The sequence below is a fragment of the Rhinoderma darwinii genome, chromosome 2, assembly GCF_050947455.1.
Source record: "Rhinoderma darwinii isolate aRhiDar2 chromosome 2, aRhiDar2.hap1, whole genome shotgun sequence".
NCBI lineage: Eukaryota > Metazoa > Chordata > Amphibia > Anura > Rhinodermatidae > Rhinoderma > Rhinoderma darwinii.
The window spans coordinates 242,470,070-242,614,248 of NC_134688.1; the positions used below are offsets into that span (position 1 = coordinate 242,470,070).

The following is a 144,179-nucleotide window of genomic DNA, read 5'->3' on the forward strand; positions in this document are numbered from 1 at the left end:
GCGCTGCTGGCCACCCCCTCATGGGAGGGGGTGTGGTTTGGTGACGGGAGCGGCTCCAACTCTGCCTGCGGCCCCTCCATCTGCATCGCCGCAAGGCGGTGGGGGTGGGAGAGGCTTAGCGGGCACTGAAATCATCCCAAACATCATGCAAGCGTTGCAGCAAGTATGGAGGTCAGTGAAGCAGAGGCTGCTGAGGAAACGTCGCCTGTGACATCCGGCGGCGCCCCAGAAGCAGCAGCACCCGATGATGTGGAGACCCCAAAGACACAAACAATGTATGTCTAACCAATGGACAAGAGAAAGAACTTTGTAACCAGCCTGGCCAGAATGAAAGGTATAGAGAGAAGTGTAAGTAAAAATGTAAATGCAAATATGTGTGGTGATGGTAAAAATTATGGTAATGGTTGATGGTGGGAGTAGTGTTGTTGATGTTAATGTGGTTTGTAATAATGTGGGGGGGGATGCCAACCAGTGGCGGTGGGCTGGTTGCTCCTTCCAACAGAGCACCTGGCAGGTCGTATGCGAGTGTGGTTGTGGGGGGACCGCCGGCCCACCCATCCTCATCTCCTGGGCCTGGGGACGGCAGTTTGCAACAGCGCCTCCTAGAAGCCTTAAGGGAGGGGAAGGAATGTGGAGGAATGTGGTCCGTCTCCAGTGGCGTTGCAATAATGCGTGCCCTCCTCGTAAGAGGGTGGTGGAGCTGCTGCTGGAGATGGGCTTCAAGGCGAGTGACATCTATGCCTTGATACATCCTCATGGTACTGCTGAGTTTGACATCAGCTTTTGTTCACCCAGGGGGCCTTGAGGTCTTTTGGGGGATACTATGAGCTGGTGAAGAGCGAGCCCGGATGGCGAGGGTTTGCTGCGCAAGCAGTCTCTCGCCAAGATAGGTACAAGGAAGGTGACCGTTCTTACCCATAACGAATCACTTTCCTGTGTGGATATCATGACCTGGTTGGGAAGATATGGAGAGGTAGCAGAGATGCCACGGAAGAACTGAGATGAATTTGGCATCTGGTTGGGAGCCTGGACATTTATAGTAAAACTTAAACGTCTAGGGCAGACGGTGTCCCACATACCATCTTCGGCTTTCTTGGGGAGAGACCGGATCCTTGTCTTCTACCAGGGGCAGCCGAAGCTGTGTCACCAATGTGGCGACCCCTCACACATGAGTGCAGGCTGCACTGTGCAGAAGTGTGCTCATTGGGGGGGGGGGGGTAGGCCATCTGGCCGCATCGTGTGACCAGATTAGGTGTAACCTGTGTGGCGACCTAGGTCACCCTTTCAGTCGGTGTCCGCGCTCAGTTGTCAATGTCTGCTTCAACCATGCAGAGAATGTAAGGAGGTAGGTCTCGGTGGGTGAGGGGGTGGGCAGAGGCGATGGAGCCCAAGAGCAAAGCTAAAACACCAGGAGGGAACCCCCTTCTTGTCAGAGAAGGGCGGAAAAATGCAGAAGGGAATGAGAGCTGTGGAGGACCCAGGAAACTGGGGACTCCTCTGCCTCGAGCCAGGATGCTCTTGGGGAGGCCGTACTGGATGAGGAGGCAAGGAGGATGGAAAGAGAGCAGAGGACTGAGGACTCCCAGTCCTCCCACTATGAAAGTGGGGAAGCGGAAGGGAGGTCACATCCTAAAGCAAAAGAGGGGATACCGGGAAACAACACCAAAGGGCTAAAAACATCTGGCCCTGCCCTAGCCGAGGAAGGCAAAACCTGCATCCCCGTGGTGTGCTCCCCCAACTAATAGCGTGCTCTCATGGATATTCCAACCCCCCAGGCCATGGTAGGGAGTCTAGAGGTCACTGAGCCCCCTCCTCTGCGGGGGCCACTGTCCCCAGTGGTAGGGGTTGGCCTGGACCTGGGACATGAGAATGGTAGAGGTTATGGACTCCTCAACCTCTAAAAAAAAAAGGCATAAAGAGGGAGAGGGGCCTTCGAATGAGGAACAGGCAAGGGGTGGGAAGAAGAAAACTGTCTAACTAAATTATCTATGATGGCGGCACCCACTCCGTTGATGTTGGCATCGATTAACATTGGCAGCATTAAGTTGGAGGAAGTGGCGACATGGGCCATCCTACTGAGCCATATAGCGGGGTGGCGGTACTTTTTAATGCACCGGTTGCATGCCGGCAGATGATCGAGTTAGAAATGGGGTGGTGCTTGATCTTAGATGTCCACATGGAGGGACAAGAATTAAGACTTATCAACATCCACGGTCCCCAGACTAAATGGGAAAATTCTCTTCATGAGGATTAAGCCCTTCCTTTTGACAGGCCGACAAGTCATCTTTGGAGGGGACTCTAACACTGTCGTTAGGCCCTGAGACAGAGGAGGTTCCAGAGATAGACTGGCCTATGATAGTGTCACGTTGAATAGAATAGTTAGTGATGCTCGTCTGAAGGACATCCACATTCGGTTTACCCCAGGCCACTCAGGATCACCTATCACAGAGGTAGTTGTAGGTCTAGAATAGACAGGTTTTTTTTTTTTAAAGGAGGAAGCCATCTCTTCAGCAGTGTCCGTCGTTGAGGTGGAGTTTTCCGACCACTGTCTGATTATGTTTTCTTTGAATGTTGCAGAGTCCCTCCAGATGGGAAGAGGTATATGGAGGCTGAATTCTACTCTCCTGGAAGAAGCAGAGCTAAGACAGGCCTTCGAGGACTTTCTTCAGAGCCAGGTACCTTTATTGGATCTAGGTGGTACTAAGTCTGAGTGGTGGGAGGTGTTCAAAGAACAGGTGGCTGAGTTTTTCCACCGGATCTCATGCCTAAGGGTCCATGAGCAGGTATCGCCTGTATCAAGACATGAGAAGGAAACTCAAATCTCCAGTCTCAACCAGAGGTAGCCATGAGGAAATCTCCAGGGTGAAAGCTCTGCTCAAAAGATGCCAATATGATAGGCACACATCTTTTGGTTCTTGAGCGGGATTTCGGGAGGTACAGCTCGCCCGACCCCTACAGGAACTGCAAGATGTCAGTGAGTCGTAAGGTGGTGACAGGACTGGTAGACAGTACAGGCTCCCTGATGAGATCCAAATCAGGGATCCTGGAGGTCATCAGATCCTTTTATTCGCAGCTTTTGAGTGAGCAGGAGTTTCGGCTTTCCAGGATGAAACCATCCCTGAGCCAGGGGTAGACACCTCGCTTGGTGTTTTGACAGAGTCGATCAAGGAAGAGGAAGTGATGCCAGCGATTTATGGATTGGCCATCAAAGAATCGCCAGGCCCAGATGGCTTAACATCTGAGTGTTTTATAAGGCTTTTAAGAGAACCTTAGTTCCCCTCTTGACTGCGGTTTTCAATGAGTGTCTCTCCTCGGGCATTGTGCCAAAGTCAATGGGTAAGTCGGCGTTGATCATACTGTCAAAGGGTAAGGATTTGACCCGTATTGAGAACTGGCGTCCCATAGCGCTCCTCAATACGGACAGAAAAGTTTTGTTTAATCGGCTGGTGAAGTTTGCACCCCGGCTCCTTTCGTCGACTCAGCATTGCTCTGTTCCTGGCCGCAGCACCTTTAATGCTGTCCTCAGTGTCAGAGAGGCAGTGGAACAGGGACATTCTGGCCGATGGGAGGGGTACATGCTTGGATCAGACCAAAGCTTTTGACCGGGTGAACCACAAGTACCTTTGGTCAATCCTTGAGGTTGCAGCTGTTGTCCACCAAGGTTGTCCGATATGCCCCTTGTTGTATGTTTTCGCGATCGACCCCTTTTTTAGGCGGGTCGAACGTGGGCCATTGGCAGGTGTAGGGATGGACTTGGAGGGGAAGGAACATCTAAGATCAAGCACTTCCCCATTTCTAACTCAGTCATCCGTCGGCATGTTACCGATGCGGTGAAAAGGACCGCCACACCGCTATACGGCTCAGCCACAAGAGACTAGTACGAGGGCCCGCGTTGCCAATCCCTCCTAGTTTTTATGACGAGTGCCAAAAATGACTGCCTGGTCTCCTGCAAAAACAAAATGTCGGCTTAAACTCAGCTAAGAAAATCAAAGGCTGCATGCAAATCTAGCCGTATCAGACTTAATGCTGGCAACGTTAATTGATGCCAGAGTCAACGGTGCAGGTGCCAATATATAAGATGATTGAGTTAGACGGCTTTCCTCTTTCCTCTCTGTTCTTCCTTATCTGAGGAAGATCCCTCGGAATTCCTCCCCATTGCTCTTTTTTTGGAAACGGAAGAGTCCATTTCTTCCCCAAAAAATTTCCTTCCCTTCTTTATCCTCTGACTCCAGGGCAACCTCCGCTCCCGAAGCCAGTGCACCTCGCAAGGGAGGAGGTTCAGCATCACTGGAGAGCCCTACATCGCCCTCCTCCTCGCCTTGAGGAGCTGGAATATCCATGAGGGCTTGGTAGCGGTTAGGGGAGAGACCCAGGGGGGTGCAAGTCCTGCCTTCCTTGGTCAGGGCAGAGCCAGATGTTCTTGGCGCTTTGAAGTTCTTTCCCTGTGTCCCTTTTTCTTTAGGCTGAACCCTATCCTCCTCACCAACACTTTCATAATGGGATGACTGAGAGCCTTCAGCCACTCGCTCTCTCTGGATCCTCCTGATCTCCTCATTCAAATCGGCCTCCTCAAGGGCATCTGGTTCTGGGCCAGGGTCCAGGTCAGGGCCAGAGAACACCCCAGGGCTTCTCTCTGCTCCCTTTCCTTTCGCCTTTTCTCCTCGTTGATAGGAAGGGGGGGCTCTCTTAGCGTTCCTCACTTGCCCTTGGGCTCCGCCATCGCCACATGCCTCCTCACCTGCAGAAGCCACCCCACTTTCCTCTTCCACAGGTTTAGAGATAGTGTTGTCCACGGAGCGCGGACACCGACTGAATGGGTGACCTAAGTCCCCACACAGGTGGTACCTAATCTGGCCACACGTTGCGGCCAGATGGCCTGCCCCTCCGCAATGAGCGCACTTCTGCACAGTGCAGCCGGCGCTCAGGTGCGAAGGGTCGCCACACCGGTGACACAGCTTCGGTTGGCCCTGGTACAAGACCAGGATTCGATCCCTCCCGAGAAAAGCGGAGGATGGAATGTGGGACACAGTTTGCCCCAGACGTTTAAGTTTGACCATAAACGTCCATGCCAAACTCGTCCAAGTTCTTCCTTGGCATCTCCGCCACCTCGCCATATCTACTCAGCCAGGTCATTATATCAACACAAGAAAGTGACTTGTTACGGGTGAGAACGGTCACTTTCTTGAGATCACTCTGGCGGGATATTGCTTGTACAGCAAAATCCCGCCAGCCGGGCTCGCTCTTCACCAGCTCATAATTCCCCCAGAAGACCTCAAGGCCCCACCGGGTGAACAAAGCTGATGTCGAACTCAGCCGTACCATAAGGATGTATCAAGGCAAAGATGTCAGTCACCTTGAAGCCCATCTCCAGCAGCAGGTCCAGCACCCTCTTTCTAGGACGGCACGCATCATTGCCATGCCACCGGAGACGGACTACATTCCTCCTGGCAGCAGCCGGCCCGGTTGTTGGGAGCGACCACTGATCTCCCCTTCTCTCTCGGAAGGCATCAAGACCGTACCTCTCTATCCAAAAGGATAGGTCTCGCTGTACACCCCCTACTGTTAGGGTCTGCTTCCCCTCCCTTAAGGCCTCCAGGAGACGCTGTTGTAAGTTACCGTTCCTGGGGCCAGAGGAGAAAGAAGGGTGAGCCAGTGGTCCCCCCCTCACTACCCACACATAAGATCTGCTGGGAGTAGTAGTGGAGGGAGCACTCGGCCCCTCTGCACCTTTGGTTGGCACACTATCTATATTATTTGACCCATTCACCACATTTTTATTAATCACATTATTACCTATCACATTTCTAAACATACTCTCATACATCATTTCTTTGGCCAGGTCAGGATCAATATTTTTCTTTTTTTCCATAGCTCCCCCCCTCATCTCCACTTCCCACCTCCGCATCATTGGGTGCTTTTGTGGAGAGACCGCCAGATTTTATAGGCGGTGCCTCCGCGCTACCCTCCGCTTCATTAGTGTCCATGGCAACCAGGGGAGGGGAGACATTTATTCTGACACTGCATTGCGGCAGTGCCAGCATCGGGCTATTGAATTCCACATATCGGACGCCGCTCCCGGGCTGGTCTGCAACGTCCAAACCACTCCCCTTTCTCAGGGAATGGCTTCCCACTGGCTCCTCGTTGTCAGCATCGCCTCTGTCCGGGGCGGTAGCTGACTTTCTGCCTACTCTATCAGCCGACTCGGATGTTACAGAGCCGGCTGACATCCAGTCAGCTACATCACGGGGACGCGCCGCTGACTTCTGGTCGACCCCGTTCACCGGCCCTTGACTCAGGCTACTGGCCCTCTTCCGGGGCTCGCCTTCCGTCAGCCTCGGGACCACTCTCCCTGACAAGATGGCAGCAGTACCGCCCCCTTTGCAGGGAACGGCGTCCGGCGCCATTTTGCCTGGCCCCACGATTTTCTCCCCGCTTACCCGTTCCAGCCCTACTGCAGAGGCTGGAACTGGGGGGGCTTGTGGGACCTGCACCCCGAACCGAGACATCCTCTATCCCAGAGTGCAGGGGAGACCCCAACTTATATACGAGTCTCACCTTCTTCTCCTTCTCCTTCTTCTTCTTTTTCTTCTTCTCATTCTCAGCTGGCAGCTCTGAGCAAAGCAGAATCCCTCCATGGTTATTGGGGATTCCAGCTCCTGGATCTGGGTAAGTAGACCCGGGGGACGCTCGTCCTCGGACTCAGAGCTGCTCCCAGATGATGAAGGCAGCCGCACATTGCTGGGCTCCGCCATCTTCCTCACTCCTCCATCCGCCTCCTCGCTGCCAGGCTCCCCAGTCTCCCTCGGGGCCTCTGAATCGCTGTCCTCCCTCAGAGGGGACCCGGTGGAAACTGACACAGATGGTAATTCCTTTTCTTTTTGTCTCTCCTCCTCTGCCACACATGTCTTCACGCTGGGGGGTAACATCTCTCCAAAGCGATCATCGTTCCGGAGCTTCTCCGAGAAGACGCCTCCCCCAGCGACAATCTCCTGTCGTCTTTCCTCCACCTCTTCTATGTCCCGCACCAAAGTGCGCTCATGCAGCAAGTAACGGGCCCTCTTCGCCCCAGAGGACCTGGCTGCCCTGCTTCGGGCCATTGCCAGCTCCCCCCAGAGGCACTGCAGGGACTTACCCAGGTCACGGTACTCCTGGACGTGGGCCGCCAGTCGGGAGCTAAACACCGTGACATCCTCTCCCGGCCTCAGCGATCCCCACCCCAGGGTGTCCCCGCAGCTCTTTTGTTCTGGCCCCGATGGTGCTGGGCCCTCTCCGGGGGAAACTGGCGCCATCTCCGATCTTCTCCTCACAGCTCCTCTTGGAGCCTCAGCCTTTAGGGGAACTGGGCCAACATTGCTGCCGCCCCGAGATCATTTATTCTCCCCTGAAGCTGACTGTCTCTTGGCAGCCTGCTGGCTGGTCCCTCCAGCCTCCACCAGCCTGCTCCTGAGGGTGAAGGACCGAGGCTCCATCCTAGGATGGAGCCCCCTTCAGGGCCCTCTCCAAGCCCATGTACGATGTTGCAAACCTGGGCTGCTGGTATCAGGAGAGTCCCTGGTCTGGGCCTGGAAGCTGGAGCCTGGAAGCTGGAGTCCCAGGAGCCGCTCCACAAGCGACCACACCCATTCACTCCCAAACACACACTACACTCCTTAGTGGTGCTGGACATTGTACCTGTGGCAATGGGACTGAATGAAACACCTGAATTCAATGATTAAGAAGTGTGTCCGAATATGTTTGTCCATATAGTGTAGTTTATAAACAAATGATGACAGATAATTAGATTATTCTGTAATTTTTGATGTATTGTATACAGCAGAAATAAAACATAGATGGCACCATTTCCAAGCTATAAGATTTATGGTGACTGACTGTTCTCTGTATCAGCCTTCATCTATAGTAATAGCCATCCTAACTTCCATGTCTGCTGTTTGCAACAGATGCCACAGCCAAAAGGTGACACTGACTGATTACTGCTTCCTTTCTGAAGATTAGTGGCATCATTTGCTGTAAAGGCGGATTCGTGGTGTATGTGTATACCAAATACAGTACTTAAATAATAGTGTCATACAGTGCATAAATAATACCATCACAAAGCCCAAAGATTATCACCAAACAGATCTCAAATAATTCCACCATAGAGTCAAACAGTGATTCAATTCAATCACAAATAAGTCCATCATACAGAGCACAAATAAGCTTATGGTTAGGTGCAATCAGGTTCGGCCATGACTCTTTGAGCTTGTTGAACTTGCCTCTCTACTCCCTGACTACAATCTACAAATTCTGCAAATTCACATGGCGAGCATCTGCCTATCAAGCACTTGAAACAAAGACCCCTTTCTTGGCCCTGCCATCATGGATGGAATATTCGTTTTAACTTCATTGACACTCTGAACCCTTGGTTGAATCTACATGGCCTCCAGATCTGACTTGATAGAAGTTCAGCTGTAGCAACACTTGGTGGGGACAAATTGACTATAAGGCGTTATTCACACGGCCGTCACACGGACCTATATAGTTCTATGTGGCCGTCCACATGGCCGTTGTTTCAATGGACCGTGTGAAGGGTCCGTGAGAAAATACAGCATGTCCTATTTTGTCATGCTTCACACATCCCTCCATAGACTCTAGTCTATGGGGGATGCGTGATATCGCATCCCGCTGAGCAGAGCACGGATGCACCTCGGATGTGAAAAACTGATGTCTGCATCCTTTTCTTCACGTTATTTTGGCCTGTTAGAACTAACCATTTTATTAGACCTAAGTTCATGTGATGTCTACATGGTATTAATTGGACTAGATTTTCCTAACCTTCTGCTGGTTGGGTGGTATAGGAGGAATAAAGACCTCCATTAATTAAATAAATAGGGGAGGGCCTACATTCTTGTATCTCGCCTTCATTCTATTAGTCACTTAATGTGTGGAAAGATTCTTTGTGCACTCGTGCAGGTGTGGCATAAGGGCAGAAGTCATCTTTGTCTAAGTGTCATATTGGCAAAGTGTCCTGGCATTTATACATGGCAGTTAGACAGGGAAAGTAACAGGTAAGCTGTGTGAACTAAACAAACAAACTTGCATACATTATAATTAATACTTTAGAATTTTTCTCTGTTTCCTACGACCAAACCATCGCAACATGTTTGCTGCCTCACTCATCATTGTAGCTTTTGTTGGTTTACAAGCCTACCACTCATTTTGCCCTTTAGTAAATTCTGTCCACATAAGTCCCTCTCTCCTTCCCTCCCCATGTACAGCTCCCATGCACTATTCACTTTGCTGAATCACCTTAACCCATCTCATCCCACTGCTCAACACAAAGGTCGCTCTCATAAATCACTGAACCATCTGCTGTCTCTTTCCATTCTCCTTCTACTAGCTGCAGGGGACATCTCTCTCAACCCTGGTCCTCCCTTTTCTTCTTCCAAGCTCAACCACTTACCTGCCACACATAGAAACCCTGCAAATCTCCTCAGCATTTCTTGTATGTCTTCTCCTGTCTCTTTTAACTGTGCGCTCTGGAATTCTCAGTCCGTGGGCAATAAACTCACCTTTATTCATGACTTATTCCTTTCTAACTCTCTCAACCTTCTGGCTATTACAGAAACATGGCTACACCTGTCTGTCACTGCTTCTCCTGCTGCCCTATCTTATGGTAGTCTCCACTTCTCTCATGCTCCCATTCCTGAGAACAGGCAGGGTGGAGGAGGTATACTTCTTTCCCCACACTGCACTTTCCAGGTCATTCCCCCGTCCCCTCACTCACATTCCCCTCCTTTGAAGTCCACACCTTCAGACTCTTTCAACCTTTTTCCCTCCGAGTGGCTGTTGTCTACCGCCCCCTGGGCTCACTCCACCAATTCCTGGATCATTTTGCTGCCTGGATTCCACAATTTCTATCCTCTGAAACACCCACTCTCATCATGGATGACTTCAACATCCCCATTGATAACTCAATCTCCCCATCTGCCCCCCAGTTTCTATCTTTAACCTCTTTCCTAGTTCTGTCACAACTTACTAACTCTCCTACACATGAATACGGACATTCGCTTGACCTGGTCTTCTTCCATCTTTCCTCAGTTTCTGACTTTATTAACTCTCCTCTCCCGCTCTCTGACCAGAACCTTTTCTCCTTTACTATCAAATATCCTCTGCCTCCTCAGGTCATGCCTACGTATCAGACATATAAAAATCTACATGCAGTTAACACTCAGCAACTCATAGACAGTCTATAGTCCTCATTGCCCCCTATCTCTTCCCTCTCCTGTCCCAATTTGGCCGCCAAACATTACAATAACGCTCTCAAAAATGCATAGGAAGAAGCAGCCAACCCTACACTCCGAACCACCCGACAAAGACTATGACAACCCTGGCACACGCCTCAATCCCGCTTTCTTCAGCGGTGCTCGAGATGTGCTGAACTTCTGTGGAGAAAATCGCATTTGGCTGCAGACTTCCTCCATTACAATTTTATGCTCAAAACGTACAACTTTTTCCTTCACAGAGCCAAACAAGTCTATTTCACCTCTCTCATCTCCACTGAAAAAAAAAATCTTGACCCATCCAGCGCTGCTATCTACCGGCCAGTCTCTAATCTGCCCTTCATCTCCAAACTCCTGTAATACTTGGTCTACTCTCGCCTTATCCGCTATCTCTCTGCTAACTTCATTCTAGACCCCTTACAATCTGGTTCTCGCACTCTACAGAGACTGCCCTTACTAAAGTCTCAAATTATCTAGTGGCAGCTAAATCGGACAATAAATACTCTCTCCTGATTCTTTTGAATCTTTCTGTAGCCTTTGACACTGTAGACCACAAACTCCTACTTAACATGCTCCACTCTATTGGCCTTAAAGACACAGGTCTCTCTTGGTTTTCCTCCTATCTCTCTGACCGCTGGTTTAGTGTGTCATTTGCTGGTTCTACTTTCTCTCCTCTTCCACTTGCTATCGGGGTTCCTCAGGGATCAGTCCTAGGTCTGCTCCTCTTTTCTCTCTACACAGCACCTATTGGACAAACTATCCGCAGATTTGGCTTCCAGTACCATCTCTACGCTGATGACACCCAATTATATGCCTCTTCCCATGACATCACCCCTGCTCTAATACAAAACACCAGTGATTGTCTGTCTGCTGTCTCTAACATCATGTCCTCTCTCTATCTGAAACTGAATCTTTCTAAAACTGAGCTCCTTTTGTTCCCACCATCTACTAACCTACCTAAACCTGATGTCTCCATCTCAGTGTGTGGCACTACCATAACTCCTAGGCAGCACACCCGCTGTCTCGGGGTTAGTTTTTACTCCGATCTTACCTTTACTCCTCACATTCAATCACTTACACACTCCTGTAATTTTCACCTCAAAAACATCTCCAGAATCCACCCTTTTCTTACTGAGGAAGCAGCCAAAACTCTTATTGTTGCTCTGATTCACTCTCGTCTTGACTACTGTAACTCATTATTAGTCGGTCTTCCCCTCACTAAACTCTACCCTCTCCAATCTATCCTTAATGCAGCAGCCAGGCTCCTCTTTCTAATCAACCACTACACCAACACCTCTACCCTGTGCCAATTACTACACTGGTTGCCCATCCCCTTCCGAATTAAATTCAAACTTATTACTCACCCACAAAGCTCTCCTTAGTGCTGCACCACCTTACATCTCCTCCATCACTGTCTACCAGCCTACTCGCGCTCTACGTTCTGCCAATGACCTAAGATTAAAATCCTCCATAATCTGAATCGTCTCCAAGATTTTTCTCATGCTGCACCAGTCCTCTGGAATGCGCTACCCAAAACAATCGGATTAATTCCCAATATCCACAGTTTTAAACGTGCCATGAAAACACATCTTTTTAGACAGGCCTATAACATTCCCTAATCTGACTCCTTCCCTTACCACCCCATGTGTATAAAAGATGGCTTGACCATTCGAATGAGCAAACCCTTTTACACTTTGTGTCTCCCTTATTTCCTCATAGATTGTAAGCTCTTGCGAGCAGGGTCCTCAATCCTCCTGTCTGAATTGTAAATCAGCAATATCGCTATGTAATGTCTGATACTGTCTGTTTACGTACCCTCTAAATTCTAAAGTGCTGCGTAATATGTTGGCGCTATATAAATAAAGATTATTATTATACATGCAGAATCCATATTAGGATCTGCTAATATTTTTGGCTACGCTACTTGGATATTATAGTAAGTGTAAGACCTCGTTCTCGAGTTGTACATGTGACAGATCCATTTCTACAATTACTACTTTGTTGTTTAATGCATGCTGCTCATGTGGTATATTTTATATTTGTATTCTGTATATTTTATATTATGTGCATTGTGGTATCTTGTTCTTCCACAACTATATTCTACATATATCTAACTATAAACTATTGTATGCACAATAGCACTGCAGTATGTAACTGATTATAAACCATTTATATTTTAAAAATATCAATTTAAATAGAATGTAAAAAAATGTGGTCTAGAACAACATGTAGCCATAATTTCTGGTCCACTTGCATTCTGACTGGAAACCATCAGCAGGCTAAATGGGATTGATGGAGCCCCCAGCAGTGGAATGTGGTTGTCTAGGGAGGCTCCGCATAAAAAAAAGATTAGGATTTTTAAAGTAAATTAACCCCTTCCCGATCACACCACGTAGATTAACGGGTTGCAGCACTGGTCCTTGTGCCTGCAGCCCGTTAATCTACGTGTGCTCCTAACAGAGCACACAGGCACTTCCCACAGCCCGGCATCTCCCAGTACGGGCTGCAACTAGCAGCCTTAGTACTAGGGGAAATCATTGGGTCGGATCACAGCGGTGATCCGAACCGATTAACCCCTTAAATGCGGCAGTCAATAGCGTCCGCCGCATTTAAGTTGTTAAAACAATATCGGCACTCCGCTACGCGATTGCGGGGGGTCGATTATTGCTATGGCAACTGGAAGCCTAACAAAGGCTTCTGGTCTGCCATCTATGCAAGACGATTAGGCAGGACCTAAAATGCCCCCTGTCAGTGTGAAACTGACAGGTATAATACCCTGCAATACGTAAGTATTGCAGGGTATTCTAACAACGATCCAACAATTGGATCTTCAAGTCCCTAGTGGGATTTAAAAAAAAAAAAAGTTAAAAAAAGTTCCAAAAAACGTACAAAAGTAATATTTCAAAATAATAAAATGAAAAATCACACTTTTTCCCTTATAAAGTCCTTTTATTATTAGAAAAAAATAAGAGAAATAACCTATGCATAATTGGTATCGCCGCGTTCGTAATGGCCTGAACTATAAAAATATAATGTAATTCATCCTGCACCGTGATCGCCATAAAAAAATTATTTAAAAAACTATACCAGAATCGCTATTTTTAGTCACTTCAGCCCCTAAAAAATTGAACAAATAGGGATCAAAACATCGCATGTATTAAAAAATGGTACCAATAAAAACTACAGTTTGTTACACAAAAAACAAGCCCTCACACAACTTTCTTGATGGAAAAATAAAAAAATTGTGGCTCTTAGAATATGGCAAACAAAAACGAAAGATTTTTTTTAAAAAGGAGATTTTATCGTGCAAACACCGTAAAACATAAAAAATCAATATACATATGGTATAGCCGTAATCGCATCAACCCCCAGAATAAATTAAATATGTCATATATAATACACGGTGAACGCCGTAAAAAAAAAAAGAATAAAAACAATAGAAGTTTTCATGGCCTAATTACACAAAATTCAGCAAAAGACCTATGGGATCAAAATGCTCACAATATCGCTAGATAAATTATTTTTAGGGCTGTACACCATGTTCCAAATTATTATGCACATTGGATTTAAGTGTCATAAACATGTAATTATTAGTTTTTCAATTAAACTCATGGATGGTATTGTGTCTTAGGTCTCTTTGGATCATTGTAATCAATCTCAGACACCTGTGATAATTAGTTTGCCAGGTGTGCCCAATCAAAGGAAATCTACTTAAGAAGGACGTTCCACATTATTAAGCAGGCCACAGGTTTCAAGCAATATGGGAAAGAAAAAGGATCTCTCTGCTGCCGAAAAGAGTGAAATAGTGCAATACCTTGGACAAGGTATGAAAACATTGGATATTTCAAGAAAACTTAAGCGTGATCATCGTACTGTGAAAAGATTTGTGGCTGATTCAGAGCACAGACGGGTTAGTTCAGATAAAGGCATATTGAGGAAGGTTGCTGCCAGACAAATTAATAGGATTAGGAGAGCAGCTGCTAAAATGCCATTGCAATGCAGCAATCAGGTATTTGAAGCCGCTGGTGCCTCTGGAGTCCCGCGAACCTCAAGGTGTAGGATCCTCCAGAGGTTTGCAAGTGTGCATAAAGCTATTATTCGGCCACCCCTAAACAATGCTCACAAGCAGAAACGGTTGCAGTGGGCTCAGAAATACATGAAGACTAATTTTCAAACCGTGTTGTTTACAGATGAGTGCCATGCAACCCTGTTTACTGATGAGTGCCGTGCAACCCTGGATGGTTCAGATGGATGGAGTAGTGGATGGTTGGTGAATGGCCACCATGTCCCAACAAGGCTGCGACATCAGCAAGGAGGTGGCGGAGTCATGTTTTAGGGTCCCTGACGGTGTGAAAATGACCTCTGCAAAGTACGTAGTGTTTATGACTGACCACTTTCTTCCGTGGTACAAAAAGAAGAACCGTACCTTCCGTAGCAAAATGATCTTTATGCATGACAATGCACCATCTCATGCTGCAAAGAATACCTCTGTGTCATTGGCTGCTATGGGCATAAAAGGAGAGAAACTCATGGTGTGGCCCCCATGTTACCCTGACCTCAACCCTATTGAGAACCTTTGGAGCATCCTCAAGCAAAATATCTATGAGGGTGGGAGGAGGTTCTCATCAAAACAGAAGCTCTGGGAGGTTATTCTGACATCCTGCAAAGATATTCAAGCAGAAACTGTCCAAATATTCACAAATTCAATGGATGCAAGAATTGTGAAGGTGATATCAAAGAAGGGGTCCTATGTTAACATGTAACTTGGCCTGTTAAGTTTTTTTCGATTGAAAGAGCTTTTGATTTCTGTAAATATGACCTCCTGATGCTGCAAATTCAACAAATTACCATTTTAGTTCTCTTTACAATCTTTAAAATGTTTTTTTTTAACTCAATAAGTTTTTATTGAAATTTTTCCAACACATAAATTAACAGACATTTTGCATTCCAATGCATATAATGTGAAATACCAGCATTATCATACAAATACATTACAACAGAAATAATACAATACAAATGAAATAATACAAGATCTCTTCTTCTGTATCATAGCGAGTGAATGCACCTCGGAGCCTAGTGGCCCCCTATGCAGAATTCCCCTCTAAGAAATAAAGTTATGAACGCTACTCAACCATGGGCCACATTCTATCTCGTATTTAGGGATTGAGTGGCCTTTATATGCCATCATTTTCTCATGCGAGCATGTATTGTTGACATGTGCAATGATTCCTTTAAAATGTTTTGATCTCTGTTGTGCATAATCATTTGAAACAGTGCATTTTGAGTTTTTTACTTCTAAAAAAAATCTGTTATCATTAGGAGATTTGTTCAATAAAATTTGCATTATACTCCAACGGTTGATGGCTTGAAGATTATGCTGACTGTCATTTGCATCGACTATTTAGGAAAATCAGCGAAAAATTACATTTGCATAATAATTTGGAATGCAGTGTCGTTTTCCAAATGGGATCACTTCTGGGGTGTGTCCACTGATTTGGTCCCGCAGGGGATTTGCGAATGCGACATGACACCCGAAAACCAATCCAGAAAACTTGAGCACCAAAAGCTGAACGGCACTCCTTCCCTTCTGAGCCCTACCGTGTGTCCAAACAGCCATTTATTACCACATATGGGGTGTCACATTGGGTATGTGGACCCACTGGGCCGTACTGCCTTAACGGTATGGCAGCTGGCCATCAGGACACGGGTAAAAGTCTATAGTTCGTATAGGTGTACCTGTGGTTGCTTCAGACCGTAGCGAGGCAGGCTCGGAAGGGACTTTGGCAGCAGGAAGACACCAGTCATGGTGTAACAGGACAGGACGACTCCAACTCAATGCGGTACTTGACCAGGATAGCATGGGTTACAGGTAGCAGGAACAGGAAAAATTGGGAACTAGAAGACACTAGGAGACTATTTGCAGAGACAAACTAGGGTAACGACAACAAGTCTCAGGCAATACAGGGAGGGGCAGAGCTCTTTTTATAATCCAGGGTGCTCTGGGAGCAATGAGCTCAATTTCACACCTGGATCCTTAAGGCTGGACTGTGCTCGCAAGCGCAACCTGTTGGTCACTGTGGAACAGGACGGCCGCATGTGCAGACATCTCTGGAGAGAAGGGCGTCGACCGGATGGAAGGAGTTTGTGGTCAGCGACCACAGACGTTACAGTATCCCCCTTCTTACACCCCCTCCTTTTGGGACCAGAACGAGAGAGAAACTTCTTAATGAGGGTAGGAGCATTAAGATTCTCTTCTGGCTCCCAGGACCTCTCTTCTGGACCAAACCTTTTCCAATCTACTAAATAAAAGGTTCTTCCTCTTACTTTTTTGTTGTCCAGGATCTCCTTAACCTCAAATATCTCAGCAGAACCGCTGGGGACAACTGCAGGGCTGAGAGTCTTAGAGTAGCGGTTCAGGACCACAGGTTTCAGGAGAGAAACGTGAAAGGAGTTGGGGATCTGGAGGGTAGGAGGCAGCCGAAGCTTGTGGGAGACCAGGTTAATCTGTTGCAAGATCTCGAAGGGTCCGAAGAACCTGGGAGCAAAGTTGTAAGATGGCACCCTCAGCCAGATATTTCTGGAGGACAGCCAGACCTTGGTACCTGGAGAAAACTGGGGAGGTTCTCTTCTCCTTCTGCCTTACATTTCATGCGGTCCACCGCCAGCAGAATGGAGAATCGGGTCTGCTGCCAGATCTGCAGGAAGTCCCTAAAAACAGAATCAGCAGCGGGCACTTCAGACATAATGGACACCGGGAGAGGGAGTTGTGGATGTTGGCCGTAAACTATGAAGAACGGTGTGGATTCGCTGGCATGATTATTATACGCGAACTCGGCCAAAGAAAGAAGATGCACCCAGTATTCATGCTGTTTAGAGATGAAGTGTCGTGGGTAGTTCTCCATGATTTGGTTGATCCTCTCAACTTGACCATTGGACTAAGGATGGTAGACTGAGGAAAAGTCCAACTTTACATTGAGGAGTTTACAGAGGGCTCTCCAGAACTTTGAGGTGAACTGATCCCCCCCGATCAGACACAATATGCCTGAGCAAGCCGTGCAGGCGGAAGATGTGTTGGATGAAGAGTGCGGCCAGTTTAGAAGCAGAAGGCAGACCGTTCAGCAGAACGAAGTAAGCCATGTTCGAAAATCGGTCCAGCACCACCCAGATCGCACTGCATTCCGCAGACGGAGGCAGGTCCGTAACAAAGTACATAGCAATATGTTGCCAGGGAGCATTGCGCACAGGTAGTGGCTGGAGCAGGCAGGCGGTTTGGAGTGGGCAACTTTATTTGCTGCGCACACCGTGCAGGAGGATACAAAGTCTGCGATGTCTTTGGGCTGCGTGGGCCACCAGAACTGATGGGCAATCAGGTCTCGGGTCTTACGGGCACCCACGTGACCTGCCAGTTTGGAACTGTGTCCCCAGCGGAGGATACTTCCTATGTCTGCCAGACACGCAAAAGTCCTCGCTGGGGGAATGTCTCTAACTTGTCGAGGGATTACGCAGGATGGATCGATGATATTCTGTGGAGCCTCCATAGTGTCCTCTGTCTCGAACAACCTGGACGAGGCATCGGCCCTCACATTCTTGTCGGCTGGATGGTAGTGGAGCTTTAACTTGAACCGGGCAAAGAACAGCGACCACCTGACCTGACGGATATTCAGTTGATAGGCCGTTTGGAGATAAGTGAGGTTCTTTTGGTCCGTGAATATCAAGATGAGATGAACTGCTCCCTCTAATAGATGTCTCCATTCCTCCAGAGCAAATTTGATGGCCAGTAACTCCCGATCCCCAATCGAGTAGTTGTGTTCTGCGGAAGAGAGGAGCTTAGAGTAATTGCCACATACAATTAACTTGCCCTTGGAACCTTTCTGGAACAGGAGTGCACCAGCACCGACAGAGGAGGTGTCCACCTCCAATGAGAACTGTTGAGAAACATCTGGATGATGGAGGGTAGAGGCTGATCTGAAGGCACTCTTCAGGCTATTAAATGCGGCTTCCGCTTCTGGAGTCCACACCTTGGCGTTCATGCCTTTCTTGGTGAGGTTAGAGATAGGAGATGTCAGTGAGGAGAAGTTTGGAATGAACTGTCTGTAGAAATTGGCGAATCCCAGGAAGCGCTGTATAGCCCTCAAGCCTTGAGGGCATGGCCATTCCAGGACGGCCTTTACCTTTTCAGGATCCATCTTGAGACCTTGATTCTAGATGATGTAGCCCAGGAAGGGTAGAGCATCTCTCTCAAGCACGCACTTCTCCAACTTTGGCGTACAGGCGATACTCCCTTAGACGCAGCAAAACTTGACGGACATGTCTCCGATGAATCATTGCATCTGGAGAAAAAATCAAGATGTCATCAAGATAGACCACAACACAAACATAGAGGAGGTCACAGAAGATGTAATTAACAAACTCTTGGAAGACCGCGGGAGCATTACACAGGCCGAAGGGCATTACTAGATATTCATAGTGTCCGTCACGGGTGTTAAATGCCGTCTTCCATTTGTCACCCCGGTAAATCCGGATTAGGTTGTAAGTCCCACGCAGGTCTAGCTTCGAAAAAATCTAGGCTCCTCGTATGCGATCAAACAGTTCAGAAATCAATGGCAACGGATATCTATTTTTTACCGTGATCTGGTTGAGACCCCGGTAGTCGATGCAAGGACGCAGAGAACCATCCTTTTTCTTGACGAAGAAGAACCCGGCTCCTGCCGGGGAGGAAGACTTCTGTATGAAGCCCCTCTCCAAGTTCTCCTTAACATAGGCGTACATGGACAGAGTCTCTGGCAAGGAGAGAGGATATACCCTACCACGGGGAAGAGATGCACCAGGAACCAGGTTGATAGGACAGTCATACGCCCGGTGTGGGGGCAGCGTCTTCGCCTCTTTCTTGCTGAAAACATCCGAAAATGCAGAAAAATTACAAAACAATCCTGCCAAGGACCGAGGCAGAGGAGGCTGAGCTGAACAAATCTGTACTAGGCACTCGGGACCCCACTGGAGAACCTCTCCAGAATTCCAGTCCAGGACTGAGGCATGTAGACTGAGCCAGGGCAGGCCCAGCAGCACAGGATTGATGGATTTAGACAGGACAAAGAACGAGAGGAGCTCGGAATGGAGGGCTCCCACTTGGAGCCTCAGTGGCTTGTTCACAGCTACAATCGGGTCTGGCAGGGGTAGTCTATTCACAAATGCAGCCATCAACAGCCTCTCCAGAGGGGTTGTGGGCAATCGAGAAGATCCACTAGGTCTCTACGAATTAAATTAGCAGCGGATCCAGAGTCCAGATAAGCAGAGACCCGATGCGTTTTCTCGCCGGACACTATGGTCACGGGAATGGACAATTTAGACAAAAGTCCTTCTTTACCCAAGGTTGTCTCTCCCACCAACCCTAGGCTCTGGGGCTTTTGGGGACACAGACGCACAAGATGGCCTCCGAGGCCGCAATATAGAGAGAGTCCCAAGGTACGTCTGTGTTGTCTCTGCTGGGTAGACAGCTTAAACTGGTCCGTCCGCACAGACTCCTTTGGAGGATCAGCATCTGAGGACATCAGGGGTTGCTGCAAAGTAGGAACCGGGCTAGGGAGTCTTCCCTCCCGACGAGCTTCTTGGAGCCGTTTTCGGATCCTTATATCAATCCGGGCGGCCAGAAGGATGACGTCATCCAGGGTAGATGGTAGATCTCTGGCGGCAAGCTCGTCCTTATTCTCAGGAGACAGTCCCTGCCAGAATGTAGCCACCAGGGCCTCATTGTTCCACAACAGTTCTCCCGGCAGGATATGGAAGTGGATGGCTTACTCGCCTACGGACGTGTCTCCCTGGCGTAGGTTCAGCAAGGAGGCGGCTGCAGACGAGACTCGTCCAGGCTCCTCAAACACTGTGCGAAATGTCCGTAGGAACCCCTGGAAGTCAGGGTCTCTGGTCCTTGTCTCTCTCAGATAGGGTTCGCCCATGCAAGGGCCCTGCCAGTGAGGAGAGAGACGATGAAAGCGACCCTTGCGCCATCAGACGAAAATGCCCTTGCATACAGGCTAAAGTGGATCTGGCACTGGTTTAAAATTCCACAGCAGGTCCTCGCGTCTCTATCATAGCGGTCAGGAAGCAGCAAAGAAAATCGGGGATCAGCCTTGCCAGGAGGTGTAGTCGGAGGATCTGTACCGCCAGGAGGTGTAGTAGGAGGAACGGCAGCTTGCACCTCCAGCCGACGTGCAATAATATTGAATGCCTGGAGAAGTTGGTCCTGTTAAGACCGGAGTTCTAGCATATCCGCCCACATCCCTTGTGACGTCATCATGGTCTTGGATTGACCAACGGGGTCCATCGCCTGAGCCTACTGTCACGTTGGGTACGTGGACCCACTGGGCTGTACCGCCTTAATGGTATGGCAGCTGGCCAACAGGACACAGGTAAAAGTCTATAGTTCGTATAGGTGTACCTGTGGTTGCTTCAGACAGTAGCGAGGCAGGCTCGGAAGGGACTTTGGCAGCAGGCAGACACCAGGTGTGGTGTAACAGGACAGGCGTGGAACACAGCACAGCACGACTCTAACTCAATACGGTACTTGACCAGGATATCACGAGATACAGGTTACAGGTAATAGGAACAGGAAACACTGGAATTGGAAGACACTAGGAGACCATTTGCAGAGACAAACTAGGGTAACGACAACAAGGCTCAGGCAATACAGGGAGGGGCAGAGCTCTTCTTATAGTCCAGGGTGCTTTGGGAGCAATCTGCTCAATCTCACACCTGGATCCTTAAGGCTTGACTGAGCTCGCGAGCGCACCCTGGTGGTCACTGTGGAACATGACGGCCACATGTGCAGACATCTCTGGAGAGAAGGGCGTCGACCGGATGGAAGGAGTTCGTGGTTAGCGACCACGGACGTTACATGGGGTATTGCCGTAATCAGGAGAAATTGCTTTCCAAATCTTGGGGTGCTTTTTCTTCTTTATTCCTTGTAAAAATTGATAATTTCTACGTTTTATTGGAAAAAAATTAAGATTTTCATTTTTACGGACAAATTCCATTAAATTCAGCAAAAAAACCTGTGGGGTTAAAATGCTCACTATACCCCTTGATAAATTCCTTGAGGGGTGTAGTTTTCCAAATGGTGCCTTTTTGGGGGTGTTTCCACTATTTTGGCTTACAAGGCCTCTTCAAACCTGACATGGTGCCTAAAATATATTCTAATAAAAAGGAGGCCCCAAAATCCTCTAGGTGCTCCTTTGCTTCTGAGGCCTGTGCTTCAGTCCATTAGCACACTAGAGCCACATGTGGGATATTTCTATATCTGGGCAATAAATATTGAGTTGTGTTTCTCTTGTAAAACCTTTGGTGTTTGGTGTCAGTCCTGAAGAGGTTAAGTAGCTCTCATTGTAATATAGTGATTTGCTGCTAATGTTTAATTCTATATAAACTATACAAATTACAAAATGCCATTGTTTTAAGAGGCTAAGGGTCCTTTTACATCGTCCAATATGGCCTGTAACAACGAGCGCCGTGACTTCCGGTCTAGCACCTGATGTGAATAAACGCGCTGACATGTAGTTCCATCTTATTGAGCTACTCTGATGCCGACTCCTCAGCACTCTTGCGCCCATCCCCACCTTGCCCCTATGAGAGGCACAGGCTTTTTCTTTGTACTGCCGGTCAATCCGCTCTCCGGAGGGCGATTCTGCTCTCTCTCCTCTCCTACCGCTATGGCCAGACATGGATGGCCGGACTTGTGGCCTCTTTAGCCGGCTGCTGGAGCTATTCGGCTGGTCTCTGCACTGCACCCACGTGACCGCTCACACCTCCAGTATACCCTTGTTGACACTAAATTAAGAGCTGTGGCTTGCAGGGGGAATGGACACTGCTCAGCTCCGCTACTTTTGAATAAGAAGGGAGGAGGTAAGAAGAGGGAGACAAGGAGAAGAAGAGAGAAGACAAACTGGAGGAGAAAGTATAATAGGGGAAGATTTCTTGCAATTTTTTAGGCTAATCTCCCTTCTGACATAAGCCTTGCAGTTTTTTTCCACTGGTCTCTCTCTCCTATTATTTGAATTTTTACTGCAAAGGACAAGTGAAAAATATATTTAGATATAATGGGAATTGAATACAGCGCATGAAGTTTGCCTAAGCCATTAAAGGGAAAGAGAAAGAGGGAAGGAGAAGAAAAGGGAAGGAGAGAAAAAAATATATATAGGCACTATTATATCTTGTTTTGGGTATATGAAAGTGCGACACCTAAAAAACTTTAAAGGGAAAAGGTGTGGCCTGACACAATATTATCTATGTCGGGGAGACTTTGGCCTATATTAGCAAAATGACTAAAAGGGTAGCAGCAGGCAAAAACCCAAAATCTGGAAATATTGAAACCATGCGGGAATCTGGAAAATTTTTAAGACCCAGATCTCCAGGAATAAGTGATAAATCATTAAGTATAATGGAGAATGTAGAGCCTCTTTATGTTAAAGAGCCTATGGAGAATTATATAAAAGCCAACGCGGTATCTGAAGAGCTATTACCCTCTATTTTCAACTTGATGGAGCAGCTATTGCAAACTAAATGAAACCAGATTTTTGATGAAAATAAATTACATCGAGAATCAATCAGCTAGAGCAAATGGTTGCCATTATGGAGGATGAATTGGAGGCTCCAAGAAACTGTCAAGATTCAAGAGGAATTAACAGATAAAACCGATGATTTGGAGAATCGAAGCAGAAGAAATAATGTTAGAATAATAGGCATTCCAGAAACTTATCAAGCTAATTTATTAAGGGATTTGACTTCTACTAAAATCCCACAATTAATGGGACTTAAAGAACCTGTTCACGTGGATAGAGCCCATAGACTGGGCCCACCTCGTGATACGCGAGGAAAACCCAGAGTTGTTATAGCCAAACTTATGGACTTTAATGATAAAATACAACTCCTGAAGGCAGGAGAAAAATTCTCAGCTGGATGGGAATAAAATAATAATTCTGTCAGATTATTCCGCCAAGGTCTCTAGTAAAAGAAGAACATTTAGTGAAATCTGTTCTACTTTAATTAAGAAAAATGTACGCTTTATGCTTCTGTATCCAGTTCAGCTGAAAATCTTTCCACAAGAAGGCACTCTTTTGATTTTTATGAAGCCAGAATAAGCCAGGAAATATCTTCAGGAACACTATGCAAATGAATAAGAGGGGGGAGGGGAAGAGAGTGGTGGGAGAGGAAAAACTTTTTTTCCTACTAAAATGTTATTAGTTATAATGAATCTAAGTCACTAGGGTATTGAATAAGGTGTGTGATATATGATTTACAAGCTTTGAGTACGAAAGATAATCAATATGTCATGGTATTATGGACACACTTTTGAGTAATATGAATGTAAGTCACTGAGTAACTATAATTAATGAAAGATGAAAGCAGCCTTGGGAATGGGAACTGATATTCAAGAATTCGTGTTGATAGAAATATATATATATATATATATATATATATATATATATATATATATATATATATATATATACATATATATATATTTATATCAACACGAATTCTTGAATATCAGTATACAGTATTTATTTATATATATATATATATATATATATATATATATAGATATATATATATAACATATGTATATTTTATTTTTTTAAAGGATAATCACAGGTGTAAATAAATGGCCCGTAGTATGTGATATATACAGTTATGGTCTCATAAGGATAAAATGGGTTTATTTCTCGAGTCATATGGTGTGCTGTGTTTTGTTTTGTTTTTGTTGTTTTTTTTTTTACTTCCCTATCTTGCTGATTTGCTGAGGAAGGAAAGGTATCATTGACAAATTACGACAAGTCATTAGGGAAAAAAAGGAAGTCATATAGAAAGATAGGAGAATGGGGAGGGAAAGGGTAGGGAAAAGGGAAGGGTTATAGTCTCCGAAGTAGAAAACAGAAAAAAAATAATAATCTGGAGGATATTAGAATAGTTTCTTTGAACGTAAGGGGAAACTCGAGTCCTATGAGGAGGGATAAGATCTTAAAGAGGCTCTGTCACCAGATTTTGCAACCCCTATCTGCTATTGCAGCAGATAGGCGCTGCAATGTAGATTACAGTAACGTTTTTATTTTTAAAAAACGAGCATTTTTGGCCAAGTTATGACCATTTTTGTAATTATGCAAATGAGGCTTGCAAAAGTCCAAGTGGGTGTGTTTAAAAGTAAAAGTCCAAGTGGGCGTGTATTATGTGCGTACATCGGGGCGTTTTTAATACTTTCACTAGCTGGGCGCTCTGAAGAGAAGTAACATCCTCTTCTCTTCAGAACGCCCAGCTTCTGACAGTGCAGATCTGTGACGTCACTCACAGGTCCTGCATCGTGACGGCCACATCGGCACCAGAGGCTACAGTTGATTCTGCAGCAGCATCAGCGTTTGCAGGTAAGATCGACTTACCTGCAAACGCTGATGCTGCTGCCGAATCAACTGTAGCCTCTGGTGCCGATGTGGCCGTCACGATGCAGGACCTGTGAGTGACGTCACAGATCTGCACTGTCAGAAGCTGGGCGTTCTGAAGAGAAGAGGATGATACTTCTCTTCAGAGCGCCCAGCTAGTAAAAGTATTAAAAACGCCCCGATGTACGCACATAATACACGCCCACTTGGACTTTTACTTTTAAACACACCCACTTGGATTTTTGCAAGCCTCATTTGCATAACTACAAAAATGGTCATAACTTGGCCAAAAATGCTCGTTTTTTTTAAATAAAAACGTTACTGTAATCTACATTGCAGCGCCTATCTGCTGCAATAGCAGATAGGGGTTGCAAAATCTGGTGACAGAGCCTCTTTAAGACATCTAGGACGTTTGAAGGTTAATATTGCCATTCTCCAAGAAACCTTTCTTAAAAATAAAGAAATTACCTTAGGAGGACTATATGTTATTATTAAAGTGGCAAACTCTCTTATTAGTATTTACAATTTGTATCTCCCGAATGATACTACCCCTCAATGTTTCTCAGAAATAAGAGATTGGGTAAATCAAGATAACACGTGTTTAAAATTTTAGGTGGAGATTTTAATTTCGTCATCGATGCACGTATTGATAGATCAAAATCAGGTATAAGAACAAGGAATATAAATAAGGATTTTAAAAACTTCCTACAAAATAATGACATGCATCACGCGTGGAGAACATATAACCCCAGTGAACATGAATAGACACATACTGTATTTTTCAGACTATAAGATGCCCCTGACCATAAGACGCACCCAGGTTTTAGACAACAGAGAATAGGAAAAAAATTATTTGTTAAAAAATTATTTATTCTGTTTCACTACATCCTGAGAGCCCAAAATTTTTTTTATATTTTTTTTCATCAATTGAGCGGTGTGAGGGCTTACTTTTTGCGGGACAAGCTGTAGTTTTATTGGCACCATTTTTTGGTACATCCGATTTTTTTGATCACTTTTTTTTTTATTTCATATTTAAGCACTAAGGGGACCGAAAAACCATTTTGATGGTTTCAATTTTTAAACTCACCGAGCGAGTTAAATAATGGTATATTGTAATAGATCGGACTTTTACAGACAAGGCGATACCAAATTATTTTATTTTTTACATTGTGCTTGGGGAAAAATGGGAAAAGGTTTTTTTTAACTTTTAATATATATATTTTATTTACACTACTGAAAGGCATTTGAAAAGCAGACGAACGCATTTGCGCCGAAATGCGCGTTGGGGTGGACTCTGACTGTGTGCCTTGCCGTATCCACCATTGGTATGATATATCCTGCTTGATATGTTGTTTTAAACTCTGCAGACAATTGTTCCTCTTCTTCAGCCTTTATTGCTCATATATTTTGACCATATATTTGCTTAAACCTATGTTAAATGTTTTGCATGGCTTACTAATAGTAGCACATATACTCATTATGTTTATGCAGCACTTTGCTGCACTTATATAGGGTCATTGTATTAATTGTATGCACTCTTTAGGGCTGTACTTGCACTTTTTTGAAGGTCTGCTATAGGTACAAACTTGTGCTCTGTATCCACTCAGTAGCCACACAGTCTTTTGTCCCGTTTTAAACTGTGGTTTATGGATTCCTCATTTTAATCTATTGTCTACTGTTCCTTATGTGTTTCAATAAAAATATTTTTCTATTTTCATTATATTTTGTGTGAGCATCTATTTCTTATGGGTTATATATACTACTGAAAGTGTATATAACTTTTTTTTTTTTACACATATGATTAGTTCCCCTAGGGGACTTGAACCAGCGGCCACTTGGTTACATGTGGAGTTACTGAAACAGCGTAACTCGCTGAGCTACACTGTTTCCCTACCTCCCATAGTAGTGAACGACAGTTACGGAAGCAGCATAGCATGCGAGCTACGCTGTTTCCGTAACTACTCCGCAAGTTACGCTGTTTCAGTAACTCCACATGTAATCAAGTGGCCGGGAGAGCACAGAAAGCTAGAAAGGGGATTAGGGGACCCCGTTCTAAAGATAGGTGCAGGTCCCAGAGGTGGGACTTAATCTATCTGACATTTATGACATATCCTGTGGATATGTCATAAATGTCCTTCATAGAAAAACCCCTATAAATGCCCCGCTATTGACCACGGCATTTAACTAGTTAAAGAGGTTTGCCATAAAACACATTTATCCTCTATGCACAGGATAGGGCCTACGTGTGAGATGTCTGGGGGTCCCACTGCTGGGACCCCCAGCGATAAGGAGAACGGGGGACCGAAAGTCACCCAGAGCGCTACATGAGAAGCCTGGACTTCCGGGGTCTGTGTCCGGCTTATCTGTTCCGCATCTCCATAGAGATCAATGGAGAGCCGCTTGCGCATATGCAGAAGAATCGCATTGATCCCTATGTCACAGCTTCTCATGCAGCGCTCTTGGTATCTTTCGGCCCCCGTTCTCCTTATCGATCACACATGTATCCCCTTTAAACTGCCTGGAACAGAGAAATTGCTGTTCCTGGCAATTAGAGCAGCGTGTCACAAGCTGACACCTGCAGTGTATGGAGCGGGCTCCATACATCATCCCCCGCTCCATGATGTGCCGGCACGTCATGGGTCAGCAGGGGTTAAGTAATGAAGCGGTCATGGCGCCCGGCGATGCCGGGTCCCTTGACTGCGGACTATAAGACACAGGGACTTTTTAGCAAGATTTATTCTTGCTACAAACGGCGACTTATAGTCCGAAAAATACGGTATATCTAGTAGACAAGGGAGTTTTTCTAGGATTGATTATATATTAATTTCTAGAACAGAACTGTCAAAGGTTAAACAAACAACTATTCACAATATTATAATTTCGGATCATGCCGCTATTAGTATTGACATTATTAATCCAACAAAAAAAACAGACAATTTAGCTGGAGAATTCCTCAGTATCTTAAAAATTATGTATCATTTGGCAAATTTTTGGAGCAGGAATAGGCTAGGTTCAGAGAGCATAATGTGGGTGCAAGAGATAGACCAGTGCTATTTTGGGAGACGGCTAAAGCTGTAATCCGAAGCCGTAAAATATCATATACATCGAATTATAAAAAACGTATATGCCTACAATTGATAAAAACAAGCGAAGAGTATAGGAATAGATATAATAAATATAAAAATAACCCTACTATTGTAAACAAAATTGCCTGGCAGGAATTTAAACAAATTTATGAGAATATATTGGAGAAGAAGGAACAGTTATACAGGACGGCACAGGACATCAAATTATATAGACTGGGGAATAAATCTGGCAAATTGCTGGCTAATTTGGTAAAACTAAGCACAAAAATAAACAAATTTCTCTAATAGTTTCTGAAACGGCAGAGGAGATTCAGGTCCTGGATGATATATCCAAAGCCTTCATAGAATATTATGCAAATTTATATAAGGGAGAAGATATAGATAAAAAAATGGCTAGGGGATTTCTTGATAACTTGCAAATTCCTACTCTACAGAGGGTACAAATGGTGGTTATTCAAGCCCGATCTCCAAAACTGAAATTATTGAAGTTATTGATAAGATGGCTCTTGTTAGAGCTCCAGGACCAGATGGATATACTGCCAATTTTTTTTAAATCTCCAAACATTTTAGAGAGATTATTTAACAATGTTTATTTAAAAGGAGCTTTGTTTCCAACTGCTGAAAGTGCAAATATAGTAGTATTCCCGAAAAAGGATAAAGATATTGCCCTATCTCCCTTATGAACCATGATATAAAAATCCTCTCAAAAAATATTGGCTAATAGACTGTCACAAATCCTGCAGGGATTGGTCTTGGGAAGATCAAGCTGGTTTTGTCAAGGGTAGGTCTGGGGTCAGAAATATACGTAAGGCCTGTGCAGTCCTGGATTGGACCAGTCTCCGGATATATGAATATAAAAATGCAGCTATGATCACCCTTGATGCGGAGAAAGCTTTTGATCATGTGTCCTGTGATTGGTTATTCCTTGTACTGCAGAGAGTGCAGGGTATGTATATGGGTTCAATGGTAACAAAATGGCTTTTTTTGAATTAACAAGTGGTACTAAACAGGGATGTCCCTTGTCCCCCCTATTGTTTGATCTGAATATAAAACCGCTCGTATTAAATTTGGATATAAAACCTCTCATATTAAATTTAAAAAACAATAAAAATATCAAGGGGATCAAAATAGGCACTCAGAAAGTCAAATTATCATTATTTGCCAATGACCTTTTAATGTATTTGCAGGACATCGAGGAAGATATTGAGGAAATCTGGGGAATCCTGTTTCAATTTGGTAAATTCTCCGGGTATAAGGTGTCATTGGCTGTGGGTATGTGGACCCACTAGGCCGCACCGCTGTAGCCGGAGGCAGCTGGACAAACAACAGAGCACCCCAGCAATACAAAGTCCCGCACTAGGGTACCTGAATAGTCGAGACAGTGGCCGAGGGTTTGGCACGGATGGAGGTGGGTGCAGCAGGTTACTCCAGATGTGGCAGATGACAGCTGGTGCAACACGTTGCGCCAGATGTGACGGATCACACAGGACGTGGAAGATGGCATTGGACGTGGCAGATGACACAGGACGTGACAGACGACACAGGTGCAGTAGACAAGACTCCAACACTAGTAGGCACAGGAACAAGAACACAGCACGGGATACAGGAACAGGTAACAGGGCACGGGTAACAACTGGAATGGGAAACACTAAGGGACCATTTGCAAGACAGACTTGGGATAAACTAACAACGCTCAGGCAAGGATCAGAAGGGCAGGGCCCTTCTTAGAGTCCAGGAAATCATTGTAGTTGATAATGATGATTGTCCACATGTGGCCGGCCCTTTAAGATTATCTAGGGATAAAACTAGAGATCCTCATAAAATATATCACTCAAAAAATGAACCAATTATTAGTCAAATTTAAAATTAATTAATTAGATGGAAAGATCTTCCCTTGAGCATAAATGGCAGAATTCAACTACTAAAAATGGTTAGCATTGCTAGGATCATGTATCCTATGCAAGTGTTGCCTTTATTAATCAAACATAGCGATACAATTCTCCTCGAGCGTTTGATGTCTAGATTTATTTTTTACTTTGTGCTTGGGGAAAAATGGGAGGTGTTTTTTTTTGAAACTTTTAATATTTCGTTTTTTTTACACTCCTGAAGATGTATCTGGTTTATTTTTTTTTACACATTTTATTAGTTTCCCTAGGGGACCTGAACCAGCAGGCACTTTGTTACATGTAGAGTTACTGAAACAGCATAACTCGCTGAGCTATGCTGTTTCCCTAACTGCCATAGTAGTGAATGGCAGTTATGGAAGCAGCGTAGCATGCGAGCTGCGCTGTTTCCATAACTACTGTTCAGTTCTATGGGAGTTATGGAAACAGCGTAACTCCACATGCAATCAAGTGGCTGAGAGAGCACAGAAAGCTAGAACACGGTTTAGGGGGTCCCGTTCTAGAGATATGTGCGGGTCCCAGAGGTGGGACCTGCATCTACCTGACATTTATGACATATCCTGTGGATATGTCATAAATGTCCTTCATAGAAAAACCCCTATAAATGCCGCGGTCTCCATTGACCGGCATTTAACTAGTTAAAGGGGTTTGCCATAAAACACATGTATCTCCTATCCACAGGATATGGGCTACATGTGAGATCGCTGGGGGTCCGACCGCTGAAACCCCCGGCGATAAGGAGAACAGGGGACCGAAAATCACCCAAAGCGCTACATGAGAAGCCTGGACTTCCGGGTTCTGTGTCCGGCTTATCTGTTCCGCAGCTCCATAGAGATCAATGAAGAGCCGCTCGCGCATGCACAGAAGAATCCCATTGATCTCTATGAAGCTGCCGGACACAGAATGCGGAAGTCACAGCTTCTCATGCAGCGCACTTGGTGACTTTCGGTTCCCGTTCTCTTTATCGATCACACATGTATCCAGGGGCATAGCTAAAGGCTCATGGGCCCCAATACAAAAGTTCTTATTGGGACCCCCCGCAAACTTCTCATGGCCGACAGCCCGCAGCTTTCAGTTGCATTGCAGGGTCTCCTAAGAGACCCAACAATGCAGAACTAGCAGCCAGGCGTCGTCAATAAGGTCTTAAAATGTCAGGGGTAATAGCCCCAATACATAGGGTCAAGTACCCTGCTCTTCCCGGCATCCCTGGTGGCTGTGGTTACTAGGGTAATAATGGGGGCATTAGTAATGGACACTGTAAATCAGCCTGCAGCCATTACTAAGGCGGTAGTAATAAAGTTTAAAGGAACAGTGTCACCACAATTTTTTTTTTAATATGTTAAAGATGTTAGTGGTTTATTAAAAACGTTTGGATTAATTTGTGTGTTTGTGTGTTACTTTTTCATATTTTTACACTTTTTCTTCCCTATGGGGGCTGCCATTTTTTTTTTCAATTTCTGTATGTGTCGATTAACGACACATACAGACATGGAATACGGCAGCTCCAGTCCCATAGGGACTGCGAACGGGGCCCGTTCCATCCACTAACATGTACGCCGCTGTGTGGGAACGGCGCATGCGCCGCTCCCACACAGTTCAATTTGAAATGCGCGCCGTCCGGCGCCATTTTCCTGTGGACCGGAAGTCGCAGCCGGACAGTAATATTACTAATTCCGGTCGCGGCTTCCGGACTTGTGCACATGGAGCAGCGGCAGCAGACGGAGCGGATGGACCGGAGGGAGCGGCGGCGACTGGAGCAGGTAAGGGATTTCTATGTATGTTTGTGTTTCAGTGTGTGTTTACTACTGTATGTAAACCTTCTACACTGTGTGTTAGCTCAAAAAATGGCGACACACAGTGTAGGAGGTTAGACCGTTCAAACCCCTCGTTTCTCACGGGACTAGCGAGGATAAAGGAGGGGGGATTCTGAGAGCTCACTAGAGCGAGGGATTTTTACCCAATTTTGCAGCATAAAGCAATGTGGTTGCTTTACCACATGCAATGCTGCAATTTTGGGAATGGCTCCATTTAGTGACCAGCAATGGGAAATATTATAAATTAGAATCCAATTGAATCCAATTTATATTTCCTGACTCGTGAAAAAAAAATAAAAATTAGAACAATGTTTAATCACCTATACACTAATTGTTTAACCCCTTCCCGACATTTGCCGTACATGTACGTCATGGAAAGCATTGACTTCCCGCATCTTGCCGTACATGTACGCCGAATGTTTGGGACCGGCTCAGAAGCTGAGCCGGTGCCATCATCACCGGATCTCAGCTGTATCTTACAGCTGACATCCGGCTGTAACGGCGGGGACCGAAATTAGCTTCGATCCCCGCCATTAACCCCTTAAGTGCAGCGCTCAAACGCGATTGCTGCACTTAAGGTGTTTGCAGCTCATCGGAACCCCAGTAATGAAATTGCCGAGGTTCCGGTGGCTGCAATGGCAACCGGAGGCCTAATACTGGCCTCCCGGTCTGCCTAGCACCGAAGCCGGTCAAGATCCGCCCGGCGGCGGAGCCTGATCGGCTTCCGTAGCTGCCGGCAAGATGGCGCCGGGTCAGGAGCTGATCCGGCGTCATCAGCTCTGGAAGTCAGCTGTACTGCACAGCTGACATCCACCTGTAACGGCAGGAACCGGAGCTAGCTCCGATCCCTGCCATTAACCCCTTCGATGCAGCAATCGAAAGCGATTGCTTCATCGTAGCGGTTACTAGCAGATCGCCAGCCCTGACAGGCAATCAGGACTGGCGACTGCTGTTATGGCAACAGGAGACACAATGGTCTCCTGCTCTGCCATTACGGAAGCCGATTTAGGCCCCGCCGGGAGGCGAAGCCTAATCGGCTTGCTGTCAGTGAATGACTGACAGATCTAATACATTGCACTACATAGGTAGTGCAATGTATTAGAAAAAAATAAATCTGACCGTTGGACCTTCAAGTCCCCTAGTGGGACTTGAGAGAAAGTGTAAAAAAAGTATAAAAAAGTGTAAAAAAAAGTGCAAATAATAAAAGTTTGAAAACAATAAAAGTTTCAAGTAATCAAATAAAACACAATCCCCCTTTTACACTTATCAAGTCCTTTATTATTGAAAAATAATAATAAACCATATGTATTTGGTATCGCCGCGACCGTAACGACCTGAGGTATCAAAATATTATATTATTTATTGCACGCAGTGAACAGCGTAAAAAAACCCGTAAAAAACGATACCAGAGTTTCTGTTTTTTAGTCACTTTGCCCTACAAATGTTAGAATAAAAAGTGATCAAAAAGTCGCACGTATCCAAAAATGTTACCTATAAAAACTATAGCTCGTCCCGCAAAAAACAAGCCCTCATACACCTCCGTCGACAAAAAAATTAAAAAGTTATGGTTCTCACAACTTGGCGACAGAAAAAATACATTCTTTTTACAAAAGTAATTTTATTGTGCAAAAAGTTGTAAAACATAAAAAAGTGCTATAAATTAGGTATCGCCGGAATCGTACTCACCCGCAGAATAAAGTTAACATGTAGTTTATAATGCGTGGTGAACGCTGTATAAAAAAAAACAAAAAAAGCTGTGCCAGAATTGCGTTTTTTTGTTTACCTGGCATCCAAAAAATAGGATAAAAGGTGATCAAAAAGTCGCATGTACCGCAAAATGGTACCAATAATAACTACAGCTCGTCCCGCAACAAACCAGCCCTCATACCACTACGTCTATGAAAAATAAAATTAGTTATGGCTCCAATAAGTCAGGAAATAAAAAAATATGCAGTTGTGCCCGAGGGGAACATTTCTTCTGTTTGAAGAGGCGATTTATCAAGGACCTAAAATTAGGGAACCAGGAAGGGGAGAGCCCAAACATATCCGCTGGAAGCGACGGTGCCCGTATTATACCAGGACAACACTTCACAGCAAAATTCCCCAAACTACAAAGGCGCGGAGTGTGGACCAAATGGGGGATAATAAAGGACGCCATATATCAGTGCGACACCGGCCTGTGCAGAAAGGATTGTGTCACAGCGTAACACACATCTATGGATTATTTTATTGTTTTTTTTTACCCCATTATTATACCACCTGACTATGCCCCTTATATACTCCGCCCGGCTTACATATGCCCTACATTATAAACGGAAAAACCAGTAAGACTCCAAACAAAACTACTACCAAGCAAACTCCACGCTCCAAAAGCCAAATGGCGTTTCCTCCCATCTGAACCCTACAGCGTGCCCAAACAGCAGTTTCCTTCCACATATATGGCACCGTCATACCCGGGAGAACCCTTTTAGCAATTTTTGGGGTGTGTGTCTCCAGTGGCATAAGCTGGGCACGACATATTTGCCACTGAATGGCATATCTAGGGAAAAATATAAATTTTTAATTTGCACCATCCACAGCGCATTCATTTATGGAAAAGACCTGTGGGGTGAAAATGCTCACTACACCCCTTAATAAATGCCTTGAGGGGTGCAGTTTCCATAATGGGGTCCCTTCCCAGGGGTTTATTTTTATTATTTCACATCTGAGCCTCTGCAGTTGTGAACCAATACTTTGTAAATCGCCAAATTAGGCCTCAATTTTACATGGTACACTTTCACTCCTGAGCCTGGTCGACTGTCCAGGCAAGAGATTAGGGCCACAAGTAGGGTGTTTCTAAAACCAGGAAACCCAGCATAATAATTAGAGAGCTGTCTTGTTATGGTGGCACAAGCCGGGCACCACATATTGTCCACATATCTGTGGAAAAAATCAAATTTTCACTCTGCAACATCGAGTTCACACTAATTTCTACAAAACACCTGCAGGGTTAACATGCTCACTTCACCCCTAGGTAAATGCATTGAGGGGTGTAGTTTCCAAAATTGGGTCACTTCTGGGGGGTTTCCACTGTTTTGGGCCCACAGGCGCCCAGAAACCAATCCAGCAACATCTGCACTCCAAATGGCGGTCCTTCCCTTCTGAGCCCTGCCGTGTGCCCAAACAGCAGTTTATGACCACATATGGGGTATTGCCGTACTCGGTAGAAATTGCTTTACAAATGTTGGGTTCTTTTTTTCCCTTTATTTGTTTGCGAAAATGAAAAAATTTGCGCTAAAGCTACGTCTTATTGAAGAAAAAGGATTGTTTTTATTTTAACTGCCCAATTCTAATAAATTCTATGAAACATCTGTGGGGTCAAAATGCTCACTACGCCCCTAGATGAATTCCTCAAGAGGTGTAGTTTCCTAAATGGTGTCACTTTTTGGGCGTTTTCATTGTTTTGTCCCCTCAGGGGCTTTGCAAATGTGACATGGCCTCCGCAAACCATTCCTGCTAAATGTGATCTCAAAAAGCCAAATAGTGCTCTTTCCGTTCTAAGCCCTGCCGTGTGTCCAAACAGCCATTTATGACCACATGTGGGGCATTGTTTTACTCGGGAGAAATTGCTGTACAAATTTTGTGGTGCTTTTTCTCCTTCAGTCCTTGTGGAAATGAGTAAAAATAAGCTAAACCTACATTTTCTTTGAAAAAATGTTGATTTTTATTTTCAGGGCCTACTTCCAATAATTTCTGCAAAAAACCTGTGGGGTCAAATCGCTCACTATACCCCTAGATAATTTCCTCAATGGGTGTAGTCTCCAAAATGGGGTCACTTGTGGGGGGTTTCCACTGTTTTGTCTCCTCAGGGACTTCGTAAATGTGACATGGCCTCCGCAAACCATTCCTGCTAAACTTGAGCTCCAAAAGCCAAATAGCGCTCTTTCCCTTCTCAGCCCTGCCGTGTCTCCAAACAACCGTTTATTACCACATGTGGGGTATTGTTTTACTCGGGAGAGATTGGTTTACAAATTTTACGGTGCTTTTTCTCCCTTCAGTCCTTGTGGAAATGAGAAAAAAAATCGCTAAACCTACATTTTCTTTGAAGAAATGTTGATTTTAATTTTCACGGCCTACTTCCAATAATTTCTGTAAAAAACCTGTGCGGTCAAAATGCTCACTGTACCCCTAGATAATTTCCTTGAGGTGTCTAGTTTCCCAGATGGGGTCACTTTTGGGGGATTTTGACTGTTTTGGCACCGCAAGAGCCCTTCAAACCTGACATGGTGCCTAAAATTTATTCTAACAAAAATAAGGCCCCAAAATCCACTAGGTGCTTCTTTGCTTCTGAGGCCGGTGCTTCAGTCCAGTAGTACGCTACAGCCACATGTGGTATATTTCCTAAAACTGCAGAAACTGGGCAACAAATATTGAGTTGCATTTCTCTGGTAAAACCTTCTGTGTTATAAAAGAAATTGTACTAAAAATTTATTTCTGCAAAAAAATATGAAATTTGTACATTTCACCTCTACTTTGCTTTAATTCCTGTGACATGTGTAAAGGGTTAAGACATTTTCTAAATGCTGTTTTGAATACTTTGAGGGGTGAAGTTTTTAAAATGGGGTGACTTTTTGGCGGTTTCTAATATATAAGGCCCTCAAAGCTACTTCACAACTGAACTGGCCCCTGTAAAAATGGCCTTTTGAAATTTTCTTGAAAATGTGAGAAATTGCTGCTAAAGTTCTAAGCCTTGTAACGTCATAGAAAAATAAAAGGATGTTCAAAAAACGATGCCAATCTAAAGTAGACATATGGGGGATGTTAATTAGCAACAATTTTGTGTGGTATAACTGACTGTCTTACAAGCAGATACATTTACATTGAGAAAAATGCTAACTTTTGCAATTTTTCGCTAAATTTTGGTGTTTTTCACAATTAAATACTGAACATATCGAGCAAATTTTGCCAGTAACTTAAAGTCCAATGTGTCACGAGAAAACAATCTCAGAATCGCTTGGATAGGTGAAAGCATTCCAGAGTTATTACCACATAAAGTGAACATGTCAGATTTGAAAAATGAGGCTCGGTCAGGAAGGTCAAAAGTGGCTAAAGAGGGAAGGGGTTAACTAAAAAAAAAAAAAACATGTTTTGCTGGCAACATATTCCTTTAAAAAAAAACACAAAGACATAGAAAAAATATTTTATTGAAATAAAAAACTCCCACACAACTCTCATTAACCATTTTATTGTTAATAAAAAAAGCCATTATCGATTAGTAACACATGTGGTAGGCTTAGATGCAGGGCCCATGTGTGATGCTGTCTGTTGGACCCTGTATCTAAGCCTACCACAAGGTAGGCTTGGATACAGGGTCCAGCAGACGGTAATCTTATACAGTATAAGATTAACTGTCTGCTGGAGCATTGTATCTAAGCCTACCATGTGGTAGGCTTAGATACAGGGTCCAACAGACAGTATCACATATGGGCCCTGTATCCAAGCTTACCATGTGGTTACGTAAGATGCTTAGATACAGGGCCCCAGCAGACAGTAATCTTATACAGTATAAGATTACGGTCTGTTGGGGCCCTGTATATAAGCCTACCGTGTGGTAGACTTATATACAGGGCCCATCAGACAGGATCACACATGGGCCCTGTATCTAAGCCTACCATGTGATTGGCTTAGATACAGGGCCCAGCAGACATCATCACACAATCTGTGATCATGTCTCATTGGCCCTCTAAGCCTGCTACATCGTAGGCTTTACGGGGTTGTCCAGTCCATAAACATTGATGGCCTATCCTCAGATGGACCCCGCCAATCAGCTGTTTTGAAGGGGCCGCAGCGCTCCTACGACAGCTGCTTCCCCTTCATTTCCCACACTTGCTCACACTTGACTGCAGACTATAAGACGCAGGGACTTTTTAGCAAGATTTATTCTTGCTAAAAACTGCGTCTTTTAGTCCGAAAAATACGATATGTGGGCTAAATCCGATGAGGAATCCCTGGGTGTGTATTCTCTATACTAATCGAACTCAGAATAGTAATATTGGAAATGTGTATTTTAATTATGTGAATTTACATCTAATATTAATGGCAGCGAAGAAGGCAATCATGAACCAATGGATATTAAAAGCTCCCCCGACATATTCCCATTTAAAAAATATTCTGAGAAAACTAATGATGGTGGAATATGTCTCTGAAAAAATAAAAAGAGAGATTCCTTAGGAGATGGAAGGAGTTGTTAAAAGAGATGTTTTCCCACTAAAGAAACAATTAGTATTTTTATGTCTTGGTATTAACCCATAGCCGCACCACTCAGTAACTATACGTCGTCGCGTGAGGTTACTTCCTACACGAGGACGTATAGTTACTGAGTCATTCCGGGTGCACACTGTCGGCGACAGTGTGTACCGGGAACCCGGAGGTCAGCTGTCTCCAACAGCTGACACTCCAGTCGTGCCGGCCAGTGGTCCTTTGCCGCTGATTTAACCCCTTAAATGCGGATATTGGTTGTGATTGCCGCATTTTAGGGGTTTCTAGCCCATCGGCATCGCTATTTTTTGGTCACCATCCCTCCCAAAAGAGAATACAAAGTTATCAAAAAGTCGCAATTACCCCAAAATAGTACCAATAAAAACTAACACCCGTGCCAAGAAAAAAAGCCCTTACACATCTTTTTTGACTGAAAAATAAAGAAGTTATGGCTCTCAGAATATGGTAACACAAAAAAGAAATAATTTTATAAAAATTTGATTTTATTGTGCAAACACTACAAAACATAAAAAAAACTATATGCATATGGTATCGCCTTAATCGTACCGACTTGCATAATAAAGTAAAACTTAATTTGTTGCACCGTCAGAAATAAAGAATTTAGAACGCAAAAAGCGCAGTTCTTGGGTCACCTTAGCGCTAAAAATTTTTTTCGAATAAGTGATCAAATAGTTATATGTACCATAAAATGGTACCAATAAAAGCTACAACTTCTCCTACCAAAAATAAGCCCTCATACTTCTCAATTGACCAAAAAAAATAAAAAGTTATGGCTCTTAGAATGTGGTAATACAAAACATTATTTTTTTTTTTAACAAATAGTTTTTTCTTTGTAAAAGTAGTAAAATATAAAAAAAACTATATATTTTTGGTATGACCGTAATTGTATTGAGATGCAGAATAAAGTTAAGTTGTCGTTTTCATTGTGCAGTCAAAGACATAAAAAACAAAACCCAAAAAACAATGGAGGAATGACCGTTTTTTCCAATTTCAGACCGCAATTTTTTTTTTTTCAGTTTCCCAGTACATTATATGGTACTTTAAATGGTGTCAATAGAAACTACAACTCTTTCCACAAAAAATAAGACCTCACACCACTCTATTGATGAAAAAAAAAAAAAGTTATGGCTGTTGGAAGGCGGGGGAGTGAAAAACTAAAATGAAAAAGCAAAAAAGGATCAGTCCTGAAAGGGTTAATTAATTTCTAATAATAAAACCATTTATGACCACATGTGGGTTATAGCCATACTTGGGAGAAATTGCTTTTCAAATGTTGGTGTGGTTTTTCTCTTTTATCCCTTGTGAAAATGAAAAAAATTCAACATTTCAGTGGACAAAAATGTTGATATTAATTTTCACAGCCTAATTCCACTAAATTCTACAATAAACCTGTGGGGTCAAAATGCTAACTTTACCTCTAGAAAAATTCCTTGAGGGTGTAGTTTCCAAAATGGGGTCAGTTTTGGGGAGTTTCCACTGTTTTGGTCACTCCAGGGCATTGCAAACGAGACATGGCACCGAAAACTATTCCAGCAAAATCTGTGCTCCAAAATCCAAAAGACGCTCCTTCCGTTCTGAGCCCTGCTATGGGTCCAAACATCAGTTCATGACCACATATGGGGTATTACAGTAATCGAAAGAAATTGCTTTGCAAAAGTTGGGGTGCTTTTTCTCCTTTATTCTTTGTTAAAATCAAAAAATTACATGTTTTAGCAGAAAAAAGTCGATTTTCATCTTCAAAGACCAATTCCACTAAATTATGCAAAAAATCTGTGGGGTCAAAATGCTAACTATATCCCTAGAAAAACGCCTTGATGGGGTAACTTTTGGGGGGTTTCGACTGTTTAGGAACCACTAGACCTCTTCAAGCCTGACATAGTGCCTAAAATATATTCTAAAAAAAAAGGAGGCCCCAAAATCCCCTAGGTGCTCCTTTGCTTCGGTGGCCGGTGCTTTAGTCCATTACCATACTAGGGCCACATGTGGGATATTTATAAAAACTGCAGAATCTGGGTAATAAATATTGAGTTGCGTTTCTCTGGTAAAACCTTCTGTGTTACAGAAAAAAATGTATTACAAATGAAATTTGGCAAAAAAAATTTAATTTGTAAATTTCACCTCTACTGTGCTTTAATTCCTATGAAACGCCTAAAGAGTTAAAATACTTTCTGAATTCTGTTTTGAATTCTTTGAGGGGTGCAGTTTTCAAAATGGGGTGATTTTTGGGGACTTTCTAATATATAAGGCCCTCAAAGCCAGTGGCGTAACTACCGCCGTAGCAGCAGTAGCGGCTGCTACGGGGCCCGCGGCATGAGGGGGCCCGTGTCGCCCACCGGCACCGCTAGCAGCCGCTATGGCTGCTACAGCGGGACGCCACTGAACACTACGGCAGAGCAGGGAGGTATCTCCCCGCTCCGCCATTAACTGGTTCCCGACCGCTGGCTGTATTTTTACGGCCAGCGGTCAGGGTCCTTAAAACCTGAGCCATAGACTTTCTACGGCTCGGGTTTTAACTTGCTGCCCGCGCGATCGGGCAGCTGAATGTCGGGTCTCCGGCTGTCAGTGACTGCCGGGGACCCTGAGGAGAGGATAGAAGCAACTTTCGCTGCTTCTGTCTTCTCTGATCACTTGTACACAGCGCTGAATGTGCGCTGTGTACAGGAATAGAGACAGCAGCAGCGGCGCTGTCTCTATTCCTCCCGGTGATCATGTGACTGGTCACATGATCGCCGGGTGCCGTTAGTGTCAGGCTGCTGCTGGGTCTTACTAGACCCAGCACAGCCCTATTAGTGACAATCGTCACTATGAGAGGGCTGATTTCCCCTGTAACTGGGGCTGCTGTGCAGCCCCAGTTACAGTGGAAAGACATGGTGTAAAAGAAAGAAAAAAATATATAAAGTTCCCCAAAGGTCTTCTTTGACCTCTGAGGGACAGACCATAGTAATAAAAAATAGTAAAGTAAAGTGCAAAAAAAATGTAAATAATAAATACACATAAAATACCCATCCCAAAAAAAGTTCCCCCTGCCAATCATTGTCGTAACGCTAGCGCTGACCCAATTACCCTAATATAGACATGTAATATATAAAAATTTACGGTAGACAATGGCGATCACAAATAAAAGGTCTATTTTAGGGTAAAACTATGTTATTACCCAAAAAAAAATAACTGAAATGTAAAAAAGCTTATTTTTTTACTATTATTTTCAAACTTTATGAATAAAAATTCTAAAATAGCAAAAAAGGTGTGTATAAAAATGATAAAAAATGAAACCTGCATTGTCTACGGAAAAAACGTCGCAAAAATCACGTCGTTAGCCCAACAAATAAAAAAGTTATAGCCATTTAACTAACACGTGCTAAAAATGGCTAAACGGTGTCTGGTCCTGAAGGCTCAAAATAGAGCAAAAGACATGTATCCCCTCTCCACAGGATCTCCACAGGATAGGGAATACATGTGTGATCGCTGGCATTGATAGGGAGAACGGGGGACTGAAAGTCCCCTGAAGTTCTCCATGACAAACCTCGGACTTCCGGGGTCTGTGTCGGCAGCTCCATACAAATGAATGGAGCGCCGGTCGCGCTTGTGCGCATGCGTGACCAGCGCTCCTTTAATTTTTAGTGAGCTGCGCAGACGCCGGAAGTCAGAGGTTAGTCATGGAGAACTTCAGGGGACTTTCAGTCCCCCGTTCTCCCTATCGCTGCCAGCGATCACTCATGTATCCCCTATCCTGTGGAGAGGGGATACATGTATTTTGTAGGACACACTGTAGGTCACATTTTTTTGGGAGGGGGGACGCTGTATGGCGTTCCCTACAGGGGGGGGGAACGCTGTATGGCGTTCCCTACAGGGGGGGGGTGGCTGTATGGCTTTCCCTACAGGGGGGAACTGTATGGCGTTCCCTATAGGGGGGCTGTATGGCGTTCACTACAGGGGGGGCTGTATGGCGTTCCTTACAGGGGGGGCTGTATAGCGTTCTCTGCAGGGGGGCTATATGGCGTTCTCTGCAGGGGGGCTGTATGGCGTTATCTACAGGGGGGCTGTATGGCGTTCTCTACAGGGGGGGCTGTATGGCGTTCTCTGCAGGGGGGCTGTATGGTGTTATCTGCAGGGGTGCTGTATGGCGTTATCTACAGGGGGGCTGTATGGCATTCTCTACAGGGGGATGTATGGCGCTATCTACAGAGGGGGGCTGTATGGCGTTATCTACAGGGGGGGCTGTAAAAAAGGCACTATCTACAAGGGGGGGGGTTTGTGTGACACCCAGGGGAGGGGGGGCCCCAGTCAAAAGTTTGCTATGGGGCCCAGTCTTTCCTAGTTACGCCCCTGCTCAAAGCCACTTCAAAACTGAACTGGTCCCTGAAAAAATAGCCGTTTTAAACTTTCTTGAAAATGTGAGAAATTGCTGCTAAAGTTCTAAGCCTTGTAACGTCCTAGAAAATAAAAGGACGCGGAAAAACCTATGCAAACATCAAGTAGACTTAAGGGAAATGTTAACTAGTAACTATTTTGTGTAGTATTACTATCTGTTTTACAAGTAGATACCGTATTTTTCGGACTATAAGACGCACCTGACCATAAGACGCACCCAGGTTTTCGACAACAGAAAATAGGACAAAAATTATTTGTTAAAAAATAATTTATTCAGTTTCACCACATTCTGAGTCAAAACTTTTTTTATATTTTCTTCATCGATTGAGCAGTGTGAGGGCTTATTTTTTGTGGGACGAGCTGTAGTTTTATTAGCACCATTTTTTGGTACATACAATTTTTTTGATCACTTTTTTTTTTATTTAATTTTTTAAGCGCTAAGATGACCAAAAAACGATTACCCTGTGGGTTAAATAATGGTATATTGTAATAGATCAGACTTTTAGGGACGCAGCGATACCAAATTATTTTATTTTTGACATTGTGCTTGGGGAAAATTGAGAAAAGTTTTTTTTTTAACTTTTAATATTTTTTTTTTTTACACTCCTGAAATTGTATCTAACATTTTTTTTTTACACATTTTATTAGTTCCCTGAGGGGATTTGAACCAGTGGCCACTTGGTTACACGTGGAGTCACTGAAACAGTGTAACTCGCTGAGCTACACTGTTTCCCTAACTCCCATAGTAGTGAATGGCAGTTACGGAAGCAGCATAGCATGTGACCTACGCTGTTTCCATAACTACTATTCAGTTCTATGGGAGTTACGGGAACAGCATAACTCCACATGCAATCAAGTGGTTGGGAGAGCACAGAAAGCTAGAACACGGTTTAGGGGGCCCCGTTCTAGAGATAGGTGCAGGTCCCAGAGGTGGGACCTGCATCTATCTGACATTTATGACCTATCCTGTGGATGTCATAAATGTCCTTCATAGAAAAACCCCTATAAATGCTGCGGTCGCTATTGACCGCGGCATTTAACTAGTTAAAGGGGTTTGCCAAAAAAACACATGTATCCACTATCCACAGGATAGGGGCTACATGTAACCCCCAGCGATAAGGAGAACAGAGGACCAAAAGTCACCCAAAGCCCGTAGCTTCATAGAGATCAATAGAGAGCCGCTCGCGCATGCACAGAAGAATCCCATTGATCTCTATGAAGCTGCCAGACACAGAACACGAAAGTCACATCTTCTCATGCAGCGCTCTTGGTAACTTTCGGTCCCCGCTCTCCTTAACGATCACACATGTATCCCCTCTCCATTTTTTCACTAACATAAAGTACAATATGTCACGAGAAAATAGTCTCAGAAATGCTTGGATAGGTAAAAAGATTCCAAAGTTTTTACCACATAAAGCAACACATGTCAGATTTAAAAAAAATTGTCTGTGTCCACAAGACCAAAACAGGCTGGGTCCTGAAGGGATTAAAAATAAAGTGATTATGTAGATCGGAAGAAGACCAGGGGGAGGGTTAGGGTAGGGGGTTTCTTAACTGTATAATTAAATACATGTTGAATAGGGAGGTTGAAGAAGAAATTGTGTAATGTTATATGAAAGCGATACTTGGTGTTTGTACGATTTATCTCCATGTGTTTATGCTGAAAACGGAATAAAATGTATAAAAAAAATAACAAACAATGAGCGCTGTTCCACGAGACATCTTGTTGATCAGCGCTTGTTTGCTCCATTCACAAGGAGCTATGATCAGTAATGTAAGGAGACGAGCGATCAGCCTAAAACCAACTTTCCTGGATTCCTCATCACATCCATCTGAACCAGCCAGGTGAGAAATACACTCCCCTCCAGTACTTTCCCAGCGAAAGACTGACAAAATATATATATGTAAAAAGGAATGAGGGTGAAACTAGACACATTATTTCATGAAACTGATTAAACAACAAGGGTCTCCAAGAGCAATACACAAATCAGAACCATTACTCAGTGTATAGAGGATGTCAGCTGATTAAAGCTTCATGTCACATTCCAATGACTGCATATGGGGCTCTTGTTTTTATAGGGAATGCGTGTGTAACAATAAGAAAGAAATGACGAAGAACAGGTTGATGGTCACATCACATAAGGTAACATAAAACAATAGTAGCATTTTGTACAATAACAAAAACTTGCGCTTGCTGTTTCCTATGACGATTCTGACGTACTTAAGCTGGCATTGATTCCATGGGAAGCTTGGAAATCAGTAGTAAGTGTAGCAAGGACAGATCATTTTTATACGCTGTGGTCTACGGCTTCAAATTTTCTCCTACGCATTTTCACAATAACATTGAAAAAATCTGACCAGGCCAGTTCCAACTAGGCATAAAATTAGATGGTACTTCAAGGTGGCATTACAATGCAACATTAAAAGTAACCGAGTTCTTGATTACGATCCATTCCACTGTCAATGTTTGTCTATGGAATTTGCTTGGCTATATAATTATTTGTATTCACAGACTAGTAGTTGGTGTGGCTGAAATGGTCATTCCCATTAACAAACAATGAGGATCACATACTTTTTGCAACGAAGTAGTATTAGAATTCTATTGAAATCAGTGGTACTCTATTTAGCACTCTCAGTTCTTACTGTAGTTTATCTTCTGAAAGATGATTTAGTTGCTTTATTTTGTTTTTATTTTTGTTAGTTTGTGTACTGCAAGAACGTACATTCATTAGTGTAGGGGTGTCAGGAAAGTATTTTATATTTTTCCTTCTATATGGGGAAAGTCACCTCAAGTTAAGCTCCGTCATCTTAACGTCTATGTCCACTTTTGAACACTATTTTATATGTAGAAATAAGCTACATAGAAGTTACAGTCTGTATAATAGTGCAGAGGGGAATATAATACAGAAATAGTCAACAAGTTTGTTACCGACTGATGCCTAAAACCTTAGCTGCACTCCTATAATAAAAGGAATTCTGGTAACTTTCAGCTTAGAAACCGGCAGAATTGTGAATGCCGCTCTGGAGTAAAATACATACTGTAACTCTGAACCAGTGTAAAGATCAGTGGACCAATGTGTAGATTTTTTTAGGGCCTTAAAGGGTCAAGACAGACGGCGTACATCCCCAAAAAATTTTTGTCTGGTGGTTCTGAACGCAGTTTCTGCATTCCTCCTGAAAAGAAAGAGAACCCGCTCAGTTCAAGGCTACCGTTAAATTATCGTTGCCTAAGGGTATGTTCACACGAGGTCATTACGTCCGTAATTGACGGATGTATTTCGGCCGCAAGTACCGGACCGAACACAGTGCAGGGAGTCGGGCTCCTAGCATCATAGCGTTCTACAGTACGGGACAGTTGTCCTGCAGCGAGGCAGGGACTCCTAGCATCGTACATAACTATGATGCTAGGAGCATATTCTCATATTTGGCTCTTTAAGCCGTTTTAGGGCTCACGCACATAGCAAACCTGTGAACATAGAGCCTGATTGGTGGTACCATGAGTCCTTATGGCTCTGTATTAAGGAGCCATAGGAATTCTGTGTGCCACTGTATTGTGCCTCTGTACGGCCACTTATTTCCCTATAGAAGTTTGTGAATTCATTTGGAATTGTACAGTAAGCTCCTATAGATTTATATGGTTGTTTTATTATGGGTTTGTAAAACAAGAACATATATTCTTACAAAAAGATATAGCTGTAGACTTTCATTTCCTTTTTCGATTCAATTTTACATTTTTCGTATAAATGGACATCATAAGAACACTACCCAACGCAACACTGATCTCTTCCAGAAGATATTTCATTTATTGCAACATTTTCAGATTCAACTTTTTAGTGTATAGACTAATGTCATCATTTCTCAGTAAAGTTCACAATAAAAAAGAATGACATGACCGCACAATCTTGATGCGGTTCTGACTGCATTTCATTATAAACTCCAGTTCTTTCAGTGTAACACAGTGCGCATATTCTAGCTCTCAAATAAAATAAAAAAAAGAAGACTAAATGGTAACAAGCTTTAAAATTCCAGTGAAATGGTAAAACATTTTATTAGTATCAGTCCTTAGCGCATACAGTACATATAATTTCTAGAGTTTTATTCAGTCACAGTTTCCTTGCTCAACTGAGCTTACAATCTTATCTTCAGTGGGCACAGAGTGAGTTGTCCAAAGCAGATATTCAAATACTACATAGTACTTGGCATTATTAGTTCTAAGGTACTGTAAAAAAAAAATCTACAATATATCGACCTCAGACTTCTGTTTTATTTTCTTTAAAATACTAATACCCTTCAAAATAGAAAACATTGCATATTATTATGATTCTAGATTTTATTTTTTTCCAGTGTATATCAGATTATTAAATAACTGTATATGCATAGCAGGGAAATGTAAAAATAACTTACAATATATTCATATATTATATGCACTTTAGTATATTCAATATATATTTATTGCTACACGCTTATTTTTACATAACTTGTAATAATTACATTGTGATTGTTTATATGGTTATAATACAATGTTGAATTTGGAGAGGTCTTATTAATGAATTTAAGCCTGAGTTGTGTTCTGCTTACTAAGCCATGAACTTAGTGCAAACTGATGAAGGAATTAAATGGTATATGAAGTGGGCATGATTCGGGATACATTTTTACCTAATGCCCATTTGTACATCCAATGTGTTTCAAAATATTGCTACGCACCAACTCAACATGAGTTTAAGGTGGATGCTGAACCTCTTTAGGATATTGATGTTAAATAAAACACAAATAATGACATCAGCAAATATCTAGTATGAGGCAATATCGCATCAACGCCAGAAGTATAGACCGTTCTTTCATTCAGCTTTTGAAGAGGCCTGAAATTCTCAGTCATAACTTGGTCTCCTGTGTAGAATAACTTTGTATAGAAAGCTTCAATCTGTAGAGACAAAATAATAAAACCATAAGTTTATCATATGTATTACAGAAATATTGTTATGTTATGTTTATAATGAATATATTTCTATGCATATAAGTAGCAAATGTTATAAAGTAATTTGTAAAGGTATACAAATCTTCACAGACTGAACATGAAGCTTATGTTGTGCACTTTAAAAAAATAAATAAGAAATATCATGCATATTTAGTTTTTTACGTTTTTCAGCTAAATTTATTTGTACATAAATACAGTTAATATGGAAGTATGGCTTCGCTCACATCTGCGTCAGGGTCCCGTTCTGACATTTTGGCGGAGCTTTCCGTCAGAACGGGACCCTGACTGAAACAAACGGAAACCACAGGTTTCCGTTTGCATCATCATTGACTTCAATTGTGACTTATCCGGTGCCAATGGTTTCCGTTTGTATCAGTTGTGCAAGGGTTCGATTACGCTATTGGTTCCATCAAAACGACAGAACCCTGGCACAACTGAGACAAACGGAAACCATTGGCACCGGATCCGTCACCATTGAAATCCATAGTGATGGAAACGGAAACCTATGGTTTCCATTTGTTTCAGTCAGGGCTCCATTGTGACGGAAAGCTAAGACAGAACGTCAGAATAGAGCCCTGATGCAGATGTGAACGAAGCCTAAGAAATAGATACATGTATGGTTTAAGTCCTTCCAAGTCTCCTTCCCTGGCAGTGTCATCAATGCAAAAAATATGTCTTGACCCTAGAAAAACCCCTAACTTTTGTTTAAAAAAATATTTGCAGATAATTTTAAAACATTTTACCTGACTTTTACTCAGCTTGATTGTTGTAGGAAACACTGTCCAAGTGACAGTCTCATTACATAGTGGAGTAGTAAGTGAGCCTTCATATCTGTAAAAAAGTTTCAGATCCTCTTCTTTTGGAATCAAGTCTTGTAGCTTTACATTAGAAATAGTGGCACTGTTACCTGGAATTTTAAAAAAAAGTGTTTATTTTGTTTTCTGAATAACTGAAGATTCCTAATATAATGGAATGAGATTTTATTAAAGAGAATCTGTCGAGGAGGTACATTCATGTAGCCTGCACCGGGTCACTCAGAATCTACTGCTCCCGCTAAAACAGAGGCTATTGTCTGGGACTTCAAGCTGCAGACATTTTCATTTAATCTTTGCAAGTGATTGCCCCATTGTAGAGGTGCCACCTTATTTGCCATTGTGCTTGAGCACAACAGGAGTGACACTTTGTGCGCTTGTGTGCCAAAGTGCAGTGACACATATGATGGCACCTTTATAGCTCCGGACACTGGCCACTGCATGATTATTGTGCAGTGTATTCTAATAATAAGCACGGTGGAATGTACTATATTTCACATGCAAGTTATTTCCCACTATCAGCAATGTCTACAAATCATACATTCTATTCCTTCTATTAAAACATCATTTATTTCCCATTTATTGTGTTTTGTGCAATCCTAATTTTGCATGAGTGTCTGGCAGACCACAACTTCTGTTTTTATGCACCATAATGATGATTATTTATAAAGCACTATTGTCTCATTTTAGAACACTAATTATTATACTAACGGTAGTAAATATAAGGGAAAAAATGTCACAATACAAACTTTCCTGTGATCCTGATTTTTATGTAAGGGGGAAGGTTGGGTTTTTAAAGCGGACCTGTCACTAGATCATATAAGCAGAACTGGTTAATTGACCTGAATAGCGCTGTCTCCCTGTTGTGTTTTTTTTCTTCCCTGCCCCCCCCCCCTCCCCATTCCAGAGATATGACCCACTGTTTTGTTAGCTCCCTATGTGCTATTTTGCTGTAGTTACACAAGGGGGTGGAGCTATCTTCCCTGCCTCTGATGCTTACCAATCAGCGCTAGGCAGCTTGAGGGTAGTTCACGCCCTATTGGTTAACTACAGCAAATTAGCATAGAGGGAGTCAACACAACAGTGGGCCATATCTCTGGAATGGGCCATCTATGAAAAAAAAGCAGTACTGGAATCGGGGAGATAGTGCTATTCAGGTCAGTAAACCAGTTAAACTTATATGACCTAGTGATAAGTCCTCTTTAATGAATCTTGGAAGGTGCTTAGTTCTTCAGTTTCAAATTTGTCTTGTCAAGGGGAAATTTAGTGCATGTAATTTAAGCAATCCGCTTTCATAGAGCATGGTAAATATGCCCAAATATATAGGCAACCTAATCTGGTGACAGAAAGAAGAGATGGCAAAAAAAATATTCTATATAATGTCTAAACACAGGAAATAAAAGTAAAGGAAATTACCCAAACAAATAATAAAATTCTAAAAATGTTTGCAATGTTTACCCATAGTGGGTAATAACAAAAGCCAGAATGATAACTCGATCCCCATTGAGCGCACCATGTAACCGTTCTAGCCCATTGTAAATGAACATATGTAGTCATCCGTCTGTATACCAGGTAGGGTGAGAATCTGTAAAAATGATGAGATTAAAGAGTCTGGAGACTACAGCCCAGGTCAGCGAGCTTCTCAGTAGCTAGCGTCTTGCCCAAGTAGCCAATATGCAATGATTTTCTATCAAAAAACAAGTAATCAGTAACAAGAAAAAAATAAATAGAGGGGTTAGGGAAAAGCAGGTACAGGGGGGGGGGGTGGGTGTAAAGGGGATGGGTTGATGCTCGGCTCATCCAACACTGCTACCCATTTTTAATTTAATGCTGCATTTACAGCAATGGACTCATACAATCAAATTACATGTAAGTTTGCCTTTTTTCTAATTCAACATATATTCACTTAAAATATGGATATTAATTCTGTAATACCGTATTTGGCAATCTTGTCAAAGCCTTCAACTATCTTATTGTAATTTTCATTGGATGAACACTCCTAAGAAAAAAAATAATAATAACAGACATATGTGTATTACATTGTGGTAATGATACAGAAAACAAATGTGGACTGGCATTGTTCTATTCCCTTTGTATGCAACTCAGTTTACTATCTTAAGCAGGGGCGTAGTTATAGGAGGTATAGTAGAAGCAGTCGCACCCAGTCCATGGTGCCTGAGGAGGCCCAAAGGCCCCCACTGCCACTGAAGACAGTATTATAAATAGCATATAGGACTGTGCATTTGATGAATAACTGCTTTGCATCTATAATATGTAAATATATTCCCCTTGAATCATCTTATCTTATCTATATCTAAAATCAGAATATATGATATAATAATTATATTCACTTACTTCATAGAAGAATCCAAGTACTGCAAGACCTCCACCCGTGGTGCTCCCGCCACTAGGTTCTGATCTTCCTGTTTTTTTCTCGTGTACTATATGAAGCTGTTTGAGAGACATAAGTGGGATCAAAATGACTTCATATCAATGAGGCCAAACTAACTGATACAAGGGATGGTTAAAATACATAGCTAGATGCAAACAAGCCACAATGTTGGAGCGGAGTAAACACAGGTGCAAAGTACTGATGAATAGTCAGTTGTTCACTCTGCATCCTGGGAACTGGTGTTTTAGGGCGTATGTACATGAGATTTTTTTATTTTTTTTATTGATAAAATTTTGCAAAAATTGCAGCAAAACCACAACATTTTTGTAAAAAAAAAACACTGCACTTTTGCCGTGATTATGAAAATTGCAGCAAAAAAAAATAAAAAATTCGACATTGATAATGATGCCCCAATGTGTCTTCATCTAATATATATGTGCATTCACTTTTAATTGTGGGAGTCCAGACTAGGTCCCTTATATCTCTGTTGGAGAACAGTGTGTACTAAGAAATGGAACCAGTTTAAACTATAGGTATAACAAGGTTACTATTGTTGTTATAAACTATTATTTGGTTTCCATAACACGTGTCTTTTAAAAACCACATAAAAAACACCATGTAACGAACGGTATGTTAACACATGGAAGATTTTTTTGCTGAGATTTCTGATTAATACGCCTGATTGTTTCTATTGCACGTGCACTGATTCAAACCCCATTTAGATGTACAGAATGGGAAGGATTTCTGCTATATAAATATTCTGCAATGAAAACTTCCGCTTGTGAACATACCATAAGGTTATGTACACATGTGGCAGATTTCCACTGCAAAAATTCCCACAAAAAAAGGGCTCATTCACATTTGTTTATGTCAGATCCATACTAATTCCATTTTTTTTTTATTGAAAAAGCTATTCCAATACATTTAAATGGTTTAATTCACATCTCCGTTCGCTTATACGCTTTTGTTTTTTTATGCACATGCCATTTTTTTCCATATGCAGAATGTTCCAATGGATCTGTATTGGTACCTTTTTTTTTAGCCTATAGAAGTCAACAGTTTGGTAGGTTTTAAAAACACATGTTCCAGTTTTGCAAAATTCACATGTGCGTATTTGTAATTTTTATTCATATTTTAGAAACATCACAAAAAATAGCATCCTATAACAAATGGTACAAAAACAGATGAAAACGGAAAATTCATAAGATCTGTTTTACGCATTTGTATTTGATCTGTATTTTTAAACGCAAGTGTGAAGGAGCCCTAGTAATGTGAACTTGCTGTAGAAACAACGCCATTCAAAAGTATGGAATAAATTTCTACAACAAATTGATATGTTCAAACTGCTATTTTCATGGAATTCATGAAAAATATTTTCCTGTAATTTCTAGCCCCCCCCCCCTCCAAAAAAACACAGAGAAAAAAATCACTGCAGCAAAGCTGTAAAAACACCACCTATGAACCTACCCTTAGTCCTCAGGCACAAAAGCGTATTTGAGATCCGTATCACACAGCTCCGGGATACAGTGTTAACACATGAGGCCATGCAAATCACCTTATACAAATAGCATGCTCCATACATTTAGGCCCCATGCACACGACCGTAAAAATTGTCCGTAATTGCGGACCGTAATTAAGGTCCGCAATGATGGACCCATTCACTTCTATTGAACACGTACACCTTCCCGTATATTTGCGGGAAGGTGTCCGGGCCGTAGAAGTGTACAAGTTATTGAACATGTCCGTTCTTTTGCTTTTTATGGGCCGTGCTCCCATACTTTTACTGGCCGTGATTACAGGCACGGCCGTGTGCATGGGGCTTCGCTCAGCCGTGTCCATGGGGCCTAAGTTAACCAAAAAATTGACCAAAAAACTGTAGTTGCACCACAGTATAGTAGTAAGAGATGGGGTAATTTTAACTTTTAGGATGTAGATGGACAAGTATGTAGCAGTAGGCCATGTTTTTCCCTCTCAGCAACTGGACAATAAGGGCATTTTCAGACGTGGCGCAATTGCTGTAGAATTCCGCTGCGGACATTCTGCAGCATGCATGGCCGCCAGCTGAGAATTAGAGGATTTTTACTGCAGATTATAGCCTATGCAATGCAAAAACTGAAATCTGTGGCAAGTCCGCAGTGATATTCGCAACATCTGAATTACCGGTCAAATATGCAAATGTTGCTGCAGATGTAATTCTGCCACGTCTGAACATGCCCTAAAGCCTCTATTAACAAGCACCATTTTGGCAGTATGTACTAACTTCAAATGTCTATCACTACTAATGAAAATTATATATCTTGGGTGAATGTGATAAGTGGAGTTTAATAAATGTACATATTTTTTGCTTGCCATATTTACATATATACAATTATGGTCAGTATCACATATTCAATAATATAATGATTATATGTGTTATATAGTTACATAGTTAGTATGGTTGAAAAAAGACACATGTCCATCATATAAGATTATATTATAATCTTAAATATTTTTCTACAGATTTTTCAAATTCATTGAAAATTTTACCTCAATTGGATATTTTCTTCCATTTAGACTGTGTTCCGATCCAAGCTTTTCTTGGCTACCCCAATGGAAATGGAGCTGTGAAGCTGTATATGTACCTGAAAGGCCTCCTCCAGAAATTTCTATTGTTCCTTGACCATCTAGAGCTAGCTGAGCTAAGAATAAAATATTAACAATACTTTTACCATTTGACCACAGAGACTGAAGAATTAAAATCGTAGTATCGATTTTATTACATATCCAAAAATCATGATATATGTTTACAATAGTTTACATGTGGGACAAGTCAGTGTAAATTCATTTGGGATTGTAAAGATGAAGACGTGAATTTGAGAGCACAAAATAAACATTACCCTCTGAAAACTTGTCACTCCAGATCACAACCTTTAGGTTTTTTCTTATATGTGCATCATTTGTCATAGACAGTGGGGGTACACATAATTTTTGCAACTTCTGCCACCATATGTGGCATGGAACAGGAACCCAGTAGGTAGGAGGGCTCTCGGGCAACTTAACAGCAAACTTGCTACTGTTAATTAGATTATATGTAAGGGACTGAGCTAATAAATGTCATGGCTAATAATTACTGGTGAAATGTTAGACAGAAATAAAAGGAGTAGCTCTATGATGAGCCATTGGAGAGCAAGAGGCAGCTATACTGTTCTTGCATGGGGAGCTCTGCTGTCTTTTTCCTCAACATAGGTGTGGGTCCCAGATCTGGGATCCGCAACTTTCAAACATTTATGGCATATTCGTGGATATGCCATAAATGTATAAGATTGGAATAACCCATTAGTGTCTGAAGCACAATAAAGAAAAGTTTGCTGCCTACAACGAAAAAAATGTAACAGTGAAAAGTGATTAATATACCAGTATATTTTTAGGACAAAACTTACCTGAATGACCATTGTTTTTTAAAGTGAACTCCTTCTCCGTATCATATCCTTCAAATTTAAATGGTTTCAGGTTTGAGTCAAACGTGGCACCACACGTAATAATGTCAATTGGGGACTGTTTCCCCTTTGCACAATTTGCAGATACCTCATTCCACTCGCTTGGCCCTTGTGATAAGAAATGCAAAAGTATGTCAAATTCTGTACGTGAAACACATAATTATTATTAAAAAAAAATGGCTGATCTACTATAGTAACCAACACATGATATGGCTGCACAGGTAACAAAGCTACAGTACACAGAAAACATATTTTTAGAAGGAGCATTTTTTTGTGAAATTAGTTCAGTCACAGGTGTAGCTTGCTCTCATACAAAAGTTAGAAATAGTGGTATTGCCTTTCTATATGTATAAATCAACCAGTCGGGAATGTATTGAGAATTAATTCTGGGTAGTTGAATGCCAATTAACCCTGATGGTCAGAGCAAGCAGCGTGTTGGTCATTCTCCAATGTGTTCAATCATTGTGTTCAATTCCAAAAAGAGTGTAATTGAAAGGTTAACATCTGGATATTGCGTCTTAACAATATTGAAAGTGTAGCCCACCACAATATTCAATACTGCAAAAAAACATGTATGTTAGGCTTCGTTCACATCTGCTTCAGGGTTCCGTTCTGACATGAAGCTCCGACGGAACCTTCCTGTCAGAACGGAAGCCTGACTGAAACAAACAGAAACCATAAGTTTCCGTTTGCATCGCCATTGATTTCAATGGTGACGGATCCGGAAACCATTTGCACCAGATCCGTCACCATTGAAATCAATAGTGATGCAAACGGAAAATTATGGTTTCCGTCTGTTTCAGTCAGGGTTCCGTTCTGACGGGAAGCTCAGACGCAACGTCAGAACGGAACCCTGACGCAGATGTGAAAAAATCTTTAAAGGCTATGTAAACCTTCGAAAGTGATTTTTTTTTTAAATAAAATGGTCAGTCAGTGTGTTTTGTGCAACTTTATAATTAGTTTTTATTGCAAATTATTTTTTACTCTTTGAGATACATCTGCTCTGTATTCTGTATACTGAGAAGTTGTATCATACGCTAAAACCTGAATTTGTCTGGTCCGCGGGACTGACAGTTTCAGTGTCAGCAGGTCCTGCGTGTCTCTGAACTTAGACGTAATGGATAACAGGTAGATCCTGCGTTTCAGAGACATGGAGGACCCGCTGACACTGAACCCGTCAGTCCCGCAGACCTGACGGGTACAGGATTCAGCGTAAGATACAGCTGCTCTGTATACAGAATACAGTGCAGCTGTATGTCAAAAAGTAAAAATAATTTTTTATAAAAACTAATTATATAGTTGCACAAAACACACTGATTAATCTTTTTATTAACCCCTTGATGCATTATCACAAACATGTACGTGATAAGTGTCGTAGTGGGAAGTATGGAGCGCGCGCACGGGCTGAGCGCGTTCCATAGTCAGCGGGTCAGCTGTGTATTACGGCTGAAACCCGGGTCTAGTGGACAGGAACAGTGATCACGCTATTCCTGCTTCCCCTCACATGCTTGGGTCAATCGTGACCGCAGCATCTGAGGCGTTGAAAATATTGGGGCGACATCTCATCGGCGCCCCCACAGCATGATCAGGGGGGTGATGATTGTCATGGCAGCCCAGGGGCCTAATGAAGGCCTCCAGGACTGCCATCTGTCAGCCTCTGGCATGGCTTAACCCCTTCAGGACCAAGCTCATTTTGGCCTTCAGGACCAGACCCATTTTTTCAAATCTGACATATTTCACTTTATGTGGTAATAACTCCGGAACGCTTTTACCTATCAAAGTGATTCTGAGATTGTTTTCTCGTGACACATTGGACTTTATGATAGTGGAAAAATGTGGTCGATAAATTCAATATTTACCAGTGAAAAACACCAAAATTTGGTGAAAAATTGCAAAAATTAGCATTTTTCTAAATGTAAATGTATCTGCTTGTAAGACAGGCAGTTATACCACACAAAATTGTTGCTAATTAACATCCCCCATATGTCTACTTTAGATTGGCATCGTTTTTTGAACATCCTTTTATTTTTCTAGGACGTTACAACGCTTAGAACTTTAGCAGCAATTTCTCACATTTTCAAGAAAATTTCAAAAGGCTATTTTTACAGGGGCCAGTTCAGTTGTGAAGCGGCTTTTAGGGCCTTATATATTAGAAACCGCCAAAAAGTCACCCCATTTTAAAATCTTCACCCCTCAAAGTATTCAAAACAGCAATTAGAAAGTTTCTTAACCCTTTAAACGTTTCACAGGAATTAAAGCAACGTAGAGGTGAAATTTTCAAATTTCATTTTTTTTTTTGCAGAAATTCATTTTTATTCTATTTTTTTTGTAACACAGAAGTTTTTACCAGAGAAACACAACTCAATATTTATTGCCCAGATTCTGCAGTTTTTAGAAATATCCCACATGTGGCCCTAGTGCGGTAATGGACTGAAGCACCGGCCTCAGAAGCAAAGGAGCACCCAGTGGATTTTGGGCCTCCTTTTTATTAGAAAATATTTTAGGCTCCATGTCAGGTTTCAAGGGCTCTTTCGGTGCCAAAACAGTGGAAATCCACCAAAAGTGACCCCATTTTGAAAACTACACCCCTTGAGGAAATTATCTAGGGGTATAGTGAGCATTTTGACCCCACAGGATTTTTGCAGAAATTATTGGAAGTAGGCCGTGAAAATAAAAATCGTCATTCTTTCAAAGATTATGTAGGTTTAGCTAATTTTTTCTAATTTCCACGAGGACTAAAGGAGAAAAAGCACCACAACATTTGTAAAGCAATTTCTCCCGAGTAAAACAATACCCCACATGTGGTTATAAACGGATGTTTGGACACACGGCGGAGCTTAGAAGGGAAAGAGCGCCATTTGGCTTTTGGAGCTCAAATTTAGCAGGAATGGTTTGTGGAGGCCATGTCGCATTTGCAAAGCCCCTGAGGTACCAAAACAGTGAAAACGCCAAAAAAGTGACTCCATTGAGAAAACTACACCCCTTGAGGAATCCATCTAGGGGTGTAGTGAGCATTTTGCCCCCACAGGTGTTTCATAGATTTTATTAGAATTGGGCAGTGAAAATAAAAAAAATCCTTTTTCTTCAATAAGACGTAGCTTTAGCTCCAAATTTTTAATTTTCTCAACAAATAAAGGAAAAAAAGAACCCCAACGCTTGTAAAGCAACTTCTCTGGAGTACGGCAATACCCCACACGTGGTCGTAAAATGCTGTTTGGGCACACGGCAGGGCTCAGAAGGGAAGGAGCGCCATTTGCTTTTGGTGTACAGATTTTGCTGCATTTGGTTTCTGGTCGCTATGTTGAATTTGCAAAGTCCCTGTGGGACCAAAACAGTGGATCCCCCCCAGAAGTGACCCCATTTTGGAAACAACACCCTCAAGGTATTCACCTAGGGGTGTAGTGAGCATGTTAACCCCACAGGTGTTTTGCAGAAATTCGTGTGCACACGATGTGGGAGAATGAAAATGGGAATTTTTCCTTAGATACGCCAATATGTGGTGCCCGGCTTGTGCCACCATAACAAGACAACTCTCAATTATTATGCGGTGTTTCCCTGTTTTAGAATCACCCTACATGTGGCCCTAATCTTTTGCCTGGACATTCGACAGGGCTCAGGAGTGAAAGAGTACCATGTAAAATTGAGGCCTAATTTGGCGACTTATAAAGTATTGGTTCACAATTGCAGAGGCTTTGATGTGAAATAATAAAAGAAACCCCTGAGAAGTGACCCCATTTTGGAAACTGCACCCCTCAAGGCATTTATTAAGAGGTGTAGTGAGCATTTTCACCCCACGTGTCTTTTCCATAAATGATTGCGCTGCGGAAGGTACAAATTAAAATGTTTCCCTAGATATGCCAATTCAGTGTCAAATGTCATGCCCAGCTTGTGCCACTTTTTTTTTATATACACCGTTCACCGTACGTTATAAACTACATGTTACCTTTATTCTGCGGGTCAGTACGATTCCGGCGATACCAAATTTATAGAACTTTTTTTATAACTTTTTGCACAATAAAATTACTTTTGGAAAGAGAATGTATTTTTTCTGTCGCCAAGTTGTGAGAGCCATAACTTTTACATTTTTTCATCGATGGAGCTGTATGAGGGCTTGTTTTTTTTGCGAGACGAGGTATAGATTTTATCGGTACCATTTTTGGATACATGCGACTTTTTGATCACTTTTTATTTAAATTTTTGGAAGACAGTGACCAAAAAAACAGTAATTATGGCAGTGTTTTTGAGGTTTTTTTTGACGGCGTTCACTGCGCTGGATAAATAACATAATATTTTTATAGTTCAGGTCGTTACGGTCGCTGCGATACCAAATATGTATGGCTTTATTATTTTTTTCAATAATAAATGACTTGATAAGGGAAAAAGGGCGATTGTGTTTTGTGTTATTATTTGAAACTTTTATTGTATGTTTTCCAACTTTTATTTTTACTTTTTTTACACTTTTTTTTACACTTTTCTTTAGTCCCACTAGGGGACTTGAATGTCCAACTATTTGTTTGATGTTCTAATACATTGCACTACCTATGTAGTGCAATGTATTGGAACTGTCAGTTGTTCACTGACAGCAAGCCGATCAGGCTCCGCCTCTGGGCGGGGCCTAATCAGCTTACGTAATGGCAGACAGGAGTCCATTGTTAGGGCTCCTGTTGCCATGGTAGCAGTCGCCAGCCTTGCCATCGCATGGCAAGGCTGCCGATTTTCTACAAACCTCTAGGATGCAGCGATCACAATGGATCGCTGCATCGAAGGGGTTAATGCCAGGAATCGGAGCTAGCTCCGGTTCCTGGCGATAGATCGGGGTGTCCGCTGTAACATACAGCGGACACCCACTGCTGATGACGCCGGCTCAGCTTCTGAGCCGGAAGCTGAGCCGGCGCCATCTTGCCGATGTTACCGGAAGCCTCCTGGGCCCCGCCGACGACGGGGCATAGGAGGATTCCGTTACAGGCTGATCGGGAGGTAAGCATTAGCCCTCCGATCGCCTTTGCAGCCACCGGCAACCCAGCGATCACGTTGCTGGGGTGCCGGTGGCTATAAACTCCTCACATGCTGCGATCTCTATTGAACGCAGCATGTGAGGGGTTAATCGGTCGGATCGGAGGCTAGCTCCGGTCCTGGCCGATACCTTAGGGTGCCAGCTGTAACATACAGCTGTCACCCGGTGGTGATGTCGCTGGCTCAGCTCCTGAGCCAGCTTCATCTCCATGACGTATATTTACGTGAAAATGCGGTAAGCCACCGATTTTAATGACGTTTATATACGTGATCCGGCGGGAAGGGGTTAACAGAAGCCTGTACAAATGACTATACAGTGCAATACATTAGTTCCCCTAGAGGAACTAATAAAATGTGTAAAAAAAAAAGTTTAATAAAGTTATTAATAGTGAATATATCTATATATATATATAGATATATATATATATCTATATATCTATATATAGATATCTATATATGGATATATATAGATATATATATATTAAAAGCACAAAGAAACTCCCTTTTTCCCAAAAAAGAAAGAAATAAACAAAATTGGTATTGCAGCGTCCGAACTTTTACAATATACCATTATTTAACTCGCATGGTGAATGCCGTAAATACAAAAAATTTAAAACCGCCAAAATTGCTGTTTTTTGGTTACCTTAGCTTAAAAAAAAATGGAATAAAAAAAGCGATCAAAAAGTCATATGTACCAAAAAATGGTACCAATAAAAGCTACAAATCATCCTGCAAAAAATAAGCCGAATGTAATGAAACAAATTTCTTTTTTTTTAACAAAAAGTTTTCTTTTTAAAAAAGTTGTAAAATATAAAAAAAACGTACATTAGTTTGGCATCACCGTAATTGTATTGAGCTGCAGAATAAAGTTAAGTTGTCATTTGTATCGCACGGTGAAAGCCATAAAAACGAAAACCAAAAATCAATGTAGGAATCACAGTTTTTTCCAATTTCAGCACGCAAAGAATTTTTTTTCAGTTTCCCAGTTTATTATATGGTACTTAAAATTTTGCTTAAAAAGTGCAACTCCTCCCACAAAAAAATAAGCCCACATACCAGTCTATTGATGGAAAAACAAAAAAGTTATGGCTCTTGGAAAGAGGGGAGTGAAAAACGAAAATGAAAAATAAAAAAATGGCTCAGTCCTTAAGGGGTTAGAAAAAAATCACTTTCAGAGGTTTAAATAGCCCTTAAGAGGACCTTTTTTAACCATAAAAGGCAATGACAAGCACATGCTGCTGTATTGGCATAGAGTTGTACTTTTTTATTAATACAGTTGAGCATACATTTCTTTAGGAAGAAAAATAAAGTATAGCTCAAACGTATGCTCCGAAAAAGAGACAGGGACAGCCTAATGATGGACTATGCCCTGTGCGGGACCTTCTGTTGACAATTCCCTTCCTTATATGATATATTGTCATAAAGTGTACTAATGACCATACCGTTCAGTGTCTAATGATAAGCTCCATACAGTATGGTGCCAAAATAATAGTGCCATAGTTTGGCCAAATAACACCTCTATACACTGCAAGAATAATATATTGTATAGTGCCTAAGTAGTAGTGCCACACAATGCCTTAGCAAATTCCACCATGCAGTGCTTAAATAATACCAACATACCAGGACTATTTGTAACCTCTTTATTAATGACCTTATAGTTGGGATTAATAGTAAAAAGTCAGTTTTTGCTGGCGATACAAAACTTTGTAGGATACTTAAAACTCAGCTTGATTTTAAAATATTATAGAAAGACCTACATAAACTGGCAGCATGGGCAAAAACATGGCAGATGAAGTTTAATGTTGATAAATGTAAAGTCATATATCTAGGCTGCAGTAATAATATTATTGCATATACATTGAATGGAATAAAACTAAGAATAAGAACAAGCGAAGGACCTGGCTATTCTGGTGAGGGTATGTGCACACGCTAACTGCATTTACGTCTGAAATGACGGAGCTGTTTTTAGGAGAAAACAGCTCCGTAATTTCAGACGTAATTGCTCGTACTCGCATTTTGCGACACGTCTTTGACGGCCGTAATTGTGAGCTGTTCTTCATTGGAATCAATGGAAAAACAGCTCAAATTACGTCTAAAGAAGTGTCCTGCATTTCTTTGACGAGGCTGATATTTTACGCTTCGTCGTTTGACAGCTGTCAAACGACGACGCGTAAATTACAGGTCGTCGGCACAGTACGTCGGCAAACCCATTCAAATGAATGGGCAGATGTTTGCCGACGTATTGGAGCCGTATTTTCAGGCGTAAATCGAGGCATAATACGCCTCGTTTACGCCTGAAAATAGGTTGTGTGAACCCAGCCTTACAAGTAAGCTAAGCAGCAGTACTCAATGTCAGACAGCATCAGCAAAAGCAAATACATTTTTGTGTGTATAAAAAGAGACAAAAACCTGTGATTCAAATGTAATATTATCCCTCTATAAATCCCTTGTAAGGCCACATCTTGAATATAAAGTTCAGTTTTGGGCTCTACATTGTAAAACGGATATGGAAGAGCTAGAGTGGGTTTAAAGCTGGGCGACTAGATTATTAAATGGGATGGGAGGTGTTCCTTACAATGAAAGGCTAGAAAAATTTGGCTTGTCAGTGTTATATTAAGCAGGATGTGGACCCACTGGGATTACTCCACCGTCTTGGCTTCGGGCCACCTCTAAGGGCGTTATCTAAGTAGTTTCCCCGGTCTTCACCCTTTATCCCTTTATCCCCTATACAGGGATCTGGTCTTCATTGCGGGGAGGCTAGATGTTTAAAATAGGGCTAGATGTTTATTTAATGACAAATGGCAATAAGGGTATGTTCACACGGTTTATTTTTTTTCTGGCCGTAAACACCCAAAAAAACGGCTGAAAATACGTAAGCTGAACACCACCAAAAATCTGCACATTGATTTCAACGGGAAAAACGCCGTTTCATATAGACGAGGCATTTTTTTTACGCGGCCATTTGAAAAAAACGGTGCGTAAAATAACGCCCCGTACAAAGAAGTTTCATTGGGTCAATTGAAAAACAGCTCCAAATACAGCTTCAAAAAACGAATCAAAAACGCTTGATGCTTAAAAAAGCAGCTGAAAATCAGAGGCTGTTTTCCTTTGAAAACAGCTTAGTATTTACAGCTGTTTTTACTTTTGCGTGTGAACATACCCTAAGGGTTAAAACTAATCTATTAATAAATGGCGTGTAATTGATTGAGAAAGGTTGAACTTGATGGACCTGTGTCTTTTTTCAACCTATGTAACTATGTTTTCAGTGCTATACAATGTCTAATTAATACTGTTATACAATTAATAATAAGAGTCAGCAGGGTTGCAAATGTTGCATACCCCTAAGTCCAGCCTTGTGTATAGAGGTGTACGTTTTTTTTGGGTGGAGGGTTTCCGCACTATTAGCAATGAAACTGCTTATTACCTAAAACTGTCCAGAAAAGTTGGCATTAAAATTATATGACCAAGTACCAAGTGAAGATCTGGTATAGGCATCATCTTGATGAAAATATTTGAAATTGGGGGGTTTCAAAGTTGAAACATCTTTTTCTTTTGCCTAGTTATCAACCTCATATATAGTCTTAGTCTTTGGACATAGGCAATTCAAAGGAGATTTTACTATAGAGAGATCAATCACAACAATCCCAATGTTAACGTTATTATTAACGTTTATTCCTTAGATAATGGCAACTTGGTCTTATTATACTATGTTTATGATCTCAAACTGACAACCTAAACATTAGTCAAAGATTCTTACCTTTACATCCTGAATTTGCCTGAATTTCATAGCACCATTCTGTAAAAGAGTTAAAATTCAAAGCCGAGTTATCTAATGTTTTTAGAATACATGTAGTAATATACAACCAGATCACTTTTCTTAATGTATTAGCTGTATGCAAAAATACAATACAGATAGAACAGTAGACAGGACACAAAGATTGCTAATTTTTTATGGAAAATTTTAAAGTGCAAGTTCACCTTTAAACAAGTTGGGTCAAATACCTATAAATTATAATCTGCCACTTTGTAATATATGTTAATTACCATTTTGCTAGTCAGCCCATGGCGAAAATAATTCTGTGGATCCTGACTACAACAGTCTCCTCTGTAGTCAGGTTTAGTAGAAGCTACCTTAAGCTGCTCAGCACGCAGACTGTTCTTTCTAATGATTGATACTGAAGCTGAATTCTTAGATATAACGCAGCAGCAGCAGCAGCAGCAGCAGGGAGAAAAGGAGGCCTGAAAAAACATTACAGTGTAGTGTGGTAAGAGGGTGTAGGAAGAATTTGGCTACTTCAGTGCAGTTTAGAGTGATCTCACACAACAGGGGAGAGCTGGAGGGCGTGGAGTATGTGTCAAAATTGAGTTTCCTGTGATGAGACCGTGACCACACAGTGTTTGTGATACATATTACTAAAAAAAAAAAAGCTGCTGAGCTCTAATTTAGAATTTTTCTAAGGAGCTACTTACTTTCAGGGGATAAAATCCTAATCCTATTGCTAAAGTGCCGAATGGCGAGGCAGGGAACTCGCCAGGCAGCACTAGACTAATCAGTTGTATTGGCGCTCTAAGGACGCGAATGTAATTAAGTGCAGGGGATTGGTTCGGAGTCCCACATCACCCCGGTTTTCTGAACCGGCTGTAATTTTAACAGAGAACCGAGGCGAATCAACTGGATCCCACCTGTGCTTCCAGGGAATAACATCTGTCCTGGTCATGTGATGATCATACAGATGCTGGGCACATTACAAGAGACAGCTCTGATAGCTGTACTGTAACCAGTCCTGCAACTGTGTGTCCATCACATGACCAGGACAGATGTTATCCCCTGGAAGCACGGGTGGGATCCAGGCGGTTCACCCCGGTTCTCAAGAACTAGCTGTTAAAATTACAGCAAGTTCAGAGAAGTAGGGTGAAGTGGGATTCAGAACCAATCCCCTGCACTTAATAGCATCCGCGTCCTTAGGACGCCAATACAGCTGATTAGTCTAGTGCTGCCTGGCGAGTTATGGCAACTATCAGTTCCCTGCCTCGCCATTCGGCACTTTAGCAATAATGAAGTCGGCATGATCACATGATCGCGCCAGTTGGGTCAATCCGCTGTCTGGGGCATGGGCTCTGACCAAACCTGTGCCTCTGGTGGATGGTGTGGGAACGGGGACAGGTGGGTATGTAATTATTTTTTTCAGTGGGCAGTGTCTACAAAGGGCACCATCTACAAGGGGCTCTATCTACAGGAGGCACTATATACTTGGGGCAATATCTACAGGGGTCTCTATGGGGGCACTATCTAGATGGGACCTATCTACAGGGGACTCCCTAGGGGCCACTAATCACAGAGGACTCTATGAGGGGCCCTATAACAGAGGGATTATGAGGGGCACGATCTAGAGGGGCTTTATGAGGGGCACAAACTACAGGGGGCTCTATGAAGGACACAATCTACAGGGGGCTCTATATGGGACAATATCTACAGTGGGCATTGTTAGTGGCACTATATACAGGGAGCTGTATATGTGGCACTATGTACAGTGGGCTCTATGAGGGGCACATTCTACAGGGGGCTCTATATGGGATACCATCTACAGGGGGCTCTATGTGGGACACTATCTACAGAGGCCATTGTGAATGGCACTATCTACAGGGGCTTTGTGAGTGGCGCTATCTACAGGGGGCACTGTATGTGTGTGGTGCTTTACTTCACAGTTTTTTTACACAATTTTATTCATGGGCACGGTGTATGTTACTATTATATTCAGGGACACAGTGTATGATGTTATTATATTCAGGTGCACAGTGCATGGTGCTATTATATTCAGGGGTGTAGAATGTGCCACCATGAGAATTTTATCTTCGTTTATAGGTGTGGAAATGTTGGAAAAATTAGCTTCCGTAGACATCTGAGCGGCAAACTCTGCAGAAATGGGTCATTGCCAGGAGACGTTGTCATAAATGTCTGAACCGGATGGAGAAGAAAATAGAAAGAGAACAACTTCAATCTGAGAAGACATCCCCTGTGAGTCAGTAAATGTAAATGCTTGTTCTCCCTGTAACTGACAAGTACTATATGATCTGCAGCTAGATGATGGGTGGTAGCAATCTTTTTTGTGAAACAGCAACTCCCACATATCCTTATTATAGTTCAGGCCATACTGGGAGCTGTAGTTTTATGCCGTACATACTTAGATGACAGGGGTTAAAGGGGTTGTCTGGGCATAAGGGTGATTTTCCATACTGATAATAGGTCACAGGATAGGTCATCATTATTTGATCAGCGGGGGTCCGACAGATGGACCCCACACAATTAGATTTTACTGCTGCCTTCAGCACCGTAAGTTATGCAGTGGTCAGTAACGGAAGCAGAAGGCTCCACCACTGTATAGCAGCCTTGCTGGGTTACTGCAGCTCTGCTCCTTTTCACTTAAATAGGAGCAGAGCTGCAGTGTTGCAGCACGTCCGCTATACAGTGGTCAGTGCCTTCTGCTTCCGACACTGAACCCTGAATAACTAACGGTGCAAGAGGCAGCTGGAACAGCTGTTCAGTGCAGGGTCCGTGTGTCGGATCCCCACCAATCATATACTGTTGACTGCCTGAAAAACTGAATTTGCAAATGATCTCTGTAGTGAGCTGTATTTGTGCTGGTGCTGTATTTATGTACTGAGCTTGGTTCTGGTGCTGTATTTATATACTGAGCTTGGTTCTGGTACTGTATTTATGTACTGAGCTTGGTTCTGGGGCTGTATATATGTACTGAGCTTTGTTCTGGTGATGTATTTATGTACTTGGCTTGGTACTGGCGCTGTATATATGTACTGATCTTGGTTCTGGTGTTGTATTTATGTGTTTGGCTTGGTTCTGGTGCTGTATATATGTACTAAGTATATATGTACTGTATATATGTACTTGGGACTGGTGCTGTATATATATGTACTGAGCTTGGTTCTGGTGGCTGTGTATATGTACTGAGTTTGGTTCTTGTGCTGTCACAGTGCACAGCCTAATTAAATGGGCTGAGCATGCTTAGGATATTAAATGTGCACATATAGGTCTATATGTAATGGGTGAGTTTAATAACTACACCATTCATTCCGTCAAAACGACGGAACCCTTGCACAACTGAGACAAACGGAAACCATTTGCACCGGATTCGTCACTATTGAAATCAATGGTAATACAAACGTAAACCTATGGTTTCCTTTTGTTTGTCAGGGTTCTGTTCTGACAGGCAGCTCCGACTGAATATCAGAACAGAACCCTAACGCAGATGTGAACAAAGTCTTACACAGTGCATTAGCTTTATTTACTTAAACTGTACTTCTTTAACCCCTTCCCGACATTCACTGTTTAACTCCGTTTAACTCAATTGAGGCCACGGCATCTAAACCATTAGAAAAAGGACCCCCTCCAACGTCCCATCGCCTAACCCCGCAACGCGATTGCGGTTTGCCAATGGTTGTCATGGCAACCTGGGGCCTAATGAAGGCCTTAATAGGAGCCTGTAAAAATCACAATATACTGCAATTGATTAGTATTGCAGTATATCGTGCAAGCAGTCCAACGATCTAATATAAAAAAGTAAAATACAGTTATATAAAGTTATTTTTAAATATACAAAAAAATAAAAAGCCACCTTTTCCCATTTTCCCCAAAAGCTATGTAATAGTTAGTATAATATAACATTATTTAACCTGTACGATGAATGCAGTAAAAAATGTAAACTGACAGAATTTATGTTTTTTGGTCTCCTCGTCTTCCACAAGGAATGGAATAAAAGTGATCAAAAGGTATAATGTACCACAAAATAGTACCACTAAAAACTACAGCCCGCCCCACAAAAAAGACAGCCCTCATACTGCTCAATCGATGGAAAAATAAAAAGGCTATGGCTTTCAAAATATGGGGACACAAAACGTTTTATTTTTTAACAATTAGTTTTTTTCCTTATAAAAGTTGTAAAAGAAAAAAACTATATAAATTTGGTACTGCCGTAATCAAATTGACCTGCAGAAAAAAAACGTAACATGTCGTTTTTACCAAACTGTCAACGCCGTAAAAACAAAGCCCACAAAACTATTTTTATTTCCCCATTCCACCTCACAAAGATTTTTTTCCATTTTCCCAGTACAGTATATGCAGTGGCGTAGCTATAGGGGTCGCAACGGTGGCAGTTGCGACTGGGCCCCCAAACAGTATTTGTGTCCTTGCTCCAGCATTCACTGTGCCACGAGCGGTTCGGCGCAGACGCGATGTAGTGACGTCATCACACCTGTCTGCGCCGAGTCACTCAAAGCACAGACCACAGGAGAAGGATCCGCCACCCGTCGTGGGAACGGGGATAGGTAAGTAATTATGTTATTATTTTTCTATTAGGTACTTACATATGGGGGCATTATACTGGGTATGGGAGGGGGGCTCATATTGGGGCATTATACAGAGTATGGGAGGGGGGGCTCATATGGAGGCATTATACTGGGTATGGGAGGGGGGGCTCATATGGTAGCTGCTGATGGGGCATTATACTATATGGGGGCATTATACTGTATAGGACAGCTGAGGAGGACATGATGCTGTATTGGGGGCATTATACAGTATGGGGGGTTTATACTGTAAGACAGCTATGGGGCATTATACTGTATGAGGGAATTATATTGTATGGAGTGCATTATACTATACGGGGCAGCTATGGGTGGCAATATACTGTGGGGACAGCTATGGGGGGCATTATACTGTGTGTGGGCAGCTATGGGGGGCATTATACTGTGGGGTCAGCTATAGGGAGCATTATATTGTGGAGTCATTCATGGGGTCTGTCGGGCAAAGCAGCTGGGCATAGGCGTGTGCAGGGGTCTGGTGTTGTTGGTGTTGGGTAGGGGGGCCCAAGCTGAATTCTTGCACCAGGGCCCATGAGCCTTTAGCTACGCCCCTGATTATATGGTACAATAAATGGTGCCGTGAAAAACTACAACTTGTCCTGCAAAAATTAAGCCCTCATACGGTTATATCGACAGAAAAATAAAAAAATTACGGCTTTTAGAAGGCAGAGAGGAAGAAGCAAATACGAAAAACCAAAACATAGCTGTGGAGGGAAGAAGTTAAAGAAGTTATACTATCTATTTTTAACCCCTTCCCGACATTTGATGTATCCATACGCCAAAGTCAGGTAGGGGAAGTATGGAACAGGCTCACGGAGTGAACCCGCTCCATACGATGCCGATGGCTTAATAGAAGCCTATCAGAATCACGATATACTGCAATACATTAGTATTGCAGTATATCGTGCAAGCGATCTAACGATCGCTGGTTGAAGTCCCTAAGGGGGACTAATAAAAAAAGTAAAAATTAAAATTAAAAGTAAAAAAAAAAACCTTTTCCCATTTTCCCCCTAGAGCATAGTAAAAAAAATAAAATAAAAATAATTGGTATCGCCGCGTCTGTAAAAGTCTGAAATATTTCAATATATAATTATTTAACCAGCACAGTGAACGGCGTAAAAAAAAAATTGTAAACGCCAGAATGTCTATTTTTTGGTCACCTCATCTCCCACAAAAAATGAAATAAAAAGTGATCACCAAAATGGTATCATTCAAAACTACAGCTTATCCCGAAAAAACCCTCATACCACTTAATCGATGGAAAAATAAAAAAGTTATGGCTCTCGGAATTTGGCGACACAAAATAAATTTAATTTTTTACACTTAGGTTTTTACTTATAAAAGTTGTAAAATATAGAAAAAACTATATATATTTGGTATCGCCATAATTATATTGACCCACAGAATAAAGTTAACATGTTGTTTTAATTGCACAGTGAATTCCGTAAAAACGACGCGCAAAAAAACATGGAGGAATCGCTGTTTTTTTTTCATTTTCTACCCCACAAATAATTTTTTTCCCGTTTCCTAGTACATTATATGGCACAATAAATGGTGCTACGAAAAACGACAACTCGTCCCGCAAAAATCAAGCCCTTATAGGACTATATCGACGGAAAAATAAAAAAGTTATAGGGGTGTGGAATGTGGGGAGGAAAAAACGAAAATGAAAATCTGAAAAAGGGCTGCGGCACGAAGGGGTTAAAAGTTGTGTTAAAAGTTGTTTCCCACAATGGTGAAAAGTGGTATTGCAGGTGTGAAGTGTTCATATCTCAGTATAAAAGAGGCAGACTCCCCATTTTAAGCAGAAAGAAGAGCTACATAATAGCATATAAAGTGCTAACATTCATAAAGGATGACATGCCCCCTTTAAACCCTCAGTAATTAGCGCAATTGTTATTCGTAAGATCACTTTCTGAACTTTGTAGCTTAAATGCTCAACTGACGTGCATGCCAATCTCCCATGATCAGTTTGTGGATGTTATTTGTTTGAGCTTACAGCGAACAGCAGGAAAATGCTTATCTATTTCCCGCTTCTCGCAGTCTAAAATAGACTATTTACAAAAAGTTAAGCTTGAAACACTATATCCTGGCACATTTTCAAGCACGTTGTTACAGAAGAGAAGATCGCATTCTTTCTCCAAATGTAGCACAAACCTTTATCATGAAAACAGATATTGTTTTTGAGCCTAATTCAAGCTGAGGCATCTAAGCATTCATTCACAAATTACAATGTAAAACTCCCAACAGAGACATGTTCCAGTCAGCTTGCATACAAGATCAGCCGTGATGTGCATGTGCTGAACTGGGCTTCCTACTCTAGACTGAGCTAGTTTATGTCAATTCAGCGGCGTTATGTAATATTATCTATATGTTACGGTAAAATCTTATTTATACGTACACACAAGTTTTAATTTTATTACAAGTCAATTGACCTGCCGGTACGTTTCTGTATCACTGACTGCAAGGCTACTTTAGTAAACGTGATGGAAATTCACTGTACTTTAGTAAAAGTACGTCCAAAACATGAAACACAATGAAGACACACCCAGTTAAATAAGTTACTTTTTAGCATCTGGAATTCTAATTGCTAATTAACTAGGAAATCTTAGGGTATGTTCACACGCTGAGTCAAAAACGTCTGAAAATACGGAGCTGTTTTCAAGGGCAAACAGCTCCTGATTTTCAGACGTTTATTAAGCCACGTTTTTCGCTGTGTTTTTCGGGGCGTTTTTTACGGCCGTTTTTTACGGCCGTTTTTGGAGCTGTTTTCAATAGAATCTATGAAAAATGGCTCCAAAAACGGCCCAGGAAGTGACCTGCACTTCTTTTTCGCGGCAGTTTTTTTACGCGTCCGTTTTGAAAAAAAACGGCCCGTCAGAGCAGAACGCCGTTTTTCCCATTGCAATCAATGAGCAGATGTTTAAAGGCGCTCTGCTTCTGAATTTTTGGCCGTTTTTCGGCCGTTTACGTCACGAAAAACGGCCGAAAATAGCATGTGTGAACATACCCTAAGAGGGAAACTCAGACAAAAATTTACCTTTAGATTAATTTTTTGTCCGTACTATTTGTCAAGTAATAACCCATGTTTTGGGCCTTGGGGGACAAATCCAGGTCCATCCTGGTGCATATTCCTCATAATACTCGTGAAAGGCTGGTGGGTTTATTGATATGAACCTCTAGCACTATCCCTGGTCACCAAGGAAGGAACAGTCCCCAGCCCTGCAACATAGGTTTCTAGCAGAGGCGTAGCTGTAGGGGGGAGAAGGTAAACGTTGCACCTGGGCCCTGGTGCCTCAGGGGGTCCAAAGGCCCCACTGTCACATAAGAAGACATTGGTATTAGAAATTACACGTGGTAAGTAAGGTTATGTATATTTATTGGGAACCAGGAGCTTTAAGTTATGCCTCTGGTTTCTAGATAGATTATAGTCTGACAGTGGACTTTGTCTTCTTCCTAGAGTTCTGCTTTAAAACACATTTTTATTTGAGCATCTATATTAAAGAAGAACTCCCATGAAAAGTTTTATTCCTTTGCCCGTCACTTTACTCACCAAGCGTCTAGTTTTCAAAACACAGGCTCCGTTCGGCTCCCCCGTAACTGGTTTACGGTCCACAAATAAGACGCTGTGTGCCACGGCGAGTCAGATTAGAGATCACGGGACCGCACCGGGGAGCCGAACGGAGCATGTGTTTTGAAAACTAGACGCTTGGTGAGTAAATAAATAGCATATACTGTACATGTACAAGATGGCCATTACAAACGGGCAAATAAATAAAAAATTTCATGGGAGTGCTTCTTTAAGTAATTTAACAATGTCATTATTTAAATGTTTTACACTACTAAGCATCTCAATGTGTGTGGGACTGCAGTGTAATTGATAGTCCTGCTTTGACAATACAAGCCCATATTGTGCCGCAATCCTGTGTTGGGAGATTACTGCACACCAGTAAGTATATGTCACATCCACGTGTATTTATGAAACTTATATTTATGTATACAGTGAAATCTTCCCAGTAGACCACCTATTTGAGAAGACAACCCTCCATAAAGATTAGATTTTTCTTTAACAGATTTGTAATTATCTTACAGTCTATATACAGTGGCCCTATTTAAAAAAAGAAAAAACATCTCGCATTCTATCCAGTGACAAACCATTTTAAACAGGTTTTTTTTGCTGGTTCTCCCTTTGTAAACTGAATGCGTCATTTACTTGACCCTTCTGCACGCTCCTGTGTCCCATGAAATTAAATGCAGTACAGGACAGCAAGGTGCCGCTTTCTGGATGATAAGGGAGCCAGGGGAAGGGAGTAGCCAATCTCTGTGTGCAGATGATGTCAGGCAGTACATGATTAGAGCTGAGCCTGTGCCATAAGATGCAACTAACTAATGCTTGAGGAAGGACTGAGGAGCCATTGTTTGTGGGGAAAACAAGTTAACTATGATGGGTAGAATGAGATTGAGAGTGTAGCCATACTGAGAAATGAAATGGAGGGGGGAGCCATGCTGGGGACAAGGAAGGAAAGTGGAGCCATGCTGGGGAATGAAGGATACTGTACATTACTATGCTGTGCTGTTTAGCATATGACTCTCCAGCTGTTATGAGACTAGAACTCCCATCATGTGCTACAAGTTTCTGGTAGTGTAAACTGGGTAGCCACACGTAGAAGACTACTGGACTATACTGTTTGGATATTCAGGTTTCATATTACACATATGTACAGGGTCAAACAATACACTTGATGCAAGGTATTATTGTAGGATATCAATTGAACATTTTACAATAAAGTAAGTGCTATATGCAAACTGTGTGAGAAAATACATGATTTTGGTGTGTTTTATAATGTTGTGTGTTGGTTTGTGTACTGTGCATGTTTGCCCACTGCATTAAACACTGCATACTTTTGTTCTCTGAGAAAACCAAAATTTGTGCAATTTTTGGGTGGTTGTCTTAAAGAGGTTTCACTGTACGTGTGTTTCTACTATGTCTATCATGTTTTTCTGTACTGGTCTTCCACCACTACACACATGGGAGTGAAGAGACATATAAGATAAAGCTTGTACTCTTTGACAATACTTAAATATGTAATATAGTTAAATAGTTAAATATGTACATCACACAACTTGATTTTCTCATTAAATGACAGTGTCATTTAATAAATATCAGTTTAAGGTATAGATACCTAGGTATCAGATATCATAAAGCACAAAATGTTGAGATTGGTGGACTTATAATTTAGAATTTTACAACTTTAAAAATAGAAGTTAGAAAAAGAAAACTTTTTAAACATGTTAACATCCATCTGAGCTATAAACAATGAAGAGTTAGAGAAAATTAATTTTATCTAATAATTCAGGATTATTAATAGTGTTGTTTACAGAGGCAAACATGGAAAGAAGAGGGCCTTTGTACAAGAACAGTAAGTGGGCCCCCTGCCTATTGCCCCCATAAAAGGTTAAGAGATCATCATAGAGTTCCTCTCTGATGACTCTAGCAAAACTTTCATTGTTATGGAAAACTATGTGCAATATTGAAATCTACCAGTAACTGTAAGCAATAGGCATCTTTAAAACAGTCCTTATCTGGGAGACTGACAAAAAAAAAGTGTTTTTTTATTTTTATGGTGGTGGACACCCTTTACCTTTAAGGGCCCATGCAGCTGTGCAGGCTGAACATACAGTATGTCCACCCTTGGTTGTTTGTACAACACATGTTGTGTTACCATTGGTGTTGAATCTTCAACATATTTTTGAACAGGGATCTATGTTGCAGTCTGAATGGTTGTTGAGTCTATAGGACAAACTACCCTACTTTGTTCATACGTATGTCACATTTAGTTATGCACCCTTTTTATGACTATTACTGTTGGTATCTAATAGGGAAATATATAAGTAAATATTGTGTATGAACTGTCAGTCATATTCTCTAACATATTCGCTCCATTTTCGTCATACATACAGATAAACCCTTCAACGCTCAAATAAAAACTGGAACAGTCTGATACACAGACAGACAGACAGACAGATAGATAAATAGATAGATAGATAGATAGATAGATAGATAGATAGATACGAGATCAGGGCCTGCCTTTGGGGTGTTCGACCTGTGCCATCGCACAGGGCGCATCTCTCCAGCAGGTGGAAGGTGGCGCTGCGCTGATTCCCATCTCCTGATTGTCAAGCGACTTGGCCCAGAGACTCTGCAGATGCCTTTCCGCCCGAGCGCTTCTTCCCTGCTCAGTGGCGTAACTACCACTCTAGCAGCCGTAGCAGCTGTTAGTGGTGCCACCAGACATGAGGGTGCCTGTGCCGCCCGCCGGGACAGGCTCCCCCATGCCCGGTGGAGCCGCTAGCAGCCGCTATGTCTGCTACAGTGGCAGCGACGCTACATTCAATAGTATCTTTTGTAAACACAAGAGAAACAAGGAATCATGCACTATTTAGTGTAAATATGAAAAATATCAAATCTTTTATTATACAAAACATACTGGATAAAATAACAATGAGGATCCCATTAATATTACAGCTATACATGGGCTACACATAGATGTTAAATACAATGCGAAACAATGGTGTATTCCATGTCAGCAAAAGAATGCACGATGGGTATAGAATAGCATAGTTACTGAATTTTGATATATATCCACATGGAAAAAATGGCATCAAAGGAATAAATGTACTAGAACAGCCATAGTCTGGTATGCTTTCAAAATATACAGTGAAGGAAATAAGTATTTGATCCCTTGCTGATTTTGTAAGTTTGCCCACTGTCAAAGACATGAACAGTCTAGAATTTTTAGGCTAGGTTAATTTTACCAGTGAGAGATAGATTATATAAAAAAAATAAACAGAAAATCACATTGTCAAAATTATATATATTTATTTGCATTGTGCACAAAGAAATAAGTATTTGATCCCTTTGGCAAACAAGACTTAATACTTGGTGGCAAAACCCTTGTTGGCAAGCACAGCAGTCAGAAGTTTTTTGTAGTTGATGATGAGGTTTGCACACATGTTAGATGGAATTTTGGCCCACTCCTCTTTGCAGATCATCTGTAAATCATTAAGATTTCAAGGCTGTCGCTTGGCAACTCGGATCTTCAGCTCCCTCCATAAGTTTTCGATGGGATTAAGGTCTGGAGACTGGCTAGGCCACTCCATGACCTTAATGTGCTTCTTTTTGAGCCACTCCTTTGTTGCCTTGGCTGTATGTTTCGGGTCATTGTCGTGCTGGAAGACCCAGCCACGAGCCATTTTTAATGTCCTCGTGGAGGGAAGGATGTTGTCACTCAGGATTTGACGGTACATGGCTCCATCCACTCTCCCATTGATGCAGTGAAGTAGTCCTGTGCCCTTAGCAAAGAAACACCCCCAAAACATAATGTTTCCACCTCCATGCTTGACAGTGGGGACGGTGTTCTTTGGGTCTCCAAACACAGCGAGTTGAGTTAATGCCAAAGAGCTCAATTTTAGTCTCATCTGACCACAGCACCTTCTCCCAATCACTCTCAGAATCATCCAGATGTTCATTTGCAAACTTCAGATGGGCCTGTACATGTGCCTTCTTGAGCAGGGGGACCTTGCGGGCACTGCAGGATTTTAATCCATTACGGCGTAATGTGTTACCAATGGTTTCCTTGGTGACTGTGGTCCCAGCTGCCTTGAGATCATTAACAAGTTCCCCCCGTGTAGTTTTCGGCTGAGCTCTCACCTTCCTCAGGATAAAGGTTACCCCACGAGGTGAGATTTTGCATGGTGCCCCAGATCGATGTAGATTGACAGTCATTTTGTATGTCTTCCATTTTCTTACTATTGCACCAACAGTTGTCTCCTTCTCACCCAGCGTCTTACTTATGGTTTTGTAGCCCATTCCAGCCCTGTGCAGGTCTATGATCTTGTCCCTGACATCCTTAGAAAGCTCTTTGGTCTTGCCCATGTTGTAGAGGTTAGAGTCAGACTGATTAATTGAGTCTGTGGACAGGAGTCTTTTATACAGGTGACCATTTAAAGGGAATGTGTTGCCAGAAAAACATGTTTTTTTTAAAAAAATTAAACATTTAGTGTGTGGGTGATTAAACATTGTTCAAATTTTTTTTATTTTTTTGCACGAGTCCAGGAAATATTATAAATTATTTCTAATTTATAATACTACCCATTTTTGGTCACTAGATGGAGCTGTTCCCAAAATTGCAGCATTGCAACGTTGGGTTAAAAGCCCTCGCTCTAGTGAGCTCTCAGCATTCCCCCCTCCTTTATCCTGGCTAGTGCCGGGATAAACGAGGGGTTTGAACGATGTAACCTCCTACACTGTGTGTCGCCATTTTTTGAGCTAACCCACAGTGTAGTAGGTTTACATACAGTAGTAAACACACACAAACACGAACATACATTGAAAGCTCTTACCTGCTCCTGCCGCCGCGGCTCCCTCCGGCCCGTCCGCTCCGTTTGCTGCCGCTGGTGCAAGTGCACAAATCCGGAAGCCGCGACCGGAAGTAGTAATATTACTGTCCGGCCGCGACTTCCGGTCCACAGGAAAATGACGCCGGACGGCGCCAATTTCGAATAGGACTGTGTGGGAGCGGCGCATGCGCAGTTCCCACACAGACGCCGTACACTGCAGTCAATGGGACGGGAGCCGTTCGCAGTCCCTATGGGACTGTGGCTGCCGTATTCCATGTCTGTATGTGTCGTTAATCGACACACACAGAAATGGAACAAAAAATGGCAGCCCCCATAGGGAAGAAAAAGTGTAAAAATAAGAAAAAGTAAAACACAAACACACAAATAAATATAAACGTTTTTAATAAAGCACTAACATCTTGAACATATGAAAATTTTTTTGGGTGATGACACTGTTCCTTTAAGACAGCTGTCTTTAATGCAGGCACCAAGTTGATTTGGAGCGTGTAACTGGTCTGGAGGAGGCTGAGCTCTTAATGGTTGGTAGGGGATCAAATACTTATTTCTCTGTGCACAATGCAAATAAATATATATAATTTTGACTATGTGATTTTCTTTTTTTTTTTTTATATAATCTATCTCTCACTGGTAACCTAGCCTAAAAATTCTAGACTGCTCATGTCTTTGACAGTGGGCAAACTTACAAAATCAGCAAGGGATCAAATACTTATTTCTCTGTGCACAATGCAAATAAATATATATAATTTTGACTATGTGATTTTCTTTTTTTTTTTTTATATAATCTATCTCTCACTGGTAACCTAGCCTAAAAATTCTAGACTGCTCATGTCTTTGACAGTGGGCAAACTTACAAAATCAGCAAGGGATCAAATACTTATTTCTCTGTGCACAATGCAAATAAATATATATAATTTTGACTATGTGATTTTCTGTTTTTTTTTTAAATATAATCTATCTCTCACTGGTAAAATTAACCTAGCCTAAAAATTCTAGACTGTTCATGTCTTTGACAGTGGGCAAACTTACAAAATCAGCAAGAGATCAAATACTTATTTCCTTCACTGTATATATCAATTCGTCACTTTCAAAAAATTTGGACGTGAGATACAGTTTTTTGAATCACCTAGCCAAAGTGTTACTTGCTCTGGGAGATATATGTCTATCCCATTCAATAGTATTAATGTCCTTAGGACGCAGATCCCATTGAATCCTATGACAGAGCAGGTAGCTCCCTTCTCTGCCATAGGCTACAGGCCGTTCCGCCTGCAGCCTATCAGGCGCAGGGACAGGATCCTTGCGCAGGCTGGCATGATGACGCCACTGGATCATGCTCGCCTACGTAAGGATCCTGTTGGCGTTGTGTAGCCGCTCCGTTAGTCGCGGGAACAAGGACTAGGTGAGTATAATTTTTTGGTTTTATTTGTTTGGGGGCACTGTGTACAAGGGGGAGGTGGGGGGCTACTGTTTACAAGGGGTAGGTGGGGGGCTGTATGGCACCATCTACAAAGGGGAGGTGGGGGGCTGTATGGTGAATTTCTATAAAGGGAGGTGGGGGCAGTATGGCACTATCTACAAAGCGGAGCTGGGGGCTGTATGCTGCTGCTTACAAGGGGGAGGTGGGGGGCTGTATGGCACTGTTTACAAGGGGGAGGTGGGGGCTGTATGGCACTGTCTACAAGGGGACATGGTGGCTGTATGGCACTATCTACAAAGGGGAGGTGGGGGCTGTATGGCACTGTTTACAAGGGGGAGGTGGGGGGCTGTATGGCACTGTTTACAAGGGGGAGGAGGGGGCTGTATGTGACTCTCTACAAAGGGGATGTGGGGGCTGCATGACACTGTCTACAAGGGGAACGTGGGGGGCACTGTCAACAAGGGGGACGCGGGGGCTGTATGGCACTATCTACAAAGGGGGGTGGGGGCTGTATGGCACTATCTACAAAGTGGGGGTGGGGGGCTATGTGGCACTGTTTACAAGGGGGAGGTTGGGGGCTGTATGGCGCTGTTAGCAAGGGGTATGTGGAGGCTGTATGGCACTGTTTACAAAGGGGAGGTGGAGCCCGTATGGCACTATCTACAAGGGGGAGGTGGGAGACATTGTCTACAAAGGGAAGGTGAGGGGCTGTATGGCAGAATCTACAGGGGGGCTGTATGGCAGAATCTACAGGGGGCTGTATGGCAGAATCTACAGGGGGCTGTATGGTACAATCTACAGGAGGGCACTGTCTACAAGAGGGGGCTGTGTGTGGCACCCAGGGGAGGGGAGGGAGGACATTATAATGTGAGGGGCCACTAAGGGGACTTTATACTGTGTAGGGGCACTACAGGGGGCAATATACTGTGTGTGTCACTTAGGGAGACATTATACTGTGTGGGGGGCACTAAAGGGGACATTATACTGTGTGGAGGCACTAAAAAGGGCATTATACTGTGTGGGGGCACTGAAAAGTGCATTATACTGTGGGGGGCATTATACTTTTTTATAGGGCATTTTTTTTATGATGGGGTGGGGTGCCGAAAGAAAATTTTTCACAGGGCGCTATCTATCCTAAGGCTGGCCCTGCATGAGATAGATAGATAGATAGATAGATAGATAGATAGATAGATAGATAGATAGATAGATAGATAGATAGATAGATAGATAGATAGATAGATAGATAGATAGATAGATAGATAGATAGATAGATAGATAGATTTAAATAACAACAAGAAATCTTACTACTTGAAATAAAATGGAAAGTACCATCATATAATGTAGATATACTTGCAACTGTACAAAAGATCTATTCAGAAAAGTGAATGTGTTTTATACTGGAATTTGTACTCTATCCAGTTTACAACCTCCTTTCTCTTGTAGTTAGTAGCAATAAACCAATATAACCTTGTGCTGTTTTTATTAATAGTGATTTGATGGCTAGAGATTAGATATGACAGGTTTGCTCCAGATAAGCCTTTCATATCTTTTCCTGTGGTTCTCTTACCTTGGGGTAAAATTGCTAATTTACCACAGAAAATAAGGCTCATTGTATAAAACCAACAAAAAACAAACATTGTTATTTATGGGAGAAAAACACACTGTAGTAAATGCTTATGTATCGGATCAATCTATCTGATGTATTACCCATTTAAAGCTTTTAGTGTCAACTTGTATATTGCACTATGTGATATCTTTTGAAATATTTTAAAATGAAAAAAATTATAAGAAACAGTTCATTTTCATGTTTCCTAAACTCTAATACAATAGTCTGATTCTGTACAAAATTAAAACTGCAGACAAATAAATGGATTATTTTAACTTTTTTTTTAAAGAGGATCATTCCAATGTGTAGAACCATACTCATTACAGGCAATGGACTTATGACATCTATTAAATAATGTTACTCATCATCAACATTACAAGCATATAGCACACCAGTATTTACATGGAGATATGCCACTTGGTATATTGGGCTGCATTCAATGTACTAGGTGACAAAAACCATTGACTTTACTGAGCAACTCTACATCTAGTACCTTATGCACTGTATGGGATCGTATGCCAAGAGGACCCTTTTTTGCATGTGAATGAGAACCTATGGATATGTTCGGCGTATCCTGAGTTTTCCACATACAGTACACCAAAAGCAGAACTCTAACTAGATGTGAAAAGAGCCTTAGACTGGTCATAAACTAATAGAGGTTGATAATCGTCAACTTTTGTTGAGGCAAGTGTCCCAAAATCGTTAGAATTCCATAGCTCTTACCAGTAGCATACGGATGATACATAGTTATTATATTTATCTTTTCTCTGAAAAAGTTTAATTTACAAGTTCCATACAGATATCTCTCAGCACCTAGGAAAAACTCCATATGCAGAAATAAGTGCTTGCCATAGTCAGAAGCATTTGTTATCCCCTTATATATAGTTACATAGTGTGATCGTTGCGCTGATCGTCAGATAGAAAGCAGATTGGTGTGCATGAGCACTGTTGATCCCAATTTCCCAGCTGCTATTGAGTTATGAGTTTATTAAAACGTAACTTTTATTTTTGTTATTTAGAAATTAAGGGCAGCAGAGAAGAGAAAGACATTGTTTTGGCAGGAAGAAGGGGAAGGGGATAAGTGAGCCCTAATCTACCCACCGCCCTGTCCCTGCCTACTTGCAACGACCCGCCCTAGGCGACGGGGTACAACTGGGCGGCGGTCCCTACGCTGACTAAGTGCAAGGGAATACAAACAGGGAACAAGCAAGGGAAGGGGCAGTAGCCCACGGAACACCGTGAGGAAACCAGAGTGGTCAACGAGCCAGTCAGAATCAGGATGTCCCGAAGTATACGGACGCAGAGCAAGGAGCAGGAAGCAGGCCGGGGTAAAAGCGAAGCAGGATAAGCGGAAGCTGTAGCAAGGCTGAAGCAAAGCAGTAGCAGGCTGGAGCAAGGCTGTAGCAGGGCCAGGAAACCAGGAAGAATCACAAGCAATGAGGAAGAGAAAACGGCAGGTATAAATGGACAGGGGGCGGAGCTAACTCCGACTGACCAGGCTGCGATAGGCTCTCCCACTCCTGAGCCTGCCACCCTGATTGGTGGGAGCCGGAGTCAGTCTAAGAGGTCCGGCCTCAAGTGTCGATTGATTAATCCTGGGAGTATCCACAGACGTAGTGCCTGGCAGATCCTTTACAGTACCCCCCCTTTTATGAGGGGCCACCGGACCCTTACTAAGAGGACCTGGTTTAGTGGGGAAGAGAAGGTGGAACCTCCTGACCAATACCCCAGCGTGAACATCTCGAGCAGGTACCCAAGTCCTCTCCTCCGGCCCGTATCCTCTCCAATGGACCAGGTACTGGAGGGAGCCCTGGATCATCCTACTGTCCACAATCTTGGCCACCTCGAATTCCACCCCCTCAGGGGTGATAATGGGAACAGGAGGTTTCCTTGAGGGAGACCAGGAAGGGGAGCAGCGTTTAAGGAGGGAGGCATGAAAGACGTTGTGTATGCGAAAGGATGGGGGCAGCTCCAGACGGAAGGATACAGGGTTGAGGACTTCAATGACCTTATAAGGCCCAATAAATCGGGGAGCAAACTTCTTGGACGGGACCTTAAGGCGCAAGTTCCTAGACGACAACCACACCAGATCCCCGACGACAAACCGGGGGTTAGCAGAACGTCTTCTATCAGCCTGAATTTTTTGTACGCTCTGGGACGCCTCTAGGTTCTTCTGAACCTGGGCCCAGACTGTGCACAGTTCCCGATGAACGACCTCTACCTCGGGATTATTGGAACTACCAGGAGAAACGGAGGAGAACCGTGGATTAAACCCGAAATTACAGAAAAACGGGGAGACCCCTGACGAGTTACTGACCCGGTTATTCAGGGAAAATTTGGCGAGGGGAATGAATGAGACCCAATCAAATTGACAGTCAGAGATGAAACACCTTAAATATTGTTCCAGGGATTGATTAGTCCTCTCCGTTTGGCCATTAGTTTCGGGATGGAAGGCGGAGGAGAAGGACAGATCAATCTCCAACTTTTTACAAAAGGCTCTCCAAAATAATGAAACAAATTGTACCCCTCTGTCAGAAACTATATTGACTGGGACCCCATGGAGACGCAGAATGTGTTTAACAAACAAAGAAGCTAACGTCTTGGCGTTAGGTAGTTTCTTAAGGGGCACAAAGTGGCACATCTTGCTGAAGCGGTCTACTACCACCCACACCACCGACTTGCCTTGAGATGGAGGCAAATCGGTGATAAAATCCATGGAGATATGGGTCCAAGGTCTCTGGGGAATGGGCAAAGAACGTAGTAAGCCCGCAGGTCGGGACCTGTGGGTCTTAGACCTAGCACAAACCTCACAAGCGGCGACGTAAGCCCTAACGTCTTTAGGCAACCCAGGCCACCAATAGTTTCTGGTAATGAGGTGTTTGGTACCCAAGATGCCAGGATGACCAGATAGTGCGGAGTCATGGTTTTCCCTAAGTACCCTTAGCCGGTATTGCAGGGGGACAAACAGCTTGTCCACAGGGAGGTTCCCGGGAGCTGAACCTTGATCAGCCGCAATATCAGAGACTAAATCAGAATCAGTGGCAGAAACGATTATACCAGGGGGTAAAATACAAGCAGGATCCTTCTCCGAAGGAGGATTGGCCATGAAACTACGCGACAGTGCATCAGCCTTAATATTTTTGGACCCAGCCCTATAGGTAACCAAAAAGTTAAATCTGGTAAAAAATAGCGCCCATCGAGCTTGTCTCGGATTAAGCCTCCGGGCAGATTCTAGGAAAACCAGATTCTTGTGGTCAGTAAGGACCGTTACCTGGTGTCTGGCCCCCTCCAGGAAGTGACGCCACTCTTCAAAAGCCCGTTTAATGGCTAAAAGTTTGCGGTTGCCAATATCATAGTTACTCTCCGTGGGCGAAAACTTCCTGGAGAAGTAAGCACAGGGGCGGAGATGGGTGAGGGACCTGGTAGCTAACTCCGAGGTATGTTTTGGCAGGAAGAAGGGGAAGGGGATAAGTGAGCCCTAATCTACCCACCGCCCTGTCCCTGCCTACTTGCAACGACCCGCCCTAGGCGACGGGGTACAACTGGGTGGCGGTCCCTACGCTGACTAAGTGCAAGGGAATACAAACAGGGAACAAGCAAGGGAAGGGGCAGTAGCCCACGGAACACCGTGAGGAAACCAGAGTGGTCAACGAGCCAGTCAGAATCAGGATGTCCCGAAGTATACGGACGCAGAGCAAGGAGCAGGAAGCAAGCCGGGGTCAGAGCGAAGCAGGATAAGCGGAAGCTGTAGCAAGGCTGAAGCAAGGCAGTAGCAGGCTGGAGCAAGGCTGTAGCAGGGCCAGGAAACCAGGAAGAATCACAAGCAATGAGGAAGAGAAAACGGCAGGTATAAATGGACAGGGGGCGGAGCTAACTCCGACTGACCAGGCCGCGATAGGCTCTCCCACTCCTGAGCCTGCCACCCTGATTGGTGGGAGCCGGAGTCAGTCTAAGAGGTCCGGCCTCAGGTGTCGATTGATTAATCCTGGGAGTATCCACAGAAGTAGTGCCTGGCAGATCCTTTACAGACATACAACATAAAGGTGATTTAAAATAGTTCCAAGTCGGTTGGCGTAATTATAGAGATCCAATGTGTATTAGGGTCTCATATGAATAGTGTGGCAGGCATGGTCAGCGGCTGCAGACTGCTGGAGAGCCTCTCTGTCACACAGGATAGGTGCAGTAACTAGTGCCGACTGGGATCATTAAAAGAGCGCTAGCCCCCCCGACATGTTTCGCTGCAGCGTCCTTAGGGGATAAATTCGGGGCTAGTAGCCGCGCGTTCATTTTCCTCTTCCTGTTATAGGAGGGGGGACCACCTACTAGGGTGCGTCATAGCCAAGAGGCAGCCAATAGTGATTGCTTAGAGGGACGAGCCCTCATTGTGTTTGAGTGACATACTGGCTGGCCTATGTAATCGTGTAGCTGTTCCTCCAATCAGGTGTAAGTTAGCGCGCATGCGCTCATTGGTCGGATCGGGTGATAGAGATAAGTGTCTCGAAGTGCCGCTGTCAAAGTCAGAAGACGCTTTTGGCTCGTGCGCACCCTTGTCGAATAGGGTGATAGAGTTTGGATGTTTAAAGGGACGTATGTCCCCTTCAAATTACAACGGGAGGTCGGATTTTGCGCTGAGGTATAGGAGCATAGCATGCTATCAGCGCATCTATGTTTTATAAAGGTGCCCCAAGGCAGTGGCATGTGGAGGAGGAAGAAAGAAAATGGTATGATTATGATGTTGTACTGTAACAAGAAGTGATTTGTGTGTATGTTTTAGTACTCATGAAGATACACCACTCTCCAGACACGTCAGATTCTCACATCAGGGAAACGCCAATTCTCTCCTCTTTTGGGGAATCACGCAAGTTAAACTAGGCCCTAGGGCCGGCAATCTAGATAGAAAATTGCTACAAGAAGAAGCCCCTTGGATACATAGACTGAGCTCTCTTAGCCCCAACGGTCTAAATGAAGGCTTCACTTTTGCTGCTTTTTTGTAGCCTTTTTGTAGTTTTCTCCTCCTTCTCTCTTCATCTACTTAATAAGTTACCAATTTAAATAATAAATAATAAATAATATCTACCTAATATCCCTAATCTATACTATATTCATAACCATAGGCATTAATGGCCTCTATTGAATACCTCATCAAATATAGCTACATATTACATTATCACCAGTTGATACAATCTTCCTTTTGAGGAAATTTTTGCATATATCTACAAAGTATTGATATACTCTTATCAGCAGAGCTAATATTAGGTTTACTAAAACATACACACAAATCACTTCTTGTTACAGTACAACATCATAATCATACCATTTTCTTTCTTCCTCCTCCACATGCCACTGCCTGGGGCACCTTTATAAAACATAGATGCGCTGATAGCATGCTATGCTCCTATACCTCAGCGCAAAATCCGACCTCCCGTTGTAATTTGAAGGGGACATACGTCCCTTTAAACATCCAAACTCTATCACCCGATTCGACAAGGGTGCGCACGTGCCAAAAGCGTCTTCTGACTTTGACAGCGGCACTTCGAGACACTTATCTCTATCACCCGATCCGACCAATGAGCGCATGCGCGCTAACTTACACCTGATTGGAGGAACAGCTACACGATTACATAGGCCAGCCAGTATGTCACTCAAACACAATGAGGGCTCGTCCCTCTAAGCAATCACTATTGGCTGCCTCTTGGCTATGACGCATCCTAGTAGGTGGTCCCCCCTCCTATAACAGGAAGAGGAAAATGAACGCGCGGCTACTAGCTTCGAATTTATCCCCTGAGGACGCTGCTGTAGCAGCGAAACATGTCGGGGGGGGGGGGGGGGGCTAGCGCTCTTTTAATAATCCCAGTCGGCACTAGTTACTGCACCTATCCTGTGTGACAGAGAGGCTCTCCAGCAGTCTGCAGCCGCTGACCGTGCCTGCCACACTATTCATATGAGACCCTAATACACATTGGATCTCTATAATTACGCCAACCGACTTGGAACTATTTTAACTCACCTTTATGTTGTACGTCTTTCTCTTCTCTGCTGCCCTTAATTTCTAAATAACAAAAATAAAAGTTACGTTTTCATAAACTCATAACTCAATAGCAGCTGGGAAATTGGGATCAACAGTGCTCATGCACACCAATCTGCTTTCGTATATAATTTATCCCTGCCAGCTACTAGGGTCTGCGCTATTCCTTTTGATCGTCAGATAGAGACATGTATACTTATGCTTCAGCTTGTGTGTTGCTAAGATTTTAGGGTGCCTTGTAGAAAATAACCCTTTATAATCCAGTCATTATCTATTTCCTCTTATGAAATGACCTTCTAGATTTAGGATTATATTACTGTACATAAACTGTGCTAATAAATCCTCATATGTTTCCCTCATTTTGTCAGTAATTTGTCTAATTATGGAGGGAGACAGTCACAAACACATTTAGCTTATATGTTCTGATTTCTTGGTATCACATGCTGGAAGCTTTCTTGTGGTCGGCCAGGACAATAATTCTCCTTTCTGTATTCTGAATAAAATATTTTGAAAGGATTTAATACTGTGGGCAAAAAATAATAGTACCTGAAGCAAACAAGTCTGCATTTTTCTATTCTTAACTGGCCGCGTGATTTGTTTTCCTCGGGATTTATGTCATTTGATCTAATTTGACTTATTCTGTTTAATTGTTCACCTTTCTTCAAGTGGTTTTATTTCACTCCAACTATGCAACTGCTACCTATTCATTTAATAACCCCAACATGATAGATAGATAGATAGATAGATAGATAGATAGATAGATAGATAGATAGATAGATAGATAGATAGATAGATAGATAGATAGATAGATAGATAGATAGATAGATAGACAGACAGACAGACACATAGACAGACAGACACATAGACAGACAGACACATAGATAGACAGACAGACACATAGATAGACAGACAGACACATAGATAGACAGACAGACACATAGATAGACAGACAGGCAGACACATAGATAGACAGACAGACACATAGATAGACAGACAGACAGATAGACAGACAGACAGACAGACAGACACATAGACAGACAGGCAGACACATAGACAGACAGACACATGATAGATAGATAGATAGATAGATAGATAGATAGATAGATAGATAGATAGATAGATAGATAGATAGATAGATAGATAGTTGCATTTGTTGCTCAAATGTACTGTGTTATAGAATGTAATGTTGCAAAGTGAAGTAGTATCCCATATTGGTCATCGACAAAATATTGCATAATGTTGTAAACTTGATACATACATTTTTTTTCTACAAACAGTAACTATGTGGAAATGTAGCAGATGTCCAACAAGCTACTATACATGAACCCAATTAAACAGGGAATGTCATTATATCATTTTAAGTATACTTTACTATAGACTTTTTGTAAAGATCTGACAAAGTTGATGCCTCTAAAAAACTTTAAAATACACTGCTATAATAGATACGTGTATCTGAAAGATTGGCCATGACGTAAAAAACAGCTATTAACTGTAAGGGCGGGTTCACACATGGCGGATTTTCACTTAAATTCCGCTGCGGACACTCCGCAGCGTTAATCCGCAGCGGAGCCGTTTCTCCATTGACTTTCACTTTAATTTCGCAGTGTTCGTTTACACGATGCGTACAATTCCGCTGCGGAGCATAGGCTGCGGAGCGGAATGTGGTGTCCGCAGCATGCTCTGTCTGTTGCGGAGCAGTGGCGGACTGGTTGCGGACTCATGGCGGAATTTCTCCATTGACTTCAATGGAGATTCTAAGTTCCGCAATGAAGTCCGCAGCTGTCATGCACATGTTATGTGTGGTGCGGAGCGTATTGGTTTTTTAACATGACATTTCTTCATTCTGGCTGGACCTATGTATTTCTAGGTCTACAGCCAGACTGAGGAAGTCAATGGGGCTCCCGTAATGACGGGAGCGTTGCTAGGAGACGTCAGTAAATAGTCACTGTCCAGGGTGCTGAAAGAGTTAAGCGATCGGCAGTAACTGTTTCTGCACCCGGGACAGTGACTACCGATCTCAATATACATGTATCTGTAAAAAAACATATAAGTTCGTACTTACCGAGAACTCCCTGTTTCTGTCTCCAGTCCGGCCTCCCAGGATGACGTTTCAGTGTAAGTGACGGCTGCAGCCAATCACAGGCCAAGCACAGGCTGCAGCGGTCACATGGACTGGCGCGTCATCCAGGGAGGTCGGGCTGGATGCCGAAGGAGGGACGCGTCATAAAGACAACGGGCGGTAAGTATGAATTTCTTTTACTTTCACTAGGGAAAGTGCTGTCCCTTCTCTCTATCCTGCACTGATAGGGAGAAGGGAAGCACTTTTCCCGCAGTCCGCAGCAGCTAGTCCGCATCAATTTTCTGCACATTTTGTGCAGATCCGCAGCCGTAATCCGCAACCCGGATTAGGTGCGGCATTGATGCGGACAGTTGCGGAGGAATTCCGCCATGTGTGGTCATGCCCTAAGTATTAATTTGGTTAAAAATTACACAGACCCTATAGAGATTGATAGTTGTTATGTGATAATCAACCCAGGTGCTTAAAGTTACACATAAGTAACAAGACATTTGCAAAGATAAATTGGTGTGTTCAAGGTTATACGGCAACTGTATGATCATAAAGCTTCCTAACAATGTATTTAACTAGCTAAACCCCTCCCTTGGCAACAAAAAAATGTATGAAAAAAAGCAGTGAATTTGTATATTGATGTATTTTGAGTCCTTTAAGAAGGAATAGTAGCTGTTCTAAGTCTAGCATTCTAATATATTGTAGTTTATATCTTTGTGATATTAGAAGAAATCTGGCAACATTATTATGCAATATGACATATATGTGGGCAAAAATCAACTACAAATCAATAATAAAAACAACAAAGAAAAATCTAAATTATAAGAAAGGCAGGGTAGTATATTTAGTTAAAAAAAAAAAGACTGCTATTGGACAGTGGGGTTCAACTGCTTTCAAATGCATTCCATGCCTCTCATGCATGTGGCCAGACTGGATAAAAACCCGAACTACTACATATCTATGTTACCCACATATAAAAAAAGATGGAGTAGTATTGTGACCCCTCAAGTACTGATTGTTCCCATTTATTGATATAGATTTCAGGAAAAAATAACAGCAACAGTCGATTCTCTACAAGTCTATAGATAACATAGACTGGATGTGCACTGATTCCAAGTCAGCAAGCAATTTGAAGAAAAAAAATCACTGACTTCAATAATTGTGACATTGACAGAAACTGATCTATATGTGAAAGCATAAACTTATAATCCTTTATTTATTGACTGAACGCATCTATCTATCTATCTATCTATCTATCTATCTATCTATCTATCTATCTATCTATCTATCTATCTATCTATCTATCTATCTATCTATCTATCTATCTATCTATCTATCTATCTATCTATCTACCTATCTATCTATCTATCATAACAGAGCATCTATCTATCTATCTATCTATCTATCTATCTATCTATCTATCTATCTATCTATCTATCTATCTATCTATCTATCTATCTATCTATCTATCTATCTATCTATCTATCTATCTATCTATCTATCTATCTATCTATCTATCTATCTATCATAACAGAGCATCTATCATGCTTTACTATGATGTTAATGAAAACACAAGTGAAACAATATAGTAATATATATCCCCATAACAAAATATACTTCCTCATGTACAGTATACAATGTGAAAAAATATCTACTTTTTTGCTACAGTACATATATTGTACCTAGACACTGTAGTAGACTTTTGGTACATCAATTGGGGAATATTGTATATATATGTATATATATATATATATATATATATATATATATATATATATATATTCTGGTTTGCACTGACAATACAATGAATACAGTATGTGTTTTATTTGTATTTCTATTATTTCTACTGCACTTTTATAGAATAAAATGGAATATGCATATTATAAGAAAAACAATAGTTGAATATAGTAGTAGTAATAATAATAATAATAATAATAATAATAATAAAACAGAAAATAAGTCTGAATCACTTCACTAGATAAAATGTCAATGACAGGACTAACACATAAATAGTTGAGGTGACATTACTTCCAGCCTCCCCAAACTCTTAGCAGTAGTTTAGATTCGCTCTGTTATATATAATTGATAGAAAAAGAATGGAGTGCACTAATATTTTTTTGTTGCATCAACTGTCAAATCTTATAAGTTCTGCAGCACAAATGTATTAAAACTTTTTCACTGCATCTTTCCTGTAAAAAAGTCTATACTGATAAATGATATATGAATCCTGTAATAAGTCTGGATTTGCCCTCTTGTCCTTATTTTGTGTACAGTGAACAGAGTACAAGCTATGTGTGAGGGAGATTCAAGGTAGCATGAAAAAAGATAAGGTCTAGCTTACCTTCTGCTGCAGAAGATGTTATAAGATGCAGTGTAAGCGACAGGAACAAGTTGGAGAATATCATTTCTGCAGAAAGTGATGCCTTGAGTCAGGATCAATCAGCACCTTTACACTGTCACATCTCAGCTGAGACTTTATACAGGAGAGGGCACATTGCAAGGAAGGTGAACTCCTCCTTTTAACTCCACCTTCTGCTGAGTATTCCTTTCTTCCACCAATAAATACCATTGCTTATCCTTGTTAAATGACACTGACTTTAACTACATTTATTTCTCAGCAGGATGCATGGTACTTGATATGCTTGAATTCAGATTGATGTTTAATAAAAATCAAATGGAAAGATTTTGGATTATTGAATTTTGCATTATTAAATTACTGCACCTTTTACAAGTGAAAATTGCAAGGAAGATAAAAAAAAATCGAACTTTAAAGTTAAAACATAGTGTAGTACAATAGTGATTACCAAAAACACTCTAGAATGCATCCCAAGTTTTTTAGACGGTGAAGAGGGACATATCGTTGCACTCGGGGTCAGCCACGCTGCTCCTATAATAAAGACAGTCACAAAGCACCCAATAAAATCGAAAGTGACCATAGAGTCATCGACAGCTCATCCATAACAATGTCAACCACAATGCCCCCAGTGCCTCTCACCAAGTGTCAGCCAGAGTGTCTTCAGACTCAGCCAGGGTGCTTCCAGAATCAGTCATGCTAGACAAAGAGTCATCACAGTACCCACTGTATCAACCACAATGTCTCCATAACAATGGCACCCACAATGCCCCCAGTGGCAGTCACATTTCTATAACAAATAAGGCCTCTAAGCCCGAGTGATATACACAGTGCCCACAGAATCCTCCATAATGCCACCATAACTATGACAACCATAGTTCCACCTCTGCCACCCGCAAATCTGCTATTACTAGGATGAACTCAAAGGTCCCTGTGACATCCACAGTGACCCAAGGGTCTGCCACAGTGCCACCATAGCAATAATAGCCTAGGTTCCCAAGAGTCAACCACAGTATTCCAAGTGTCAGCAGTAGTGCCCTCAGAAACTCACATTACATACACTGGTAGCCCAGTGTCCCAGCCATCAACTTTGTCTTGAGAGTCTGCCAAGGTGTACACCCCAATGTCAGCCGCCAGTGCCAGATTAAGGGCCAGATGCGCCTGGAGTTAAAAATGAGGAAGGGCCTATCATAACCTGCGCCATTCCACCAGGGAGGTGGGGGAGTGTGACTAGTGCTGTGGCGATGTGACCTACTCACGCTTATTATATTAAACTCACCCATTATGTATAGACCTGTTTGTGCACATTCAGTACTCTAAGGCCGGGTTTACAAATAGCGTAAGTACTGCGGATTTTCTGTATAGAATTTCATTGCAGAAAATCTGCAGAGTATTACTGTAGCGGCAAAGTGGATAAGATTTGAACAAATCTCATCCACACACTGCGAAAAAAATGAACAAAAAAACATTCACCTGCGGTGCGTTTTTTAATCCGGGGCATGTAAATTTATGCTGCGAAATCGCTGTTCTTCTGTTGCGGGTTTTCCCCTTTGAATTCAATGAGTATGTAAAACCCGCAACAAATAGCAGATGTTGCGATTTTTGGGCGGAAAAGCTGCGATTCCGCCCCAAAAATTGCAAACGCAGAAAAAAAAGTCCATACTCTATAACATTCTAACTCTCTGCCACAGTCAGGGTTTTTTTTTTTCTTTATCAAAGATTTTTATTTTGAAAATAAAACAATACAAAAACATCTCACGGTTTGTGCAAAAAAGTAGAAATTTGTACGCAGTACAATACATTCTAGTGAAGCATCATAGCATAACAACAGTATTCATATACATATATATATACAAGTATAAGAACAACAAAAGGAGGTAGCCTCCTACCTATCGGAATTAAATGATAAGAGAGATATAACGGCAATAACAGTATCATGTTCGCATTAAATCAGTGAAATAGTCAGGGAGATCGCCCCCCCAGTAAAGTGAGAAGTGACACATATAAGAGCACTTTTGAGAATATGGACACACCACACATAACATCAGACCACAAAGGGAAAATACATACAGACAAAAGACAAGAGCGCCTCATGTAGGTGCTATGATTCATTCAGAACCTGCCATCCAACCAGAGAGGTAGATCAGTACCATCCCGGAATCCAGACCACACCATCCAATTCTGGACAAACATCCCCGATTTGCCCCTATCCACGGACAGCAACTCCTCCATCCTCATGATCCCATTCACCTCTGTTACCCATTCCGCCAGGGACGGTACAGTATGTGACTTCCAGTGACGAGGTATCACCGTTCTCGCTGCAGTCAAGAAATGTCGAAAGATCCCCCTTTTGAGGTGTGGGAGTGATCCCGGAACCATAGAAAGCAAGCCTATGGAAGCCGAGGTTGGAACCTCAGTATGGAAAAGCTTGTTGCCTAGATCAAAAATCTTCCCCCAAAAGGGACGTAGCATGGGACAATCCCACCAAATATGCAACATAGTTCCAGGAGCCCCCCCACACCTCCAACAATCAGCAGACACATCGGGGTATATCCTGTGCAACAAGGTCGGACAACGGTACCACCTGGTAAGTATTTTGTAATTCTTTTCTTGTGCAAAACAAGACATCGGTAACTTATGGGCTAACAGGAAGGCGGTACCCCACTCTTCCTCAGAGTGTCTAACCCCCATTTCCTCGTCCCATGCGGCAGTGAAGGATAATTGAGAAAAAGCAAATTTCGGCAGAAGGATCCAATGTAGGTGAGACAACACATGAGAAGGGGCTGTGGGCAAGGACAAGTAGAGTTCCAGAGGAGTCTTATCCTGTAGAAAGACCATACAATCACCCATGGAAGAGATATAGGACCGTAACTGCAAATAGGACCACCAGGTTGACCTCCTTCCCGGGCAGGCAGCCGATACATCTGTCATTGGCAACATGGCACCGTCTGGAGTAAGGGTCTCAGATATACATCCACCATTTTCTCTCTCCCAACAGAGGAATGTATCAACACCCTCTGCCGGAGGGAAAGAAGGATTATCAAATAGAGGAGTCAAGGGACCCGGGCGATGAACAAGGCCCGTAGTGCCCAAGATCCGTTCCCATACCATGAGAAACTGACGTGTGAGGAAAGGTAGAGGGAGAGTTTGTCTCTGAAGGACTGACAGCCACGGTAGAGAGGATAATGCAAGAGGAGACATAGCCTTTTCAATGCGCACCCATTGCTTACCTGACTCCGAACGGAACCAATCCACTACTCTCATAATTATCGCTGCTTGATGGTATCGTTTAAAGTCTGGGAGACCCGCGCCCCCGTCTACTTTTGGTCGGCTAAGGACAGCATACCGGATACGAGGCTTAGAGGAGCCCCACACAAACTTAGTAATGACCCTATGTAAAACCTGGAAAAAACTGGATGGTACCGCAATAGGGACGGTCTGGAAGAGATATAGAAATTTGGGCAAGACATCCATTTTGACTGCATTGATACGTCCAAACCACGACATGCGGTTTCCGCCGTATTCCGCCAAGTCCTTCATGGTGCGCTGTAGGATGGGCGTATAATTCAGAGCATACAAGCCTGACTGTTGTGTAGGGACATGTATCCCTAGATATTTTAAAGATTTGGGTTGCCACCTGAACGGAAAAACCTGAGCAAGATGGACAGCTAGAGGTTGATCCAAAGAGATATTCAAGGCCTCCGATTTAGAGTAATTGACTTTAAAATTACTTAGATGGCCAAAGCACTCAAACTCCTCCGTCAGGGATGGCAAAGAAATCATGGGAGTTGTGATGAATACCAGGAGGTAATCCGCGTATAATGCCAATTTATGATGCCGTGAGCCAATGCGTATACCGTTAATATTAGGGTTGTTCCGCAGCGCCACGGCCAGGTGTTCCATGACCAGAACATATAAAAGAGGCGAAAGTGGGCACCCCTGTCTCGTGCCATTAGCAATAGGCAGAGGATCAGATAATAGTCCGTTGACACGAACTCGAGCAGAAGGCCTTTGGTACAAGGCCATTATCCTATCCACCGTGGTGGTGCCAAGACCCACCTGTGTCAGGACACAGCGGAGGAACACCCAGTGCACTCTATCAAAAGCCTTTTCGGCATCTATCGAGAGTAAACACATCGGTATCTTACGGGACTGGCAGTACGACGTCAAAAGGAGGGTTTTGTTGGTGTTGTCCCGCGCTTCCCGACCACATACAAACCCCACCTGATCATCCACGATCAAGCCTGGTAGTAACGGCGATAACCGAGAGGCAAGTAGCTTCGCGAAAAGCTTCACATCTACATTAATTAACGATATGGGCCTGAAGTTTGCGCACACCGTTGGGTCCTTGCCCGGTTTTGGTAGAAGAGTTATATGAGCCTCGAGGGATTGAGGCGCAAAGGGACACGAGGAGGACACCGAGTTAAAAACTTTTGTCAGAAAAGGAGCCAGTTGATCTTTAAATGCCTTATAAAATTTGTTATTAAACCCATCTGGCCCCGGGCTTTTGCTCAAGGGCGACTCTCCAATAGCACGCTCCACTTCGGTTTCCAAAAAATCCTCCTCAAGCTCCAAAGCCACCCCCTCCTCCAAGGTCGGCAACGCAGTATCATGAACATAGCGGTCTATTTTATCCCGTAACGATTCTGCCTGCATATCATGAAATTGGCCTTTAATATTGTATAGTGCCGAATAATAGCGTTTAAAGCAGTCAGTAATACCAACCGGATCATGAACCTCAACACCCGAGGGAGATGAAACTTTAGGGATATATGACGCTTGTGTACGGGGATGCAGTATTCGTGCCAGTGACCTACCGCATTTATCTGCATATTCATATGCGTGCTTGCGCATCCGATCCCTGAACCGAGCATGCGACTGATCTATCAAAGAACGCAAGGATTCTCTCGCTGTAGTGAGCTCTGCAAAAATCTGTGAGGATGGATCCCGTTTATGACATGATTCCAAATCCCGTATCTGAATCAGGAGACGTGCAATAGCAAACCCCTTTTCACGCTTCAACCGCGCCCCATGTTGTATCAGTACCCCTCGAATGACACACTTCAGTGCCTCCCACTGGAGTGGCAAGGGAGTAGCTTCATGTTCATGAACCTCAAAGAAACCGGTAAGTGAATCTTTAATGGCCGCCACGCATACAGCATCCCGCAACAAGTTGTCATTAAGTTTCCAGGATTGGAAATTAAGCCTCGAATTAGGAAATGTAAGGGTCAGAAACACAGGTGCATGGTCCGACCAAATCATAGGGCCCACGTCAGAGGTAGGGTGCCAGGTAAGCAAGTGGTGGCTAATCAAAAAGGCGTATATCCTACTGTACATATTGTGCAATGGGGAGAAATAAGTGTATTCTCTTACCTGAGGATGAAGTATCCTCCACACGTCAATCAACTGCATGGAATGCATCACATTTTTCAGGGCCCCCAAATGTGAATTAGGAACAACAGACCTGCCCGAGGAGGTGTCAAGTCTGGAATCAAAAGTCAGATTAAAATCACCTCCAACAATTAGAACGCCCTCAGTGAACTCCTCCAATTTCCTTAAGTACAACCGGCCTACTCGTGCATGGTTCTTATTGGGGAGGTACAGATTAGCCAAAGTAAAGATCTTATTACTTATGGATAGCTTGAGAAAAACATATCTACCATCCGGGTCAACCAGAACATCCAGAATTTTATGCGAGAGTGACTTATGAATACCTATACTGGCACCCTTGGACTTGGATTCCGGGTTGGTACTGTGGAACCATACCGGAAAATATCGGTTCGTGAACTGTGGCGTATGGCCCGTCTGAAAGTGAGTTTCTTGCAGGAACAAAATATGTACCCGCTCTTTATGCATGTTATATAAAATTTGTGAGCGTTTTTCTGGGACATTAAGCCCCCTAGCATTAAAGGTACAAGTCTTCAATTGTGCCATTGCCACCACTCACTGAAGGAGCTCGTAGAGCAATGTGCTAAGTAGAGGCGCCACGAACAACAGGACAAACAAGGAGGGGGGAGACAACAACAAAGACAAACAGAAAGGTGAAATAATCACCTACTCCTTGAGCTACTCAAGGAGAAACAATCAAGAATACACCGGATATAACCAGTGAGTCCCTAAGAGGAGAAGTGTCAGGACAAGGTCTAGCCAGTGCCCCGCACCCCCCAACCCAGTGCAAATATCACACATCTTAGAACCAACACTTGAACGGAAAGAACATCAAGGCAATTAGCTCAATATCATGAGAAAGTGAAATAATGGCTGACATTTGGTCAGGATCAAAACAGAGATGCCAACATAACAATACATTCCCGGAAATTTACACAGTTACCGCATGGATGCACAGGCATGTAATTAGTAACAACGTATATAATCACATAGCATACATGGTGCAGTAGTACTGGCAGCTGAAGAACATTAATTAATCCCGGGTAACTGATCAATCTGAACACCTGCAGCCCCTATCTAGGGCGAAAGAACAAGCATAACTGGGTATTATAAGACACACATCAGACTTTCGCCTCCCAAGATATAAGCAATAACATTAGAGCTTAACCGGCCTAGGCCGACTGATGGCTGACCAAGAAACCTCTATACAAAATCACAGCGGATCAGCACGTCGCCCCCCAGGACGACCCATAGGAGAAGCGGGAGAACGACCACGCCGGCGCGGCCTTGAGCGCTGTGGTTGCAGAGGGACATACGGCCAATCAGGCAGGGAAACTCTCGGCACCTGGAGGGCAGCACAGAAGTCCGGGACATCCCCTGGGTCTCGAACACTCAGCAATGTCCCATCTCTGCGGACCTGTAGCTGGAAGGGGTGACCCCAGGAATAGGAGATCTCATGCTCTCTCAGCACATCCAGTAAGGGACGAAGCACTCGGCGTTTGTCCAGGGTCATCTTGGACAGGTCGGATAACAACTGGATCTTGACCCCTTGTAATAAGACTTCTCCTTTATCTCGGGCCTTCCTCATGATCTGCTCCTTCAGAGAGAAAAAATGGACACGGCATAGCACATCTCTAGGCCTATCAGGATCCGGGTTACGAGGGCCAAGAGTCCTGTGAGCCCTATCCAGTTCCAATGGATCATCAACAGGACGCTCCAGCAGGGAGTTAAACAAAGACTGTAAGACAGGTATGAGTTGTCCCGAAGATATATCCTCAGGAATGCCCCGGAGCCGAATGTTGTTACGGCAATTCCGATTCTCATGATCTTCAGCCAGGTTAAATAAAGCATGAATCTGCTGGGAGTGATGATCCAGCCGTTCTGCATGAGAAACTTGCTGCTGTGTAACAGAGGAGACATCGCCTTCTATGCGCTGAACTTGATCGGACAATTGAGAGACATTAGTCGTAAGAGCCTGTATCTCTGATTTATAAGTCATCTCAAGACGATTCACATAACGCTCCATGTCCTGTTTAGTGGGCAATGTGGCGAGCTGTTGTCTCAGGCCCTGTATATCATCGCCCATGCTAGCAGAGCCATTAATGTGAGGGGAGAAATGAGGATCCAGATCCCGAGGAGACGCAGGCATTGATGCAGACCCCAGCATGCCAGAGGATGAGGAATGAGAGACCCGGGTGCCATGACTGACCCCACGTGGCGAGCAGGACGGCGCGGGAAGCGCCATGACAGTTCCAGAAGGGCCCATCTCCACCCCCGCCAGCAGGGAAGGAAACGAACCCTGGGAGCCAAAGACCGGAGAGGGGGTACTGTCGGTACCTGATGTTGCAGACGCAGTAGCAACTCCCGAAGAAGACTCCTCTGCAAGCGGGAATCCTGGTACAGTTCGTCTCCCCTCCAACGGCGCCATCTTGGGAGACGGCCCGGCAGCAGCGTCGGTGAGAAATCGCTGAATGGAGCCGGCTGAAGACATCTGCCTCGTACAGTATGGAGTCCCCGTGGTTGCCTTAGATTTCCTGACCATTTAGGAAGGTTCAAGTGTGTCTTATAGTATGCTTATGAGCGGGTTATGGAAGTGCAGGAACGGAGCTCTCAAGCAGCACGTCTGGTCAGCGCCATGTCCAAGCCACGCCCCCGCCACAGTCAGGGTTTAACAGAGGCAGAGTGAAGGCAGTCCTGGGGACCTTCAATAGGCCCCTGGGCTGCAATGACAACCATCGGCACCCCACGATCACGTTGTGGGTTAACTAAAACACAACAAATGGGTATATATGGCAAAAAAAGATATAGTCATAATAGATAACACGAAAAATGTTTATTCCAATAAATAAACATGTACAAATTTAAAACAATTTAAAATAGCATACACGCTAGACCTGAACTCTTTGGAGGTTGGCACCCTGATAAGCGGCCACAACGATAGCATTGTCGGGGCGCCGATGGGCTGTCGGAGGGGACCACCACCTCTTTTTAACGTCTCGAATGCTGCGGTCGCGATTGACCGCAGCATTCGAGTGATTAAACAGCCAGCAAAAGTGCAATTGCTGTTCCTGGCCGTTAGTCCCGGATGTCAGCTGTAAAACACAGCTGACACCCGCAGCGTACGGAGCACGCTCAGCACGTGAGCGCGCTCCATACTTCTCCCCCTGCACAAGGACGTACCGACACGTTCTGGTGTGTGAAGAGGATAAGGGTATGCTGGGAGTTGCTGTTTCACAAAAATAAATGGTACCAACCATCATTTTGCTTCAAAGCATACAGTGAATACAGTGCTGATCAGTCAGCTCCCTGCTCCACCATTCACCCTGTGACACCTTCTGTAAATGTCATCTCTCCTGCCTGTGCAGAGGCAAACACAGCATAGACTGGAGAAGATCTGCAGAGGAATCACCTCCATTCGTCGTGGGAACAGGTAGGTGTTTATTTCATTATTTTTAGGAGGCAATATGGGACATTATCTAGTGTGTGGGGTCACCATACGGGCATTATACTGTGTGCAGAGAAATATTGGGCAATATAGGGGCATTATACTGTGTGAGTAGGCACTATGGGGGTATTATACTGTGTAGGGAAGCATTATAGGAAAATTATACTGTGTGGGAAATCAATATGGGGGCATTATACTGTATGAGGTGCTACTATAGAAGCATTTCACAGTGTTATGGTGGCAATAAACTATGTGGAGAGGCATTATGAGAGCATTATACGGTGTGGTAATGCACTATGGGGATAATATACTGTGTGGGGAGGCATTATGGGGGCATGATACTGTGTGCGGGGGAGGCACTATGGGGTCATAATACTTTGTGGGGAGGAACTATGAGGGCATTATAATGTGTGGGCAGGCACAAGGGCGGAATTATACTGTGTGGGGGCACTATGGGGCAATATACTTTTATGGGGGACACTATGTGGCCATTATATTGTGTGTGGGGGGCACTATGAGGGTATGGTACTGAGTGTGTGGGGGGAGGCACTACAGGGGCATGATAATGTGTGGGAGGAGGCACTATGAGGGCATTATACTGTGTGTATGGAGGCACTATCGGGTCAGTATACTATGTGGTAGGACACTACGGGGCATTATACTGTGTGAGAGCACTATGGAGGCGTGATACTGTGTGTCTGGGCAATAAGGGGCACTATAATGTATTGGGGGCCCTTAGGGGGATTATCCTGTGTGGGATACATATTGCATAATAATGTTGCCAGATTTCTCCTGGAGCGTTGACAAAGGGGTGTTACGATTACTCTTGTCAAAGGGCTGTGTCCCTACATACTGACAGTCTCCAACCATCGCTGACAGTATCACACTGTGTAGGGACAGATTCTCTTGACAATGAGAATGGTAACACACATTTGTCTATTAGTCCTGGGTACACAAAGACCTAATTTGGAATACAAGGTTTTCCTACAACAGACATGTCAGGAGAGGGAACAGATCCTCTATAGATCCAGTAACTCACAAGTGACGTCTACTTTGATGGGAGTTGTTATCTTTTCTTCTCCATCTGACACAGACGAGTATGGCGACTTCTCCTGATGAGACGTCTTTGCTCCTCGCTTCTGCAGTCATTTCCAGCCTCTATAGAAACACAAAAATTCAGACACCAAGGCCCAGGACCATACATTAAAGGGGTTGTCCGGGCACGGACCAGTTTTTCATACTGATGACCTATCAATGTGCCTGGACAACCCCTTTTACTCAGACTAATAAATTAGAAATACCACCTGTAATGATGGGGGTAGGGAAACGGACAAGTGAGCCCTAATCTACCCACCACTCTGTCCCTGCCTACTTGCAACGACCCGCCCTAGGCGACGGGGTACAACTGGGCGGCGGTCCCTACGCTCAGTAAGTGCACGGGACAAACATACAAGGGAACACAAAGCTAAGGGAAATGGGGCAGTTGCCCACGGCAACACTGTGAGCAACAGAGTGGTGAACGAGCCGAGTCAAACCAGGAGTGCACGAGGTACCAAACGCAGAGCAGGAGAGTAGTCAGTAAGCCGGGGTCAGTATGGAGCAGGATCAAATAGTCAGAAGCTGTAGCTGGGCCAGGAAACCACACAAGAAGAATCACAAGCAAAGGAGGAACAGGAAAGGCAGGTATAAATAGACAGAGGGCGGGAGCTAGCTCCGTCTGGCCAGGCTGCGATAGGCTCTCCCACTCCTAAGCCTGCCATCCTGAGTGGTGGAAGATGGAGTCAGTCTCAGAGACATAGACTCAGGTGCAGACTGATTACCTATGGGCGTATCCACAGAAGTTGTGCCTGGCAGATCCTTTACAGTACCCCCCCTTTTATGAGGGGCCACTGGACCCTTTCTAAGTGGACCTGGTTTTTTGGGGAAACGAAGGTGGAACTTCCTGACCAATACCCCAGCGTGAACATCCCGGGCAGGTACTCAAGTCCTCTCCTCAGGCCCGTATCCTCTCCAATGGACCAGGTACTGGAGGGAGCCTTGGACCATCTTGCTGTCCACAATCTTGGCCACCTCGAATAAAACCCCCTCAGGGGTGAGAATGGGAACAGGAGGTTTCATCGAGGGAGCCGAGGACGGGGAGCAGCGTTTAAGGAGGGAGGCATGAAACACGTCGTGTATTCGAAAAGATGGGGGCAACTCCAGTCGGAAGGAGACAGGATTGAGGACTTCAATGACCTTATACGGCCCAATAGACCGGGGAGCAAACTTCTTGGACTGGACCTTAAGGCTTAAGTTCCTAGACGATAACCACACCAGATCCCCGACCATAAACAAGGGGTTAGCAGAACGTCTTCTATCAGACTGAGTTTTTTGTATGCTCTGGGACGCCTCTAGGTTCTTCTGAACCTGGGCCCAGACTGTGCACAGTTCCCGATGAACGACCTCTACCTCGGGATTGTTGGAACTACCAGGTGAAACGGAAGAGAACCGTGGATTAAACCCAAAATTACAGAAAAAGGGGGAGACCCCTGACGAGTTACTGACCCGGTTATTAAGGGAAAATTCGGCGAGGGGAATGAATGAGACCCAATCATATTGACAGTCAGAGATAAAACACCTTAAGTATTGTTCTAGAGATTGATTAGTCCTCTCCGTTTGGCCATTGGTTTCAGGATGGAAGGCAGAGGAGAAGGACAGATCAATCCCCAACTTCATACAGAAGGCTCTCCAAAACAATGAAACAAATTGTACCCCTCTGTCCGAAACAATATTGACAGGGACCCCATGGAGACGCAGGATGTGTTTGACAAACAAGGTAGCTAACGTCTTGGCATTGGGTAGTTTCTTGAGGGGCACAAAGTGGCACATCTTACTGAAGCGGTCTACTACAACCCACACCACCGACTTGCCTTGAGATGGAGGCAAATCGGTGATAAAATCCATGGAGATATGGGTCCAAGGTCTCTGGGGAATGGGCAAAGAACGTAGTAAGCCCGCTGGTCGGGACCTGGGAGTCTTGGACCTAGCACAAACCTCACAAGCGGCGACGTAGGCCTTAACGTCTTTAGGCAACCCAGGCCACCAATAGTTTCTGGCAATGAGGTGTTTGGTACCCAGGACGCCTGGATGACCAGATAGTGTGGAGTCATGATTTTCCCTAAGTACCCTTAACAGGAATTGCAGGGGAACAAACAGCTTGTCCTCAGGAAGGTTCCCGGGAGCTGAACCTTGATCAGCCGCAATTTCAGAGACTAAATCAGAATCAATAGAAGAAATGATTATACCAGGAGGCAAAATACAAGCAGGATCTTCCTCCGAAGGAGGGCTGGCAATGAAGCTACGCGACAGTGCATCGGCCTTAATATTTTTAGACCCAGCCCTATAAGTAACCAAAAAGTTGAATCTGGTAAAAAATAGCGCCCATCGAGCTTGTCTCGGGTTTAGCCTCCGGGCAGATTCTAGGAAAACCAGATTCTTGTGGTCAGTAAGGACCGTTACCTGGTGCCTATCCCCCTCCAGGAAGTGGCGCCACTCTTCAAATGCCCATTTAATGGCTAAGAGTTCGCGGTTGCCAATATCATAGTTACTCTCAGTGGGCGAAAACTTCCTGGAGAAGTAGGCACAGGGACGGAGATGGGTGAAGGACCTGGTACCCTGGGACAACACAGCCCCCACTCCCACCTCGGATCCGTCAACTTCCACGATAAATGGCTCCATTTGGTTGGGCTGAACCAGCACCGGGGCTGAGATAAAGCACTTCTTAAGGACCTCAAAAGCCTGGACAGCCTCAGGAGGCCAGTGGAGGTGTAAAGGATCTGCCAGGCACAGCTTCGGGGTTAACTCCCAGAACTAATCAGTCAGCACCTGAGAATACATCCCTGAGACTGACTCCTGCTTCCACCATTCAGGCTGGCAGGCTTAGGAGTGGGAGAGCCTATCGTAACCTGGCCAGACTCAGCTAGCTCCCGCCCTCGGTCTATTTAAGCCTGCACTTCCTGTCCCTCGGTGCTTGTTATTGCTTGTGTTTCTTTCCTTGTGGTTTCCTGGCCAAGCTACAGCTCCTGCTATTTTTGATCCTGCTCCATACAGACCCTGGCTTACCGAATACTCTTCTGCTTTTCGTTTTGTACCTCGCACACTCCTGGCTTGACACGGCTCGTTCACCACTCTGGTTGCTCACGGTGTTGCCGTGGGCAACGGTCCCTTTTCCTTGCTTGTGTTCCTTTGTATGTTTGTCGTGTTTGTCGTGCACTTACTGAGCGCAGGGACCGCCGCCCAGTTGTACGCCGTCGCCTAGGGCGGGTCGTTGCAAGTAGGCAAGGACAGAGTGGCGGGTAGATTAGGGCTCACTTGTCCGTCTCCCTACCCCCTGCCATTACATATCTCCATGGATTTTATCACCGATTTGCCTCCATCCCAAGGCAAGTCGGTGGTGTGGGTGGTGGTGGACCGCTTCAGTAAGATGTGCCACTTTGTGCCCCTCAAGAAACTACCCAACGCCAAAACGTTGGCTACCTTGTTTGTCAAACACGAGGAGACGTCTATCTGGCCATCCAGGCACCCTGGGTACCAAACACCTCATTACCAGAAATTATTGGTGGCCTGGGTTGCCTAAAGACGTTAAGGCCTACGTCGCCGCTTGTGAGGTTTGTGCTAGGTCCAAGACTCCCAGGTCCCGACCAGCGGGCTTATTGCATTCGTTGCCCATTCCCCAGAGACCTTGGACACATATCTCCATGGATTTTATCACCGATTTGCCTCCATCCCAAGGCAAGTCGGTGGTGTGGGTGGTGGTGGACTGCTTCAGTAAGATGTGCCACTTTGTGCCCCTCAAGAAACTACCCAACGCCAAAACGTTGGCTACCTTGTTTGTCAAACACATCCTGCGTCTCCATGGGGTCCCTGTCAATATTGTTTCGGACAGAGGGGTACAATTTGTTTCATTGTTTTGGAGAGCCTTCTGTATGAAGTTGGGGATTGATCTGTCCTTCTCCTCTGCCTTCCATCCTGAAACCAATGGCCAAACGGAGAGGACTAATCAATCTCTAGAACAATACTTAAGGTGTTTTGTCTCTGACTGTCAATTTGATTGGGTCTCTTTCATTCCCCTCGCCGAATTTTCCCTTAATAACCGGGTCAGTAACTCGTCAGGGGTCTCTCCTTTTTTTTGTAATTTTGGGTTTAATCCACGGTTTTCCTCCGTTTCACCTGGTAGTTCCAACAATCCCGAGGTAGAGGTCGTTCATCGGGAACTGTGCACAGTCTGGGCCCAGGTTCAGAAAAACCTAGAGGTGTCCCAGAGCGTACAAAAAACTCAGGCTGATAAAAAACGTTCTGCTAACCCCCTGTTTATGGTCGGGGATCTGGTGTGGTTGTCGTCTAGGAACTTGCGTCTGAAGGTTCCGTCCAAGAATTTTGCTCCCCGCTTTATTGGGCCGTATAAGGTCATTGAGGTCCTCAATCCTGTCTCCTTCCGGCTGGAGTTACCCCCGTCTTTTCGGATACACGACGTGTTTCATGTCTCCCTCCTCAAACGCTGCTCCCCGTCCTTGGCTCCCTCGAGGAGACCTCCTGTTCCCATCCTCACCCTGGAGGGGGTGGAATTCGAGGTGGCCAGGATTGTGGACAGCAAGATGGTCCAAGGCTCCCTCCAGTACCTGGTCCATTGGAGAGGATACGGGCCCGAGGAGAGGACTTGGGTACCCGCCCGGGATGTTCACGCTGGGGTATTGGTCAGGAGGTTCCACCTGCGTTTCCCCAGTAAGCCAGGTCCACTTAGAAAGGGTCCGGTGGCCCCTCATAAAAGGGGGGGGGTACTGTAAAGGATCTGCCAGGCACAGCTTCGGGGTTAACTCCCAGAACTAATCAGTCAGCACCTGAGAATACATCCCTGAGACTGACTCCTGCTTCCACCATTCAGGCTGGCAGGCTTAGGAGTGGGAGAGCCTATCGTAACCTGGCCAGACTCAGCTAGCTCCCGCCCTCGGTCTATTTAAGCCTGCACTTCCTGTCCCTCGGTGTTTGTTATTGCTTGTGTTTCTTTCCTTGTGGTTTCCTGGCCAAGCTACAGCTCCTGCTATTTTTGATCCTGCTCCATACAGACCCTGGCTTACCGACTACTCTTCTGCTTTTCGTTTTGTACCTCGCACACTCCTGGCTTGACACGGCTCGTTCACCACTCTGGTTGCTCACGGTGTTGCCGTGGGCAACGGTCCCTTTTCCTTGCTTGTGTTCCTTTGTATGTTTGTCGTGTTTGTCGTGCACTTACTGAGCGCAGGGACCGCCGCCCAGTTGTACGCCGTCGCCTAGGGCGGGTCGTTGCAAGTAGGCAGGGACAGAGTGGCGGGTAGATTAGGGCTCACTTGTCCGTCTCCCTACCCCCTGCCATTACAGGAGGAGATCAGCACCTTTGCGAGTGAGGTCCGTAAGAGGCTTAGCGATGACCGAGAAGTTAGCAATAAATCTCCTGTAATAATTAGCGAACCCCAACAAACACTGTAACGCCTTCAGAGAGGCAGGTTGGACCCATTCCGCCACAGCCTGGACCTTGGCGGGGTCCATGCGGAATTCATGAGGAGTGAGGATTTGACCCAAAAATGGTATCTCCTGTACCCCAAACACACATTTTTCGGTTTTCGCAAACAGTTTGTTTTCCCGAAAGACCTGGAGCACCTTCCTGACATGCTCAATGTGGGAGGACCAGTCCTTGGAAAACACCAGTATGTCATCAAGGTACACTACAAGAAATACCCCCAGGTAATCTCTTAAAATCTCATTTATGAAATTCTGGAAGACCGCAGGAGCATTACACAACCCAAAGGGCATGACGAGGTATTCGAAATGACCTTCGGACGTGTTAAACGCAGTCTTCCACTCATCCCCCTCTTTTATGCGGATAAGGTTATACGCCCCCCGTAGATCAAACTTAGAGAACCATTGGGCCCCTGAACCTGATTAAAGAGATCAGGAATAAAAGGAAGGGGATACTGGTTCCTTACAGTGACCTTATTCAAGTTACGGTAGTCAATGCATGGCCTAAGACCACCATCCTTCTTCCCTACGAAGAAGAAGCCAGCACCTACCGGAGAAATAGAGGGGCGAATGTAACCCTTGGCCAGGCATTCCTGGATATACTCTCTCATGGCTTCACGTTCGGGACAAGAAATATTAAATATCCTACCCTTAGGGAGCTTAGCTCCTGGTACCAATTCAATAGCGCAATCGTATTCTCTATGAGGAGGTAACACTTCGGAGGCCTCCTTAGAGAAAACATCAGCGAAGTCCTGAACAAACTCAGGTAGCGTGTTCAACTCCTCAGGGGGAGAAATAGAATTAACAGAAAAGCATGACGTCAAGCATTCATTACCCCATTTGGTGAGCTCCCCAGTATTCCAGTCAAACGTGGGATTATGCAACTGCAACCAGGGAAGGCCTAAAACCAAATCGGACGACAATCCCTGCATCAACAGTACAGAGCACTGCTCCAAATGCATGGAGCCAACAAGGAGTTCAAAAACAGGGGTATGCTGTGTAAAATAACCATTAGCAAGAGGAGTGGAATCGATACCCACTACCGGGACAGGTTTAGGCAAATCAATCAAAGGCATAGCTAGAGACATAGCAAATTCCACAGACATGATATTAGCAGAAGACCCTGAATCCACAAAGGCACTGCCGGTAGCAGACCTACCACCAAAAGAGACCTGAAAGGGAAGCAAGATTTTATAACGTTTCATATTTACGGGAAATACCTGTGCGCCCAAGTGACCTCCCCGATGATCACTTAGGAGCGGAAGTTTTCCGGCTGCTTATTCTTACGCCTAGGACAGGTGTTCACTTGATGCTTGTCATCCCCACATTAGAAGCAGAGACCATTCTTCCTGCGGAACTCTCTACGTTGTCGGGGGGACACGGAGGCCCCGAGTTGCATAGGTACCTCCGAGTCTTCCGTGGAAGAGCGAAGCAACGGGACCTCGGGAGGCATCATGGGGGAGTCAGAGGGGAAAACACAAAAACGTTCAAGTTGTCGTTCCCTGAGACGTCGGTCTAGGGAGTCAGAAGAGGGATAGCTAACTAGCAGGTCTTTCAGGGCGTTCGACAGACCCAACCTAAACTGGCACCTTAAGGCAGGGTCATTCCACCGAGAAGCTACGCACCACTTCCTAAAGTCAGAACAATAATCCTCAACAGGTCTCTCACCCTGCGTAAGGTCACCAGCTGACTCTCGGCAAAGGCAGTCCTGTCAGTCTCGTCATAAATGAGTCCGAGAGCAGAAAAAAACGATCAACGGAGGATAGTTCAGGGGCGTCAGGAGCCAAGGAGAAGGCCCTTCCTGGAGCCGGGACATAATTATACCCACCCGCTGGCTCTCAGAACCTGAGGAGTGAGGCTTTAAGCGAAAGTAAAGCCTACAACTCTCCCAAAAGGAGAGAAAAGTCCTCCGGTCCCCTGAGAACCGGTCAGGCAGCTTGAGGTGGGGTTCAAGAGGTGAGGTGAGGGGCACTACCATGGTAGCGTCAGGCTGGTTGACCCTCTGAGCCAGGGCCTGGACCTGTAGAGAGAGACCCTGCATTTGCTGGGCCAGGGTCTCTAGGGGGTCCATAGTAGTGACAGGGACCAGGGTAGACTAGGTATATGGGCTTGTGATTATGTAATGATGGGGGTAGGGAAACGGACAAGTGAGCCCTAATCTACCCACCACTCTGTTCCTGCCTACTTGCAACGACCCGCCCTAGGCGACGGGGTACAACTGGGTGGCGGTCCCTACGCTCAGTAAGTGCACGAGACAAACAGACAAGGGAACACAAAGCTAAGGGAAATGGGGCAGTTGCCCACGGCAACACCGTGAGCAACAGAGTGGTGAACGAGCCGAGTCAAACCAGGAGTGCACGAGGTACCAAACGCAGAGCAGAAGAGTAGTCAGTAAGCCGGGGTCAGTATGGAGCAGGATCAAATAGTCAGAAGCTGTAGCTGGGCCAGGAAACCACACAAGAAGAATCACAAGCAAAGGAGGAACAGGAAAGGCAGGTATAAATAGACAGAGGGTGGGAGCTAGCTCCGTCTGGCCAGGCTGCGATAGGCTCTCCCACTCCTAAGCCTGCCATCCTGAGTGGTGGAAGATGGAGTCAGTCTCAGAGACATAGACTCAGGTGCAGACTGATTACCTATGGGCGTATCCACAGAAGTTGTGCTTGGCAGATCCTTTACACCACCAATTGGTACATTCAGGAACTGATCTTTTTTTGACTGACCGCCAGAACAAAAGATTAGACGTAAAACCAAGTATAAACTTGGTGCATTGACCTATTATATATATATAATGTAGCCTACAGAAAAGGTCAATTAACACAATTATTTTATGAAAAAGTACAAAATCTTTATTTTTGACATATATGCAACAATACAGATTAAAACATGAAACATACAATGCAGAGTCTAGGTGTCCTACAAGGCAGGAGGTAACTGGGCATGAATATAATATATATAAAATGGATGTGGATTGTATAAGACGAATGATCACTCAATATATGCTGCTTTTTAAATATTTAAATGAGCATAAACAGCCCATGCATGTGATAAGGTCAGAGCCCTAATGTTAAACAAGAAGAGCAGATAAGTATGTATAACTTGTAAGCACAGCTAAACTCATGGTAATAGTCTATTGGAATCACAGTCACTTACCCATGTTAAAACTCCTGCACTGCAGAGACACCAGCCCGACGCGTGTTTCGGCGAATTGCCTTCGTCCTGGGTGGTGTCTCTCCAGCGGAAGCAGAGTATTTAAGTAGCCATTGTCTAATCATGTGTGGGAAGTGAGAAATTCAAGTTGAAAACAGGGCAGCCTCTATAGAACGACATACCTCGGGTACGGAGATGTCAAACTATGCACTTCCGGTGCCGCGTCATCCGGAGAGGTCAGAGTGGGAGTGACAGTCACGTCACTCCGACTCCGCACACCCAGATGGAGACACGACGCCGCAAGACCACGCAGACACCCCCCCCGACACGTAAGCGCTCAGCTGATCCCAGAAAAGACGAGGTATTTGTTGTATCACGGACAATTAGACAAGTGCCAGTAAGATGCACAGAAGTTTGAGGAGAGGATAAATCTGTAGGATAAATAGAGATGTCGTTGTTGTACTCTAACTGGGATATATGTCAGAACAAAAAAAAAAATGAAAATTTATATGAGGTATAAAATGTATGGGATGTACATATATTGGTGAAGTGTGTATAACATGAATGTCTAAACATAAATAGTAATAAATTAGAAAGCATACAGACTCCAGACCTTCAAAACCATTGCTGTCCCCAGACCAGACCCCCCTAAGCAAATACAGACCCTATAACAAGAACCCTAAACAAATACAGACCCCAGAACAAGCACCCTAAATACAGACCTCGGACCAGACCCCTAAATACAGACCCCAGACCTGACCCCCTAAACTAATACAGACGCCAGACCAGGCCCCCTAAATACAGACTCCAGAACAAGCACCCTAAACAAATACAGACCCCAGAACAAGCACCCTAAATACAGACCTTGGACCAGATACCTAAATACAGACCCCATAAACTAATACAGACCCCAGACCAGACCCTAAATACAGACCTCAGACCTGACCCCTAAACTAATTACCCCAGACCTGACTCCCTAAACTAATAGATACCCCAGACCAGACCCCTCTAAACTAATACAGACCCCAGACCAGGCCCCCTAAATACAGATCCCATAAACTAATACAGACCCCATACCTGACTCTATAAACTAATACAGAACCCCGACCCCTAAATACAGACCCCCATAAACTAATACAGAGCCCAGACTAAACACCATAAATATACAGACCCCAAACTAGACACCCTAAATATACAGACCCCAGACCTCCTAAATACAGACCCTAGACCAGACCCCAGACCAGACCCCCTAAATATACAGACCCCGGACCTCCTAAATACAGAACTCAGACCAGATCCCTAAATACAGACCCCAGTCCAGACCCCCTACATACAGACCCCAGACCCTTAAACTAATACAGAACCCCAGACCTCCTAAATACAGACCCGAGACCAGACCCACTAAACTAATACAGACCCCCTAAATACATACCCCCTAAATACAGACTTCCTAAATACAGACCCCCAGACCCCTTAAACTAATACAGCCCCCAGACCACCTAAATACAGACCCCAGACCACCTAAATTCAGACCCCTAAACACAGACCCTAGACCCATTAAACAAATCCATGATCCCCTTATACTTACCTAGAAGCTCACCTCACCCCACGGTCTTCTCTCTTGAAGCTGTTGTAGGACCTGTGGTCATTTGACCAGCAGGTCTCTAATCGGTAACATGAACTGCAGACATAAGGTCATGTGACCTTTATGTCTGCAGGTCCTTTACAGGACATACACAATGCAGTTTTTTTTCGCGGTTTTTTCAGCGATTCGTGGCAAGCGGCAAGAACGCATTGTACTTGGGGCTGCCATGGGCCCCCCGGAAGCGTCGAGCCCCAGGCTGCCACCCAAAATGCCCAATGATGATCCGCCATTGGTTGGGTGGCACTATAGGGGCATGATACTGTGTGAAGGGAAGCACTATTAAGGCATGGTGAGTGTAGCTAGGCACTATCGGGTCATTATCTTGTGTGGAGGGGCACTATGGGGGCATTATACTTTGTGAGGTGTACTCAGTGGGCCTGATAATGTGTGTGTGGGGGCCCTATGGGGGCATTATACTGTGTGTGGGGCTATATAAGGGCATTATACTGTGTGGGCAGCATTATGGATGCATTATACTGTGTGTAAGGGCACTAGAGGGCCATGATACTGTGGGAAATATACCAGTGGGAAATATACTATAGGGACATTATACTGTGTAGGGGCCCTAAGGGAGCATGATTCTGTGTTATGGGGCCTAAGGGGGCATGATACTGTATTGCGGCACTATGGGAGCAATAAAACTGTTTAGGGACATTATTGGGACATGATAATGTGTGGTGGCACTTTGGGGAAAGCCTACATCTTTGTCAAGCTCCTTCTGGGGCCACACTGACACTGATGCCTCCTACTGTTTAGCTGCCAGCTAGGTAACTGACATTCCTACTTCAACAAACCATGGCAAGATATGGCAGTGCTGCGCGTATCGCAGTCCACCAATTCACCAAACCCCTTACCTCAAGGTGCATGGTAGTGTAGGACATCATACCTTTGCATTTGTGCAATCTCCCTCCATTGTGGCTTGTCTGCATTCTGCTCGGAACTGGTGTATTCATTTTCCCTTGTATCAGTAATTATGGCCTTTTTTGTGATTTTAGGCAGCATACCTTAGGGTACACACAATGTATCATGTACACACAACACATTACAGTTTACATACAAAGCAACATCAAGACATAACCTGAATTTTTATTGGTTTGTATTTATTATCACCCATTCTTGACCTAAAGTTGCCCTTTATGCTTTTGTTACTTATAGCACTAACTGTCTTATATCTATACCTAAAACCTTGTTTCACTATTGATAGTCATGCCACCTTTAATTTTTATTGTTGTTGTTTGTGTGTATTAAAAAATAAAAATGGAAAAGTGTTCACCTCATGTCCTTCCCTTATTAACCCTTTTAGTCTGCAGGCATTTTTGGGATTTTCATTTTCGCTTTTTCCTCCCCACATTCCAAAAGCCATAACTTTTTTATTTTTCCTTTAATAAAGCCGTATGGGAGCTTGTTTTCTGTGGGATGAGTTGTGGTTTCTCACCATTTATTGTACCATATAATGTACTGGGAAGCTGGAAAAAAAAATATTTGTGGAATGGGAAAAATATTGATTCCTCCATTGTTTTTTGCGGTTTGTTGGTAAGGCGTTCACCATGCAATAAAAAAATACATGTTAACTTTATACTGTCGTTCAATACAATTACGGCGATACCAAATTTATGTCGTTTTATTTATACTATTACAAAGAAAAAATCTAGTTGTTAAAAAAGCTAGTTTTGTGTTGCCATATTCTGAAAGCCATAACTTTTTTATTTTTCTGTCAATTGAGCATTGTAAGGGCTTATTTTTTGCGTCGCAAGCTTTAGTTTTTATTGGTACAATTTTGGAGTAGGTGCGAGTTTCTGATCACTTTACAGTCCGTATTTGTGTGAGGTGAGGTGACCATAAAACGGCTATTCTGGCATTTCAAATGATTTCTTTTTTTTAACAGCGTTCACTGTACAGGTTAAATAATGTTATATTGTAATAGTTCCGATTTTTACGGATGATGCGATAACGATTTTGTTTATTTATTTTTTTTAAATTGCTTTAGGGGAGAAATGGAAAAAGGGAGCTTTTTGGAACTTTTCATATTTTTTTTGCACATAAAAAAACCTTTAAGGGTATGTTCACACGGCCAAATTTCAGACGTATACGAGGCGTATTATGCCTCGTTTTACGTCTGAAAATAGGGCTGCAATACGTCGGCAAACATCTGCCCATTCATTTGAATGGGTTTGCCGACGTACTGTGCAGACGACCTGTTATTTACGCGTCGTCGTTTGACAGCTGTCAAACGACGACTCGTAAAAATACAGCCTCGTCAAAAGAAGTGCAGGACACTTCTTTCAGACGTTTTTGGAGCTGTTTTCTCATAGACTCCAATGAAAACAGCTCCAAAAACGAGTTGGTAAAAAAATGAGTTGGTAAAAATGCGAGTTGGTAAAAAACGTCTGAAAAGCAGGGTCTGTTTTCCCTTGAAAACAGCTCTGGATTTTCAGACGTTTTGGTTGACTACGTGTGAACATACCCTAAGGGTATGTTCACACGGCCAAATTTCAGACGTATACGAGGCGTATTATGCCTCGTTTTACGTCTGAAAATAGGGCTGCAATACGTCGGCAAACATCTGCCCATTCATTTGAATGGGTTTGCCGACGTACTGTGCAGACGACCTGTTATTTACGAGTCGTCGTTTGACAGCTGTCAAACGACGACCCGTAAATTTACTGCCTCGGCAAAGAAGTGCAGGACACTTCTTTGCCACGTAATTTGAGCCGTTCTTCATTGAAATCAATGAAGCACGGCTCAAGGTTTACGAGCGTCTCAGACGCCTCGTAAATTACGAGGAGGAGCTTTTACGTGTGAAACGAGGCAGCTGTTAACAGTCTGTCTTTTCACACGTAACTGCCTCTCAGCGTGTGAACATACCCTAACTGTTTTTTAATATTTCCCTTAGGGACAAGAACCAGCAATCATTGTATCGCTTGTACAATATACTGCAATACTAATGTAAGAAGGTATGTTGAATGTGCGTTTGGAATTCTCACAGCAAAATGGAGAGTTCTACTCTTCAATTAGAGCCTGAGAATGAAGATGAACTACAGTAGTAAAGGCATGTGTAGTGCTTCACAACTTTGTTTTATCATATGAGCATTTACTTGTGGATCACAATCAGTGCAATTCCATTGATCAAATGGCAAATTCGGGATCAATTTGCCGAATACTTCATTAGCCTTGAAGGTTATGTTCCCTAGCAAGACAATTTGATTCTAAACATTTTCTCTAGTTATTTTCTTGTTTATTATTTTTCTCATGTTAAGCAGTTCAATGTTTTATAATGAGCACCCCTCATTTATTATGTTAAGTCCTTTTTATTAAATCCATGGCAAAGTACTCAAACTGGCCCACAACTATATGATGAAAAATAGACTATATTCCTCATTTCAACATTACAATAGGATGACTTTTAGTTTTAAAAAGACAAGCTTGGGACAAAGTACACTGTTTAATCGCAGCCACAATTAACGATAATAAATTAAGATCTTGGATGCATTTAGTCTACTTTATTACCTCTATCTCATTGTCCAGTATGCTTTCACTCAACTAAAATCTTGAATTTTAGTTTTGTTTTTCTGTACTCTATGCTATCAATAGCATGATACACATGCACAATAATTATGGGCAACTGGAGATTCTAGAACCTCGTAGGACTATGTGATTATTCAGACCTATATATTTTTATTACATACTCATAATTGCTATGTTGCTGTCACTATCTTTGTCAGTAACACTGAGGGTATGTGCACACACACTAATTACGTCCGTAATTGACGGACGTATTTCGGCCGCAAGTCCCGGACCGAACACAGTGCAAGGAGCCGGGCTCCTAGCATCATACTTATGTACGATGCTAGGAGTCCCTGCCTCGCTGTAGGACAACTGTCCCGTAGTGTAATCATGTGTAATCATCCACGGGATGTCTATTCACAATCTCTGCACTTCGTTACTCTGTCTGTGGTATTTACAGCAGAGTAAGCGTAATCTCGTGAGATTACGCTGTAGATGACAGGTTACAACAAGATTACGCTTGATCTGCTGTAACTACCATAGAAACAGTAACGAAGTGCAGAGATTGTGAATAGACATCCTGTGGAATGTCTATTCACTGTCTAAACACTTCAGTATCATTAATGTGTTAGTATAAGACAGCACATAGCGATCTAAAAGGATCCCTATGCGCTGACTAAATGAATGGAGAGGAGTGCATGACGCTGATTGGTCAGCATCATACATTCTTCTGTACAACTCCCACTTGGTCTAAAGTAAAAACACGCCCACTTGGGCATTAAGTAACTCATTAGCATAAATCTAAAATCGCTAATAAAGTGGTGAAAACAGATAGTTTTTTTTAAAAATGAAAAGCACTGCTGTCACCTATGCTATAGCGCCGATCTCCTTATGTAGGAGATAGGGCACTTATAATGTGGTGACAGAGCCTCTTTAAGTTGCCCCCTGCCTGTTCTACTTCTATTTTTTTAGACAAATCAACGGGCCTGAGTGAAGAACAATTCGGTATAAATGTTATAGCATGACAACACTGGAGCATCTATCCATGATTGTCAGGTTACAACTGTGTTTAATTTTCCCGTCAAGCAAAACAACAAAACTTGAAATATAAAGGTCACGGGTGCAGCTTGGACTGCTGTGGAACAAGTACAATCTGATCCGGTGCAAGCACAGACTAAAGATAAAGTGTTACCAATGATAGGGAAATTATATGTGTAATTACACAACTGTATTGCACTAGTGCCTAGGGCTAGGCGCAAAATATCAAAGGTCATAATGGCCATTAATCAAAAAAAACTATAAATATAATGGACATGTGAACATGTAAAATTGGCCAAGTATGAACAAAAGGAAAGATGCCCAGTATTATAAACTACTGGTGATGCCTGTATAAATGTCAATATACTTACACTTTGACGCACTGTGTTTCATATTTCTGTATCAGATAAAATAAGGCTAATATTTAAAATAATAACTAATAATAAATGTACCTACAATTCAACGAAACCTCCTTGGTGTGGCCTCCTCTCCAATGATGGTGTTTGACATCTGTAAAATATTTTTTAGAAAAAGGTGATCGTGGAAAATCCAGGACTGAAGAAATTTTACAAACTGACTTGTTCCAATGGTGGCATCCTATTACAATACCACGCTGGAATTCAGTGATCTCTTTAGAACGACTCATTATTTCACAATGTAAAGTCAGAATGCATCGCTAGAGGCTTGATCTTATATATCTGTGGCAATGGGACCGAATGAAACACCTGAATTCAATGATTAAGAGGTGTGTCCCAATACTTTTATACTGTAGTATGCTCACAGAACCAAACAAATATACACCGCGTTCCAAATTATTGTGCAAATGTTATTTTTCGCTGATTTTCCTAAATAGTCAATGCAAATGACAGTCAGTATAATCTTCAAGCCATCAACCGTTGGAGTATAATGCAAATTTTATTGAACAAATCTCCTAATGATAACAGATTTTTTTTTAGAAGTAAAAAACTCAAAATGTGCTGTTTCAAATTATTATGCACAACAGAGATCAAAACATTTTAAAGGTTGTAAAGAGAACTAAAATGGTAATTTGTTGAATTTGCAGCATCAGGAGGTCATATTTACAGAAATCAAAAGCTCTTTCAATAAAAAAAAACTTAGCAGGCCAAGTTACATGTTAACATAGGACCCCTTCTTTGATATCACCTTCACAATTCTTGGATCCATTGAATTTGTGAGTATTTGGACAGTTTCTGCTTGAATATCTTTGCAGGATGTCAGAATAGCCTCCCAGAGCTTCTGTTTTGATTTGAACTGCCTCCCACCCTCATAGATATTTTGCTTGAGGATGCTCCAAAGGTTCTCAATAGGGTTGAGGTCAGGGGAACATGGGGGCCACACCATGAGTTTCTCTCCTTTTATGCCCATAGCAGCCAATGACACAAAGGTATTCTTTGCAGCATGAGATGGTGCATTGTCATGCATGAAAATAATTTTGCTACGGAAGGCACGGTTCTTCCTTTTGTACCACGGAAGAAAGTGGTCAGTCATAAATTCTACGTACTTTGCAGAGGTCATTTTCACACCATCAGGGACCCTGAAGGGGCCTACCAGCTCTCTCCCCATGATTCCAGCCCAAAAATGACTCCGCCACCTCCTTGCTGACGTCGCAGCCTTGTTGGGACATGGTGGCCATTCACCAACCATCCACTACTCCATCCATCTGGACCATCCAGGGTTGCACGACACTCATCACTAAACAACACAGTTTGAAAATGAGTCTTCATGTATTTCTGAGCCCACTGCAACCGTTTCTGCTTGTGAGCATTGTTTAGGGGTGGCCGAATAATAGCTTTATGCACACTTGCAAACCTCTGGAGGATCCTACACCTTGAGATTCGCGGGACTCCAGAGGCACCAGCGGCTTCAAATACCTGTTTGCTGCTTTGCAATGGCATTTTAGCAGCTGCTCTCCTAATCCTATTAATTTGTCTTGCAGAAACCTTCCTCGTTATGCCTTTATCTGAACTAACCCGTCTGTGCTCTGAATCAGCCACAAATCTTTTCACAGTAGGATGATCACGCTTAAGTTTTCTTGAAATATCCAATGTTTTCATACCTTGTCCAAGGTATTGCACTATTTCACGCTTTTCGGCAGCAGAGAGATCCTTTTTCTTTCCCATATTGCTTGAAACCTGTGGCCTGCTTAATAATGTGGAACATCCTTCTTAAGTAGTTTTCCTTTGATTGGGCACACCTGGCAAACTAATTATCACAGGTGTCTGAGATTGATTACAATGATCCAAAGAGCCCTAAGGGTATGTTCACACGGCCAAATTTCAGACATATACGAGGCGTATTTTGCCTCGTTTTACGTCTGAAAATAGGGCTACAATACGTCGGCAAACATCTGCCCATTCATTTGAATGGGTTTGCCGACGTACTGTGCAGACGACCTGTTATTTACGCGTCGTCGTTTGACAGATATGCCATTCAGTGGCAAATATGTAATGCCCAGCTTATGACGCTGGAGACACACACCCCAAAAATTGTTAAAAGGGTTCTCCCGGGTATGACGATGCCATATATGTTGAAGGAAACTGCTGTTTGGAGACTCTGTAGGGTTCAGAGCCGAGGGACACCATTTGGCTTTTGGAGAGCGGATTTTGCTTGGTACTATATTTGTTTGAGTATTGCTGGTGTTTCCATTTATAATGTGGGGGTACATGTAAGCGGGGCGGAGTATATAAGGGGCATAGTCGGGTGGTATAAAAAAAAAAAAAATAATCCATAGATGTGTGTTACGCTGTGAAGCAATCCTTTCCGCACAGGCCAGTGTCGACGACGCGTAAAAATACAGCCTCGTCAAAAGAAGTGCAGGACACTTCTTTGGACGTTTTTGGAGCTGTTTTCTCATAGACTCCAATGAAAACAGCTCCAAAAACGGACGTAAAAAACGCCGCGAAAACGGCGTGAAAACGCCGCGAAAAATGCGAGTTGGTAAAAAAACGTCTGAAAAGCAGGGTCTGTTTTCCCTTGAAAACAGCTCTGGATTTTCAGACGTTTTTGTTGACTACGTGTGAACATACCCTCAGACACAATACCATCCATGAGTTTCATTGAAAAACGAATAATTAAATGTTTATCACACTTAAATCCAATGTGCATAATAATTTGGAACACGGTGTAGTGGCTTTGGCAGGCCAAAAATATAGTCAGTGATTATTTAGTCAAAAAAGAAATCACAGAAAAAAACCAGCTAATCAAAAAAAATTACAGAGTAAAACGTAACCTTTAATTAATATATTGGGATAAAAAAGGGAAAATGATTATCCCTCCATATGATGATGGAAAAAATACTTTGCTTTGAGGACTGAAAAGTTACGTATGATGTGTTTTAAACGTGAGGAAGGCTGTGCAACGTGCCTTGCATAAGATCACACCAGATTATGACATATAAACGCACCTCACAGTGTTTGAAAGAGTTGCTAAAAGAGAGAGGCGCCTGACCGCTGAATGGGCGGAAGTTCTCACCCCTTACCTGATGGTTAAACCACAAAAAGCATATAATAACCTCAACAAGCTATGCATCGCTTAATGCAGAGATTCTAGCTTGCTTAGGTTTACTGCTGCTGTTTGTACCCAGAGGGTCCATAATTGGAGTTACAGCATGGACAAACCTACCAGGTGCCAGATGTATGACCTTGTCCACCTGGTGAGAAAATGGCTGGAACCAGACTCCTCTAACCCTGCACAGATCATTGAGAAGGTAGTTGTGGCATTTGGGCTCTTCCTGCTGATTTGCAACGCTGGGTCGGGCAAATCAGCCCAGTGTACGATTCACTTCAGGTTATGTGCCCGTCTCTTCCCCTATGATGAGACCAAGGTCGCTTTTATTATTTCTCTCTGGCAAAGTCCTGGCATGGGTGAACCCCATCTTGGAACGAGAGGGTACGAAAATTCTCTGATTTACCACTGTTCTTAGAGACCTTACGTACAGTGTTGGAGGAACCAGGTCGACCATCCTCTGCAGCTGCCTCACTGCTGACTCTCAATCAATGGTAATCAACTGTACGGGAGTACATCATCTCCTTCCGTACAATGGCAGCGGAGCTGGTTTGGAATAATGAAGCTCTAGTGCAGGGGCATAAATAGGAAAGAGTGGGCCCCATAGCAAATTCTTGACTGGGGCCCCCAGGTGCCACACGCAGCCCCCCTTATAGTGCCCCCTGTAGATTGTGCCATTCATCCTCCCTGTAGACAGAGCTATAGAGCCCCACTTGTAGACAGTGTCACACCCCACTTGTAGATAGCACCCCCAACCTCCCCCTTGTAGATAGTGCCATACAGCCCCCCTTGTAGATATCGCCATACAGCCCCCCTGTATATAGCACCATACAGCTCCCCTGTATATAGTGCCACACAGCCCTCTCCCTTGTATATAGTGCCACACAGCCCCCCTTAGTAGATAGTGCCACACAGCTCCCCTTAGTAGATAGTGCCACACACAGACCCCTGTATATTGCGCCACACACAGCCCCCTGTAGATAGAGTCACAGCCCTCCCCCTAATAAATAGTGCCATACAGTGCCCCTAGTAGATAGGGTCACACAGCCCCCACTTAGTAGTGCCACACAGCCCCCTTGTTTATAATGCCACACAGCTTCCCCATGTGTATAGCGTAACACAGCTCCCCCTTGTGTATAGTGACACACATTCCCCCCCTTGTGTATAGTGCCACACAGATCCCCAAGTAGTACAAGGCAATGGCACACCTGAGAAAGTTGTATCAGCCAGGGGGATGTCAATCAAACATGGAAAGGTGAGTTTGGAGGCAGGACTATGTGACTCTTCATGATGGCGGCACTGCCCCATGACCCTTTAATGCGTAATTAGCATATAGTGTGCGCCATTTTAAATGTTGATTTTATAGAATTTGCTGCATCTGGAAAAAACATACATTTGGAAACATTGTCAGGTCATGTATTACAGCATGGTGGCGGTTCAAGGGGTGAAAACTACTAGATAACTTCCCATTAAATATACATTGAATTAAAAACAATTCCATCTGACCTGCAATTTTGTTATTATAAATATATTCTATATAATTACAGCTCCAGAACAAAGCTCATACATATATACAGTACCACAACCAAGCTCAGTACATAAATACAGCACCAGAACAAAGCTCTGACATATATACAGCCCTAGAACCAAGCTCTGACATATATACAGTAATACAACCAAGCTCAGTACATAAATACAGCAACAGAACCAAGCTCAGTACATAAATATAACACCAGAACCAAAGCTCAGCACATATATACAGCACTAGAACCAAGCTCTGACATAAATACAGCACTAGAACCAAGCTCATACATATATACGGCACGAGAGCCAAGCTCAATACATATATACAGCACCAGAACCAACCTCAGTACATAAATATAGTATTAGAACCAAGCTCTGACATATATACAGCACCAGAATCAACCTCAGTACATAAATACAGCACTAGACCCAAGCTCAGTACATAAATCCAATAACAGAACTAAGTTCAGTACATATATACAATACCAGAACCAAGCTCAGTACATAAATACAGCCCCAGAACCAAGCTCAGTACATATATACAGCACCAGAACAAAGCTTAGTACATAAATACAGCCCCAGAACCAAGCTCAGTACATATATACAAAACCAGAACCAAGCTCAGTACATATATACAACACTAGAACAAATACAGCACAATTTAGTTCAACCCCTGCTGTATAGGTTTGTACGGCGTAAAACTACAGCTCCCAGCATGGCCCGAACAATGGTAAGGATATGCTGGGAGATGGTGTTTCACAAATAAAAAGCATACCACCAATCATCTCGCTGCAGATCATATAGTGACTACAGTACTGATTAGAGGCAGAATAAACATTTACATTAAGTCACTCACCGGTGATGTCTCAGATTCTAGTTCTTTTTCGCTTTTCTTCTCCCTCTGGTCCAGACCTCTATGATGAATTTCTCCCAGCCACGACCCATTTCTGCAGTTTTCCGCTCAGAATTCTTCAGCTTCTCACTTTTAAAACATTTCTGCACCTATAAACGAAGATAAAATTCTCAACACCTCTCAATATAATAGCGCCATACACTGCACCACTAACTATAATAGCGCCATACACTTTGTCCCTGTGTATAATAGTACCATACACTTTGTCCCACACCCACCCACCGTGCCCCCTGTAGATAGTGCCCCCATAGCCCCCTGTAGATAGTGACCCCCATAGAGCCTCTATAGATAGTAGAAGCCCCTGTAGATAGTGCCCAACACACAGCCCTCTGTAGATAGTGCCCACATATGGACTCCAGAGCTGCAAGGCAATAGTGCTAACCACCGTGCTGCCCTACATATAGCTTGCCCTATAGATAGTGCTCCACGTATAGCCCACCTCTGTAGATAATGCCTCACATATAGCCCACCCCTGTAGACAGTGCCCTACATATAGCCCCCCTGTAGATAGTGCCCCACAGGAAACCCACCCCTGTATATAGTGTCCCACATATAGCCCACCCATGTAGATAGTGCCCTACAAATAGCTCCCCCTATAGATAGTGCTTCACATATAGCCCACCTCTGTACATAGTGCCTCACATTGAGCTCTCCCTGTATATAGTGTCCAACATATAGCCCACCCCTGTAGACAGTGCCCTACATATAGCCCCCCTGTAGATAGTGGCCCACAGGTAACCCACCCCTGTATATAGTGTCCCACATATAGCCCACCTCTATAGATAGTGCCCTATAAATAGCTACCCCTATAGATAGTGCTCCACATATAGCCCAACCATGTATATAGTGTCCCACATATAGCCCACACCTGTAGATAGTGCCCTACATAAAGCTCCCCCTGTACATAGTGCTCCACATCCCCACATATAGACCCCCCATGTAGATAGAGCCCCCACTATAGATAATGCCACTCACAGTTTTAGTAGAAAAAAAACCTGACATACTCACCCTGATCCCATTCCCGCGCCATCTGGTGGCAATGCAAATCTGAACTCTTCTGAGCAGGTCTGCTGGAGCTGAACGACCCAAGCAGTGCATTGTTGAAAGGAGCTTATTGGCAGGGCAAGTCATTTTGCCCCACCAATCAGCGTCATTGTAAGGCGCTGAATGGTCGGGCACGGAACATGCCTGACCATTCAGCGCTAATGAATGTATTTGTACCTGCGTACTATAGACGCAAGTACAATTACTGCAAGAGGGGGTGACTGTCGCTAGCACCGGTTAGAGGCTAAATGTTAGAGGCTCGGTGGCGCGGGCCCCATAGTAGCGTCGCTACCGCTGTAGCAGCCATAACGGATGCTAGCGGCACCACCGGCATGGGCCCCCTCATGCTGCTGGCCCCCATAGCAGCCAGTATGGCTGCTACAATGGTAGTTACGCCACTGCTCTAGTGGCAACTTTCTGGCAGGGACTAGCTCCACGTATAAAAGATGAACTGGCAGCTTGAGAGCTTCCCTCTACTTTGAATGCCTTGATACTGAAACTGATACTAGCAACCTGAATCGATATGAGGATCCAAGAGCGCACTTGTGAAGTTCGCCGGAAGAAGAGATCTTATCAATTGGCACCTAAGCATCAAAAATCTGTTATGACTTCTCCTATTGTACATCTGGAGGAGCCCATGCAAATAGATAGACTCAGACTGTCCGAGAGCGGCAACGCAGACGTTCTTCTGGATTGTTTCTGTATTGTGGTTACAAGGGACACTTTGTGCGCCAATGCCCTCAGAAATTGGGAAATCTCCAGCACCTAGGATTGATTGGAGAGACAACACTAGCAGAATCTACCCTTGCTACTAAATTCTCTTCCAAACTGTCTATTCTTGTATCAATTGTCACCAGTGAAGGATCACACTGTGTGCCTGCTTACTTGGATTCCGGAGTGGCTGCAAATTTTATCCAGCAGGACTTTGTTGATTGTCTCCACTTGACCACAGTTCATCTGCAGAAACCTCTGGCAGTCGTCTCTGTAGATAGACAGACTCTGCTTGACCCTATCCTGCCTATCACCAAACCACTGAGACTACATATAGGAGTTCTTCATTCTGAGCTGATAGCTTTATATGTCTTGTCCAAAGCTATCAACCCCATCCTGCTGGGATTGCCATGGCTTCATCAACATGCTCCAGTCCTTGATTGGAATTCTGGAGAGGTCCTCCAGTGGGGACCCTGATGTCTGCACCGCTGCCTGCCTCATATCTTCAGTAAGAAGGAGGCAGAAGTCCTCCCTCTTCATCATCCATATGAGTGTCCTATAGAGATGCTCCCTGAAGCCTCACTCCCTCATGGACGGGGGAGTGGGCCACTTTCATTGCCTGAAACCCAGGCCATGTTGGATTATGCCAAAGAGAACCTGGTGAGGGGGTCCATCAGGAAGTCTACTTCACCAGCCGGAGAGGGATTTTTCTTTGTTTAGAAAAAGGATGGGTCACTCCGACCGTGCACCAAGTTCCAGTAAAAAACAAAAGTACCCCTTGCCGCTTATCTATGAGCTCTTCGACAGAATTCGTGGAGCCATGGTTTTCACTAAGCTGGAACTATGCAGGGCCTATAACCTGATTCGTATACGCAAGTCTGACGAATGGAAGACCGTATTTAACACCTGAGACGGCCACTACGAGTATCTTGTCATGCCCTTTGGACTGTGTAACGCTCCAGCGGTGTTCCAAGGGTTCGTGAACAACATCTTCCAGGATCTTCTGCATGTGTGTGGTGGTTTATCCGGACGACATCTTGATTCACTCACCCGATCTGACGACGGAAGTGTGTATTATTAAAAGAGATCCTTGCCCTTCCTGGGCTATATTGTCTCCAATCGTGGTCTTCAAATGGATCCGGAAAAGGTGAAGTCCGTCTTGGAGTGGCTACGTCCTCAGGGTCTCCGAGCTATACAAATATTTCTTGGATTCGCTCATTTCTATCATCAATTCATCCCAAATTTCTCATTCCCTTACTACCTCCATCTCAGCTCTTACCAGAATTGCCGTAAACGCTAAGGACTGGACTCCTGAGGCAAAGTCAGTATTTACCAACATCAAGAGCGTCTTCACGTCCTGTTTCTGTTTTTCGTGATCCTGATGTTACTCAACAGTTTTCCGTGGAGGTTGATGCCTCTTCCATTGGTGCTGGAGCACTACTGTTTCAAAAAGATTCTTAGAGTAAGGCAGTATCTAGCGGATTCCTTTCCAAACTCTTCTCTCCTACTGACCGCAACTACTCCATTGGGGATCGGGTATGGCCCGCTGTAAAGTTGGCCTTGGAAGAATGGAGATACCTGCTTGAGGGGTCTGCTCCCCCTATCATCATCTACACCAATCACAAAAATCTTACATATCTGCAGTCTGCACAGCGACTAAACCCTTGTAAAGCTAGATCTCTGTTCTGGTCGCTGTTCTTCGCCAGATTTAGTTTTCTTCTTCACTTCGGACAAAAACAGTAAGAAACTCGTGATTCATTAGAAATCAATTCAGAAAGCGTTGTGCAGAGAACTGCATCACTGATTTCTAGCGTGCTCAGGAGTGTTGCAAGCCCCAATGTATATGTCCCCCTTCACACACAAAAAAAAAAAAGATCAATCAATGATGAATATACAGTTATTAAATCATACCACAATACCAGATGAAATTTTACCCGCATATTGTTACTGAACACAACAAACTATTATAAGACCAATAATTACAACATATAAGGTCCAAATAATACCTCCACACCATAACCACATAGTGACTGAATAATACCACCATACTGTGAGGATATGTTCACACGGCAGCGTCCGTTAAGGCTGAAATCACAGAGCTGTTTTCAGGAGAAAACAGCTCCTTAATCTCAGCCGTAATGGCATGTTGAGGCGCTTTTTCGCTGCGTCAATTACGGACGTAAATGGAGCTGTTTTTCCATGGAGTCAATGGAAAACGGCTCCATTTACGTCTGAAGAAGTGACAGGTACTTCTTTGACGCGAGCGTCTTTTTTACGCCCCGTCTTTTGACGGCGGGGCGTAAAAAAAATGAACGTCGAAACAGGACATCTTAAGACCCATTCAAATGAATGGGCAGATGTTTGCCGACGCTATTGAGCCGCATTTTCGGACGTAATTCGGGGCTAAAACGCCCGAATTACGTCCGTAAATAGTGTGTGTGAACCCAGCCTTACTGAATAAAAACAACTATACAAAGACCAATATTACCACCATGTAGTGACCTTATAGTGGAAGATTCCAGTTGTACACAGGACCTCTGCAGACGATAGAAGTGATTATAGCACATTTATATCTAATGACTCACAGATGATGTTTTCTCTGATTAGAGTCGTTCACTTTCCCTTTTGTTTCTCCATTCGGCCCTGACCACTGTGACGATTTATTCCAGCCACGACTCGTCTCTGCAGAATTTGACACACAGACTTGTTGGTTTCTCAATTTTCCAGCATCCTTCACACCTATACCCCATCCTCTAAACAAAATCCACAGTGCCCCAGATGGTAATAATGATCCCTCAGTGCTCGACACAATAAAAGTGCCCCATCAGTAATCATGCCCCCTTTGTGCCCCCACAGCAGTAATGCCCCCTTTATGCCCCCTGTAGATAGCGCCGCACACAGCCCCCTATAGATAGCGCCACACACAGCCCACTGTAGATAGTGCCACAGTCCTCCCCCTTGTATATAGTGCCACACAGCCACCCTTAGTAGATGGTGCCACAGCCCACACTTGTATATAGTGCCACACAACCCCTCTCCCTTGTATATAGTGGCACACAGCCCCCCATCCCTTGTAGACCGTGCCACACATCCCCCTGTAGATTGCGCTACACACAGCCCCCTGTAGATTGCTTCACACACAGCCCCATGTAGATTGTGTCACACACAACGCCCTGTAGATAACGCCACACAGCCCTCCCCCTTGTAAATAGTGCCACACATTTCCCCCCTTGTGTCACAAAGCCCTATGATAAATTTATATAAATTTACATTTTGATGGAAATGCAAAAAAAAGAGTGGTTCTTACATACTTTTTATTTATTAAAATATTTTTATATCATTCACCAATCACCTTATGAAATGTTAAATACTTTTGTGTCAAAAAAGACAAAAGTATAATAGGTATGATACCTTTATTGGCTAACCATAAAAGTTCTATATGCAAGCTTTCAGAGCACAGAGGCCCCTTCTTCAGGCAGTTTACAAATGAATGACTTAGAAAAAAGCACAACATTTAGATGTTACACAAAGACAATTAGTACATGAGGTGATACATCATTAAGATAAGCCGGGGCAATAAAACTGAGGTTATAGGGGTGATGACTTAGGAGTTAAGGCATCTGGAGTCAGTCTGATGGGGGACGTGACGTGTGTCCATGTAGTGGCTCATAAATCCTGGTGTTAGATTGAGGCCTTGTGTCAATGACTGGAATTTTATCATCATCTTGAATTCCCAAATTTTTCTTTCTCTGTTGTTTTTAAAATGACCCTTCAGAATGAGTACCTTTAAATCTGCCAAACTGTGGTCTGGTCCAGAGAAGTGTTTTCCCACGGGTGTATCCACCTCCTGTTTTATTGTATGTCTGTGAAGATTCATCCTGGTTTGTAGTTTTTGTATTGTTTCTCCAATGTAGATTCCTTTATTGATGCACCTTGTACACAGGATCATGTACACTACATTGGAGGATGTACAGGAGAACGTGCCAGTGATTTTATAGTCCTGCTGCGTGTTTGGTATCTGGATGGTGTTTGATGACCAGATGTTGGTACAGGTCTTGCATTTTCTACTGTTGCAAGGAAAAGTGCCAGTCTCTGATGGTGGTGAGAGGGCACTTCTGACCAGGAGATTCCTTAGGTTTGGTGGCTGTTTGTATGCAAGGAGTGGTAAATCTGGGAATATTTCCTTCAGTTTATTGTCTTTGTTAAATATAGGTTGGAGATCAGCAGCAATTTTCCTCAAGATGTTCATTTGGGGGTTGTATATGACCACTAGGGGAACCCTGCTGTTGTCTTCCTTCTTTTTGTACTCCAGAAGATTGCTCCTTGGAATTCTTGTTGCTCTGTAGATCTGATCATCTATAATCCTTGGATGGTATCCCTGTTGTAAGAATGTATTCCTCAGTGATAGCAGGTGTTGTTATAATTTTTTTGTTTGGTAACAGTGATATAATTAAATTTATTAAATCTTAAAATATTGATGCTGCATGTTTTTTTTGTTACGTTTTTTTTTCAGTTATTTTTGACATATTTTCCTGAACAAAAAAAAAGTGGAATTGTCAGGAAAACCACAGCAAAGTATTTACATGCAGATTAACCCCAATCATAGGGTTTGATCTGCGTGAGGCTACCCGACGATGTTTTCGCGGAAGAATATGCTATAGAAACTGCATAAAGAAATTATTTGTAATTTTTTTTTTCAGCAAGGCTTTTTGCAATTCTGCCCCGCTGAAAATACTGTATCGTTTAAACAACAGGGCAGTTTGCCATTGAAAGAAGTGTGAGCTTTTTTACAAGTGCAATTCAAAAGCGGAATCAGCGTGAATATTTGATCGTTTTCTCTTTTCATTATTTATGATTTGACATAATATTGTACATGCATATATTCAAATATGCAAGTACATAAGCTGTACTTATAAGTACACACAGGGATGTAGCCATGAGGGTGGTAACTGTCGACTGGGCCCTGCAGCCCCGCAGCCAGGGGAGCCCATGGCCCCCAGCACCACGTCTATCCAGTGATACTGCAGAAACTGGAGCCTATGTAATAAACTACATGGGCCCTTGTAAATACAGTAACAGTAAGGCTGGGTTCACACGACCATGTTACGTCCGTAATGTATGGAACGTATTTCGGCCGGAAGACCCGGACCGAACACACTGCAGGGGGCCGGGCTCCTAGCATCATAGTTATGTACGATGCTAGGAGTCCCTGCATCGCTGCAGGACAACTGTCCCGTACTGTAATCATGATTACAGTATGGGACAATAGTTCCACGCAGTGGCAGGGACTCCTAGCGCCGTACATCACTATGATGCTAGGAGCCCGGCCCCCTGCAGTGTGTTTGGTCCAGGTCTTCCGGCTGAAATACATTCCGTACATTACGGACGTAACATGGTCGTGTGAACCCAGCCTAAGGGGTGCATACAAGGGGGATTTCCATGAAATCCCTCCTGTGACCAGGGCCGGAAGGCCCTTACATACTAGTGGCATCGCTAGCACCGGGCCCTGGGCGACTGCCACATTCAATTGCATCTGCGTCCTCAGGATGCAGATCCAATTGAATACTATGGCAGAGCAAGGAGCCTGCTCTGTGCTGTGCTATTCACTAGGCTTCAAGCAACATTAGGCCTTCAGCCTATAAGACGCTGGGGCATGATCCCTACACATGCCAGCGTGATGACGTCACTGTATTGCGCCTGCCTATGCAATGCTCTCATCTTGGTGCCCCATTGACTGAAGGACTGAGGAGGCTGTGGAGCACCATTCTTCGCGAGAACGGGGCTAGGCGAGTATAAGTTTGTTTATTAGTTTGAGGGCATCTGCACAATATCTAAAGGAGGGCTGTGTCGCACTATCTGCAAACAGGTGTATGTGGCACTATCTATAAAGGGGGATGTATGGCACTATCTACAAAGGGGGAGTGTAACACTTTCTATAAAGGGGGATATGTGGCACTGTCTATAAAGGGGGTGTGGCACTATCTACAGGGGGTGTGTGGCACTATCTACAAGGGGGGCTGTGTGTGGCACTATCTCCAATGGAGCTGTGTGTGGCACTCAGGGGCGTAGCTAAAGGCTCATGGACCTGGGTGCAAGAATTCAGCTTGGGCCCCCCTTACCCCTCCCCAACACCAACATCATCATCAGACCCCTGCGCACGCCTATGCCCAGACGCCTTGCCCAACGGCCCCCATAGTCTAATGCCCCCACACAGTATAATGCTCCCATAGCTGCCCCCACACAGTATAATGCACCATACAGTATAATGCCCCCCATAACAGCGCCATACCATATAATGCTCCCCATATCAGCCCCCACAGTATAATGCCCCACATAGCTGCCCCCATACAGTAAAATGCCCCCATACTGTATAATGCCCCCATATGAGCTTCCCATACAATATAATGCCCCCCATACAGTATAATTCCCCTCATATGAGCTCCCCATACAGTATAATGCCCCCCATACAGTGTAATGCCCCCCATATCAGCTCCCCATACAGTATAGAGCCCCCCATATCAGCCCCCATACAGTATAATGCCCCCCATATCAGCTCCTCATACAGTGTAATGCCCTTCCATATCAGCCCCCAATACAGTATGATGCCCCTCCATATCAGCTCCCAAACAGTATAATTCCCCCATATCAGCTCCCCATAAAGTATAATGCCCCCCATATGAGCTCCCCATACAGTGTAATGCCCCCCCATATCAGCCCCATGCCATATCAGGCCCCATGCAGTATAATGCCCCCCATATCAGCCCCCCATACAGTAAAATGACCCCATATGTGCATAATAGAAAAATAGCATAATTACTTACCTATCCCCGTTCCTTCGCCTCCTCCAGTGTGTGCTATGAGTGACTCGGCGCAGACAGGCGCGATGATGTCGCTACATCCCGCCTGCCTGCGTCAAGCCGCTCAGGGCACAGTGAATGCTGGAGCAAGGAGACATCAGCTCCTTGCTCCAGCATTGAATGGAACCGGGGACCTCGGTGAGTGACTCGTGACCTCCCTGAGGTCTTCACACGACCCCCCAGGGGGACGCGACCCACAGTTTGTAATGTATTGTGTTGTATTGTGCAGTTTGCGGTGGAGAGAGGAGGGGGGGCTGTAATTTAAGGGGCCCCCCTCTCCACCGCAAACAGCACAATACAACACATTACAACACAACACAACACAACACAATACATTACAAGGAAACACAATACATTACATTACAAGACAACACAATACAACACAACACAATACATTACAAAACAGACTCTACAGCTCACCTGGAGTTCTCCGCACCGATTCTTCCACTGCACTGGCTGGAAGACGTGTCACGGGACAACACTATGTACGCTAAGTGTACCATGTGACCGTAACCAGGAAGTGCCGACTTCACGGCACAGAAAATGTATTTAATAATCATGTTGTATGGCAACGGGGGCGCGTGGGTGCCCCAGGCTTAGGGGCCCGGCTGCAAATGCAACCGCTGCGACCCCTATAGCTACGCCACTAGTGGCACTATCTACAAAGGGGGTGAGTGTAGCACTATCTACAGGAGATGTGTGTGTGTGGCACTATCTACACAGAGGTTGTGTGGCACTATTTACAAGGGGCTGTGTGTGGCACAATATGCAGAGCGATGTCTGGCCCTTTCTAGAGAGGACTGTCTGGCACTATGCAGAAGGGGCTGTGTGGCACTATCTACAGGGGCAGTGTGTGGCACTATCTACTGGGGGCACTGTTGCACTATCTACTTAGGCTGTGTGTGGCAGTATCTACAGGGGAAGTGTGGGGCACCATCTACAAAAGGCACTAAATGTAGCACTGCTCGATTTTACGCTACCAGTAGTGGTCAGCACATATTGTCTAGCCCTTTCTTTTTTCGAACTTGTAATATAAAGGGCTAGGCTGGTGGATCCGTGCAGACCAATACTCGTATCTTAAAAAAACAGATGGTAGTGGAGCCTGATGAAGATGACTTGGTTTGAAAAGTATGTGTCTGGAAACCCCCCTTTAAAAATTCTGCATTTGCCCCTGACCGTATACTTACTGACCTCGCTCCCGAGTTGGACAGTGACATCAGGGGCTCCTCCTGGAGTGCAATCCCCGGCCGATGCTCTGGCTGGGGATTCCGCTCCTAGAGGGAGCCCTAGTGGCGCTATCTACAGGAGGGGGGTATCGCTATCTACAAGGGGGTGACGCTATCTTCAAGGAGGTGTGGCAATATCTACATGAGCACTATGGCACTAAGTGGGCACTGGTACTTTATGTGTGGACACTGGCACTAGGGGCAGTTAAAGAGACATTATACCGCATGGTGGCAGCTATGGTGCAATATACAGTATGGGGGCAGCTGTGGGGGCATTATGCTGAATGGGGGCAGCTATGTGGCATTATACTGTATGGGGGCAGCTATGGGGGCAGCTATGGGGGCATTATACTGTATGGGGGCATATGTGTGGGCATTATACTGTATGAGGACATCCTTGTGGGCATTATACTGTATGGGGGCTTCTTTGTTAGCTTTGAACTGTATGGGGGCATTATACTTGTGGGGGCAGCTATGGAGGCATTATACTGTGTGGGGGCAGCTATTTGGCATTATATATGCCACATCGGTTGTCCCTCTTTGCAATTCTTAAAAGTTGGGAGGTTTGTTGCAAACACGATCAAAGCGAAGTAGTAGTACGGCACAGGTTCTTTTAGGACTTCTGCTTGTGCTGTACTATTATGGCAAGTATCGTTAAGGGGTTAATCTTTTTATACGGTAATAAAGAGCCTTTTTGTGTGATAACAGAGGGAGCTGCTAGTTCCTTTGTATTTGTACAGTAATATGTAGACTGTCCAGTTTAGGAGGTACTTAGTAATAAGTACATCCCATTTTTTTTTAACACATGTTGGAGAAATGTACCATACTGTAAATATTACACAGGTTGAACAAGGCTACATTCAGACGAGCATGTTTGATTTGCATGCATAAAAAAAGGCAGCGTTTTTTTCCGACATTTCATGTCTGTGGGCGTTGCGTATTGGCATCAGTGTGCTTTGCGTGTGGCATACGTTTTTAACGTTCATGCAAGCACTTTTTTTTTTTATTTCTCTCCATTTCTTTGTAACTGATTCCTGAAACACGGACAGCACACAGATGTCGTCCGTGGTTTTCACGCACCCATAGATTTCAATGGGTGGCTAGGTGCGCAAAAATGCATCAATATAAGACATGCAGTGAGTTTCACACAACGGACACTCAGACGAGTATTACGCTTGTCTGAATGAGCCCTTAAATACAGGAAGCCTTCAGCAGCTATCAACATCTGTAAATCTAGTTGTATCATGTCATAAATTGGATAGTAGGTCAACATACATTGTTTTTCATCATTCCCTTTTCATCCAGGATGATCTTCGGTTTGACAGTGTTTGGCATAGAACGTTATGTCCTGCTCATTAATGTAATTATATATTGAAATAGTGGTGATATTGTTACAAACTACCCCAGGCAGCGTTTTTTGGTAAAAATTGAAGGGTCTGCAGGATCTTGAGAACTATGCTGAATCACAATACACCCTGTCATTTTTATTGTATTCAGCAGGAGGGAGAATTTAATCCAAAGACTTAGAAATGTTATGATGCAAAGATGTGTCCTGTTTAGTAATCTACATATGTGGTCAAATTAATAACAGATATGGTTGTTTGGCAGCCATGAAGAAATCATATTAAACCTTAATTTCAATGCTTTATCTTGTAACAATGATTCTCTCTGAGTGAGAGTAAAGATATTTTGACATCTTGTTGAATTTGGTCATATTTCTTCATACATGTGGCTTTATATTTGCATCGTAAATTAGCAAATTGTGTGAACATCAATCTATTTATTGGCACTGGAAATATGTACGTTACAATAACATCAACATTAACAGGTCATTAAGATATTACTAGGCACTTAACACATCTTTCATCAATCATTGAGTCATTTCTGAAAAGTCCTTCTCAGTTGTTTATATACGACTTCTTTTGTATTGCTACTTGATAACCACAAATAATCCTTTTAAATACCCTTAGTATTTAAAAAACAGTAGGACATTTTCAATGTATTGTAATGTGATGTTGGAATAAGTAACAAACAGAATTAACCCGTTAAGGATGCGGCCTATTTTGACCTACAGGACACGCAATTATTTTAAGTTTTTCTTTTACAAATCCTAATAATAATTAGTGTCAGTCAAATTGAGCTACAGTTATCTATTAGCCTATTTGTTCATATATTTAAGGTTTATTATTTTTAAACTTTGCAGTGATACCAACCCATATCCAGAAATTTCCAGTTTTCTTCAACTCACTTTTTAGCTTTGCTGGGTCATCTCATTATCTTTAAACGAGCAGGGGATTAATGACAGGGGACATTGTACTGCTGGGGCCTAGATAACCTAACCTGCCTGGTTAGTAAAGGCTTTTTTACACCTCCCAATGATCGGGCAAACAAGTGTTCATATGAACGCTCGTTCATTGTCCAATCATATCGTTTATGCAACAAAAAATATTATCGTTGTCGGCAGCACATCTCTTGCTGCTGACATGATGGAAATGCATGGGGACGAGTGATCATCGGCACTCATTTTCACGGCCCATATTGGCCAGTGTAAAAGGACCTTAACACTATCCTAATAACTCTCTGTATGTATCCTCCCTGCCTCTCCCTGATATCAGGGGGAGGGGCTGTACTTCACCTCTTCTTGGAGACTGTTATTCTATTGACACTTTTCTGTCCATTAATGACTATTCAGTGCATGCCATTACCCACACACATCCTGTTGCAGTCTATACAGACAATGCAGGATATGTGTACATTTTAGGCAAACAATAAACACATTATTTATTTTCTACAAATTTACATTTAATTAATCAAATTAAATACATGAAACACTCCTTTAATTATATAAATTTAGGTGAAAAACATATTGACGCCAGCACCACTGTTATCGTTTTATGATTATTGTTTTATCTATTCTCTAACATATTACAGTATCTTTTATGATGTAAACTCCATAAAGACAAGTAATAATAAAATCTACTGAAATAGAAAGGTTAAAGAGCTCAGGGTGGGGCGTGTGCTGGAAACCTATTTTCTCTGTTTCTCTTTTAAATATGTTTAGTACAAGTATTGTCCTTTTATTAGTTTATATTCATTTGCCTTCGAGCTTTTTTTTTTTTTTACTGCATATGATTACCTTGAAATAACTTGTTGAACAGTCTTGCTTCCTACATTTGCCGTTTTAAATGTTACTATAATTGATGCACTCATGGCTGTAGAAATTGGAAATAGTTAAGGCAAAATTTTTTCCCACTCATCACATTTTAGCGCTTGAACATCTGTCTTTGGAATAACCTCATAAAATTATATTTAATCATTATCAAGCATAAAATTTGAAAAAAATGTAATAGTATAATATGAATGACAATGGGCACTAATAAATATGGATAATAGTAACTGAATTGTATCAAACAATAAATTAGAAACATAAAATGATTTGCTTATGTAAATACACCCAGGGGCGTAGCTAAAGGCTCATGGGCCCGGGTGCAAGAATTCAGCTTGGGCCCCCCTACTCCTCCCCAACACCACCATCATCAGACCCCTGCACGTGCCTATGCAGACGCCTTGCCCAACAGCCCCATAGTATAATGCCCCCAAGCAGTATAATGTTCCCATAGCTGCCCCCACTCAGTATAATGCCCCATAATGTATAATGCCCCCCCATAACAGCCCCATACCGTATAATGCTCCTCATATCAGCCCCCACAGTATAATGCCCCACATAGCTGCCCCCATACATTATAGTTCCCCCCATATCATCCCCCATACAGTATAATGCCCCCCATATCAGCTCCCCATACAGTATAATGCCCCCATATCAGCTCCCCATACAGTACAATGCCCCCATATGAGCTTCCCATACAGTATAATGTCCCCATATGAGCTCCCCATACAGTATAATGCCCCCCATATGAGCTCACAATACAGTATAATGCCCCCATATCAGCTCCCCATACAGTAAAATGCCCCCATATGAGCTCCCCATACAGTATAATGTCCCCCATATGAGCTACCCTGAATCTGATGGAACCTACCACTGGGGTTTTTTCTGTTGGATTTTCTACTAGTTAGTACTTATGTATGGTGGTTAGCACAACTATTTTGATAGACTTTCACCCAGATAGTGGGGAGACTGATACTATACGATTTGATATCTGCTTGGAGACTTTATACTCTTCCCGTAATTGGTGCTACTATCTACTTGTTGTATACTATGTATCATTATAACATATGGGACATGGTGGTGAATTGATTATCTCGGTCTTTGTTCGCTTTTAAGTATGTTTTAATTTGTATGTACTTGTATGGGTATCTTTGCGTGCGTAGTCCAATTGTGGAACAATAAAATTTATATTTTTGGACTAACATATGTCTGGAGGACTTTTTGTCTTGTGTACACATTAATATGAGGCGTATATAGGATGTCTTGCAGGCCACGTTAGGCCTGCAGCCTATAAGACGCTCGGACAGAATCCCTGCACAGGGTCCCGTGTAGAGGATGTGTGGAGCAGATCCGTCCGTTGCGGGAATGGGGCTAGGTAAGAATATATTTTTTTGGGGATGGCTGTGTATCTAAAATGGGGGAATTGCTGTGTAGCGCTACGCACAAGGGGGGGTTCTGTGGCACTATGTACAAGGTGCAGTGTGGCACTATACAGGGGGAGGGCTGTGTGGCACTATACAGGGGAGAGGGCTGTGTGGCACTATCTACTAGGGGGCTTAATGGCACAATCTACAAAGGGGGTGTGTGGCACTATATACAAAAGAGGTGTGTGACACTATCTACAAAGGGGGGGCTGTGTGGCACTATCTACAGTGGAAAGGGCTATGTGGCACTACCTACAGGAGGAGCGCTGTGTGGCACTATTTACAAGAGGAAGGGCTGTGTGGCACTATCTACAAGGGGGAGCTGTGTGGCACTAATTACAAGGTCGGCTGTGTGTCACTATCTACTAGGGGGGATGTGGCACACTATCTATAAGAAGGGGGCTTTGTGGCACTATATACACGGGGGGCTGTGTGGCAGTATCTATAAGGTGGGGGCTGTGTGAGACTATCTACAAGAGGGGGGGCTGGGTGGCACTATCTACAAGAGGGCGGCTGTGTGGCACTATGTACAAGTGGGGGCATTGTGTGGCACTATCTACAAGAGGGGACACTGTGTGTGGCACTATCTATAAGGGGGGCTGTGTGTGGCACTATCTACAGGGGCCTGTGTGTGGTGCTATCTACATGGGGCTGTGTGTGGCGCTATCTACAGGCGGCTGTGTGTGTGGCGATATATGTATGGGGGACTGTGTGTGGCACTATCCAAAAGGGGGGTTGTGTGTGTGGCGCTATCTACAAGGGGGGCTATGTGTGTGGCGCTATCTACAGGAGACTGTGTGTGGAACTATCTACAGGGAGCACAAAGGGTGTATTTTTTTTTACTGTGTGGGGGGCACAGTTACTGGCACTTTTATTGTGTTGAGCATTAAGTGATCATTATTACTATCTGGGACACTGTGGATTACAAGTTTGTTCAGAGGATGTTGTATAGGTCGGGAGGATGCAGGAAAAGCAAGAAACCAACATGTCTGCGTGTCAAATTCTGCAGAGATGAGTCATGGCTAAAATAAGTCGTCACAGTGGTCTGGGCCGAATGGAGAAAGAAAAAAGGGAAAGTGAACGACTCTCAACAGAAAAAACATCACCTGTGAGTCACTGGATATAAATGTGCTGTAATCACTTATATTGTCTATAGAGCTCTTGTGTATAACTGCCATCTACCTCTATATGGTCACTATATGGTTGCAATATTGGTCTTTGTATAGTAGTTTTTATTCAGTAACAGTATGGGGGTATTATTCAGTCACTATGTGGTTATGGTGGGGGCTGTGTGAGACTATCTACAAGAGGGGGGGCTGGGTGGCACTATCTACAAGAGGGCGGCTGTGTGGCACTATGTACAAGTGGGGGCATTGTGTGGCACTATCTACAAGAGGGGACACTGTGTGTGGCACTATCTATAAGGGGGGCTGTGTGTGGCACTATCTACAGGGGCCTGTGTGTGGTGCTATCTACATGGGGCTGTGTGTGGCGCTATCTACAGGCGGCTGTGTGTGTGGCGATATATGTATGGGGGACTGTGTGTGGCACTATCCAAAAGGGGGGTTGTGTGTGTGGCGCTATCTACAAGGGGGGCTATGTGTGTGGCGCTATCTACAGGAGACTGTGTGTGGAACTATCTACAGGGAGCACAAAGGGTGTATTTTTTTTTACTGTGTGGGGGGCACAGTTACTGGCACTTTTATTGTGTTGAGCATTAAGTGATCATTATTACTATCTGGGACACTGTGGATTACAAGTTTGTTCAGAGGATGTTGTATAGGTCGGGAGGATGCAGGAAAAGCAAGAAACCAACATGTCTGCGTGTCAAATTCTGCAGAGATGAGTCATGGCTAAAATAAGTCGTCACAGTGGTCTGGGCCGAATGGAGAAAGAAAAAAGGGAAAGTGAACGACTCTCAACAGAAAAAACATCACCTGTGAGTCACTGGATATAAATGTGCTGTAATCACTTATATTGTCTATAGAGCTCTTGTGTATAACTGCCATCTACCTCTATATGGTCACTATATGGTTGCAATATTGGTCTTTGTATAGTAGTTTTTATTCAGTAACAGTATGGGGGTATTATTCAGTCACTATGTGGTTATGGTGTTGTGGTGTTATTCAGTAACTGTATGGGGCTATTATTCAGTCACTATGTGGTTATGGTGTGGCGGTATTATTCAGTAACAGTATGGGGGTTTTATTCAGACACTATGTGGTTATGGTGTGGAGGTGGTTATGGTGTGGAGGTATTATTCAGTCACTATATGGGGGTATTATTTAGTTACTATGTAATTATGGTGTGGTGGTATTATTCTGTAACAGTATGGAGGTATTATTCAGTCGCTATGTGGTTATGGTGTGGAGGTATTATTCAGTAACTGTATGGGTGTATTATTTACTCACTATGTGGTTATGGTGTGGCAGTATTATTTGGACCTTATATTGCGTTATTATTGGTAATATTTGTCTTATAATAGTGAGTTGTGTTCAGTAACATAATGCAGGTAATGTTTAATTTGGTATAGTGGTATGATTTAATAACTGTATATTTATATAAATATTTTTTGGTGTGACAGAGGGGATATATGCTTTGGGGCTTGCAACAATTCTAGACACGTTAGAAATCAGTGACACAGTTCTGAATTGACTGCATTATTGATACAGTAATTAAGCATTTGGGGCCCCACTTTTAACTTTGCCCAGGGCCACATTTTGTCTAAAACCGGCCCTGATCAAAACATTACAAACAGACCAATCTCATATTCACCAATTTGTGAACGTAATGTCCTAGTGAAGTAAAACAGTGATCTGGGGTTACATGTAGGTCATTTTTATGTGCAGATGCTACTAGGAGAGTAATCGGTGTAGCAGCATACCTGTGCGACGTTTCAGGGGACTCCCCCTTTCTCAAGCATGCGTACTGCACAATCTAGGTGTATCAAATACCCACCACAATGTGATAGAAATTACCTATCACAACAAAGTTAAAACTAATATATAGAAATATTGCATTAGAAAATGTGTCCCCAATATACCCCACATTGGAGTTGACATATCCTAATTTGTTCATCCTTACTTGCCTCAAGCTCTTGTAGCATACACTATCTTATTTTGGCAAATATTTTAGCTCTTTCATCATTTGTTCATATCGTCTAATAGAAGACCTATGCTGGTTCAATCTTACGCTTACCATTCTGGATGTCTTTACTATATAGGCTTTACCGCAAGGGCATTTCAATATATATATGAAGTTTTTACAGTGCTAGCTATAATAGCCTTTAATAATGATTTTATTGCCCTGTGTTAGATGGCAAACAGAATCTGCCTTTAAGCGGTTGTGCCATCAATAGAAATGGCAATATATAAACTCATCATATATTTTAGAGTAACTTTGTAAAGTATTGTTTTTAAAAAAAAAATAATCCTTGCAGAAATATGGTAATTATCTGCTTGTAATAGCACCCGTTGGTGTTCAAATGTATAGGTCTCTGCATGTCATTCTAGAGAATATCAGAATGTCAGATGTGCATGCACAGTACAATACAATTAAAGAATCAGGCATATCTAAGGCTAGACATATGCCTTACTTCTACATCTCAGAGTACATAGACTTCAAGCAGTAAGGGTTAGGGTATGTTCACACTGCATATTTTCAACCGTAAACGCCCGAAAAACGGCCAAAAAATTGGAAGCAGAACGCATCCATACATTTGCCCATTGATTTCAATAGGAAAACGGCATTCTGTTCCGACGAAGCGTTTTTCGCTGTGTTTTTTTTACACGTAAAAAAACGGCCGCGAAAAAGAAGTGCAGGACACTTCTTGGGACGATTTTGGTGCCTTTTTCCATAAACTCTATTGAAAAAAGCTCCAAAACGACTGTAAAGAACGCTGCGAAAAACGCAGCGAAAATCGTGAGTGGCGCAAAAAACTTCTGAAAATCAGGAGCTGTTTTCTCTTGAAAACAGCTCCGTATTTTAAGACTTTTTGACTCTGTGTGTGAACATACCCTTAAAGCCATTAGATAATCTCCTCACCAATTCGTGCTGCTCTCCTTATCAGGGACAGAGATATGGACTATGGTTCAGCACAAGCAGTGAAGTGCTTATCTAATGGCTTTTTTCCTCCCCGCTTGCAGTCTGTATACCACTAAGGGTATGTGCACACACAAAATCAAAATCGTCTGAAAATACGGAGCTGTTTTCAATGAAAAACGGCTCCATATACGTCCCAAGGAGAGACATGCACTTCTTTTTCGCGGGCGTCTTTTTACGTGCCGTTTTTGGAAAACAAGACTTCAAAAAACGCCCCGTCGGAACAGAATGCCGTATTTCCCATTTAAAACAATGGGCAGATGTTTGAAGGCAATCTGCTTCCGTTTTTTCAGGCGTTTTTCAAGGCATAAACTCCCCGAAAAACGCCTGAAAACACTTTGTGTGGACATACCCTTACTGCCCATGCTGAGCTTTCTTTCTCTCCGGTTGTTTCACTGATAAAAGCAGAAGTTGCATTTCTAACAGAGCTTTACTAGAATAACGTGCAGAGACTTAAGGGGGTTTTACACTGGGCAATTATCGGGCAAACGATCGATCATAGAACACTCGTTGCCGATAATTGCCCTGTGTAAACAGGGCAACGATCAGCAGATGAATGGGCAAAACACTCACTCATCTGCTGATCGTATCGTTTTGAAAAAGTAAAATATTATCATTGTCCCTGAACAGGGAGACGCGCTGCCGACATGATAACAATGTATGGGGACGAATAATCGGAGTAACGACCGCTCGTCCCCATACATAGCTCCTTGTGACAGGAGAAGAAGAGCGCCAATCAACAAGCTGTCTCGTTGATCGGCGCTCGCTGCACCAGCCAAAATCGGTCGGTGTAATAGGGCCTTTATACATTTGAACACCAGGGGGAGCTATTACAAGCAGATAATTGCAGTATTTCTGCAAAGAAACATTTTTTTTTACACATTACAAAGTTACTCTTAAATGTATATTGAGTTTATATATTGCCATTTCTTTTGATGGCACAACCCATTTAATGATGAAGGGGCAATCCTGACATGCCATACATCCCATGTATCAGGTTTTTTAAGATTTCAAAAACATTTGTTTAGGGATTTTGGTAGCTTTAAAATCTGCTCTTACTAGCTGGTTGGTGAGAGACTTTCTTTTATGTTATACAAATCTGGCACCATCTTGGAATAATACACCATTTTAAGGATAGTATTGAAGAATATTCTAATACTTGTATATCGTATGTTTAATCAAATCAGCATGGTTGTGATATATGGATATATATATATATAATTGCTTATTCTCATCTTTTTTCTTTTAAGTAACCCTGAAAATCTCCTCTCGTCTTTTTCACCAAATTTGATCCCCACTTAGCTAGAATATCCCCGATCTGTAAATTTGTTTATTATGATTTCCATATTTTTATAATCGTAATTTTTTACTACAAATTCTATGAGCTCTTATCATTTGTCCTTTGGGGATCCCTCTAAAGGTTTGCGGAGCATGTAAGCTATCAAGTCTCGGGAGGTTATTTCGATCAGTTGGCTTAGAATACACTTTACTTGTTAATCCATTATTTCCCTGTCTTACCTCAAAATCTAAAAAATTTATATGTACTGGATTCATCTCCAAAGAGAATTTTAGTGGATTATATTGATTTATGTAAGAAGATTTCAAAGCCCCTCATGTTATCTTCAGAACCATTCTATAACATGAGCATATCCTCCTCGTAGCGCAGCCATAATTTGATATCATTAGCGAATGGAAAATCATGTATATATAGATCTTCAAATGTAGACAAAAAATATTTGCATAGCTTTGAGTTGCAATTTTTTCGTTTGGTAATGTATGGTCTTCACACAACTTCTGTCTAACTGCAGACATGTCATCGATGGGCATTCAATTTGTGTATAGGCTTTTGAAATCAAAAGTACAAAAGTATGTAACATCAGACATTTCTATTCCCTCAATTCTACTGAGGAAGTAATCCGGTGTTTTTCGAGCAGTTTATATGGAAAGTACCTTCTGTGAAAAGCTATCAACATAGATTGCTAATGGTTGTAGAATGGAATTGACCCCTGATACAAGAGATCGTCCAGGAGGGTTATGCAAATCTTTATGCACTTTCGATAACAGATAAAGTACGGGAACCCTTGGAAATTTATTTGTAAGTGAAATACTCAAATTTCTCTCGTTGATTCCCTGTTCAAATACCTCCTGTAAAATAGCGTCAACTTCCAGCTTGATTGACACAGTTGGATAGCCACTGTTTTTTACAGACATTAGTGCCTGACAATTGATATTCTGCTTCTCTACAATATAGTTGTCTATCCATAATCACCATTCCTACACCCTTATCTGCTTTCTTGAAAACTATTGAGTTAGCATTTTTAAGTTCTCTAATTGCCATACTCTAATTTTAATAAAGTTTACACATTTTATCCGATCTTTAGTGTAAAATCCGACCGCTACTCTAGTGATACCCGTTACACACTGCAGTAATAGCGATAACGATTATCACAAGGAAGGAATGTCTTATACATTTCTGATTGATGGTAAATATTTCAGTCAGTCAGAAAATAAATTTTCACTTACTAGTTTCTAACTAGCTGCACTAAAACAATCCATATTGGTTAAAGCATTGGATTAGGTGAAGGGATTTGCGATTATTGATTAGGGTTAGGTTGTGTTTAATTGTTACGATCAATTTGTTTTTTTTTGTCGTGATTTTTGTAAGATTGCGGCAAAATGAAGCAGTTTTCAGAAAGCACGGGAAGAAACTAGATTTGACCATGATATGTTAACATAGCTTTAGCGTTTGTGTATAGCGGAGGAAAATTATAAACCTATATAATCATAAATGTAATTTGCATGCGCACATTTTTGGTGCATTCCTGCGGTTTTGCCATTTCTTTAACACACGCACCTGTGAATGTAGACATGTGTGGTATGTATGAACTCCTCACATCTTACAGTGTATTGCAGAGTATATATTGTTGGAATAAGGGGTCTGCTTGAGTATGCATTTTAGTCACAAAGTTGAATTTTGATGACATTTTTGCTATAATCAGTCATTGAAGATGGTAGTGTGCATAAATTATTTTGTTGCATTTTTATACCAAGTACGCTGTGCGATCTCCCCAACAATTTATTTTGGTAGCATAGTAGCTGTTTGCACTGTGCAGTATATATATTTAACACATCTTTAGATGATGGCCAAATACTGCCTCTGTTTCAGCATTTTTGAGAGCTCAAGCTCTTGTTGATGTAGACATTTGTGGGGCTTACAATCCAATATACAAAGTCCATGCAGACTTTGTCCTTTGTCAGATTCAAACCCAGGACCCCAGCACTTCAAGGGAATAGTGCTAACCACTCAGCCACACTGTGCTTTTTACATATTGTTAGCCGCAGGGGTAAGCTATACAATATACCACCTCAATAGTATTACAGATAATATAATTAGGTATGGGAAAATGGTCGGTGTCACGATCACAGGGTATGTGGACCCACTAGGCCGCTCCACCGTAGCGGAGAGGCAACTGACCAGGTCACAGTCTATACGAAAGTCTATAGTAGTTAGTAACACTCGGGTACCTGAACTTGTCCAGACAGTGGCTGTGGCTTCTGCACGGATGGAGGTCGGTTCAGCAGGTAGCGCCAGACGTGGTGGGCAGTACAAGACGTGGCAGAAGACACTGGACGTGGCAGAAGACACTGGACGTGGCGGAAGACACTAGACGTGGCAACAACAGTAGGTGCAGTAGACACGACTCCGACACTAGTAGGCACAGGAACAAGAACACAGCACGGGATCCAGGAACAGGTAACAGGGCACAGGTAACAACTGGAACGGGAAACACTAAGGAACCATTTGCAAGACAGACTTGGGAAATACTAACAACGCTCAGGCAAGGATCAGAAGGGATGGGGCCTTCTTATAGTCCAGAAAATCATGTGGTTGATGATGATGATTGTTTTACACGTGCGCGCACACTCGTGCCCGCTCTTAAAGGGACACAGCAGACCAGAGCGGAAGTGAGCGCTGGCGTCTCCTAGGAAGGAGATTGGGACCAGCGCTCACGGATCCATGGCTGCGGGCGTCGGGAGGTGAGTAAACACGACGGCCCGTGGCCATGAACGCTACAGTTGGCATTAGCTTTAAATAAAAAAGTCTGTATTGCTAAATATTTTTCTATTTAATACATCTTTTTTCAAGAGCTGAAAAGAATCCTTTTTCAATATTAAAATATTTATCATATTAGGGATGAATATAGTGAGCACATCTCTTAAGTTAGGGTTCCTACACTATAGGACCATGGGGGCTTTAGATATATGTTAACCAATCAATGCATTTGCATAAATATATATATATATATATATATATATATATATATATATACACACATATATATATATATATATATATATATATAATTGTGACATCTTGGGGACCACTTAGCTCACAGGATTGCCATCTCCAGGGTGAGATGGTTGGCACACTTATAAAGTTCACTCCAACTCATTGAATAAAAGTTTAAACCAGCCGCAGCTTGCTTTATTGTCTTCAAATATGAAAGATGGTTTTACACAGCAGTTCAAAACAAACCCTAGGCCGTCCAGCCTCTAACTAAACTTTAAGTGTCCCTCACTAAGAGACCCTGAGCCTTGTGCCCAGTACCTCAAAACATAGGCAGCTTTACCTTACACAGGTGACTCTCACAGGCTAGCATGCCTGTCTTCCCCAGACTGAAAGCCCTGTGTGAACAGCACAAACCTCAATTAAAGAGCCGCCTCAGGTGAAGCCTAACTAGGCTCATCAGACAGCCCAAGACATGGACTGTCTGTATGGAGTGGAAGCCGCCCTTCTCCTTCAAACTCCAGCAAACCAGGCCCTATTCCAGGCTTTACGCCCAAGCAACAGCCGAGAAAACCCTCTCTGCTGTACATGTTCCCTGGTTGCTTAAAACCCAATAGTTTCTGCACTGTCCAGTAGCTGCAAGGCTACAATATATATATATATATATCTAAAAATGGCGACAGCACTCTGCGAACACTAATGGCACCTAAACACTATGCATAAATATGCATTGCTGCTGAATCTACTTACAATAGTGAGGTTCCTAGTGCACATTTTGATCAAATTATGCAAGCCTACCTGCCCAGACAAGGTGACCTCTATAAGGTGGGTCCCTACGCTGCTCGTACCCCCAGAACTGGGACTAAGCCTACATATACTTGGGGATGGTAGGAACCAGCATTAAATTAATTAAAATCACCCAGGGTAGAATGGGAGGAGTGCAAGATCAACAATGGAGGTAGTCAACCCCACATATATGTAATACATAAAAGACAACAAAATTTGCAAAGTCTATGCCCTAGAACAAATGACTAAAACTACCAGAGAAAGTAGTGCAAAAAAATTTACATGCACCTCTAAAATTGTATCAAAACAGTAACAAAAATGTTTATTGACACTAAAAAAGAGAAGACAAACAAGTTAAAAATGTTGTATACAAGAATTCAAACAGTGATCCATAATAAGATACACCATAAAGTGTGCAAGAGACTCAAACAAGATCAGACCAGCCAGACACATGAATGGCCCTAATAAGAATCCCACTTCAATACATGTGGTAATTCCTAAAATAGGACAATAGATACAAGCCAGGCAGAGGGGTATCAAAATCATCATTAGTGCCTGTTCACATCAGCATCATGCTTCCGTTCATGTTCCATTCGACCTTTCCGTCGGAGGAACTGATGAACGGAAACTAAACGAAAGCCATAGCTTCCGTTTGCATTATCATTGATTTCAATGGTAATACTTCTGACTACGCTATTGTTTCCGTGTAAAATACAGAAACCTTACAGAATGGAAACAAACGAAAAACGCAACAGAAGCATTACCATTGCAATTAATGGTAATGCAAGCGGACGCTATGGTTTCCGTTTGACTTTCCGTTCATCTGTTCCTCCAACGGAAAGGTCAAACGGAACCCATGAACGGAAGCCGACGCTG

General features: G+C 43.3%; 1 protein-coding gene across 1 annotated transcript; it reads right to left on the bottom strand.

The window, feature by feature from the left end:
• Positions 1 to 46,135: 46,135 nt before the first annotated feature.
• CA4 (carbonic anhydrase 4) lies at positions 46,136 to 89,122 on the bottom strand. Its single transcript, XM_075850430.1, has 8 exons — positions 89,029 to 89,122; positions 62,538 to 62,576; positions 53,711 to 53,875; positions 52,818 to 52,969; positions 50,255 to 50,350; positions 49,835 to 49,898; positions 47,831 to 47,994; positions 46,136 to 47,033 (listed from the first exon to the last, which is right to left on the bottom strand). Exons 1-8 carry the CDS (start codon positions 89,090 to 89,092, stop codon positions 46,854 to 46,856), a joined length of 924 nt encoding a protein of 307 aa, XP_075706545.1. The 5' UTR covers positions 89,093 to 89,122; the 3' UTR covers positions 46,136 to 46,853.
• Between the last annotated feature and the right edge of the window lie 55,057 nt (positions 89,123 to 144,179).

Excerpts from the sequence above, each read along its gene's own strand:
- CA4 (XM_075850430.1), bottom strand. The coding sequence starts at position 89,092 with ATGATATTCTCCAACTTGTTCCTGTCGCTTACACTGCATCTTATAACA. Across the intron at positions 62,577-89,028 it reads AACATCTTCTGCAGCAGAAG|AATGGTGCTATGAAATTCAG; the intron begins GTAAGCTAGACC and ends ACTCTTTTACAG. Across the intron at positions 52,970-53,710 it reads AAAAAACAATGGTCATTCAG|CTCAGCTAGCTCTAGATGGT; the intron begins GTAAGTTTTGTC and ends TTTTATTCTTAG.